Raw genomic sequence first — 129596 nt, 5'->3', positions numbered from 1 at the left:
ATTCAGCCTTAATCATTTGGTAATGTTTCAGAGCTGATACTTCTCAGTTAAGAAAGAACACATTGTTTCAATGTTGATGTTGGATGAATTTACTGTAAACCTTAGGAGAAAAACATCTTTCACATCATTCATTGTGCTTTATTCTTACAGACTGAGTGAGGATTGTGGAAGAGCTAAGGCTCTATATTCAGCCTGTGAGTTTTAATTTGAGTTTAGAAGTTGGCAGTGAGACTGCGATGTTAGGCATCGTCTCTGCCATGAGTTTTACTGGAATAATGAGTCAATGTAAATCACAACATCAATCTATCTTTGGATTTTGGACACATACTGTAGCTAAACCATTTCTTTTACAAACCTAACTTGCGAAGTTGGATCACTCTAGCTATTTTTAAACTCATTAGCACACACACACACACACACACACACACACACACACACACACACACACACACACACACACACACACACACACACACACACACACACACACACACACACACACACACACACACACACACACCTCTAAGCTGTCAGAGGTGATGCATCTTCCTCGTTTTGAAGATACAATAAGATCTGGCAGTCTGGACAGTTTTATTATGGCACTGCTCGGACGCCTGACGCTGTTGGTTTAGAGGCGCCCCTGTGCCAAAACCTCAGACACCAATTACATGGTGTGTGCGTGTGTGTCAGATACTGCCCCAGGGGGAGAAGGTGGGTGTATTATTTGTGACTGTTGCTGGCCACAGCTTGTTGACTTTCAGTCACATTCAGATCACCCAGAGCACACTGAGTGTCACCCAAACCAGCAGCATCGTGCCCATAGGGTGCCACCTCAGATTTGTCCTGTAATGTAAGTTTATACTACTAGTCACTTAGCAATTTCGTCTATCTATCTTAGTTGGCATGCCTTCTGGCTAGGTTGATACATTTTAGAAAAGCAAACAATAACTGAATGTACTGAATAATACTCACATCCCTTTGAATCTTTTACCCAGATTTGAGCAGAGATGCATGTTTTGTTTCTTTAAAAAAGTCATACCAGCGAGGAGGATACAGATAGTTCAAGAGGTATGCTTTTTTTTTTTTTTTTACATATATTTATGTAAAATATGTATATTTATATAATCATTTGATTATGTCTCTAGATTGACCCTGTCCGGACTCCCCCCACCCCAGGTATCTTCACATCATTTGTGCCCCCTCAGATTTTTAGGGTGCATGACGCCCCTGACCCAAACCCATTAACCATAAAACTGGCAGACCTGAAATCTCTCGGTTAGCTGAGGAGAGAAATAGGAGAGGTGAGTTGATAGAGGAAATTATGGCTTCCCGCAACACTCTTTTTCATTGTGGGGACAGACAAAACGTCAACTTTGTAAGTTACAGTGTTGTTATGTTGGACCATTATTTAATATTTGAAGCCACTTTTAGATTTTTATTAATGTTGGATAGACATTTCCCTTTAACATACAGAATGTTAGCCATTCTTGCTCCATAGTAACAGATTTGGTATAGTAGGCTCCATTTCCTTTTAGTTCTCAACACTTTGATCATTGCTTTCTTTTCTACATTAATAGGAACCATAATATTTTCATGGCTTTGCCCTACAGTCCATGTATGTTTGAATCAAATAGAGTTCCTGCACATACCATTGCATAGCTAATCAGTATCCCTTTCAAACTGAATGGGGTCATTGTATTTAGCCCTGAGGGACTTCTCCAACTGTGCCATCTCCCATCAGTTACAGTAATACTGTTGTTCTGATTAAAGCAGCAATAAAACGGGCCTCCTTTAGACCAGCTGAGTACCTGGAGCATCAGCATTTGTAGGTTCGATTACAGGCTCAAAATAGCCAGAAACAAAGTACTTTCTTCTGAAACTCGTCAGTCTATTCTTGTTCTGAGAAATGAAGGCTATTCCATGTGAGCAATTGCCAAGACGCTGTGTACTACTCCCTTCACAGAACAGAGCAAAATGGCTCTAACCAGAATAGAAAGAGGAGTGGGAGGCCCCAGTGCACAACTGAGCAAGAGGACAAGTACATTAGAGTGTCTAGTTTGAGAAACAGACGCCTCACAAGTCCTCAACTGGCAGCTTCATTAAATAGTACCTGCAAAACACCAGTCGCAACATCAACAGTGAAGAGGCGACTCCGGGATGCTGGCCTTCTAGGCAGAGTTACAAAGAAAAAGCTGGCCAATAAAAAGAAAAGATTAAGCTGGGCAAAAGAACACAGACACTGGACAGAGGAAGATTGTAAAAAAGTGTTATGGACAGACGAATCTAAGTTTGAGGTGTTTGGATCACAATGAAGAACATTCTTGAGACGCAAAAAAAATTAAAAGATGCTGGAAGAGTGCTTGATGCCATCTGTCAAGCATGGTGGAGGCAATGTGATGTTCTGGGGTACTTTGGTGGTGGTAAAGTAGGATATTTGTACAGGGTAAAAGGGATCTTGAAGAAGAAAGACTATCACTCCATTTTGATAGCCACGCCATGCCATACCCTGTGGACGGTGCTTAATTGTAGCCAATTTCCTCCTACAACAGGACAATGACCCAAAGCACAGCTCCAAACTATACAAGAACTATTTAGGGAAGAAGCAATCAGCTGGTATTCTGTCAATAATGGAGTGGCCAGTCAACCTTATTGAGCTGTTGTGGGAGCAGCTTGACCGTATGGTACGTAAGAAGTGCCCATCAAACCAATCCATTTTGTGGGAGGTGCTTCAGGAAACATGGAAATCTCTTCAGATTACCTCAAAAAATGGACAACTACAATGCCAAAGGTCTGCAAAGCTGTAATTGCTGCAAATGGAGGAAATTTAAAGGACACAATTATTATTTGAATTACAAATCACTATTTATAACCTTGTCAAAGTCTTGACTATATTTCCTATTAATTTTGAAACTAATTTCATGTATGTTTTTATGTAAAACAAGGACATTTATTCGTGACCCCAAACTTTTGAACGGTAGTGTACATTGAAATTCAGAGAGCGATTCAGGCTGCATTTCTTCCAAAACATAATTGATGATCTGATGCTCTGTTTTGCTCCTTTGGATAAATAAAGCAATCATTTTTTCTTTTTACTTTAATTAATGCTTTCAGTAGGACAAATAATGACATTACATTTATATTTATAATAAACTTGAACTTGATCTTTGTAATATCTTTGCTCTACCTGTATGTTTGAACAAGCATGATATGAAGTATGCATACTCTATTGCATAACAAAACAATATTGCCTCAGCTTACTGTAGGCCCATTGTCTTCTGCACTGAAGCAAGGTCTCCTCCAAATGTCCAATGTACACTGTGAAATGGGTCCCAAATGGGACCTTATTCCCTATGAAGTGCACTACATTTGACCAGGGACCATTGCGCTCTGGTCGAACGTAGTGCACTAAATATAGAAAAGCGTGCCATTTGAGACACAGTCAATGTCTCCTCCAAATGTCCCGTGTACACTGTGGGTTACAGCAGGGCTATTGCCTTGCCTATTAGTTTGGGGGCATTGCAAATCCTGTATTTCTTGGACAGTGTGAAAATAAAATAAAAAGGTGTTGAAAACAAAGTTTAGTGCAAACTGGAGTTCACTTTTGGTCTGCTGTAACTGGCTATCCACATGACTCCCACCTCATTTCATCTGTCTCATTCTATTTTCAAACAATCTGTCTTTTCTTATCCCTTCACTCCCCTGTCCCAGCCTTCTTTCTCCATGTGAACTGTTATCCCTTCACTCCCCTGTTCCAGCCTTCTTTCTCCATGTGAACTGTTATCCCTTCACTCCCCTGTCCCAGCCTTCTTTCTCCATGTGAACTGTTATCCCTTCACTCCCCTGTCCCAGCCTTCTTTCTCCATGTGAACTGTTATCCCTTCACTCCCCTGTCCCAGCCTTCTTTCTCCATGTGAACTGTTATCCCTTCACTCCCCTGTCCCAGCCTTCTTTCTCCATGTGAACTGTTATCCCTTCACTCCCCTGTCCCAGCCTTCTTTCTCCATGTGAACTGTTATCCCTTCACTCCCCTGTCCAGCCTTCTTTCTCCATGTGAACTGTTATCCCTTCACTCCCCTGTCCCAGCCTTCTTTCTCCATGTGAACTGTTATCCCTTCACTCCCCTGTCCCAGCCCTCTTTCTCCATGTGAACTGTTATCCCTCACTCCCCTGTCCCAGCCTTCTTTCTCCATGTGAACTGTTATCCCTTCACTCCCCTGTCCCAGCCTTCTTTCTCCATGTGAACTGTTATCCCTTCACTCCCCTGTCCCAGCCTTCTTTCTCCATGTGAACTGTTATCCCTTCACTCCCCTGTCCCAGCCTTCTTTCTCCATGTGAACTGTTATCCCTTCACTCCCCTGTCCCAGCCTTCTTTCTCCATGTGAACTGTTATCAAGAATTCTCATAATTGAATGGAATGTTGGACCAAGGCATTTAAACGGCATAATGATGCCCAAGTAATACTCCATGTATTGTTCTTTATTAGATCCATTTCTTAACCAAAAATGTTTCAATGGTATGTAATGGTTATGGTAGGCCTATTTAATTAAGACATTAAGTGAATGGTCCAGACTTTTGCAGAATTCTTCACTCACCCCAAGAAGATATTTCTATCTCTCCAGTCATACTGTTATGTTGACCGTTATGGTAACAGCCTCTTATTGCTTTGCTGTGGTTGCTGGGCAGTGCTACTCTTCACTACAGAATATCAGCATCCCAAATGGCACTCTATATAGCCCTACTATGGGTTTGGTCAAAAGTAATGCACTATATAGTGAACAGGGTGTCATTTCAGACACAGATTTGTTTCCTCGTGGTTCCTCCGGAGTGGAACCTCTCTGTCTCTTTCAGAATGGGACTAGTCATGGCCTTTCAAGTTCAGACCCATGTCAGCCATATTGCTCCAGCACCATGGCAACCACAGGACAGATGAGGTTGGCATTATAAGAGGTGACTTAGATATAAATGAATTTGTTTCGGTTGCATCTAAAGTTTTGAAATTAAGAAATAATTAACAACTACCTGTTTTAATGTTATTTTCTAGGCTGTCACTATAAACAGCTGTTTATATATACAGTATGAATCAAAAGGCTTTTTCGATATTTTTTACTATTTTCTACGTTGTAGAATAATAGGGAAGACATCAAAACTATGAAATAACACATGGAATCATGTAGTAACCAAAAAATAGTTAATTGTTTGATTCTTCAAAATAGCCACCCTTCGCCTTGATGACAGCTTTGCACGCTCCTGGCATTCTCTCAACCACCTTCACCTGGAATGCTTTTCCAACAATCTTGAAGGAGTTCCCACATATGCTGAGTACTTGTTAGCCCTCTTTTCCTTCACTCTTCGGTCCAACTCACCCCAAACCATCTCAATTAGGTTGAGGTCGGGTGATTGTGGAGGCCAGGTCATCTGATGCAGCACTCCATCACTCTCCTTCTTGGTTAAATAGCCTTCTTGGTTAAATAGTGTTGGGTCATTGTCTTGTTCAATAAGATGGGATGGCATATTGCTGCAGAATGCTGTGGTAGCCATGCTGGTTAAGTGTGCCTTGAATTCTAAATAAATCACAGACAGTGTCACCAGCAAAGCACCCACACCATCACACACCCTCCTCCATGCTTCACGGTGGGAACCACACATGCAGAGATCATCTGTTCACCTACATAGAATCTCACAAATACATTGTGGTTGGAAACAAATATCTTACATTTGGACTCATCAGACCAAAGGACAGATTTCCACCGGTCTAATGTCCATTGTTCGTGTTTCTTGGCCCAAGCAAGTCACTTCTTCTTATTGGTGTCTTTTAGTAGTGGTTTCTTTGCCGCTATTTGACCACGAAGGTCTGATTCACACAGTCTCCTCCGAACAATTGATGTTGAGATGTGTCTGTTACTTGAACTTTGTGAAGCATTTATTTGGGCTGCAATCTGAGGTGCAGTTAACTCTGGATGAACTTATTCTCAGCATCAGAGGTAACTGTGGGTCTTCCTTTCCTGTGGTAATCCTCATGAGAGCCAGTTTTATCATAGCGCTTGATGGTTTTTGTGTCTGCACTTGAAGAAACTTTGAAAGTTCTTGATATTTTCCGGATTGACTGACCTTCATGTCTTAAATTAATGATGGACTGTCATTTCTCTTTGCTTATTTGAGCTGTTCTCGCCATACTATAGACTTGGTCTTTTACCAAATAGGGCCATCTTCTGTATACCACCCCTACCTTGTCACAACACAACTGATTATACTTTTTTAACACTTTTTTTGGTTACTACATGATTCCATATGTGTTATTTTATAGTTTTGATGTCTTCACTATTATTCTACAATGTAGAAAATAGAAAACATAAAGAAAAACCCTTGAATGAGTAGGTGTGTCCAAACTTTTGACGGGTACTGTATATATATATATATATATATATATATATATATATATATATATATATGTGTGTTTAGGAAAGGAAAAGCGAAACCGCAATCTCAAAACATAAGGAAGAATATATACACTATGAATTAGCACATTTTCATCTTCCTTATGTTTTAAGATTGTGGTTTCGCTTTTCCTTTCCTTAACATATATATGTATATGTGTATGTTATGTGTATGTTATGTCACACATAACATCTCTCTCTATGTATATATGTTATATATATATGTTATGTTATGGAAAGGAAAAGCGAAACCACTATCACAAAACATAAGGAAGATGAAAATGTGCTCATTCATAGTGGTCTATTATACAGTACTCAACTCGCGGACCTCTCTTTTCTTTTCTCTTTGCTTATTTGAGCTGTTCTCGCCATACTATAGACTTGGTGTCTGTACCGCGGTTAGATAAACACACATATGACATGGAAACATTTGTAGAATTGCAGGAAATTAGCTTTAAAACAACAACAAAAAATCTCTTTACGATGCAAATTGTGTAGAATTTTGCAAAATTGGCTTTGAAACTTCAAAATGTTATTTTCGCCTACAAGAAGGGTGTGAACAGTTTGGCGTCGCATGGGTTGCGAGGTGGTGGTCTGTTACTACTTCGACAAATGACAATATCAATCCGGACCTTTGCCACCTAGGAAATATGTGTGACCGGACCTACTCAAATAGTACTTGAGTACCCTTGCAGGAAACTTTACACCGCAAATAAGTTTTAGAGGCTATTTGACATCCAGTAGACATCCAGGAGGATAATGTATTTTTCTCCCTTCAACTTGTGTTAAGCTGTGTAAACTTAGCAGCACATCAATAAACTGAGAGGGAGGGAGGGAGGGAGGGAGGGAGGGAGGGAGGGAGGGGAAAAAGAAGGGGAGAAAGGGCTGGAAGTGTAAATGGATGACAGGGAGTAGGAGGAATGTGAAACATTTCTGATCTCGCTCCAGTGACTGTTTACACGGCGGTCAGCTCTGTGACATCACAGCTGAGACTTTATAAATGACAGCCATGCAAAGGAATGAGTAGTTAGCCAACAGCAAGCAGCACTGGTAGCTAGCTAGCACCACTACCAACAACTTCATCACTTAGAGGTTAGACAGACAGACACAACAGAGCAGTCCAATCAACCTACAGTCGTTTCAATGGAAATTTCAAGACAACTCAGTGACAATGTGATAGCCTTGGCATTACTGCTCTGTATGGGTGCACTGCAGGTGAGGCCACACGGTTTTTCTGCTTTTCTCGTTGTGTGTATGGGGAGGTGAACTGTACCTGTATCTTACACCTGTTTCTCAGGATGTGGACTGTCTGTGGAGATCAATGTGACTACATTCCATTGATTGTATCCATTCATTCCATGGAAAGATCTATCACAAGATTCCAAGTGGCTATGTTTGAAGATGAAACCAAATCTGTTTCGATAGAACTGATTGTTTGTTTTTATGTTTGTGTTGTTTTTATTTGTAAATTACTCTATAGCCAATTTGTAACATTTGTAACTTACTCTAGAGCCAATTTTATAAGATTTGTAACTTTCTCTATAGCCAATTTGTAATATTTGTACAATAAGCTGTTCATTGCATGATGTACCAGTATTGGACACTGCATATTCCGATTTTTTATTTTATTTTTTTATCTAGAAATGGGCAACAAAAAAATACAATTTTTGTACACTTTGATCATCATGAATAATAATGATCAATATTGATGTATTAAGGATATTGTGAATGTTTGATGTTAATTTGTATAGTTGCATAGAGAATAGTTTGAGATGACAAATTATTTTTAAAACAATGGACGAGTCCATGGGGGGATGACATTGAGGCCAGTATGTCCAAAGATTGCCTGCTGTGGGCTCCATTATCTGCCTGTAATTGAAAACAGGAGTATTTTGACTAGACAGTGTTGGACATAGTGTACTAGATAGTGTACTTTGACTAGACAGTGTTGGGCATAGTGTACTAGATAGTGTACTTTGACTAGACAGTGTTGGACATAGTAGACAAATTACTTCTACCAAATACACATTTTTTGACCAAACTTACATTTGGTCAAAAAAAGGATGTTTTATTTCAGAACTTAACTGCAGCATTGTTTTAACTGTGATGATGTTGATGACGATTATGAGGATGGCGACAATGAAAATATTGTTGATACTTGAGATGGTGATAATAATGATGAAGATGATTATGATGACGATGATGACGGAGATAATAATGACGACTATGACGACAACAACAACTGACCAACAATTGACCTCCCACTCCTCTTGCTCTAATCTCTACCTGCTCTAACCTCTAACATCTGCCCCTGTGTTACTCCAGGTGTGGTGTCAGCTATGCCCGGGACCATGCCAGTGCCCCAGCCCCGTGCCCCTGTGCCCAGCTGGAGTCCCTCTGGTCCTGGACGGCTGCCAGTGCTGCCAGGTGTGTGCCCGGCAGCAGGGTGAGGCCTGCAGTGATCTGTACTTGTGTGACAGCCAGCGAGGACTGCAGTGTGACTACAGCACTAGCTTCTCCGGCAACCCTGGAGAGTGTTCCAGTGAGTACCAATTGTTTATTGACTTTCAGTCATAAACAAACGCAACAAACGCAAATGCCACCCTTCTTAACAGTAAACAAGCAGCCTCTGCCCAAGCCAAACCCAGGCCTGAAAGATTCAGAGTCAGTTTAGACCAGGTGTGGTTTGGCTTTGCAGTCTGTGTGGGTGGGACAAACAGACAACTCTTTTCTGACACTAAACAACCAACCTCTGCCCATGACAATTAGCAAATAAATGGAGAGGGTTTGAAGCTGCACTCTGTTAGACTGTCTGTATGTAAGAGAGGGACAAACATACACTCTGTTTAGGGCATATACTCAGCCAGCTAGCCAGCTGGAAAGCGGAGGGGCTTTAGTTTGCCTGTATTTCAAAACACCTCAACCTCTATTTTCAGTGGTGGTGTTGACACACTTCCCATTGAGAATGATAGATTGCAGAGACAACACACACGGATTGCAAAACAGACTTTTCAGTCTCCCCAGGCCTGAGTTGTGTCCCAAATGACACCCTATTCCCTACATGGTGCACTACTTTTGACCAGAGCAGTGCACTTAGTAGGGAATAGGGTGCCATTTGGGCCACAGCCTGGTTTCCCATAACATCACATAACAACCCACAGGCTTGGCAGTAGACATGAGCCTCTTGAGTCCTTACCTCGCTCTTTCATAAGCTCTCTCTCTCTCTCTCTCTCTGTTTGAGGTTTTCCTTTCCTAATTGTATCTCCTTCAGACCAGAGCAAGGGCAATGTTCCAGGGTACGGGTTAGGATTAGGGTGGGGATGCCAGTCCAGGGTAAGGAGCCTAAGATAATCTCTCTGTCCTGTTCCCACATCATACTGGGGTTCAAATACTATGTGAAATCCTTTCAAATACTTTATCTGTGCTTGATTGAGCTTGCCTGGTTTGATGGAGCAATAGAATAGTCCCAAAAATACAAACTCTGCCCATCTGGACTCCAGGCAGGCTAGAACAAACGCTCAAACTATTTGATAGATTTCAAATGGAATTTGAACCCAGCTCTGTTCTGTTCATACCCGTCCAGGTCAGGAGGAGTTGGGCTGTGAGATGAATGGGGTTTCTTACCTGGATGGCCAGGTGTTCCAGCCCTCCTGTGCCACCCAGTGCCGCTGCCTGGGGGGAGGTGTGACCTGTGTGCCCCTGTGCCCTGAGGACATCCGTCTGCCCAGCCCAGACTGCCCATACCCCCAGCGGGTACAGCTGCCTGGGAAGTGTTGCAAGGAGTGGGTGTGTGAGAACACGGACAATACCATCCTTCAGGATACCATCACAGGTAACATCAAGCTTGGATAACAGTCATACACTAGTCTGGTCCAAGATCTGTTTGTGCTCTATAGTCCACTACTATGGTGGTTGTCATTGGCAATACAATACAAACAGATCTGGCACCAGGCTTGTCATCCTCTGTTCTGACGCAGGTTTCTGCTACATTTTTAAACTGGACCATATTTAAAAGTCACTGTGGATTCCAAACGTTATTTTCTGATTTTAGACAAGCTACTTGACATATATAAGGAATTGTTCACACAATTGGATACCACAATGACAGATGTTATTTTGTTGATCAAGCTGTAGGACAATATTAACATCCCACAAGTGCATCGATGACGTCGTCCCCACAATGACTGTACGTACATACCCCAACCAGAAGCCATAGATTACAGGCAACATCCACACAGAGCTAAAGGGTAGAGATGCTGCTTTCAAGGAGCGGGACTCTAACCCGGAAGCTTGTAAGAAATCCCGCTATGCCCTCTGACGAACCATCAAACAGGCAAAGCGTCAATACAGGACTAAGATAGAATCGTACTACACCAGCTCCGACGCTCGTTGGATGTGGCAGGGCTTGCAAACTATTACAGACTACAAAGGGAAGCACAGCCTTGAGCTGACCCGTGACACAAGCCTACCAGACGAGCTAAATTACTTCTATGCTCGCTTCGAGGCAAGCAACACCGAAGCATGCATGAGAGCATCAGCTGTTCTGGATGACTGTGTGATCACGCTCTCCGTAGCCAATGTTAGTAAGACCTTTAAACAGGTCAACATTCACAAGGCCAGATGGATTACCAGGATGTGTACTCCAAGCATGCGCAGACCAATTGGCAAGTGTCTTCCCTGACATTTTCAACCTGTGCCTGACTGAGTCTGTAATACCAAAATGTTTCGAGCAGACCACCATAGTCCCTGTGCCCAAGAACACTACGGTACTGTAACCTGCCTAAATGACTACCGACCTGTAGAAGTCACGTCCATAGTCATGAAGTGCTTTGAAAGGCTGGTCATGGCTCACATCAACACCATTATCCCAGAAACCCTAGACCCAGTCCAATTTGCATACCGCCCCAACAGATCCACAGATGATGCAATCTCTATTGCACTCCACACTGCCCTTTCCCACCTGGACAAAAGGAACACCTATGTGAGAATGCTATTCATTGACTACAGCTCAGGGTTCAACACGATAGTGCCCTCAAAGCTCATCACAAGGCTATGGACCCTTGGACTAAACACCTCCACCTGCAACTGAATCCTGTACTTCCTGACGGGCCGCCCCCAAGTGGTAAGGGTAGGTAACAACACATCTGCCACGCTCATCCTCAACACGGGGGCCCCTCAGGTGTGCGTGCTCAGTCCCCTCCTGTACTCCCTGTTCACTCCTGACTGCATGGCCAGGCACGACTCCAACGCCATCATTAAGTTTGACAATGACACAACAGTGATAGGGCTGATCACTGACAACGATGAGACAGCCTATAGGGAGGAGGGCAGAGACCTGGCTATGTGGTGCCAGGATAACAACCTCTCACTCAACGTGATCAAGACAAAGGAGATGATTGTGGACTACAGGAAAAGGAGGACCGAGCACGACTCCATTCTCATCAACGAGGCTGCAGTGGAGCAGGTTGAGAGCTTCAAGTTCCTTGGTGTCATCACCAACAAACTATCATGGTCCATACACACCAAGACAGTCGTGAAGAGGGCACGTCAAAGCCTATTCCCCCTCAGGAGACTGAAAAGATTTGGCATGAGTCCTCAGATCCTCAAAAAGTTCTACAGCTGCACCATCGAGAGCATCCTGACTGCTTGCATCACTGCCTGGTATGGCAACTGCTCGGCCTCCGACCACAAGGCACTTAGTGCATACGGCCCAGTACATCACCGGGGTAAGATTCCTGTCAGTGAAAGGCCCTAAAAATTTCAAAAACTCCAGACACCCCACACTCTCTGCTTCCGCATGGCAAATGGTACCGGAGCGCCAAGTCTAGGTCCAAAAGGCTTCATAACAGCTTCTACCCCCAAACCATAAGACTCCCGAACAGCTAATCAAATGGCTACCCAGACGATTTGCATTGTCCCCCCTCCCCTCTCTCTTATAATGCTGTTACTCTCTGTTTATTATCTATGCATGTCAATTTAACTCTACCTACATGTACATATTACCTCAATTACCTGGACTAACCTGTACCCCGCACATTGACTCTGTACTGGTACCCCCTGTACTCTATACAGACTTGCTACTGTTATTTTGCTGCTGCTCTTTAATCATTTTTAAAATTATCTATTTTTTTTTACTTATCTATTTTTTTCTTAAAACTGCATTGTTGGTTAAGGGCTTGTAAGTAACCATTTCGCTGTAAGATAACACCTGTTGTATTCAGCGCATGTGACAAATAACATTTGATTTGATTTGAGCTGTCACTGACATTCACTGTCTGAGGTATTTTATTGATGTTTAGCATTTAATTGGGGTGAATTTGGTCAAATGAAAAGACACAATGTCCAAATATAACCACAGCATTTCAATGGAAAAGTCTGGCCAGATGAAGATTCACATTATTGTTAAAATAGAAAGTCCTCTTACAGTGGACCATGTTTCCCATATGCATCCCATATGGCACCCTATTCCCTATGTAGTGCACTATTTTTGACCAAAACCGATATGGTTCTGGTCACAGCGGACCAAAAACACAGCTGGTTATTATGACTCACAAATTCAACCAGAGTTAGGGAGTGATCTCCGCCGATAACACTGCTTTTCTGTGATACAAAAAGACAAAAAGTTCCTGTCCAATTTGAGGCCAATTGAGTCATTTAAGAGACATTATGACATCTGAAACACACTGATACATTTTTTTTAAACCTGGGAATTCATGTCAGATTAGTTTTTTGGCTCTGATTGAGTTGTTAACAGCTGGATGTCGTGACAAGTCACTCATTCCTCATTGTCCTGTTTGTGTTCGAAGCGCACTGCTGTTATTCCCCATACTTCTTCTTTTTAAGACAGCTGAAGCAAGCAATCAAGTATTCTTGAGGAAATTCACCATTCAGTCTCATTTCTCTCCTGGCCTCCTCTCTCCAGCCTCCAGATCAGACAGGTTGTGGCCAGGCATGTCTGGTCCCCAGCCAAACCCAGCCTTTAACTGTATAGACCAGAGTACAGAGTGGAGTGTCTGCTCCCGGACTTGTGATGGCGGGGTCTCCACTCGGATTTCCAACAAGAACCCAGCCTGCCGGCTCGAGATGCAGAGCCGTCTTTGTAAGGTCTGGCCCTGTCAGGCACTCCAGCCACGCAGAAGCCCCATGGTGAGCCCATACCTGTCCATATAACCTCTCGTAACCCACTCCCCAACCGGCCTACCTCACATGTCATAGGTTATATCAACAGGGATATTAGGTTATGTCAACAGGGATATTAGGTTATGTCAACAGAGATATTAGGTATGTCAACAGGGATGTTAGGTTATTTCAACAGGGATATTAGGTTATGTCAACAGGATCATTAGATTATGTCAACAGGGATATTAGGTTACGTCAAGAGGGATATTAGATTATGGCAACAGGGATATTACGTTATGGCAACAGGGATATTAGGTTATGTCAACAGGGATGTTAGGTTATGGCAACAGGGATATTAGGTTATGTCAACAGGGATATTAGGTTATGGCAACAGGGATATTAGGTTATGGCAACAGGGATATTAGGTTATGGCAACAGGGATTTTAGGTCATGGCAACCGGGATATTAGGTCATGAAAACAGGGATATTAGGTTATGTCAACAGGGATATTAGGTTCTGTCTTATGGCAAAAGGGATATTATGTTATGTCAACAGGGATATTAGGTTATGTCAACATAGATATTAGGTTATGTCAACAGGGATGTTAGGTTATGGCAACAGGGATATTAGGTTATGTCAACAGAGATGTTAGGTTATGGCAACAGGGATTTTAGGTTATGGCAACAGGGATATTAGGTTATGGCAACAGGGATATTAGGTTATGGCAACAGGGATTTTAGGTTATGGCAACAGGGATATTAGGTTATGTCAACAGGGATAATAGGTTATGTCAACAGGATCATTAGATTATGTCTACAGGGATATTGGCTTATGTCAACAGAAACATTAGGTTATGTCAACAGGGATATTAGGTCATGTCAACAGGGATATTAGGTTATGTCAAAAGGAACATTAGATTATGTCAACAGGGATATTAGGTTACGTCAAGAGGGATATTAGATTATGGCAACAGGGATATTAGGTTATGTCAACAGGGAGATTAGGTTATGGCAACAGGGATATTAGGTTATGTCAGCAGGGATATTAGGTTCTGTCTTATGGCAAAAGGGATATTAGGTTATGTCAACAGGGATATTAGGTTATGTCAACAGGGATATTAGGTATGTCAACAGGGATGTTAGGTTATGTCAACAGGGATAATAGGTCATGTCAACAGGGATATTAGGTTATGTCAAAAGGAACATTAGATTATGTCAACAGGGATATTAGGTTACGTCAAGAGGGATATTAGGTTATGTCAACAGGGATATTAGGTCATGTCAACAGGGATGTTAGGTTATGTCAACAGGGATAATAGGTTATGGCATCAGGGTTATTAGGTTATGGCAACAGGGATATTAGGTTATGTCAACAGGGATATTAGGTTATGTCAACAGGGATATTAGGTTATGGCAACAGGGATATTAGGTTATGGCAACAGGGATATTAGGTTATGGCAACAGGGATTTTAGGTTATGGCAACAGGGATATTAGGTTATGTCAACAGGGATATTAGGTTATGTCAACAGGGATATTAGGTTATGGCAACAGGGATTTTAGGTCATGGCAACAGGGATATTAGGTCATGGCAACAGGGATATTAGGATCTGTCTTATGGCAAAAGGGATATTAGGTTATGGCAACAGGGATTTTAGGTTATGGCAACAGGGATATTAGGTTATGTCAACAGGGATATTAGGTTATGTCAACAGGGATATTAGGTTATGGCAACAGGGATATTAGGTTATGTCAACCGGGATGTTAGGTTATGGCAACAGGGATATTAGGTTTTGTCAACAGGGATATTAGATTATGGCAACAGGGATATTAGGTTATGGCAACAGGGATATTAGGTTATGTCAACAAGGATATTAGGTTATGTCAACAGGGATATTAGGTTATGTCAACAGGGATATTAGGTTATGGCAACAGGGATATTAGGTTATGGCAACAGGGATTTTAGGTTATGGCAACAGGGATTTTAGGTTATGGCAACAGGGATATTAGGTTATGTCAACAGGGATATTAGGTTATGTCAACAGGGATATTAGGTTATGGCAACAGGGATATTAGGTTATGGCAACAGGGATATTAGGTTATGGCAACAGGGATATTAGGTTATGTCAACAGGGATATTAGGTTATGGCAACAGGGATTTTAGGTCATGGCAACAGGGATATTAGGTTATGGCAACAGGGATATTAGGTTATGGCAACAGGGATATTAGGTTATGTCAACAGGGATATTAGGTTATGGCAACAGGGATATTAGGTTATGGCAACAGGGATTTTAGGTTATGGCAACAGGGATATTAGGTCATGGCAACAGGGATATTAGGTTATGTCAACAAAAGGGATATTAGGTTATGGCAACAGGGATTTTAGGTTATGGCAACAGGGATATTAGGTTATGGCAACAGGGAAAAGGGATATAGGTTATGTCAACAGGGATATTAGGTTATGGCAACAGGGATATTAGGTTATGTCAACCGGGATGTTAGGTTATGGCAACAGGGATATTAGGTTTTGTCAACAGGGATATTAGATTATGGCAACAGGGATATTAGGTTATGGCAACAGGGATATTAGGTTATGTCAACAAGGATATTAGGTTATGTCAACAGGGATATTAGGTTATGTCAACAGGGATATTAGGTTATGGCAACAGGGATATTAGGTTATGGCAACAGGGATTTTAGGTTATGGCAACAGGGATTTTAGGTTATGGCAACAGGGATATTAGGTTATGTCAACAGGGATATTAGGTTATGTCAACAGGGATATTAGGTTATGGCAACAGGGATATTAGGTTATGTCAACAGGGATATTAGGTTATGTCAACAGGGATATTAGGTTATGTCAACAGGGATATTAGATTATGGCAACAGGGATATTAGGTTATGGCAACAGGGATATTAGGTTATGTCAACAGGGATATTAGGTTATGTCAACAGGGATATTAGGTTATGTCAACAGGGATATTAGGTTATGGCAACAGGGATATTAGGTTATGGCAACAGGGATTTTAGGTTATGGCAACAGGGATATTAGGTTATGTCAACAGGGATATTAGGTTATGTCAACATTGATGTTAGGTTATGTCAACAGGCAACAGGGATTTTAGGTCATGGCAACAGGGATATTAGGTCATGGCAACAGGGATATTAGGTTCAGGGATATTAGGTTATGGCAACAGGGATTTTAGGTTATGGCAACAGGGATATTAGGTTATGTCAACAGGGATATTAGGTTATGGCAGGTTTTAGGTCATGGCAACAGGGATATTAGGTCATGGCAACAGGGATATTAGGTTCTGTCTTATGGCAACAGGGATATTAGGTTATGGCAATTTTAGGGATAGGGATTTAGGTTATGTCAACAGGGATATTAGGTTATGTCAACAGGGATTTAGGTTATGGCAACAGGGATATTAGGTTATGTCAACAGGGATATTAGGTTATGGCAACAGGGATATTAGGTTATGGCAACAGGGATATTAGGTTATGTCAACAGGGATATTAGGTTATGGCAACAGGGATATTAGGTTATGTCAACAGGGATATTAGGTTATGGCAACAGGGATATTAGGTTAGGTTATGGCAACAGGGATTTTAGGTTATGGCAACAGGGATTTTAGGTTATGGCAACAGGGATATTAGGTTATGTCAACAGGGATATTAGGTTATGTCAACAGGGATATTAGGTTATGGCAACAGGGATATTAGGTTATGGCAACAGGGATATTAGGTTATGGCAACAGGGATATTAGGTTTGTCAACAGGGATATTAGGTTATGGCAACAGGGATATTAGGTTATGGCAACAGGGATATTAGGTTATGGCAACAGGGATATTAGGTTATGTCAACAGGGATATTAGGTTATGGATATTAGGTTATGTCAACAGGGATATTAGGTCATGGCAACAGGGATATTAGGGATTATGGCAACAGGGATATTAGGTTCTGTCTTATGGCAACAGGGATATTAGGTTATGGCAACAGGGATTTTAGGTTATGGCAACAGGGATATTAGGTTATTAGTCAACAGGGATATTAGGTTATGGCAACAGGGATATTAACAGGGATTTTAGGTTATGGCAACAGGGATATTAGGTTATGTCAACAGGGATATTAGGTTATGTCAACAGGGATATTAGGTTTTGGCAACAGGGATATTAGGTTATGCAACAGGGATATTAGGTTATGGCAACAGGGATATTAGGTTATGTCAACAGGGATATTAGGTTATGGGAACAGGGATATTAGGGATATTATGTCAGTTTACAACAGGGATATTAGGTTATGTCAACAGGGATATTAGGTTATGGCAACAGGGATATTAGGTTATGGCAACAGGGATTTTAGGTTATGGCAACAGGGATATTAGGTATTAGGTTATGTCAACAGGGATATTAGGTTATGTCAACAGGGATATTAGGTTATGGCAACAGGGATATTAGGTTATGTCAACAGGGATGTTATTTTAGGTTATGGCAACAGGGATATTAGGTTATGGCAACAGGGATATTAGGTTATGTCAACAGGATATTAGGTTATGTCAACAGGTTATTAGGTTATGTCAACAGGGATATTAGGTTATGGCAACAGGGATATTAGGTTATGTCAACAGGGATTTTAGGTTATGGCAACAGGGATATTAGGTTATGTCAACAGGGATATTAGGTTATGTCAACATTGATGTTAGGTTATGGCAACAGGGATTTTAGGTCATGGCAACAGGGATATTAGGTCATGGCAACAGGGATATTAGGTTCTGTCTTATGGCAACAGGGATATTAGGTTATGGCAACAGGGATTTTAGGTTATGGCAACAGGGATATTAGGTTATGTCAACAGGGATATTAGGTTATGGCAACAGGGATATTAGGTTATGTCAACAGGATCATTAGATTATGTCTACAGGGATATTGGCTTATGTCAACAGAAACATTAGGTTATGTCAACAGGGATATTAGGTCATGTCAACAGGGATATTAGGTTATGTCAAAAGGAACATTAGATTATGTCAACAGGGATATTAGGTTACGTCAAGAGGGATATTAGATTATGGCAACAGGGATATTAGGTTATGTCAACAGGGAGATTAGGTTATGGCAACAGGGATATTAGGTTATGTCAGCAGGGATATTAGGTTCTGTCTTATGGCAAAAGGGATATTAGGTTATGTCAACAGGGATATTAGGTTATGTCAACAGGGATATTAGGTATGTCAACAGGGATGTTAGGTTATGTCAACAGGGATAATAGGTTATGTCAACAGGATCATTAGATTATGTCTACAGGGATATTGGCTTATGTCAACAGAAACATTAGGTTATGTCAACAGGGATATTAGGTCATGTCAACAGGGATATTAGGTTATGTCAAAAGGAACATTAGATTATGTCAACAGGGATATTAGGTTACGTCAAGAGGGATATTAGGTTATGTCAACAGGGATATTAGGTCATGTCAACAGGGATGTTAGGTTATGTCAACAGGGATAATAGGTTATGGCATCAGGGTTATTAGGTTATGGCAACAGGGATATTAGGTTATGTCAACAGGGATATTAGGTTATGTCAACAGGGATATTAGGTTATGGCAACAGGGATATTAGGTTATGGCAACAGGGATATTAGGTTATGTCAACAGGGATATTAGGTTATGTCAACAGGGATATTAGGTTATGGCAACAGGGATTTTAGGTCATGGCAACAGGGATATTAGGTCATGGCAACAGGGATATTAGGTTCTGTTTATGGCAAAAGGGATATTAGGTTATGGCAACAGGGATTTTAGGTTATGGCAACAGGGATATTAGGTTATGTCAACAGGGATATTAGGTTATGTCAACAGGGATATTAGGTTATGGCAACAGGGATATTAGGTTATGTCAACCGGGATGTTAGGTTATGGCAACAGGGATATTAGGTTTTGTCAACAGGGATATTAGATTATGGCAACAGGGATATTAGGTTATGGCAACAGGGATATTAGGTTATGTCAACAAGGATATTAGGTTATGTCAACAGGGATATTAGGTTATGTCAACAGGGATATTAGGTTATGGCAACAGGGATATTAGGTTATGGCAACAGGGATTTTAGGTTATGGCAACAGGGATTTTAGGTTATGGCAACAGGGATATTAGGTTATGTCAACAGGGATATTAGGTTATGTCAACAGGGATATTAGGTTATGGCAACAGGGATATTAGGTTATGTCAACCGGGATGTTAGGTTATGGCAACAGGGATATTAGGTTTTGTAAACAGGGATATTAGATTATGGCAACAGGGATATTAGGTTATGGCAACAGGGATATTAGGTTATGTCAACAAGGATATTAGGTTATGTCAACAGGTATATTAGGTTATGTCAACAGGGATATTAGGTTATGGCAACAGGGATATTAGGTTATGGCAACAGGGATTTTAGGTTATGGCAACAGGGATATTAGGTTATGTCAACAGGGATATTAGGTTATGTCAACATTGATGTTAGGTTATGGCAACAGGGATTTTAGGTCATGGCAACAGGGATATTAGGTCATGGCAACAGGGATATTAGGTTCTGTCTTATGGCAACAGGGATATTAGGTTATGGCAACAGGGATTTTAGGTTATGGCAACAGGGATATTAGGTTATGGCAACAGGGATATTAGGTTATGGCAACAGGGATTTTAGGTCATGGCAACAGGGATATTAGGTCATGGCAACAGGGATATTAGGTTCTGTCTTATGGCAAAAGGGATATTAGGTTATGGCAACAGGGATTTTAGGTTATGGCAACAGGGATATTAGGTTATGTCAACAGGGATATTAGGTTATGTCAACAGGGATATTAGGTTATGGCAACAGGGATATTAGGTTATGTCAACCGGGATGTTAGGTTATGGCAACAGGGATATTAGGTTTTGTCAACAGGGATATTAGATTATGGCAACAGGGATATTAGGTTATGGCAACAGGGATATTAGGTTATGGCAACAGGGATATTAGGTTATGTCAACAAGGATATTAGGTTATGTCAACAGGGATATTTAGGTTATGGCAACAGGGATATTAGGTTATGGCAACAGGGATATTAGGTTATGGCAACAGGGATTTTAGGTTATGGCAACAGGGATTTTAGGTTATGGCAACAGGGATATTAGGTTATGTCAACAGGGATATTAGGTTATGTCAACAGGGATATTAGGTTATGGCAACAGGGATATTAGGTTATGTCAACCGGGATGTTAGGTTAACAACAGGGATATTAGGTTATGGCAACAGGGATATTAGGTTATGTCAACAGGGGTTATATATTAGGTTATGTCAACAGGGATATTAGGTTATGTCAACAGGGATATTAGGTTATGGCAACAGGGATATTAGGTTATGGCAACAGGGATTTTAGGTTATGGCAACAGGGATATTAGGTTATGTCAACAGGGATATTAGGTTATGTCAACATTGATGTTAGGTTATGGCAACAGGGATTTTAGGTCATGGCAACAGGGATATTAGGTCATGGCAACAGGGATATTAGGTTCTGTCTTATGGCAACAGGGATATTAGGTTATGGCAACAGGGATTTTAGGTTATGGCAACAGGGATATTAGGTTATGGCAACAGGGATATTAGGTTATGGCAACAGGGATTTTAGGTCATGGCAACAGGGATATTAGGTCATGGCAACAGGGATATTAGGTTCTGTCTTATGGCAAAAGGGATATTAGGTTATGGCAACAGGGATTTTAGGTTATGGCAACAGGGATATTAGGTTATGTCAACAGGGATATTAGGTTATGTCAACAGGGATATTAGGTTATGGCAACAGGGATATTAGGTTATGTCAACAGGGATATTAGGTTATGGCAACAGGGATATTAGGTTATGGCAACAGGGATATTAGGTTATGGCAACAGGGATATTAGGTTATGTCAACAGGGATATTAGGTTATGTCAACAGGGATATTAGGTTATGGCAACAGGGATTTTTATGGCAGGTTATGGCAACAGGGATATTAGGTTATGGCAACAGGGATATTAGGTTATGTCAACAGGGATATTAGGTTATGTCAACAGGGATTTTAGGTTATGGCAACAGGGATATTAGGTTATGTCAACAGGGATTTAGGTTATGGCAACAGGGATATTAGGTTATGGCAACAGGGATATTAGGTTATGGCAACAGGGATATTAGGTTATGGCAACAGGGATATTAGGTTATGTCAACAGGGATATTAGGTTATGTCAACAGGGATATTAGGTTATGGCAACAGGGATATTAGGTTATGGCAACAGGGATATTAGGTTATGGCAACAGGGATATTAGGTTATGGCAACAGGGATATTAGGTTATGTCAACAGGGATATTAGGTTATGTCAACAGGGATGTTAGGTTATGGCAACAGGGATATTAGGTTATGGCAACAGGGATATTAGGTTATGGCAACAGGGATATTAGGTTATGTCAACAGGGATATTAGGTTATGGCAACAGGGATTTAGGTTATGGCAACAGGGATATTAGGTTATGGCAACAGGGATATTAGGTTATGGCAACAGGGATTTTAGGTTATGGCAACAGGGATATTAGGTTATGGCAACAGGGATATTAGGTTAGGTCTTGTGGCAACATTGATATTAGGTTATGGCAACAGGGATTTTAGGTTATGGCAACAGGGATATTAGGTTATGGCAACAGGGATATTAGGTTATGTCAACAGGGATATTATTATGGCAACAGGGATATTAGGTTATGGCAACAGGGATTTTAGGTTATGGCAACAGGGATATTAGGTTATGGCAACAGGGATATTAGGTTATGGCAACAGGGATATTAGGTTATGTCAACAAGGATATTAGGTTATGTCAACAGGGATATTAGGTTATGTCAACAGGGATATTAGGTTATGGCAAAAGGGATATTAGGTTATGGCAACAGGGATTTTAGGTTATGGCAACAGGGATATTAGGTTATGTCAACAGGGATATTAGGTTATGTCAACAGGGATATTAGGTTATGGCAACAGGGATTTTAGGTCATGGCAACAGGGATATTAGGTCATGGCAACAGGGATATTAGGTTCTGTCTTATGGCAACAGGGATATTAGGTTATGGCAACAGGGATTTTAGGTTATGGCAACAGGGATATTAGGTTATGTCAACAGGGATATTAGGTTATGGCAACAGGGATTTTAGGTCATGGCAACAGGGATATTAGGTCATGGCAACAGGGATATTAGGTTATGTCTTATGGCAAAAGGGATATTAGGTTATGGCAACAGGGATTTTAGGTTATGGCAACAGGGATATTAGGTTATGTCAACAGGGATATTAGGTTATGTCAACAGGGATATTAGGTTATGGCAACAGGGATATTAGGTTATGTCAACCGGGATGTTAGGTTATGGCAACAGGGATATTAGGTTTTGTCAACAGGGATATTAGATTATGGCAACAGGGATATTAGGTTATGGCAACAGGGATATTAGGTTATGTCAACAAGGATATTAGGTTATGTCAACAGGGATATTAGGTTATGTCAACAGGGATATTAGGTTATGGCAACAGGGATATTAGGTTATGGCAACAGGGATTTTAGGTTATGGCAACAGGGATATTAGGTTATGTCAACAGGGATATTAGGTTATGTCAACATTGATGTTAGGTTATGGCAACAGGGATTTTAGGTCATGGCAACAGGGATATTAGGTCATGGCAACAGGGATATTAGGTTCTGTCTTATGGCAAAAGGGATATTAGGTTATGGCAACAGGGATTTTAGGTTATGGCAACAGGGATATTAGGTTATGTCAACAGGGATATTAGGTTATGGCAACAGGGATTTTAGGTTATGGCAACAGGGATATTAGGTTATGTCAACAGGGATATTAGGTTATGTCAAAAGGGATATTAGGTTATGGCTACAGGGATTTTAGGTCATGGCAACAGGGATATTAGGTTCTGTCTTATGGCAAAAGGGATATTAGGTTATGGCAACAGGGATTTTAGGTTATGGCAACAGGGATATTAGGTTATGTCAACAGGGATATTAGGTTATGTCAACAGGGATGTTAGGTTATGGCAACAGGGATATTAGGTTATGTCAACAGGGATATTAGGTTATGGCAACAGGGATTTTAGGTTATGGCAACAGGGATATTAGGTTATGTCAACAGGGATATTAGGTTATGTCAAAAGGGATATTAGGTTATGGCTACAGGGATTTTAGGTCATGGCAACAGGGATATTAGGTTCTGTCTTATGGCAAAAGGGATATTAGGTTATGGCAACAGGGATTTTAGGTTATGGCAACAGGGATATTAGGTTATGTCAACAGGGATATTAGGTTATGTCAACAGGGATATTAGGTTATGGCAACAGGGATATTAGGTTATGTCAACAGGGATATTAGGTTATGGCAACAGGGATTTTAGGTCATGGCAACAGGGATATTAGGTTATGTCAGCAGGGATATTAGGTTCTGTCTTATGGCAAAAGGGATATTAGGTTATGTCAACAGGGATATTAGGTTATGTCAAAAGGAACATTAGATTATGTCAACAGGGATATTAGGTTACGTCAAGAGGGATATTAGATTATGGCAACAGGGATATTAGGTTATGGCAACAGGGATATTAGGTTATGGCAACAGGGATATTAGGTTATGTCAACAGGGATATTAGGTTATGTCAAAAGGAACATTAGATTATGTCAACAGGGATATTAGGTTATGTCAAGAGGGATATTAGATTATGGCAACAGGGATATTAGGTTATGGCAACAGGGATATTAGGTTATGTCAACAAGGATATTAGGTTATGTCAACAGGGATATTAGGTTATGTCAACAGGGATATTAGGTTATGGCAACAGGGATTTTAGGTCATGGCAACAGGGATATTAGGTTCTGTCTTATGGCAAAAGAGATATTAGGTTATGGCAACAGGGATTTTAGGTTATGGCAACAGGGATATTAGGTTATGTCAACAGGGATATTAGGTTATGTCAACAGGGATATTAGGTTATGGCAACAGGGATATTAGGTTATGTCAACAGGGATGTTAGGTTATGGCAACAGGGATATTAGGTTATGTCAACAGGGATATTAGGTTATGGCAACAGGGATTTTAGGTTATGGCAACAGGGATTTTAGGTTATGTCAAAAGGGATATTAGGTTATGGCTACAGGGATTTTAGGTCATGGCAACAGGGATATTAGGTCATGGCAACAGGGATATTAGGTTCTGTCTTATGGCAAAAGGGATATTAGGTTATGGCAACAGGGATTTTAGGTTATGGCAACAGGGATATTAGGTTATGTCAACAGGGATATTAGGTTATGTCAACAGGGATATTAGGTCATGGCAACAGGGATATTAGGTTATGTCAACAGGGATATTAGGTTATGTCAACAGGGATATTAGGTTATGTCAAAAGGAACATTAGATTATGTCAACAGGGATATTAGGTTACGTCAAGAGGGATATTAGATTATGGCAACAGGGATATTAGGTTATGGCAACAGGGATATTAGGTTATGTCAACAAGGATATTAGGTTATGTCAACAGGGATATTAGGTTATGTCAACAGGGATATTAGGTTATGGCAACAGGGATTTTAGGTCATGGCAACAGGGATATTAGGTTATGGCAAAAGGGATATTAGGTTATGGCAAACAGGGATATTAGGTTATGGCAACAGGGATATTAGGTTATGTCAACAGGGATATTAGGTTATGTCAACAGGGATATTAGGTTATGGCAACAGGGATTATTAGGTTATGGCAACAGGGATATTAGGTTATGGCAACAGGGATATTAGGTTATGTCAACAGGGATATTAGGTTATGGCAACAGGGATATTAGGTTATGTCAACAGGGATATTAGGTTAATGTCAACAGGGATATTAGGTTATGTCAACAGGGATATTAGGTTATGGCAACAGGGATTTAGGTTATGGCAACAGGGATATTAGGTTATGGCAACAGGGATATTAGGTTATGGCAACAGGGATATTAGGTTATGTCAACAGGGATTTAGGTTATGGCAACAGGGATATTAGGTTATGTCAACAGGGATATTAGGTTATGTCAACAGGGATATTAGGTTATGGCAACAGGATATTAGGTCATGGCAACAGGGATATTAGGTTATGTCAACAGGGATATTAGGTTATGGCACCAGGGATTTTAGTCTTATGGCAACAGGGATATTAGGTTATGGCAACAGGGATTTTAGGTTATGGCAACAGGGATATTAGGTTATGGCAACAGGGATATTAGGTTATGGCAACAGGGATATTAGGTTATGGCAACAGGGATATTAGGTTATGGCAACAGGGATATTAGGTTATGTCAACATATTAGATATTAGGTTATGTCAACAGGGATATTAGGTTATGGCAACAGGGATATTAGGTTATGTCAACAGGGATATTAGGTTATGTCAAAAGGAACATTAGATTATGTCAACAGGGATATTAGGTTATGTCAACAGGGATATTAGATTATGGCAACAGGGATATTAGGTTATGGCAACAGGGATATTAGGTTACGTCAAGAGGGATATTAGATTATGGCAACAGGGATATTAGGTTATGGCAACAGGGATATTAGGTTATGTCAACAAGGATATTAGGTTATGTCAACAGGGATATTAGGTTATGGCAACAGGGATATTAGGTTATGGCAACAGGGATTTTAGGTTATGTCAACAGGGATATTAGGTTATGTCAACAGGGATATTAGGTTATGTCAACAGGGATATTAGGTTATGGCAACAGGGATATTAGGTTCTGTCTTATGGCAAAAGGGATATTAGGTTATGACAACAGGGATTTTAGGTTATGGCAACAGGGATATTAGGTTATGTCAACAGGGATATTAGGTTATGTCAACAGGGATGTTAGGTTATGTCAACAGGGATATTAGGTTATGGCAACAGGGATATTAGGTTATGTCAACCGGGATGTTAGGTTATGTCAACCGGGATGTTAGGTTATGGCAACAGGGATATTAGGTTCTGTCTTATGGCAAAAGGGATATTAGGTTATGGCAACAGGGATTTTAGGTTATGGCAACAGGGATATTAGGTTATGTCAACAGGGATATTAGGTTAATTCAACAGGGATATTAGGTTATGGCAACAGGGATATTAGGTTATGTCAATCGGGATGTTAGGTTATGGCAACAGGGATATTAGGTTATGTCAACAGGGATATTAGGTTATGGCAACAGTGATTTTAGGTTATGGCAACAGGGATATTAGGTTATGTCAACAGGGATATTAGGTTATGGCAACAGGGATATTAGGTTATGTCAACAGGATTATTAGATTATGTCAACAGGGATATTAGGTTACGTCAAGAGGGATATTAGATTATGGCAACAGGGATATTAGGTTATGGCAACAGGGATATTAGGTTATGTCAACAAGGATATTAGGTTATGTCAACAGGGATATTAGGTTATGTCAACAGGGATATTAGGTTATGGCAACAGGGATATTAGGTTATGGCAACAGGGATTTTAGGTTATGGCAACAGGGATATTAGGTTATGTCAACAGGGATATTAGGTTATGTCAACAGGGATGTTAGGTTATGGCAACAGGGATTTTAGGTCATGGCAACAGGGATATTAGGTCATGGCAACGGGGATATTAGGTTCTGTCTTATGGCAAAAGGGATATTAGGTTATGGCAACAGGGATTTTAGGTTATGGCAACAGGGATATTAGGTTATGTCAACAGGGATATTAGGTTATGGCAACAGGGATATTAGGTTATGTCAACAGGGATATTAAGTCATGGCAACAGGGATATTAGCTTATGTCAACAGGGATATAAGGTTATGTCAATCGGGGTATTAGGTTATGTCAACAGAGATATTAGATAAGATCAACAGGACCCATGCCATGCATATGTCTCATATATGTGCTAAAATGTGTGCTCCTGTCACCTCGACTCTAATGTAAAGTGTGCAGTCCTTTATTAAATGGCCATACCATACTGTATGGTCTGGAGTATTCTTGTGTTGGAAACGCATGTGCTATGTGTACAACATTGTACAAAAAATCATGTATTATGGTGTTATATTTTTTCTTCAGTAATTGCATTTGAGTTCATTCCTAATTTAATAAAACATACATGAACCTATATTCTCAGCAGCCATGAGCTCATCTAGTAGGCTAACATTGGTGATCTGTCTGTGTTTTCTCAGTCGGGCCGGCGCTGCGAGCCGAGCTACAGGTCAGTGGTGCCAGTGAGACTGGTGCACCAGGGCTGCTACAGCACACGAGTCTACCGGCCCCGGTATTGTGGCCAGTGTACAGATGCCCGCTGCTGCTCCCCGTACCGGACCAGCACGGCCACCGTGGCATTCCGGTGCCCCACAGGCAGGCTCCTACACCGGGCAGTCATGATGATCCAGTCCTGTGTCTGTCACTACAACTGCCCCTACTCAGCTTCAGGCCCCTATGCAGCTGTACCCTACTCAGCTTCAGGCCCCTATGCAGCTGTACCATACTCAGCTTCAGGCCCCTATGCAGCTGTACCCTACTCAGCTTCAGGACCCTATGCAGCTGTACCCTACTCAGCTTCAGGACCCTATGCAGCTGTACCCTACACAGGCCCTTCACGCTCATACAGGAGCCCTGCCATTTGGGGCTAGACTTGCATTTCGATTCAACCCTCTAGTCCCCCTTGAGAACCTAGGGCGTCCACCGTGGCTCTCCACCTCAATATGTTCCGCATAGGGCTTTTTCCCAGGAGATCTCCACTTTACTACTTACTGTAAGTTATTGTAGAGATCTAGAGCCCTATCCTACCCCCCTTCATGCACTGACACTCCCATACTGAGACATGGGAGCATTCTGTGTCCCAATGTCCATACTGGTACACTACTTGCCAAATAGATAGATAAGTGGTATACAAGTATGGATATTGGAACAGAGCCTCTCTCTATCACGACTGGATCCAGCAGGTGTAATCTATACCTCTTAGGATAGATAGAGGAAGTGAAATGGTCTTCTGGGTAATAAACTGGGACTGAGTTGGGGGATAAAGCCCTGACATGACTGGACAAGGTCAGTCTGCACTAAGACCTCTACTCTCTTCCATTTTATCACCTGTCATAGGGTGACCTCATGAGGAGTAGAATATGTCAATAAACCCTAATTAGCTAGGCTCGTCCCAGGTCTGTTTGTGTTTTTCTCTACTACATGGTCATTGTCAAGCCAAACATTTAGCATGACGTCTCCATAAGGAGTTGGCAAGTGAGCAGAAACAGACTGATAGAGCTACTGTTTAGCATATGGAAGTGAACTACTGTAACACAACACGTCTTGTTTACTGATTGACCAACTGTAGTATCATATGACTAGACTAGACGACACCTGACCAGAGACATTTGTTGCCTTTCTTGACTCATCTTAAGTCTTAGTGTTTCTCCTGGACTCGTGACCTGACTTAGTTGACTGAATAAGTGTTATTACTTACATTTTCGTGAATTTATTTTACAGAATGACACCAACTTTTGGGTTGATAGACACTGTATCTTGACATGCAAATTCCATCTGTTGTATCAGTTTGTTTGTTTATAAATGTGTCTATTTTGTGATGAAATTGTACTTTTATTTTCTAAGTTGCTGTAAATATAAACCATTCTTATGCTTTTTGAAACGTACAACTGTATCGCTGATTCTATGCATTGTCCAAAATGTTTTCCATTCACAGTGCCTTTTGTGTAAAGCTTGAGCTCATTTGTACATTGCATATTATTCAATAATTATTTGCTATATTGAGATGTTGTTGTAATTTCTTCTGTAACTTTCCCATAAATGTCCTTATGATTGATTAGTGATTTGTGTGCTGATATTTCAACATACACACTGTAAGAGTCCCAATATCAGAATGCCATGTACATTCATTGACATCTAGTGGCTTCTATTGGACTCACAGTATCAGTGCAAATAGTTGTGTGATGAATAGGAAACTGACCGGATCTAAATTGATGTCATTTATTTTTATATAAAATGACTGAATGTTGACCTTGATCAAAAAGTTATGTTCTAGGCTTTCCTCAAAAAGCATCTTGTTTCAAACCACTGTTACAAAACTGAATGAAATAAGGGGTCACTGTGTGTGTGTGTGTGTGTGTGTGTGTGTGTGTGTGTGTGTGTGTGTGTGTGTGTGTGTGTGTGTGTGTGTGTGTGTGTGTGTGTGTGTGTGTGTGTGTGTGGTGTGTCTAGACATGGAAATGAGTCCCTACTGATAATTTCAGAATTGATCTGTATAGAGAGTCAGTGATACAGCTTGTCATAGAGCAAATAGCACTTTCACACAAAACATTGTGAGAGAACACCTACCTCCACCTTTTGCAATCTCAATGTGGAGCTCTGAGAATAACTGAGAAGTATTGGTTTCCTTACATGTATTAGCGTATACAGGTACCTGAGCATTGTCCACCTCTCTGAGAGTGATGGGCAGGATAACTGAGGGTCTCTGTAGTTATTTATCACTGCTGTAGTTTGGGTTTTCGTCTGCATTCAGATGGGGTGGCAGGGTTGCCTAGAGGTTAGAGCATTGGACTAGTTGCAAGTTCAAATCCCCGAGCTGACAAGGTACAAATCTGTCGTTCTGCCCCTGAGCAGGCAGTTAACCCACTGTTCCTAGGCTGTCATTGAAAATAAGAATTTGTTCTTAACTGACTTGCCTAGTTAAATAAAAGTTAAATGAATTCAGAGTCTTCCTGATGTGTACTTTGACAGAACAGTACCCAACTCTTCTTCAGGGACAGAAACATGCTTTGACACCACCTCTGACTGCTTTACCAATGATTACCTGAACTACAGTATTGTATGGACAGTATGTGGATTCTGCATCCCTCTGCTCATCATATTGGGTTGCTATGAACACGTGGCTGTGGTTCTCTCCACCAAAACCAATATCAACCAAGTGATGAAGCAGAGATGCCTAAAACTGGTGTTCCTTGTGACTTTTCTCTTCTCTGTTTGTTACACACCGTATCATATATTCAGGAATCTAAACCTGAAAACTAGGATTTTGAAAAGAGAATTGTGTGTCAGAATTGGTTCACAGACATCTACATTGCTCACCAAGTCAGCCGAGCCCTTGCATGTCTAAACAGTGCCATCAACCCATTGGTCTATCTCTACAGTAATGATGATCTTCTCATGCAGATCACCAGGCTTTGGGAATGAGCAGTCTGTCCCTCAGATATTCAAGCATCGCATCCAAGCTTCAGCACCAATATGAGTTCAGCACAGCATTCTCATTGTAAAAGCAGACAGAGGAGCTTTGTCTGCGTGCTCTCCTTTCTCCTCCACTCTTATCTATTTCTGCTGTGTTTATTACTGTGCATTGATTAACTGTAAAAGCACGTTTGGCAGCGATTCCAGCTGTGAGTCTTTCTGGGTAAGTCTCTAAGAGCTTTACACACCTGGATTGTGCAACCTTTGCCCATTATTCTTTTCAAAATTCGTCAAGCTCTGTCATTTGGTTGTTGATCTGTAATGGCCGCTGGTGGAAGAAGTTGAAGACCAAGGTGCAGCGTGATACATGTTCGGCATTTTATTAAATATAACTGAACACTAAATACAAAGTAACAAAAGGCACAACCCACACTAAACAGAAAATAACTACCCACAAATCATAGTGGGAAAACAGGCGGCCTAAGTATGGTTCTCAATCAGAGACAACAATAAACAGCTGCCTCTGATTGGGAACCATACCAGGCCAAACACAGAAATACAAAAACATAGAACAACACAAAGAATGCCCACCCCAACTCACGCCCTGACCAAACTAAAATAGAGACATAAAAAAGGAACTAAGGTCAGGACGTGACATGATCGTTCTAGACAACCATTTTCAGGTCTTGCCATAGATTTTAAAGTATATTAAAGTCAAACTTGTAACTTGGCCACTCAGTAAGCAACTCCAGTGTAGATTTGGCCTTATGTTTTAGGTTATTGTCCTGCTGAAAGGTGAATTAATCTCTCAGTGTCTGTTTGAAAGCAAACTGAAGCAGGTTTTCCTCTAGGATTTTGCTTGTGTTTAGCTCAATTTAGTTTATTTTTAATCCTGAAAAACTCCCCACTCCTTAACAATTACAAGCATACACATAACACGATGCAGCCACCACCATGATTGAAAATATAGAGAGTGGTACTCAGCAATGTGTTTTATTGGATTTGCCCTAAACACAACACTTTCTATTCAGGACAAAAATTTTATTTATTTGCTATATTTCTTGCAGTTTTACTGCAACCTGGTTGCAAACAGGATGCATGTTTTGGAATGTTTTTTTTTCTGTACTGGCTTCCTTCTTTTCACTCTGTAAATTAGGTTAGTATTGTGGAGTAACTACAATGTTGTTGATCCATCCTGAGTTTTATCCTATCACCGCCAATAAACTCTGTAACTGTTTTAAAATCACCATTGACCTCATGGTGAAATCCCTGAGCGATTTCCTTCCTCTCCCGCAACTGAATTAAGTTTAACTGACTCCTGTACCGTATCCTTGTAGTGACTGGGTGTATTGATACACCATCCAAGTGTAAACAACTTCACCATGCTCCAAGGGATATTCAATGTCTGATTTTTTTTTACCCATCTACCAATAGATGCCCTTCTTTGCGAGGCGTTGGAAAACCTCTCTTGTCTTTGTGGTTAAATCTTTGTTTGAAATTCAATTCTCGACTGAGGGAACTTACAGTTAATTGTATGTGTGGGGTACAGAGATGAAATAGTCATTCAAAAATCATGTTCACCACTATTATTGTACATGGAGTGAATCCATGCAACTTATTATGTGACTTGTTAAGCAAATGTTTCCTCCTGAGCTTATTTAGGCTTGTCATAACAAAGGGGTTGAATACTTATTGACTCAAGACATTTCAGCTTTTCATTTTTTATTAATTAGAAAAAATGTCTACAAACATAACTCCACCTTGTCGTTATGGGGTATTGTGTGTAGACCAGTGACAAAAAAATCTAATTTTCTTTCCATTTTAGATTCAGGCTGTAAGACAACAAAATGTGGGAAATGTCAAGGGGTGTGAATACTTTCCGAAGTCACTGTATATGCATGCAGCTTCTTCTGTGTTAAAAAGACTTGACTCTGTTTATCATCTATCCTTATGCTTTGTTACAAATGCTCAGTCACTCACCCACCATTGCCCCTTGTACCAAATGGTGGATTGGAACTATCTTTATATGTGCAGACAGCTACATTGGTACGTGTTCATTTACAAAACCATATTGGATAAACTCCCTCTCTATATCTGTAGCCTGCTCGCCTCTACGACTAGCAGTTACCAGACCCGGTCTACTAGGTGGTTGCTACTTAAAGTCCCCAGGGCCTTCACCAAGTAAGGCAAGACTGCCTTCTGCTATTGTGGACCAGAGGCATGGAATAGTCGACAAGATATGCTTCACCTAGATGTATTACTGCCCCTAAAGGGTTTAAAACTCTGATGCAAGACGGTTCATGATGAGTGTAAATATTTCCTGTAGACTGGATTGTGCTGTTGATGTGCTGATTGTATTGTATGTTTTACATGTAGTAATGTTGTAATGATTACTGCTGCCTTCTTGGCCAGGTATCCCTTGCAAAAGAGACTGGGTGTCAATGAGCTTTTCCTGGTTAAATAAAGGTTAAATAAAACAAAATAAACATTGTTTTCCGTGTATGGTAATATGCATGAATTGACGTTCATGGTTATTCATTGTATCTAAAAGATGTAAATATATTGTAAATCACAGGATGCCGCTGAGGGGAGGCTCATAATAATGTCTGGAATAATAATGCTGCTGAGGACGGGCTCATAATAATGTCTGGAATAATAATGCTGCTGAGGACGGGCTCATAATAATGTCTGGAATAATAATGCTGCTGAGGACGGGCTCATAATAATGTCTGGAATGAAGTGAATGTGTGTTCGATACCATTCCATTGATTCCATTTTAGCCATTACTATGAGCCCGTCCTCCCCAAAATATTCTTAAGAGTCTATTGACACAACCGTGTGTCAATCTAAGTAACATAATAAAGAAATCCACATCACAATCCATCACCTTAAACTAGAGATACTGTATCATTGCATGGGCTGCATCTCAATCCATCTCCATCTCAATCACCTCATCCACTTATGTCGGCCTTCTGCATCTGCATCAAGCTACAGTGGTGTTTGTCAGACCATGAGACATCCCGAAAATTGGTCGTCATCCGAATGGTTTGGTCTACAAAACTACACTGAACAAAAATATAAACGCATGAATTAGGCCCTAATCTATGGATTTGACATGACTGGGAATACAGATATGCATCTGTTGGTCACCAATACATTTTGTTTTAAAAGGTAGGGGAGTGGACCAGAAAAACAGTCAGTATCTGGTGTGACCACCATTTGCCTCATGCAGCGTGACAAATCTCCTTCGCATCGAGTTGATCAGGTTGTTGATTGTGGCCTGTGGAATGTTGTCCCACTTCTCTTCAATGGTTGTGTGAAGAAGTAGCGGGAACAGGAAAACGCTGTTGTACAGGTCGATCCAGAGCATCCCAAACATGCTCAATGGGTGACATTGTCTGGTGAGTTTGCAGGACATGGGAGAACTGGGACATTTTCAGCTTCCAGGAAGTGTGTACAGATCCTTGTGACATGAGGCTGTGCATTACCATGCTGAAACATGAGGTGATGGCGGAGGATGAATGGCACGACAATGGGCCTCAGGATCTCGTCATTGTATCTCTGTGCATTCAAATTGCCACCGATAAAATGCAATAGTTTTCGTTGTCCGTAGCTTATGCCTGCCCATACCATAACCCCACTGCCACCAAGGGGTACTCTGTTCACAACGTTGATATCAGCAAACCACTCGCCCACACAACGTCTGCCATCTGCCAGGTACAGTTCGAACCGGGATTCATCCACAAAGAGCACACTTCTCCAGTGTGCGAGTGGCCATCGAAGGTGAGCATTTTGAGGACAACGAGTAAGCAGAGCAAGCAGATTAACTTCCCTGAATGTGACAGTTTGTGCAGAAATTCTTTGGTTGTGCAAACCCACAGTTTCGTCAGCTGTCTGGGTGGCTGGTCTCAGGCAATCCCGCAGGTGAAGAAGCCGGAAGTGGAGATCCTGGGCTGGTGTGGTGACACGTGGTCTGCGTTTGTGCGGCCGGTTCGATGTACTGCCAAATTCTCTATAACAACTTTGGAGATGGCTTATGGTAGACAACTTAACATTAAATTATCTGGCAACAGCTCTGGTTGACATTCCTGCAGTCAGCATGCCAGTTGCACGGTCCATCAAAACATGAGACATCTGACAACTGCACATTTTAGAGTGGCCTTTAATTGTCCCCAGCACAAGGTGCACCTGTGTAATTATCATGCTGTTTAATCAGCTTTTTGATATACCACACCTGTTAAGTGGATGGATTACCTTTGCAAAGAAGAAATGCTCACTAACAGGGATGTAAAAAAAATTGTGCACAAAATGTATATATATATATATATATTTCAGCTCATGAAGCATGGGACCAACACTTTACATGCTGTGTTTATATTTTTGTAAAGTAAATTATGAAAGGGGGTGACTCTCAACACGATGGTGTTCTCCATTGTGCTCTACGACCCCCACAAGTGTCATTGGACTCATCTGAAGGTAACCCATACAAAAAAATGAAAGTATGGAGGTCATTTGTGCCAACAGAAATAAGGGGTTAAATATTCCAAAAGCTTTCTTATATCTCCTAGATATAAGACAGACACTTCAAAACCTTGTTTCTTGTGATTTATTGTTTTATTGTATTTTTTTGCCATTTATGAGTGTGTTATTCAATGCGTTTCTACGGCCTAAGGTCAAATTCAATATTTAAAAACATAAAGGTATCAAGGCACAAGGCAAGACCCAAATGCAGACACAGGAGGCAGATGGTTGGAGTCTTACAATGTTTATTCATCCAAAGGGGTAGACAAGAGAATGGTCTTGCACAGGCAAAAAGGTCAAACCCAGATCAGAGTCCAGGAGGTACAGAGTGGCAGACATGCTTGTGGTCAAGGCAGGTGGGTACAAAGTCCAGAAACAGGCATGGGTCAAAACCCGGGAGGACTAGAAAAAGGAAAATGCAAAAAGCAGGAGAATGGGAAAAACACTGGAATAAATACACTGGGGAAAACAAGCAACATCTGGAGGGGGTGGAGACAACAACGAGGACGGGTGAAACTGATCAGGGTGTGACAAAAGGGTTATCTAAATCAAATAGGTACATGATACATGGTATGACCATCTAAAAACAATTCCATAGGTTAGGTTAAGGTGCCAATTGTATTTTAAATATATAATATGTTAAACTGATTTAAAGCAAAGTGTAGACTGTGTTGGTTTATGGCACATGGTATTGATTGCACCACCTAATATGTATGAATACATGGCTAAAGGTCAATCAGATTTGTGAATTATTTATTTTTTAATATATTTTTTTCACCTTTATTTAACCAGGTAGGCTAGTTGAGAACAAGTTCTCATTTGCAACTGCGACCTGGCCAAGATAAAGCGTCGCAATTCGACACATACAACAACACAGAGTTACACATGGAATAAACAAAACATACAGTCAATAATACAGTAGAACTAAAGAAAACAAAAAGTCTATATACAGTGAGTGCAAATGAGGTAAGTTGAGGAAATAAATAGGCCATGGTGGCGAAGTAATTACAATATAGCAATTAAACACTGGAATGGTAGATCAGCAGAAGATGAATGTGCAGGTAGAGATACTGGGGTGCAAAGGAGGAAAATAAATAAATACCAGTATGGGGATGAGGGTAGGTAGATAGATGGGCTGTTTACAGATGGGCTATGTACAGGAGCAGCGATCTGTAAGCTGCTCTGACAGCTGGTGCTTAAAGCTAGTGAGGGAGATGTGAGTCTCCAGCTTCAGAGATTTTTGCAATTCGTTCCAGTCATGAGCAGCAGAGAACTGAAAGGAAAGACGACCAAAGGAGGAATTGGCTTTGGGGGTGACCAGTGAGATATACCTGCAAGAGCGCGTGCTATGAGTGGGTGCTGCTATGGTGACCAGTGAGCTGAGATAAGGTGGGGCTTTACCTAGCAGAGACTTGTAGATAACCTGTAGCCAGTGGGTTTGGCGACGAGTATGAAGCGAGGACCAACCAATGAGAGCGTACAGGTCGCAATGGTGGGTAGTGTATGGGGTTTTGGTGACAAAACGGATGGCACTGTGATAGACTGCATATAATATAATCCCTAGCTGTCTATTGCCGCTTTCCATGTTGTCTGTTGTCTGTAGCTTGTGAGGTGTGGAAACACTTTGTTGCTTTTATGAATTTTGTCTTGCTGCTTTTTGTTCTATGTTGCTCTGTCTGTATGCTACGTCTTGCTTGTCCTATGTTGCTTTGTCTGTATGCTATGTCTTGCTTGTCCTATGTTGCTCTGCGTGTGCTCACTGCTCAATGATTGTCTATATTGTAATTGTTTTTAATAACCTGCCCAGGGACTGCGGTTGAAAATTGGCTGGCTGGCTAAAACCGGCACTTTTACTGAAACGTTGATTAATGTGCACTGTCCCTGTAAAAATAAAATAAACTCAAACTCAAACTCAAACAGAGCAATGTGAAATCTGGGCTGGTAGCCCTTTCCTGCAGTTAAATGACCTAGTGGCCTCATTGGTAGAATGTTATTCATATTTTTCATAATTTCATAATTAATAGATAGCCCATCTATTAGTTCAAAACTACACTGAACAAAAATATAAACGCAACATGCAACAACTTCAAAGATTTGACTGAGTTACAGTTTGTATAAGGAAATGATTATATATATTTTTTAATTAAACGCTTAAAATCCTATGTTTCTTTGTCAAACGGTGTTATTCTATTTCAGTCTTCTGTGATGTATATGAAGTGTAATATTGGGATGTAAACTCATAACTGAATGCATTTCAACGCTATATCTGACATGATATTGGTGTCTTCTTTTTTTAACCATGTAAGTGAGGTGTATACTTTTGTTTCAAAGTAGATTTGTTTAAGACTACCAGGAAGCACTCTTTGTGACCCTGATTTAGCCGCCTGCAGTAAAAAGATTATGCATGTGCAGAGGAACAGGAAACAGACTAACTGCCAGCAGAGTTTTTAATATAGGTGTGAAACTCCATTCAAAACAGAACATTATTATAATGTGCTGATCGGCTTTAAATGTGGTGAAGGTCTAAAAAGAATGCATGATACTGTATATATTCTAAAGTGAACATTTGAATTTAAAGAAGACTTTTGAACGTATTCTTATTCTTATTTCATGAAACATATATCTCATCCTTTATATGTATGGAATCAAATGTTACAATTTATACTGTATTACAAAATGTATAACATTAGTTCAAATACATGGCGAAGGTACTTCATTACAATAACCCAATAAAAACTTGATTCAAAAGATGAATGTAATAATTACATATGACTTGCATATTTTACATATTAGAAAGATTATCTACATAAAATACCAGACACTTTGGAAATCCCATTATATCAACCTTCAGGTTTTTTAAATTGCTTTCCCTATATCTGAAATAGACTGCATTACTTAACAAGAATGACAGGCCCACTGCCACTACAATCACTACATTAAAATCAGAACTGATACATGGGAATACATTTGAATCCTTAAACTAAGAATGTACAGGACTTCACACACCATAGTTCCTTATCACTTTGGTTCACATTTTGCTTAGAAATGTTCTGCAATTTGATGCGACATAGTTGTTCTGCCAAGAATAGCCTTGTGTTCCTCAGTAAGAACATTCGGTAAAGTACACACTCTAGTGCTTAGCAGTCATTCAGCAGCAGACAGGAACACAACCTATTTACGCTGCAGGATGTGGCAAGGTCCCAAACGATCTCTAATGATGCACGGTAGTATTGTATAGTATACTATGTTAAGTTTAAACAAAGATCTCCTAGATTAGAGTGAGAAGTGCAAGACCAGATACAGCACAGGAAAAGCTTCATAAAAAGGGATTAAAAATGATTGAGGGCAAAAACTATGGGAACCAGTGCTTTTCAAATGTCACTGTACAAATATATTTTCTCTGAAAATGTGATAAATTAATATCATGACCTCAAGCAAAAATAGTTGTGTAATATTACAAGAACAAAACTACATACTGTGAAGTGAGGTAAATTACTGTGCAGTGAGGTCAATTACTGTGCATTGAGGTCTGTGAATTGAGGTCAATTACTGTGAAGTGAGAAAATTACTGTGCAGTGAGGTAAATTACTGTGCAGTGAGGTCAATTACTGTGCATTGAAGTCAATTATTGTGCAGTGAAGTAAATTATCAATTGAGTATCATCAACCATTTAAGTAGTTGGATCTGTTTGTTTTATAAATGGAAACCATCAATAGTGTTTAGGCCTATGGCATAAATACTAGAACACCTCTGAAAATCCATTGTCTCTGTGCTTATCCTATGTCCGAGCCTCATATACAGGATGCTGTACCATTGTACTTTGCTGAGGAGTCTATCACTCATGAGGGTCCTCGTTAATTAACCCGACTGTCAGAGAGCACAGAGCAGCCCATCAGTCATTCCCTCTCTCTGCCCTCTACTATGCCTATGTTTCTTGATTTCTTGGGTGGGTGTTTTTTTGAAAATGTTTTACTCTAGTTGTCAGACTTCAAGGTTTCTTAAAACACGGGTCTCTTCTCAGTGTCCCTGTTGTATATATATGTATATTGTTATATATATATATATATATATATATATATGTATATTGCGGACCCAAGGAAATCTAGTGCTCACCGATGCGTCTGCTAATGGGGATCCAGATAAAGAATACCTTTCGTTCGGTTACAACCCTCGCCATATGAAATCAACCTGCACCATATGAAAGGCCACACTTGTGTGGTGACCCAAAGGATCATTACAGTACTGTAACACACTGTGCAGGCAGCAACTCATTACAACAAAATACACCCAACAGTCTTATTGAGAATAGGGAGGCAAAGTCTTGAGGGAGTACTGATTGTGATTAAAATCAAACAGATGATTATTTTCCATATTTACTATTGTTTTGGTGCACTAAGGTTTTTGCTCAGTAAATGAGCTGTAGTGATATGTTTGAGTTTTGCTGGCTGCCGTCCATGGCTGTGTGAGAGATAGGGATAGTGGTAAATGAGTAGATCCTGACAAAGTAAGTGCAAAAGTTTAGTGAAGGAAAATGCCCCTTTACAATCCATAAGAGATGGTACCTTACTAAACTATTTAGAATAGGAGCAGATAATTTGGTGCTTGGTTATAAAATAAAGCATGGCTAGATGCTTTGTTTTGCTGCCAAATTAAACCACCATCCATTGCTTTTTACATTACCCCTGTATATCGAGACATCCCAAGATTTCACTGGATTCTTTTGGGTCCTCGCGTGAAGAATGGAGCTTGGGTGTGGTACTGACTGCAGCAATACCATGCTTCTGTAGCAGGCATTTCACATACAGCTAATGGTAGGCTATACATTTTGATGTGCATGCAGTAATATTTTTTTTATTTTTTTTTAACTAGGCAAGTCAGTTAAGAACAAATTCTTATTTTCAATGACAGCCTAGGAACAGTGGGTTAACTGCCTGTTCAGGGGCAGAACGACAGATTTGTACCTTGTCAGCTCAGGGATTTGAACTTGCAACCTTTCGGTTACTAGCTCAACACTCTAACCACTAGGCTACCCTGCCGCTGTATGTGACATATTTTTGAATTTGTCTGCTGCATAACACAGTCGGTTAGTGGTTTTATGATTGCGGCACATAGTAAGCTCCAGTCATTAAAAACATATTTGTTGAAACTTTTAATGTTACACACCCTTTCAAATCAAATCAAATCCAAATATATTGGTCACTACACAGATTTGAAGATGTTATCGCAGGTGCAGCAGAATGCTTGTGTTTCTAGCTCCAACAATGGAGTAATAGACAAAATACTGCAAAGTTGTCTAGGAGCTAGAAACAGGGTGTCCATGTCTGTCAGTGCCATCTTGCCAGAGAAACTGTAGTGTATGGAACACAACAACAAGAGTTCAAGACATGGCCTATAAGTCCTTACTTGTCGCATTCTCATGTAGTAATTACTTTGTATTAACCCTGGGCTCAAATACTATTTGATATTACTTCAAATAGTTTAGCTGGGCTTGATTAAGCTTGCCTGGTGCAATTGAACCAATAGAAGAGTCACAGAAGGGTAAAACCTGCCCGCCTGGCAATAAAGGCAGGCTTAAGCTAAAGCTAATAGTATTTGAAAGATTTCAAATGGTATTCAAACCCAGGTCTGAATGATAAGCGAAGCCACGGAGTTGTAAAGGTTCACATCCCCTCGGTGACCTTTGCTCCTGTTCTGAGCTCACTCCCCTGGCTGTGTGTGTGTATGTGTGCGTGCGTGCGTGCGTGTGTGCGTGCGTGTGTGTGTGCGTGTGTGCGTGTGTGTGTGTGTGTGTGTGTGTGTGTGTTGTGAATGGTGAACCCAAGACCTGGCAAACATTAAAGGACAAGCCCAGCGTATGTTCATGTGTCGTAGAAAGAGGGAGAAGGTGGTGAGAGGGGAGAGAATGCTTTGGCCGTGGGGTTTGGTTACATTAATAAGAGTATCTGACAGCAGAGCCATAGGCATTAGTAAGTCTTCTTCAGACCGTGCACCTTGCAGGGATAGAACTGCTCCATATGGAATACATAATGAGGCGTCGCTGTGACAGCGCAGGTGAGAGCATTCAATGATAAACATGCACTCACTTGAGAGAGAGGAGTAGGAAGCACTAAGATGGTATAGTAAAGTCCAACTTTACTATGCTGGTTCACTTCTGTCTATGTACATGTTGTCCCGAGCACATGTTTTCCAGGGGGCTAAGTGCAGCAGCACAAAAATACACTTGAGCAAGATAGACTTGGTGGATTGGTGTTACACTCTATGATTCAGACAGTGCAGCAGACACTGCTACAGACCGGACAACGTCTTCTCTGGGTTTCAAGTTGCCTTGATTTAGAAAGCTGCCTTGATTTAGAAAGGATGGACACGCAGACGAAATGGGAAAGGACTTGGGAAGGTCTGTCTGTCACTCTGGTAACTCTGATATCTTCTGTTGTTTCCCTTCTATTTCCTTATACAGTAGTGGTATCATCTTTGTGCTCTGTTACAGTGTGATTAGCCCAGTCAAGTATAGTAGTAACCTATCACTGAATAAATGCTACAGTTGTAGGATCTTAATTGGAGCCAGTTTGCTACAGCAGGAAGATGATTCTACCGCAACAGGAAATGTGAATTATTATGTGGATTATAAATAATGGTATAGAACAAGAAGGCCTGCACACTGTTAAAGCTCCGAATTCACCGCTTTATTGACAATGTTTCCATCTGAAGCGGATCTTGGTGAGGTCATTATAAATAATGGACATTGTTTGTAGGGGTTGATACATCTTTTGTATCACAAAAAGGAAGCCTTTTTAAACCTTGAATACACTAGAAGTTAACATTTCCTGATGTGGAGGAAAGGTTAATATACTGTTTTATAAACTTCAGATGTATATACTGTATTCTAGTCAAGGCACATCCTATATAACTACACCTGCACACACCTTTTCAATTCATATACTGTCTATACACACCATTACACACTGAGTGTATAAACATTATGAACACCTGCTCTTTTCATGACAGATTGCCCAGGTGATTCCAGGTGAAAGCTATGATCCCTTACTGATGTCACTTGTTAATTCCACTTCAATTGGAGTAGATGAAGGGGAGGAGACAGAATAAAAAAGGATTTTTAAGATTTGAGACAATTGAGACATGGATTGTGTATGTGTGCCATTCAGAGGGTAAATGGGCAAGACAAAATATGCAAGTGTCTTTGAACGGGGTATGGTAGTAGGTGCCAGGCGCACCGGTTTGTGTCAAGAACTGCAACACTGCTGAGTTTTCCATGCTAAACAGTTTCATGTGTGTATCAAGAATAGTCCACCACCCAAAGGACATCCAGGAAACTTGACACAACTTTGGGAAGCATTGGCGTCAACATGGGCCAGCATTCTCGTGCAAAGATTTGGACACCTTGTAGAACCCATGCCCCACTGAATGGGAGGTGTGGGGGGGGTGCAACTCAATATTAGGAAACTATTCTTAATTTGTTGTACACTGAGTATATATACAGTGGAAGTTGGAAGTTTACATACACTTTAGCCCAAAAAATGTAAACTCAGTTTTTCAAAATTCCTAATATTTAATCCTAGAACATTTCCCTGTCTTAGGTCAGTTAGGATCACCACTTTATTTTAAGAATGTGAAATGTCAGAATATTAGTAGCTATTTTGCCACAACTTTGGAAGTATGCTTGAGGTCATTGTCCATTTGGAAGACCCATTTGCGACCAAGCTTTAACTTCCTAACTTCCTTGAGATGTTGCTTCACTCTATCCACATAATTTTCCTACCTCATGATGCCATCTATTTTGCGAAGTGCACCAGTCCCTCCTGCAGCAAAGCACCCCCGCAGCATGATGCTGCCACCCCCGTGCTTCATGGTTGGGATGGTGTTCTTCGGCTTGCAAGCCTCCCCCTTTTTCCACCAAACATAACGATGGTCATTATGGCCAAACAGTTCTATTTTTGTTTCATCAGACCAGAGGACATTTCTCCAAAAAGTACCATCTTTATCCCCATGTGCAGTTGCAAACCGTAGTCTGGAAGTTTAATGGTGGTTTTGGAGCAGTGGCTTCTTCCTTGCTGAGCGGCCTTTCAGGTTATGTCGACACACGACTCGTTTTTACTGTGGATATAGATACTTTTGTACCTGTTTCCTCCAGCATCTTCACAAGGTCCTGCAGTTATTCTGGGATTGATTTGCACTTTTCGCACCAAAGTACGTTCATCTCTAGGAGACAGAATTCAACTCCTTCCTGAGCGGTATGACGGCTGCGTGGTCCCATGGTGTTTATGCTTGTGTACTATTCTTTGTAGAGATGAATGTGGTACCTTTAGGCGTTTGGAAATTGCTGCTAAGGATGAACCAGACTCGTGGAGGTCTACAATTGTTTTCTGAGGTCTTGGCTGATTTCTTTTTATTTTCCCATGATGTCAATCAAAGAGGCACTGAGTTTGAAGGTTTGGCCTTGAAATACATCCACATGTACACCTCCAATTGACTAATATTATGTAATTTAGCCTATCATAACCTTCTAATGCCATGACATCCTTTTCTGGAATTTTCCAAGCTGTTTAAAGGCACAGTCAACTTAGTGTATGTACATTTCTGACCCACTGGAATTGTGATACAGTAAATTATAAGTGAAATAATCTGCCTGTAAACAATTGTTGGAAGAATTACTTGTGTCATGCACAAAGTAGATGTCCTAACCGACTTACCAAAACTATCGTTTGTTAACAAGACATTTGTGGAGTGTTTGAAAAACAATTTTTAATGACTCCAAGTTTTAATGACTGTTTTGAGGGTGCTTTGCTGCAGGAGGGACTGGTGCACTTCACAAAATAGGTGGCGTCATGAGGAAGAAAAATGATGTGGATATATTGAAGCAACATCTCAAGACATCAGGAAGTTAAAGCTTGGTCGCAAATGGGTCTTCCAAATGGACAATGACCCCAAGCATACTTCCACAGTTGTGGCAAAATAGCTTAAGGACAACAAAGTCAAGGTATTGGAGTGGCCATCACAAAGCCCTGACCTCAATCCTATAGAAAATGTATGGGCAGAACTGAAAAAGCATGTGCGAGCAAGGAGGCCTACAAACCTGAGTCAGTTATACCAGCTCTGTCAGGAGGAATGGGCCAAAATTCAACCAACTTATTGTGGGAAGCTTGTGGAAGGCTACCCGAAACGTTTGACCCAAGTTAAACATTTTAAAGGCAATGCTACCAAATACTAATTGAGTGTATGTAAACTTCTGACCCACTGGGAATGTGACGAAATAAATAAAAGCTGAAATAAGCTATTCTCTCTACTATTATTCTGACATTTCACATTCTTAAAATAAAGGGGTGATCCTAACTGACCCAAAACAGGGATTTTTTTTGTTTAAATGTATTTGGCTAAGGTGTATGTAAACTTCCGACTTCAACTGTATATATATATATATTATTTATATTCCCGGACTCTGACATTGCTCCTTCTGATATTTTTTATTTATTTTTTATTTTGTGTATATTGTTTTGTATTGCTAGGTTTTATTGCTGCACTGTTGGAGTCGTGAAAACCTGTGAAAACATCTGCAAATCTCTGCAACCGACCACTAAACTTTGATTTTAATTGATTGATTGAAAATTCTCTGCAACAAAAGAGTGATCATCTTTACATCTGTTGTAGTAGCCTATAAGTGAGTGAATGGTTAGGATTGGGTTCAGTTTTCTGCTAGCAGCCTAAATGTGAATGAATGAAAGAAGCTAGTCAACCGTACTGGGATAGTAATCCAACCAGGACCCTTCAAATGGAACCTGATCAGATCTTTGGGACCTGTTACGGAACGGGACGGTCTGTCTTCTGAAGGAATCTTGCTCAAGCATAAACCAACTCCAAAATGTCATGTACCCTCTTGCCATCTTAATACCTCATTCCATCTTCATATGGAATGTAACCTCAACCACCTTAAAGGCCCAGCACAGTGAAAAACGTGATTTTCTGTGTTTTATATATATTTCCACACTATGAGGTTGGAATAATATTGCGAAATTTTGAAAATTATGGTAATGCCCTTTACGTGCAAGAACTATTTGAAAAGACTATTTCAAATTTCTGCCTGTTTTTGATGGGATGGAGTTTTGGCCAGACTGGTGACATCACAAGGTGGTTAATTAGTTTCAAACTCTCTGCCATGTCTCTGCCATAAAAGCTCGTTTCTGATAGTCCAAGCAAAATTCTTGCTTGAGAAATTGCTCTTTGTTAGGAAGCTGTTTTTGTTTATTTTTGACCATTTTATTTGAAAACAATCACAGTAAGAACTATATTGTTACCGAAAAATGATTTGATATTGTGATAAACATTTCTGCATTGGACCTTTAAGTACAGTATGTTCCATGTAAACTTGTATTATGCAATTTACAGTTCCTCGGAGAGAGAGAGAGAGAGAGAAAGAGAGAGAGATGTTTTTAGGAACACATTTACACTTAGCTGTGGTTTACAGGAGCTGCCCATAGCTCATTTCTCAGTAGCTACAGTGCAGTCAATCCCTGTCATTCTATTTGGAGCATGGAGGCCAGGCTAAATTCCTGCCAGGCCAAACTCTCAGCCAGCAGGGATAGCATGTTCCTCTCTCGCTTCTCCTGGGCTCTACTAACAAAACCAGATCTAGACTCTGTGGTCATTACTGTTGCTGAAAGGCATAAACATTGTCTGTACTGCAGAATATCAGGTTAGATACTTAACCTTTTTAACATATGCCAACATAGGCCTACTGTATGATTTGCCCAGAATGTGGTCAGTTAGGTAGCTTAACAGTTGGTATGAGGTCTGACACTTAGATCAAATCAAATCAAATCAAATTTATTTATATAGCCCTTCGTACATCAGCTGATATCTCAAAGTGCTGTACAGAAACCCAGCCTAAAACCCCAAACAGCAAACAATGCAGGTGTAAAAGCAAGATACAGAATGTATTGCTGTGTTGTGGGAATTATATTTTCTGTTGGAGAATAATGGCAGAGGCCAAAGACACTGTAAGACTAACTGCCAAACTAACTGTCTGTCTCTGTTAGAATTTGACCCCAAAGTTGTATTCAAAGTATCCTGTTCCAATGCCCATTTCAGCCTTGCTAAGTTACTGCAGGTCTAAGTAAAAATGTGTTACAGCAAACCCCACAGTGGAAATGTCTAAACAATGTTGCCACTGCATGTAAAACCTGATACTATACAGTAGGCCTACACTCGTAGAAAAAAGGGTTCCAAAAGGGTTAATTGGCCATCCCCGTAGGAGATGTTCCAAAGGGTTCTCCTATGGGGACAGCCGAAGAAGCTTTTTTAGTTCTAGATCGCAATCTTTTTTTAAAGAACGTATGGATATAACATAAATAAGAACTGCCCAGCGGGCCCAGTGAACAAAGCTGGTTGACATGACGTCAATACAACTAGTTTGCAACCAGGTTGTAATGGTGTAGTACTGATATCATTTCAACCAGTTTTGCTCGCCTGCTGGGAGGCTACATTACGTATTGATGACATTATCTAACCCATGACGCCTCTTCCCTTTAATACTCCACTGCATTAAGTTGTAATGAGATCAGATCAGGGACTGTCCATGTCTCATAGGTTGTCAGATGTCTAATTCCTTAGTCAGGTTAATGCCTCGTTGCCTTGGTAACCTCTTGAAGTACTGTCAACAAAGTCAGATATTTTCTGAATGAGAATGATTGCACCAGAGCAGAAAGACAGCAGAGAACATAGGGATGAGCTGTTTTGTCAGTTTATTTGCTACCTACAGGCTACAGACAGTGAGAGTGTATGTAATGACAGAGCCAGTTGATCTTTCCTCTGGATTAGCATTTCAAAAGGAACTGTGAACTCTGACTTCCAACTGCCACCTTGTGGTATAATTGAGCAACACCACACCATTGCCAAATACAAATCAAGCAACATATATGTGCTGTACTATAGCCTCACAACATATATGTGCTGTACTATAGCCTCACAACATATATGTGCTGTACTATAGCCTCACAACATATATGTGCTGTACTATAGCCTCACAACATATATGTGCTGTACTATAGCCTCACAACATATATGTGCTGTACTATAGCCTCACAACATATATGTGCTGTACTATAGCCTCACAACATATATGTGCTGTACTATAGCCTCACAACATATATGTGCTGTACTATAGCCTCACAACATATATGTGCTGTACTATAGCCTCACAACATATATGTGCTGTACTATAGCCTCACAACATATATGTGTTGTACTATAGCCTCACAAATATATATGTGCTGTACTATAGCCTCACAACATATATGTGCTGTACTATAGCCTCACAACATATATGTGCTGTACTATAGCCTCACAACATATATGTGCTGTACTATAGCCTCACAACATATATGTGCTGTACTATAGCCTCACAACATATATGTGCTGTACTATAGCCTCACAACATATATTGTTTTGATCAGTTCATCGTAACGGTTAACTATGGTCAACTGTTACTCTGTGATGAGCTTGTTCTTCAAAGGGACTGATATATTTAATGTTTTAGTGCCATGTCACCACCACAACACAGACTTGTGTGACTTTGTGATTCCTTCTCCCTACTGGCTGATATCCCAGGATATTTTAGATCCCTCTAAAGTACTTGGCCTCGGACCATGTTCTACGCTAACTGCTGAGTAGCAGTGAAACAGCATGGCATCAATGAGCTAACATGTATCCCAAATGGCACCAAATTCCCTATGGACCCTGTTCAAAAGTATTGCATTATATAAGGAACCAGAGCCCTATGGACCCTGGTCAAAATTATTGCATTATTTAGGGAATCGGATGACATTTAGAGGTCCTCCCCTTCCATCGTCCCCTCCGCCTTCTGCTCCTTGGCAACAGTCAGGTGACCCCGCCGGAGTTCACTGAAGCAGGCGGCTGTGTTGCTCCTCTTGTCTCCCTCACTCACACTCGCTCCGCTGAACAGGGCCAGGGGGACTGTGCTGTGTTGCATGACTCTGTCTGTCTGGGCTCTGCCGAGTGCTGACATGACCACAGAACAGGAGAAGAATGAGCTCACGCAGACTCCTCTGCTCAAGATATGGGTGCCATGGTTGGGGATGGGAGGCTGCAAGCTAAGTCGCCGGAGAGGCTGTAAGTGTGAAGAACCATTTTCTGTCTAGTGCTCTCTTTCTCTTTTTCTGTTTCTTTTTTTCCTGTTTCTGTCTGTTTCTGTCTGTTTTTCGCTCTCTCTTTGCCTCTCTCTCTCGCTCCTTCTCTTCTCCTGTCTGTTTTCTCTGTCTCTTCTTTCCTCTCAACTTCCTAATTCATTCATTAGTATAAGCCACGGGAAAGTTATCTTCAACAACAGGTGGATGAGTGCTCAAGTTTTGATCTTGTTGCCATGTTAAGACTATGATCGAATGTTTCCTAGTGTAAATCTTAGATCTGTTGAATGGCTTCCCTCCCTCCTCCTCCATGCCCCATGTGTGAGAATAAGATGAATCCTACTCTAACATTGTCCTGTGACCTGTAATATATGAATACTGTATACTGACGCTGCAGTCAGTCGTCATTCATATAGACTACCAGCTTCTATATCCTGCAATAAGTCCTGGTTCTCCTATATCCTCCCTCATACTACCTATTGTACTGTAACGCTCTTCTAAAGTCTCAGTTAAGTGGAGTTGCTTCCTGACATGTGAAATGATATCTGGTGCCGTGTGCGGATACGCAGTTTGAACATTACTTTATTGAGAGGTCTGATGTAGCCTGTGGAATGATTCTGTTCCACATGCTTTCACAGTTATTTTGTTTCTACGATGAAATCTCATGCTGAACAAGAGGTACTGCATGCTGGTACTGTCTGCAGTAGCACCCCTGTCCCAGTGTGTTGTCACCGATGTGACTGGCTGCATGGGATACTCTGTGGTTCTCAGGGTATATTCTGAAGTAGTCTTACACTCTTAAAGGAGTTGGCTAATTACTCTGGGATAATTATGCAGAACACATTACCTCTGGCGATCCTGTTGACAAGGTAAGTAAGACATAACATGGTAACAATAAGGGCTCAACCAATCCTTACCTGTTGGGAGATGACTCATTTGATAGGTGTGCCATGGTTAACAGATATTTGATCTCTCTGTCACCTGGTGTTCTCTCTCTTGAGGAGATGGTGAGGATTACCTCGGCAATTGGCACACACACACACACACACACACACACACACACACACACACACACTGTGTGTAAGTATTTACTCTCACCAGTGATTTGTGCCTTGTTAAAAGTGTTCACAGAGAACCACTCTATTTACCCACCAGGCATCTACAGTAGATTCCTACGGTCTGTCTTGTTTTTCCCCAGCCTCCGTGCCCCAGCTCACCAACTCCCCCACTCTGATTGTGATGGTTGGACTGCCTGCCAGGGGGAAGACATACATATCCAAGAAGCTCTCCCGCTACCTCAACTGGATAGGGGTTCCAACAAAGGGTCAGTTAACACCCACACACTAGCCAAGTTAAATGACGTGAGGTGTGCTTGAGTACTCATACACGTCACTGAGGATTGGAGTTTATGGTCTTTCCCTTATCTATCCTATATCATCTATCATCAATCACCTATCGTCTAGTCTTCAACTTGGGCCAGTATCGCAGGGAAGCAGTCCAGAGCTACAAGAACTTTGAGTTCTTCAGACCGGACAATGAGGAGGCCATGCAGATTCGCAGGTAAGAGATTCCTCAGGTTTGTTGGGTTTCTCTATCTATGTGACGAAGCTATGGGTGGGGCTGCGTCTGAAATAGCACTCTTTTCCCCATAGCACTCTACTTTCCCACTACTTTCATTGTCAAAGTAGCAGTGCACTGTATAGGGAATAGGGTGACATTTCAGGTGCAGACTAGTGGTGGTTTGTGTAAAGTATTACGTAACAACTGACATGCTATGTCCTTTTGTGCTGTGAATTATCTTTCTGTGGTTAATTAATCCAATGATTTCTCATTGCATTTGCTTTCTCAGGGCCTGTGCTACAAATGCCCTTGAAGATGTAGTTATCTACTTCTCAAAGGAACATGGACAAGTAGCCGTGAGTAAGAGGACAATTTAAAACTGCCCCTCTGAGCTGACTGTCAATCGGGCAAACACACCATACCTCTTACACATGACTGAGACATACTGTACTCAGGGTGGACAGGACATTGAACTTCAAACACACTGTACATGATAAACTGGATACTTCCAGGTCTCCATGGGTAAAACTATATTTTGACCTCTATGGATTTACAGATTAAATAAAGGTTAAAGAAATATACACTGTGCCAATGTTCCCTCTATGTTGCGGGTGCACAGTAGCCCCAAGACTGCTGCTCAGCTCCCCCTGGACTGCCAAGCAGACGAAATATCAGCCCACAGAGAGAAGTACGAGATTTAATTTCACTCAACTTTCTAGAGCAGTGGTCATCAAACTCGACTGATTGATCTCCAATGCATTCCTAATCGATCGACAAACATTTCTGTAAAAAAAAACAAAGATAAAGCCTTGTGTTCCTATTTTGTTTTGCCATTTTGAACAATTTCATTGTCCGGAGAGCAAATCAAGTGCACTATAGGCCTACAATGGGCCAATCGGATGGCTCAGATAACGTGTCTGCAGTAACGTAGCAGGCATAACAGAAAGCTACAGCAAAATTGATACTGTAAGATTTCAAAACGTTTAAAACCATGAGGAGAAAGAGACTGTCAATGAATATAGCAAAGAGCTGCTGTTTTACGAGTGAGTTCATGTTTAAGTTCTTACTCAGCACTGTCAACACTTCGTATTCAACATTAAACGTGTGTTTTTCCTATTTCCACTCAGCGCTACAATAAGCACTGTAGCAGTAAGGAATGAGTAGGAAAGTATATATATATAGGCTTGCGTTGTTGTTATTATTAGCGGCTTGGGTCTTTTTAACATTGAGGAATATTTCTCTTAATCTGTTCATAAGAGTAACAACACATTTGTGGATGATGTGCGGTGCAACTCCAGTTTCACCATCAGCTGGAAGACAGTGTCCCTTTTGGTCAGTGTCAGTGGAGGAAAGGGAGAGCGGAGGGATGGACCCTAAATCTGCTGCTCTCTGCCTCCATTGAGACTAAAGATCAGATGCAGGCACCGTCAGCCCAGTAAAATATTGAAATGTTTGCTCACTCAGCTGTGCCTCACAAGTAATACAACAACGGATCTATTACGGGAATGATCATTATAGCCTACCTCAATTTTTTTGAAATATATTTTTTTAAATGCCAGAACAACAATGCGGTGATAATACAGTTGAAGTCGGAAGTTTACATACACCGTAGCCAAATACATTTCAACTCAGTTTTTCACAATTCCTGACATTTAATCCTAGTAAAAATACCCTGTCTTAGGTCAGTTAGGATCACCACTTTATTATAAGAATGTGAAATGTCAGAATAATAGTTGAGAGAATAATTTATTTCAGCTTTTATTTCTTTCATCACATTCCCAGTGGGTCAGAAGTTTACATACAGTACACTCAATTAGGATTTGGTAGCATTGCCTTTAAATTGTTTAACTTGGATCAAATGTTTCGGGTAGCCTTTCACAAGCTTCCTACAATTAGTTGAGTGAATTTTGGTCCATTCCTCCTGACAGAGCTGGTGTAACTGAGTCAGGTTTGTGGACCTCCTTGCTCGCACATGCTTTTTCAGTTCTGCCCACACATTTTCTATAGGATTGAGGTCAGGGCTTTGTAATGGCCACACCAAAACCTTGACTTTGTTGTCCATAAGCCATTTTGCCACAACTTTGGAAGTATGCTTGGGGTCATTGTCCATTTGGAAGACCCATTTGCGCCCAAGCTTAAACTGCCTGATTGATGTCTTGAGATGTTGCTTCAATCTATCCACATAATTTTCCTCACTCGTGATGCCATATATTTTGTGAAGTGCACCCGTCCCTCCTGCAGCAAAGCACCACCACAACATGATGCTGCCACCCCTGTGCTTCACGGTTGGGATGGTTTTCTTCAGCTTGCAAGCCTCCCCCTTTTTCCCCCAAACATAATGATGGTCATTATGGCCAAACAGTTCTATTTTTGTTTCATCAGACCAGAGGACATTTCTCCAAAAGGTACTAGCTTTGTCCCCATGTGCAGTTGCAAACCGTAGTCTGGCTTTTTTATGGCGGTTTTGGAGCAGTGGCTTCTTCCTTGCTGAGCGGCCTTTCAGGTTAGGTCGATATACGACTCGTTTTACTGTGGATATAGATACTTTTGTACCTGTTTCCTCCAGCATCTTCACAAGGTCCTTTGCTGGTGTTCCAGGATTGTTTGCACTTTTCGCACCAAAGTACGTTCATCTCTAGGAGACAGAATGCATCTCCTTCCTGAGCGGTATGACGGCTGTGTGGTCCCATGGTGTTTATACTTGCGTACTATTGTTTGTACAGATGAACGTGGTACCTTCAGGCATTTGGAAATTGCTCCCAAGGACGAACCAGACTTGTGGAGGTCTACACTTTTTTTCTGAGGTCTTGGCTGATTTCTTTTGATTTTCCCATGATGTCAAGCAAAGATGCACTGATTTTGAAGGTAGGCCTTGAAATAAATCTCAGGTACACCTCCAAATGACTACAATTATGTAAATTAGTCTATAAGAAGCTTCTAAAGCCATGACATAAGTATGTAAACTTCTATACATAAGTATGTAAACTTCTGACCCACTGGAATTGTGATACAGTGAATTATAAGTGAAATAAGTGAAATAATCTGTCTGTAAACAATTGTTGGAAAAATTACTAAAAAACTATAATTTCTTAGCAAGAAATTTGTGGAGTGTTTGAAAAACACGTTTTAATGACTCCAACCTAAGTGTATGTAAATTCCTACTTCATCTGTATACGTGGTGATAATGTATTGGGCCTATAGCTTACTGCACAAACCTCATTGCTACAGTACTGTTTTTAATTGGTTAATGTTGCATAGGCTTACGTTTTTAAGCCCTGTTAAAAAAAACAGAGCGGTAGATCTTGGCTAGCATTTTGAAAAGATTGGTGACCACCGTTCTTCAGTTTTCCCTGTTAACACTATCCACGTTTCCCTTTAATGTGGCAATTGTGATTGAATCTATGCAATATTAGCCACTTTTAATGGTACATATCGAAACAAAACAAACTATGCAAGAGATTTTGTTGTTGGCAGAAAGCATCAGAGTAGGATTCTATTGCATTGACACGCACTACTCAGTCCGTACTCTACACAGACCGATCTGTGCAATTTACTTTGAACTGGACTGTGTTTACAGCATGAGGGGTCTTGAGTAGATGCGCTTGTTTTGAGATCAAAGTGAGAGCTGCATGTAGCAACGTGTGTACATTTTGTTCATATCCTTTGCTAGTTAGTGAGTTATTAGCCCAGTTATAGATAGGGAGTGATTGCTTCCTACAAGACCACAAAACATGTACATTTCCAGACATCTTTGAAAAGCGATTCAGGCGAAGAGCTTTTTTTGTCTTAAAGGGGCAGTGTTTTATTTTGAGACAGGTTTGAATAAGCTAAGTAGCCAATAGGCAGAGGGTAGCATAATTTGTCTGATTCTCTGTAATAATGGTATGGGAATAATAATTTATTTTACTTTGTAAAGTGGTTTCTTACATCAAACAACACAACAAAATGTTCAGTCACCTCTTTGTCTGATGGACAAGTGGATAAGCAGGTTAATGTCAAGCCCTGCATTTTTTTTTCAAACGTCTCAAGGAATGTAGGCCTACATTGAACACCACACATTGGCTGCTACTCTAGGCTGAATGATAGAACAGCTATTTCCATGTTAAACTGTTATGGGATGCATTTTCTCCATTGTTGTTGATGGTTGACCACCCAGCCTACATGGCCTACTTGGCCCCTGTTAAAACTGTAACTTAAAACGGGTACAGGCTCAGTGTTCACAGTAAACTTTCGCTGGAAGTTTTTTTACAAAGTTCAAATTTGCGCTCAGCAGACCTGAAATTTGCCCAGTGCCAAAATAATTTTGAGGGAACATTGCACTGTGCCCACAGTGCCCACGTTCTGCTACATTGACTGGAATGTATAGATGTAGGATCTTCATTTAAGCCAGTTTGCTACAGCAGGAAAATAATTCTGAAGCAACAGAAAATTTGAATTTTCATGTGGATTATAATTAATGGACCTTTTTGTAGGGGTTGATACATTTTTCGTGGTGGGAAATGACAAACTATAGAAGCTTTAAATTATTATTTTTTTAAATACACAGGAAAATGCTCAGCAACAAAATAGTAAAACAATCCTACATCTGCAAAATCCTACATCTGTACAGCCGATTAAAATATATTTTCTTCCCTCCAGGTGTTTGATGCCACCAACACAACACGGGAGAGGAGGATATCCATTGTGAGCTTTTCCAAGGAAAAAGGCTACAAGGCAGGTTCAAGGGCAGGCCAACTGACAGTCCTGTAGCTGCTACTATACATAATGAATAAACACGTTACTACCACTGCAACAGCTAAATACAAACTCAGATGGTGAAACTGGACAAAACCCCTTTGGTATAATGAACACAACTGAATTGTCCTTACAGGTATTTTTTGTGGAGTCCATTTGTGATGATCCAGACATCATTGCACAGAATATCACGGTGAGAAAGTATATTCTCAAACCTTATCGGAGGGCTCTCTGTTTCTAAGATGCCAAACTCTGCAAGATGTTAAACTCTACACTGTGACACTGACCTTTGTCCCAGGAAGTGAAAGTGAGCAGCCCAGACTATGTGAACTGTGACAAGGATGAGGCGCAGGCAGACTTCCTGAAACGTATCGAGTGCTACAAGCAAACCTATGTGCCTTTGGACGATGAGAAAGACAGGTAGAGTTCAACAGACTATGCCAACTAGCCTGGTCCCAGAACTGTTTGTGCTGTCTTGCCAACTCCTTTATAGTCATAGTCCAAAAAACACATCTGGGATCAGGCTTTATGCCAACAGCTCCTCTCCCTGAATGAGAGAAAGAGTAAAAACTAAACTGAAAAAAATACTTGGTTATCAGATACCTGTGATTAACAAAATCTCTCCTTCTATCTTCCTGTATTTCCCCTACATGTTATTGTGTCGGCACCTGTCTTGAATAATAATTGTCTCCCTATGTGTCTCTCTATATTTCCTATACAAAGGCATCTGTCTTACATCAAGATCTTCAACGTGGGCTCTAGGTACTTGGTGAACCGTGTGCAAGACCATATACAGAGCCGGATCGTGTACTACCTTATGAACATCCACGTCACACCGCGCTCTATCTTCCTGAGCCGCCACGGGGAGAGCGAGCTGAACCTGCTGGGTCGCATTGGGGGAGACTCAGGACTCTCTCCCAGGGGTCACAAGGTCAGTAGGCCACACAGGCACAGTGGCTTGGAAAAACTCCCTAGAAAGGCAGGAACCTAGGAAGAAACCTAGAGAGGAACCAGGCTCTGAGGGGTGGCCAGTCCTCGTCTGGCTGTGCCGGGTGGAGATTGTAAAAGAACATGTCCAAGATGTTCAAGCATTCATAGATGACCAGCAGGGTCAAATAATAATAATAATTACAGTGGTTGTAGAGGGTGCAACAGGTCAGAACCTCAGGAATAAATGTCAGTTGGCTTTTCATAGCTGATCATTCAGAGTTAGAGACAGCAGGTGCGGTAGAGAGAGAGTCGAAAACATTAGGTCCGGGACAAGGTAGCACGTCCGTTGACCACGTCAGGGTTCCATAGCCACAGGCAGAACAGTTGAAACTGGAGCAGCAGCACGACCAGGTGGACTGGGGACAGCAAGGAGCCATCATTAAAACAATAGAGGTCCTAAAACGGAACCTTGAGGAAAACCAAAACTTACAGTTGATTTGTCAGAGGACAAACCATCCATAGAGACAAACTGATATCTTTCCCGACAGATAAGATCTGAAATCAGGCCAGAACTTGTCCGTGTAGACCAGTTTTGGTTTCCAATCTCTCCAAAAGAATGTGGTGATCGATGGTGTCAAAAGCAGCACTAGGGTGATTCTCACGAAATCTTGGTTTCAAAGATTTCAAACATTAAATCTTTAAAAAGACTTGCATCAACAAATTTCCTTTATAGGCATAAATAACAAGGTCTGTGTTTGTGTTTGTGAGCATTCATTTAAAAACATTTACTGACAATTTAACGCCTTTATGAACATATTTTCCAAAACAAGTACTAAAAAATATCATTACCGCAATGGTCTGAAAACATCAAGACCATTAGGAAAGCTAATACATAAAAAAAATTAAGAATAAAGATTATTAACAGTCATGCACAGAATACTTAAACTCTGAAATAATATATATTTTTTTATTTTTTATTTTTTTATTGATTTCTCCCATTACCGCAACACCTTCCGCAATCTACAATTTAACATTAACACTGGAGTGATAGATGTGCAGATGATGATGTGGAGATACTGGGGTGCAAAAGAGCAAAAATAAATAACAATATGCGGATGAGGTAGTTGGGTGTGCTATTTACAGATGGGTTTCAAGTTCAATCAAGTACATAACACACATACAGTGCCTTGCAAAAGATTTCACCCCCTTGGCATTTTTCCTATTTTGTTACATTACGACCTGTAGTTTAATTTTTATTTGGATTTCATGTAATGGACATACACAAAATAGTCCAAATTGGTGAAGTGAAATGAAAAAAATGACTTGTTTCAAAAGATTCTAAAAAATACAAAATGGAAAAGTGGTGCGTGCATATGTATTGACCCCTTTTGCTATGATGCCCCTAAATAAGATCTGGTGCAACCAATTACCTTCATAAGTCACATAATTAGTTAAATAAAGTTCACCTGTGTGCAATCTAAGTGTCACATGATATGTCACATGATCTCAGTATATATACACCTGTTCTGAAAGGACCCAGAGTCTGCAACACCACTAAGCAAGGGGCACCGCCAAGCAAGCGGCACTATGAAGACCAAGGAGCTCTCCAAACAGGTCAGGGACAAAGCTGTGGAGATTACAGACCAGGGCTGGGTTATCAAAAAATATACGAAGCTTTGAACATCCCATGGAGCACCATTAAATCTATTATTAAAAAATAGAACGAATATGACACCACAACAAACCTGCCAAGAGAGGGCCGCCCACCAAAACTCACGTACCTGGCAAGGAGGGCATTAATCAGAGAGGCAACAAAGAGTCCAAAGATAACCCTGAAGGAGCTGCAAAGCTCGACAGCGGAGATTGGAGTATCTGTCCATAGGACCACTTTAAGCCGTACACTCCACAGAGCTGGGCTTTACTGGAAGAGTGGCCAGAATAAAGTAATTGCTTGCACATTTGGTTGTGGGAGACTCCCCAAACATATGGAAGGCTTGTGGGAGACTCCCCAAACATATGGAAGAAGGTACTCTGGTTAGATGAGACAAAAATTGAGCTTTTTGGCCATCAAGGAAAACGCTATGTCTGGCGCAAACCACACACCTCTCATCACCCGGAGAACAACATTCCCCCAGTGAAGCATGGTAGTGGCAGCATCATGCTGTGGGTATGTTTTTCATCGACAGAGACTGGGAAACTGGTCAGAATTGAAGGAATGATGGATGGCCCTAAATACAGGGAAATTCTTGAGGGAAACCTGTTTCAGTCTTCAAGAGATTTGAGACTGGGACAGAGGTTCACCTTCCAGCAGGACAATGACCCTAAGCATACTGCTAAAGCAACACTTGAGTGGTTTAAGGGGAAATATTTAAATGTCTTGGAATGGCCTAGTGAAAACCCAGACCCCAATCCAATTGAGAATCTGTGGTATGACTTAAAGATTGCTGTACACCAGCGGAACCCATCCAACTTGAAGGAGCTGGAGCAGTTTTGCCTTGAAGAATGGGCAAAAATCCCAGTGGCTAGATGTGCCAAACTTATAGAGAAATACCCCAAGAGACTTGCAGCTGTAATTGCTGCAAAAGGTGGCTATACAAAGTATTGACTTTTTTTGTGTGTGGGGGGGGGGGATAGTTATGCACACTCAAGTTTTCTGTTTGTTTCACAATAAAAAATATTTTGCATCTTCAAAGTGGTAGGCATGTTGTGTAAATCAAATGATACAAACCCCCAAAAAATCTATTTTAATTCCAGGTTGTAAGGCAACACAATAAGAAAAATGCCAAGGGGTTGAATACTTTCGCAAGTCACTGTAGGCTAAGAACAGAGAACACATAAAAACAACACATACAAAAACATTAGAACAGCACATCATCGTCAATAGACACACTGGCCTGTATAGTGTCCCTTGGGGATGATGTTTCTATGACCCCAAGCTGGTGCAGCTTCTTTATCTTCAAGCCAAAGTTGTCATGCGTTTTGCAAGCACATGTTCTCTGTCTGTGACATGGCTTAAGGTTAAATAATTGAGGCTTGAAGAGGTTGTGCCTCATCAGACAAGTCTTCTGTGAAGATAGTGTCCATTAAGGCTCTCTTACGGAAATCTGGCCCTTTTTCCGAATTTCTCCTGATTTCCCATTTATCAATGGAGACTTAATCTTGATGAAGGAAGCGGCTAACAAGTTTGTGCATTAGTCTTCTCTGGCTGTTACTGGGTAATGTTCTCTGATGACCTATCTTTGTAGTTTTCTTCTGGACCTCTCTGCCTTCCACAATTACCTGCTTCCTCTTGGCCATCATCTCAAGTCTTTTCAGTCTTTTCTTTAGGTTGACCATCTCTTTGTTCCTCTCCAGCAGCTTCTCTTCTGTGTAACGCAACTTTGACCTACATTTTAATAGTGTTTTCTTTCTTCTGTTCCTCTTTTTGGGGGATTCCTTTGGGGTAGATGTCTTCATTGGTCCAGGTGTCTGGAGAGATGTCTCTCTTCTTTTAGGAGTTGAGTTGATGGCATGGACATTTACCTGCTGAGGTGATAATGGCTGTTCTCTTGGGGAGGCTGTGTCTTGAAGATTTTGAATAACTTCTTAATTTTGCTTTTTGAACATGTTGAAGTGTATCATCTTCCTGGTTTGATGGTGTCATGTCCAATACAGCTTTTAGCTGTTTCTCTCTTCTGTAATACCTTTTTGAGTTTTCCCGCCACTCTTTTCTTCTTTTCATGTTGCTTCTTTGTCAGATCTAGAGTTTTCTTAATTTTACAATTTTGATTTCGATTTTGATATCTGGAACTGGAAAGGAAGTGTGTGTGTGTGTGTGTGTGTGTGTGTGTGTGTGTGTGTGTGTGTGTGTGTGTGTGTGTGTGTGTGTGTGTGTGTGTGTGTGTGTGTGTGTGTGTGTGTGTGTGTGTGTGTGTGTGTGTGTGTGCATCCTACAGTAGGGACTGAATGGCTTACAGACTGTCTGTGTGTACACATCCTATAGTAGGAACTGAATAGCTTACAGACTTTGTGTGGACATTTTATAGTACAAACTAAATGGCTTACTGGATGTGTGTGTGTCTGTGTGTGGTGGACGTGTGCTCGCGCATGTGTAGACTTCCTAACAATGTAGGGTATTGACTTCCTATAGAGACTGTATGAGGGCATAGGCTTCCTATAGACTATATATATGCTAATTACTCTTGCTGTAACCTCTCCAACCCCTAACCTCTCTCTCCTTCCTTCTGTACTCTTCCAGCAGTTCTGGGAAGGATGTAAACATTTTCTCTGAATTTTGTCAGCCTAACCTTCGCTAAAGATTTATTTTTGTCCCTTGCTGACTGTCTGCAATTAAACAGGACATAAGGCAAAATATCAACAGTCAGTAAATAATATTTAAATGAATAGTTCATTATATATATTTAAAAATATAGTCTGTATTTTTACCGAAACAAAAGTTATCTCTACCGCGACTGGCCTTAAATTGCAGCGGTAAGTGAGAATGGTGTTGCGGAGGAGGAGGAACCTTGGCATGTTTTGCTAACAATGGAGACGACATGATGACTAAGCACATTTTTACTCAATGTACATAATTAGACATTAATGAAGTATATTTTCATAGAAAATTTGAAATCTAATGTTTTTCTAAATGTGGAAACCTTCTTGTATCAGTAATGATAATCAATTCTGTCTCGTATGAGAGAATGTTTAACTTTTAACTAGAGAAATATAAAGAGATCTGCTTACCTGGTAGCCATATTGAAGGTACTGGCAGATGTGTTGCTTCATTCAAAGTCAAACTTTGTTTAAAATTCTCTGTGTGTTTAAACAGTCCTTCAAAAATGTTGCGGAGGATGAGAAAATCAGTCCTATTATTATTATTATACATGAATATTCAGTTGATCTTTTTTATGTCATTTGAAAACACCTGGTAGAACATCAATTTATTTTTTTCTGAATATTTTCATTTTACTCTATTAAAATTAAAACATGACATACATTCTGGACGCTGGACGCGTTGCGGTAATGAGTATTTCATCAGAAAATGCAATGAAACACCAAAAGAATTCATTCCTATGTTGAAATTACTGTTTGTGCAAGAGAACACTGTCTTTCTTATGATATTTTGTTATATTACTAAATGACATGTTTTATATTTAAAATCATTACTGCCGTGGTATTTCAATGGTTTCATGAGAATAATAAGGTCTAGGAGCGGGAGGACAGATGCAGAGCCTTGGTCTGACGCCATTAAAAGGTCATTTACCATCTCCATGAGTGCAGTCTCAGTGCTATGATGGGGTCTAAAGCCAGATTGACGTGTTTCGTAACATTGTTTGTCTTCAGGAAGGCAGTGAGTTTCTGTGCAACAGCTTTTTCTAAAAGTTTTGAGAGGAATGTGAGATTCGATAGGCCAATAGTTTTTCAATATTTTCTGGGTGAAGGTTTGGCTTTTTCAAGAGAGGCTTTATTACTGAAACTTTTAGTGAGTTTGGTACACATCAGGTGGATAGAGAGCCGTTTATTATGTTCAACATAGGAGGGCCAAGCACAGGAAGCAGCTCTTTCAGTAGTTTAGTTGGAATAAGGTCCAGTATGCAGCTTGAAGGTTTAGAGGCCATTATCATTTTCATGAATGTGTCAAAAGATATTAAAAAACTTGAGTGTCTCCCTTGATCCTTGGTCCTGGCAGTTCTGTGCAGACTCAGGACAACTGAGCTTTGGAGAAATATGCAGATTTAAAGAGGAGTCCTTAATTTGCTTTTGTAATGATCATGATCTTTTCGTCAAAGAAGTTCATGAATTTATCACTGCTGAAGTGAAAAATATCCTCTCTTGGGGAATGCTGCTTTTTAGTTAGTTTTGCGACAGTATCAAAAATACATTTTGGATTGTTCTTATTCTCCTCAATTAAGTTGAAAAAATAGGACGATCGAGCAGCAGTGAGGGCTCTTCGATCCTGCACGGTACTGTCTTTCCAAGCTAGTCAGAAGACTTCCAGTTTAGTGTAGCGCCATTTCCATTCCAATTTTCTGGAAGCTTGCTTCAGGGCTCGGGTATTTTCTGTATTCCAGGGAACTAGTTTCTTATGACAAAAGTTTTTAGGGGTGTGACTGCATATAGGGTATTACGCAAGATTAAATTTAGTTCCTCAGTTAGGTGGTTAACCAATTTTTGTACTCTGATGTCCTAGGGTAGGTGCAGGGAGTCTGGAAGGGCATCTAGCAATTTTTGTGTTGTCCGAGAATTTATAGCACAGCTTTTGAGGATCCTTGGTTGGAGACATGTTGGACAAAACCCACTGAGTTAATAATGGCTCCGCAAGCCTTTTGGAGTGGGTCTGTGGACTTTTCCATGTGAATATTAAAGTCACCGCAAATTGGAATATTATCTGCCATGACTACAAGGTCTGATAGGAATTCAGGGAATTCAGTGAGGAACGCTGTATAAGGGCCAGGAAGACTGTAAACAGTAGCTATAAAAAGTGATTGAGTAGGCTGCATAGATTTCATGACTAGAAGCTCAAAAGACGAAAACACAGTAATTTACTTTTTTTGTAAATTGAAATGTTCTATCGTAAATGTTAGCAACACCTCCGCCTTTGCGAGATGCGCAAGGGATATACTCACAAGTGTAACCAGGAGGAGAGGCCTCATTTAACACAGTAAATTCATCAGGCTTAAGCCATGTTTCAGTCAGGCCAATCACATCAAGATTATGATCAGCGATTAGTCCATTGACTATAACTGCCTTGGAAGTGAGGGATCTAACATTAAGTAGCCCTATTTTGAGATGTGAGATATCACAATCTCTTTCAATAATGACAGGAATGGAGGAGGTCTTTATTCCAGTGAGATTGCTAAGGCAAACATCGCCATGTTTAGATTTGCCCAACCTAGATGGAGGCACAGACACGGTCTCCATGGGGATAGCTGAGCTAACTACACTGACTGTGCTAGTGGCAGACTCCACTAATCTGGCAGGCTGGCTAACAGCCTGCTGCCTGACCTGTACCCTATTTCATTGTGGAGCGAGAGGAGTTAGAGCCCTGTCTATGTTCATAGATGAGATGACAGCATCCCTCCAGCTAGGATGGAGTCCGTCACTCCTCAGCAAGCCAGGCTTGGTCCTGTTTGTGGGTGAGTCCCAGAAAGAGGGCCAATTATCTACAATTCTATATTTTTGGAGGGGCAGGAAACAGTTTTCAACCAGTGATTGATTTGTGAGACTCTGCTGTAGAGCTCATCACTCCCCCTAACTGGGAGGGGGCGAGAGACAATTACTTGATGCCGACACATCTTTCTAGCTGATTTACACGCTGAAGCTATGTTGCGCTTGGTGACCTCTGACTGTTTCATCCTAACATCGTTGGTTGCGACATGGATAACCATATCCCTATACTCTCTACACTCGCCAGTCTTAGGCTTAGCCAGCACCATCTTCAGATTAGCCTTAACATCGGTAGCCCTGTCCCCTGGTAAACAGTGTATGATCGCTGGATAATTATTTTTAAGTCTAATACTGTGGGTAATGGAGTCGACAATGACTAGGGTTTTCAATATGTCAGAGCTAATGGTGGGAGGCCTCGGCATCTCAGACCCCGTAACTGGTGGAGGAGAGACCAGAGAAAGCTCGGCCTCTGACTCCGACTCGTTGCTTAATGGGGAGAGCCGGTTGAAAATTTCTGTCGGCTGAATGAGCGACACCGGTTGAGCATTCCTACAGCATTTCCTTCCAGAAGCCATGAGAAAATTGTCCGGCTGTGGGGACTGTGCAAGGGGATTTATACTACTATCTGTACTTATTCCTACACTTATATTACCCTTGCTTAACGATTGCATCTGAAGCTGGTCTTGTAGCACGGCTATCCTCACCATAAGGCGATCGTTCTCCTGTATATTATGAGTACAGTGACTGCAATTAGAAGGCATAATGTTAATGCTATTACTTTGCTTCGGCTGGTGGAGGTCCTGTAGAACCATGTCCAGATGAAGCGTCCGGGGGGGAAAAAGTTGAATGGAAAAAGTAGAGCGAGGGAAAAATGAAAACATAATTGTTTTAATCCAGATATAATGCTATTGTCCCATCCAATGACTTAATGTATTGGGCCCTCCCTTATGTAGAAAATAAAAAAACATAAAGCATAAAGTATATGTGTCTCGGGGGTTGGGTTGAAATCCGAAATATAAAATGTCATTCTCCGCAAAGAAAGTGTACAATAAAGCATTCTTCTACAGTAAATGATTCTGTAAAAAATCACCCCCACCCACTCCCTGTGAACATGGTCTGTCCCTGTAGTATGCCACTGCTCTGGGGGGCTTCATCAAGGGCCAGCATATAAAGGATCTGAAGGTGTGGACCAGCCATATGAAGAGGACCATCCAGACTGCAGAGCATCTGGGGATTCCATACGAACAGTGGAAGGCTCTCAATGAGATTGATGCAGTAAGTCACTGTTTACTGCTGAGTTTAAACGAGATTTATACAATAAGTCACTATTTACTGCTGAGTTTAAATGAGATTGATGCATTTAACCACTGTTTACTGTTGAGTTTAAGCATACATTTTATGTGAGTGTGTAATGCATGTATACAGTTTGCAGTGAATGTGTGACCAACTGAGCTAAAGTCAATGCATTGCCCTGAAGAGCTAATGCAAATCTTTCGGTCTTGGGATAGGTTACTCATCACTGTACATGCCCGTACCACTCATTGACATCTTCTCTGCACCGCCATTTCCTCCTCAGGGTGTGTGTGAGGAGTTGACATATGAAGATATCCAGGAGAACCACCCAGAAGAGTTTGCACTGAGAGACCAGGACAAGTACCGGTACCGTTACCCCAAGGGTGAGGTAGGACCTGTCTTAATTCACCACACACTGCTTACAAAATACACACAAAATATACATACACTGTACATTACTCAGACAAATTGTGGAGATCTTAGTACAACACCTAGCAGTCATAGAACAACACCTAGCGATAATAGTACAACACCTAGTCATCTTAGTACAACACAGAGTCCTCTGAGTAGAACACCTAGTCCTCTAAGTAGAGTCCTCTGAGGAGAACACCTAGTCCTCTTAGTAGAACACCTAGTCCTCTTAGTAGAACACCTAGTCCTCTTAGTAGAACACCTAGTCCTCTTAGTAGAATACCTAGTCATCTTAGTACAACACCTAGTCATCTTAGAAGAACACCTAGTCCTCTTAGTAGAACACCTAGTCCTCTTAGTAGAATACCTAGTCATCTTAGTACAACACCTAGTCATCTTAGAAGAACACCTAGTCCTCTTAGTAGAACACCTAGTCATCTTAGTAGAACACCTAGTCCTCTTAGTAGAACACCTAGTCCGCTTAGTAGAACACCTAGTCCTCTTAGTAAAACACCTAGTCCTCTTGGTAGAATACCTAGTCATCTTAGTACAACACCTAGTCATCTTAGTAGAACACCTAGTCCTCTTAGTACAACACCTAGTCCTCTTAGTAGAACACCTAGTCATCTTAGTAGAACACCTAGTCCTCTTAGAAGAACACCTAGTCCTCTTAGTAGAACACCTAGTCCTCTTAGTAGAACACATAGTACTCTTAGTACAACACCTAGTCCTCTTAGTAGAACACATAGTACTCTTAGTACAACACCTAGTCCTCTTAGTAGAACACTTAGTTATCTTAGTACATCTTTGCTACCCTAGTAGAGGTGGATCTGAGTGACTGGGAAAGATAATTAAAGATGATTTTCTTTATTGTCACATACACCGGATAGGTGTAGTGAAATGTGTGGGTCAGCCATGGTAGTACGGCGCCCCTGGAACAGATTAGGGTGAAGTGCCTTGCTCAAGGGCACATACAACAGATTTTTGACCTTGTCTGCTCAAGAATTCAAACGTTTCCAGCTGGAACCAAGCCGAGCTGGTAAGGAAAGAAAGAAAATAGAGAGCATGGTGTGGTTCAGGTTGGTGCAATAGTATGAAGAAGGTACATTTCCTGGTGCAACAGTATGAAGAAGGTACATTTCCTGGTGCAATAGTATGAAGAAGGTACATTTCCTGGTGCAATAGAATGAAAAAGGTACACTTCATTTTCCTCTCTCTACCACAGTCATATGAAGACCTGGTCCACCGTCTGGAGCCAGTAATCATGGAGCTGGAGAGACAGGAGAATGTGCTGGTCGTGTGTCACCAAGCCGTCATGCGTTGTCTGCTGGCCTACTTACTAGACAAAACCGCAGGTACTTTACAGTCCAAAATACATGGATTCATTTAGCATTGTCTTGTGGTAATGAAGTTGGTCATGTCTAAGACTATCTCGTCACTCAGAACCAAATCTCGCATGCGCACTGGACTAGAGACTACTTTTTTTTCCCACAGATGAGTTACCATACCTAAAATGTCCTCTTCATACTGTGCTCAAACTTACACCGGTGGCCTATGGTAAGTTGTTGTCCAATTGGACATGAACAAATTCACATGCTGTAATTGGATCCAACAATTTCACTCATATCTCTTTCTCCTGGTACAGGGTGTAGAGTGGAGCACATTTGCCTAAACATTGAGGCAGTCAACACGCACAGAGAGAGACCTGGGGTAAGCTTTACAAAACGTATCCATTTATTCCAAGCACAATAGGAAAATGTTATAAGAGATTCCACAAATCTAACGGTGTGACTCCATGTGTGTTGTTGTTATAGAATGTGGACATAACCAGAAACCCAGAAGAGGCGCTGAAGACTATTCCTGACCACTTTTGAATATGATTTAGAGGATATGGACTCTAGGACCGTACTAAACCAGCAATATTATATTTTCAAGTTTTAACTTTATTGCTCGATCAATTATGTCTCAGTACCTTTTCCCGATTAAACTTGTCAAAATCAGCAAGTGTCAAAGGGGAAAAAGATAAGGAAGAAGACTAGATGAATAGAAGATCAAAAAGGACAAACTCCACTGCCTCCGGAAACAGTGAGGGGGAAATGGACATTCTGCCTCCAACATGGGACGGCTAAAGCCCAGTACTGTATGAGTGTTGTTGACTGACCTATAACGTCCAATAAATGTGCATCAGTCTGCTCTGTCTTACCCTGGAGTCTCATGGTGAAGTGCAGTCGGACAGGCTGTGTGAGAGGTGGTTTGGCATGGTATTGTCACTAGAGTGTGAAAGAGGCCAGACAATTCTGACATTAGGCTACAGGATGACGAAAGTAAAATGTCCTCCATTCTAGTAGATTAATAAACACATCTTCTGTTACATGTCTGACTAAGTGTCAACATCATGAATAGTTCCCAAACAAACAACATGTATACATTTTAGCAGAGTCTCTGGTCTTATAGTAGTGAGTGGGTACATTTTAGCAGACTCTCTGGTCTTATAGTAGTGAGTGGGTACATTTTAGCAGACTCTCTGGTCTTATAGTAGTGAGTAGGTACATTTTAGCAGACTCTCTGGTCTTATAGTAGTGAGTGGGTACATTTTAGCAGACTCTCTGGTCTTATAGTAGTGAGTGGGTACATTTTAGCAGACTCTCTGGTCTTATAGTAGTGAGTGGGTACATTTTAGCAGACTCTCTGGTCTTATAGTAGTGAGTGGGTACATTTTAGCAGACTCTCTGGTCTTATAGTAGTGAGTGGGTACATTTTAGCAGACTCTCTGGTCTTATAGTAGTGAGTGGGTACATTTTAGCAGAGCTCTGGTCTTATAGTAGTGAGTGGGTACATTTTAGCAGACTCTCTGGTCTTATAGTAGTGAGTGGGTACATTTTAGCAGACTCTCTGGTCTTATAGTAGTGAGTGGGTACATTTTAGCAGACTCTCTGGTCTTATAGTAGTGAGTGGGTACATTTTAGCAGACTCTCTGGTCTTATAGTAGTGAGTGGGTACATTTTAGCAGACTCTCTGGTCTTATAGTAGTGAGTGGGTACGTTTTAGCAGACTCTCTGGTCTTATAGTAGTGAGTGGGTACATTTTAGCAGACTCTCTGGTCGTATAGTAGTGAGTGGGTACATTTTAGCAGACTCTCTGGTCTTATAGTAGTGAGTGGGTACATTTTAGCAGACTCTCTGGTCTTATAGTAGTGAGTGGGTACATTTTAGCAGACTCTCTGGTCTTATAGTAGTGAGTGGGTACATTTTAGCAGACTCTGGTCTTATAGTAGTGAGTGGGTACATTTTAGCAGACTCTCTGGTCTTATAGTAGTGAGTGGGTACATTTTAGCAGACTCTCTGGTCTTATAGTAGTGAGTGGGTACATTTTAGCAGACTCTCTGGTCTTATAGTAGTGAGTGGGTACATTTTAGCAGACTCTCTGGTCTTATAGTAGTGAGTGGGTACATTTTAGCAGACTCTCTGGTCTTATAGTAGTGAGTGGGTACATTTTAGCAGACTCTCTGGTCTTATAGTAGTGAGTGGGTACATTTTAGCAGACTCTCTGGTCTTATAGTAGTGAGTGGGTACATTTTAGCAGACTCTCTGGTCTTATAGTAGTGAGTGGGTACATTTTAGCAGACTCTCTGGTCTTATAGTAGTGAGTGGGTACATTTTAGCAGACTCTGGTCTTATAGTAGTGAGTGGCTACATTTTAGCAGAGTCTCTGGTCTTATAGTAGTGAGTGGGTACATTTTAGCTGACTCTCTGGTCTTATAGTAGTGAGTGGGTACATTTTAGCAGACTCTCTGGTCTTATAGTAGTGAGTGGGTACATTTTAGCAGACTCTCTGGTCTTATAGTAGTGAGTGGGTACATTTTAGCAGAGCTCTGGTCTTATAGTAGTGAGTGGGTACATTTTAGCAGACTCTCTGGTCTTATAGTAGTGAGTGGGTAGATTTTAGATTATTTTTTCCCGTACTGGTCCCAGGTGGGCATTAAACCCACAACCCTGGTGTTGCAAGCACCATGATCTACCAACCGAGCCACACAGGACTTGATGGATGTGAAAAACGGTGTGACTTTGCTAAAGGAGTCTCTTGGCTTGGCTAGATGTGCAACACTACCGATTACATATTTTTAAGAAAACTTGTTGACAATAAATACATTTGTGACAATGGTACACAATACCACTAGTTAAGACAAAGAGTTTATTGTACTGAATAAGTGGAACTAGATTTATGAAATAAATGGTGAAATTAAAATAAATTGCCCCACCAATTTTTATAAATGTTTTACAGATCATGCAAACTTTCATTAGAGCCTAGATGTCAGATAGTCATTTATAAAAATTAAAGATACTTGTTTTACATTTGTCGGCCTATGTTGTAGCCTATTTATTTGTATGTCAGGGTGGTATAGCGTCCTTTATAGGGTCCCATTGTGGAATTGAGAAAGGGGCAAGAGCAGAGAGTTTGGGATGTTTTTCTGTCAAACTGTCGACATTCATGGGTTAATAATTTGTCATTTCTTCTCATGCTGCTGGTGGCAACAGTGCGCGAAATATCCAGTTATGTACACTCGAGGATACCCTACCGAACTCAACTCTTGCATCTTTGCGCCCACTGATTTTCTTTTGAGTTTTCATCTGAATATCTGTCAGTTATAAATTATACTTCAACTTATTTTCGGTTATTTTTTCATAGGTTACAAAACGATTAAAATAAAGTGGAGGGAGGGGAACGAGTCGACTGCCCCTTGCAAAACTAACTTGTGTAATATGTGAGATTGTACTCCTACCGCGTGCTGTGTATACGCACTGGATCTCTCTCACTAACTGGCAAAGTGAGACCACTGGCAACATAACGTTTTTCACCTCGGAGACAAAAGTATATGATCATGGGGAAAGTGGATTTAAAAATCCGTTGTATTTTCTTTTTCATCATCATCTCAGTCCAGCGGGGATTTTCAGAGGAATTTGGAGCACACCAGGGTGCAAAAGGCATACTTTTACAGGTGAGAATTATTGTATATTCCTATGGGACTGGACTAATATTGGAAATTAATTTATATTTCCATGGGACTGAATTAATATAGGAAACTCTTGAAAAACATGCTACTCAGTCAAGACAGCCTCAAAAATCATGTTTTTTTTCTTCGTAATTGATCCATGGTCAGCTTTCCCCCTTATACTACGCTACATTCCTTTTTGCACTCAATATGTATTTTTTCTACTCGAGTGAGGGTGTAACTTTACTGCACATTACTTTGGGATACAGTTCCTTCAGAAAGTATTCATACCCTTGACTTATTCCACATTTTGTTGTGTTACTGCCGACATTAAAAATAGATTAAATATATATTTTCTAACCCATCTACACACAATACCCAAAATGACAAAATGAAAACATGTTTATAGAATTGTTATGCAAATGTATTGAAAAAGAATTACAGAAATGTCTCATTTACATAAGTATTCACACCCCTGAATCAATACATGTTAGAATCACCTTTGGCATCGATTAGACATGTGAGCTTTTCTGGGTAAGTCTCTAAGTGGTTTGCACACCTGAATTGTACAATATTTGCACATTATTCATTTAAAAAATATTCAAGCTCTATCAGGTTGGTTGTTTCAAGTCCATTTTCAAGTCTTGCCATAGATTTTCAATACGATTAAAGTCCAACTGTAACAAGGCCACTCAGGAACATTCAATGTCGTCTTGGGAAGCAACTCCAGTGTGTATTTGGCCTTGTGTTTTAGGTTATTGTCCTGCTGAAGGTGAATTTGTCTCCCAGTGTCTGTTGGAATATAGACTGAAGCAGGTTTTCCTTTAGGATTTTGCCTGTGCGCAGCTCTACTCCATTTCAGTGATTTGTTTTGTTGGATTAGCCCCAAATATAATGCTTTGTATTCAGGACAAGTTCATTTCCTGCCTTATTGCAAACAGGATGTATGGAGTAACTACAATGTTGTTGATCCATCCTCAGTTTTCTCCTATCACAGCCATTCAACTCTGTAACTATTTTAAAGTCACCATTGGCCTCATGGTGAAATAACTGAGTGGTTTTCTTCCTCTCCAGCAACTGAGTTAGAAAGGATGCCTGTATCTCTGTAGTGACAAAGTGTAATAAATAACTTTCCATGCTGAAAGGAAGATTCCATTTCAGTTTAATTTTTTGTTGTTACCGTCTACCAATATGTGACCTTCTTTGCGAGGCATTGGAAAACCTCCCTGGTCTTTGTTGTTGAATCGTTGTTTGAAATTCACCGGGGTACAAAGATGAGGTAGTCATTCAAAAATCATGTTAAACACTATTATTGCACACAGAGTGAGTCAATGCAACTTATTACGTGACTAGATAAGCATAATATTTACTCCTGAACATATTTAGGCTTGCCATAACAAAGGGGTTGAATACTTAATGACTCAAGACAAATTCATTTAATTTGTAAAAAATGTCACAAAACATACACTATATATACAAAAGTATGTGGACTCCCCATCAAATTATTGGATTTGGCTATTTCAGGCACACCTGTTGCTGACAATTGAGCACACAGCCATGCAAGCTCCATAGACAAACATTGGCAGTAGAATGGCCTTACTGAAGAGCTCAGTGACTTTCAACGTGGCACAGTCATTGGATGTCAGTTTGTCAAATTTTTGCCCTGCTAGAGCTGACCCAGTGAACTGTAAGTGTTTTTATTGTTAAGTGGAAACGTCTAGGCTTCACAAGCTCACATAACAGTACCGCCGAGTGCAAAAGTGCGTAACATTTAAAAATCATCTGTCCTCAGTTGCAACACTCACTACCGAGTTCCAAACTGCCTCTGGAAGCAACGTCAGCACAAAAACTGTTAGTCGGGACCTTCATGAAATGGGTTTCCATGGCCGAGCAGACGCACTCAAGCCTACGATCACCAAGCGTCGGCTGGAGTGGTGCAAAGCTCATCGCCATTGGACTCTGAAGCAGTCGAAATGCGTTCTCTGGAGTGATGAATCACGCTTCACCATCTGGCAGTGCAACGGACTAATCTGGGTTTGGTGAATGCCAGGAGAAAGCTACCTGCCCCAATGCATGGAACCAACTGTAAAGTTTGGTGGAGGAGGAATAATGGTCTGAGGCTGTTTTTCATGTTCGAGCTAGGCCCCTTAGTTCAAGTGAAGGGAAACCTTCACGCTACAGCATACAATGACATTCTAGAAGATTCTGTGCTTCCAACTTTGTGGCAACAGTTTGGGGAAGGCCCTTTCCTGTTTCAGCATGACAATGCCCGCGTGCACAACGCGAGGTCTATACAGAAATGGTTTGTCGAGATCAGTGTGGAAGAACTTGACTGGCCTGCACAGAGACCTGACCTCAACCCCATTTAACACCATTGGGATGAATTGGAACGCCGACTGCCAGTCAGGCCTAATCACCCAAAGTCCCCGCAGAAATGTTTCAACATCTAGTGGAAAGTCTTCACAGTAGAGTGGAGGCTGTTATAGCAGCAAAGAGGGGACAAACTCCATATTAATGCCGATGATTTTGGAATGAGATGTTCGACGAGCAGGTGTCCACATACTTTTGGTAATGTAGTGTAATTCCACTTTGACATAATGGGGTATTGTGTGTAGGCCATTGGCACAAAATCTCAATTTATTCCATTTTAAGTTCAGGCTGTAACACAACAAAATGTGGAAAAAGTCAAAGGTTGTGAGTACTTTCTGAAGGCTCTGCATATGGCAGTTGTGAATACGATTATGAAATGGAAACTAAATAAACATAGTAACACATAATATAGCCTACATTTACATTAATTTAAAATAAAGTTTCTATTTCACCTAAAATGTATATTAAAATTGTCACTGAAGAATGAACCCCGGCCTGCAAATTAAAATGTTTTCCTCTCTTTAAAGGTATTTGATTGTGTTGTATATCTTGGATATGTGGTAAAGTATTGACACAACAATGATTTGTGATCTAAATGAACATTTGAAACCGAACCTGCACCTCTGTGTACAGTGAAAGCATTTATTTAAAGTTACCCCTTCATTCATGAATAGCTTCGATTCATCTTATTTTGACACAGAAATATTGACCCAACACCACACATAGATTCTGGAGATTAATTTAAAAGGAAGGGATTTTGTAAGGTAATCCTTGTTAGAATGTTGTCATTTTTCTAAGTCAAGTTCTCCTCTTTAATACAACTTATTATCGTAGATAAGGACCTAAATGTACTAACTTACATTTTAAATCATCTTCTTTCCCATACAGTGATAGAAAATTGTGTGGAAGCTTATACATTTTGAAATAATGATGGCTTTAGGGCAACTCTGTGGTCTTAAGTCACTACTAAGCAAGCTTTTATGAATCTATTAAGATTTTAAAGCTTTGCACAATGTTCAGAGGACATCAGCTTGTTTTGATTACATTTTTCCAAACTACAGGACTCCAGAAATCTGTTACTGTCAGGGCACTGGTGTGAATAAATGTTCCTTACTGCTGCGCTCAATCCTATAGTTAGGATTCATTACACTTTTATTAACTTTCTCTCTGTTATTTTCTCTCCAGAGAGTGAGACGCCAGAGCAAAGCAGCTAAATCTGTGGTGAGTATGAGCTACATGAAACAGCCTGTTGTTCATGACCCAGTCCCAGTGGAATGAGTCATAAGCAAAACAAAACATTCAAATCAGGGATATCTGGCTAGTGACAAAAGTGGCGGCTTAGGGCCCTGCGTGACTAACAAAATCAATGGGGCCCCCTGGAGGTCAAGGCCCTTGGGCACGTGCCCTGCCTGCCAGGTTGATAATTCGGCCACGATTATTACAAGTTTACTGTAGATACTGTTGCTGGCTAGACTAACTAGACTAATTTACCAATCCATTTTTATTTTTTACTAACCGGGTAATTGAGTGACTGTCAGTGAGTGACATATAACAAGAGGAAAACTCATCAGTAAATTGAGTCTTCCCACCAAAAAAGTAGCTACATGCCTGCTGACAGTCACTCAATTAGCCAGTGATGTAATGTACTTAAGTAAAAAATACTTTAAAGTATTACTTAAGTAGTTTTTTTGGAGTATCTGGACTTCACTTTACTATTTATATTTTTGCCAACTTTTACTTTCCTAAGGAAAATAATGTACTTTTTACTTCATACACCCAAAAGTACTCGTTACAATTTGACAGGAAAATGGTCCAATTCACGTACTTATCAAGAGAACCTCCCTGGTCATCCCTACTGCCTCTGATCAGGCAGACTCACTTAACACAAATGTTTCATTTGTAAATTATGTCTGAGTGTTGGAGTGTACCCCTGGCTATCTGTAAATGGAAAAATGTAATTGTTCCATCTGGTTTGCTTAATATAAGGAATTTATCATTTTACTTTGACTTTTGATATTTATAAGTATATTTTAACAGTTCCATTTACTTTTGATACTTGAGTATATTTAAAACCAAATACTTTTAGACTTTTACCGAAGTAGTATTTTACTGGGTGATTTTCAATTTAACTTGAGTCATATTCTATTATGGTATCTTTTACTCAAGTATATTAATTGAGTACTTTTTCCACCACTAGCCCTTGTCAGCAACATTTTATAGATGGCTTTAAAACTGCTAAATGTTCTCTCCGTCCCATGGCATAATGTGAAGAACTGCAGGAAATTAGCTTTGAAAGTGCAACATTTTCTCTCCATCTCATAGGAAAATGTTTAAATTTGTATTAAATATGCTTTAAAACTGAATTTCTTTCTCTCAGACCCATGGCAAAATGAATAGAATTGCCTGAAATTAGTTTTAAAACTGCAAAATGTTTTCTCTGCCCCATGGAAACATTTGTAGAGTTGCAGAAATTATGCTTTAAAACATTTTTCTCAACGCCCCATGCTACTCCACATTGGTTCAACGTAATTACGTGGAAACAACTTTTCTTTTTGAAAATAGTGTCAAAATTGACTACAAAGTGTAAAATAGGATAATTTTGGTCATAAAGTCAGTCTTGTCAAAACTGAGATTTGCGAGATGATAGGGAAACATTTTATGTCACGCAATGAATTGTCTCATAACAGTTTTCTATTGGTTGGGTTTGTTTTAATCCTGCCGACCTGCTCACAGCTGGCAGCACCCAATAAATATTCCTATGGGCTAGTGAGGGACCATCAGTAAATTACACACTGTACATGGGACAATATTTTAAAAGGTCAATATCGACAAATAACAATGACTTGAAAATCTCAAACCACCTGCAAATTGTAGAAATGCATATTCGAATGTCAAAAGCATTTAATGAGACAACTGAAAAATGTGCAACATGAAAATGTTGTCCCATTTACATTGCGTAGTTCATTGACTGTCCCTATCTATCCCCAGAGCTAGGCTATTCAAAGTCAAAACAACTTTGCCACGGTAGCACACCAGCCAGCTGAAGCTAATTGGTTAAATAATTTGGCTTACGCTTCCCACCTGCGAACACACACAAGAGACACCCACATCAAACCCAACCCTGAACCAACTCATATTTGAATTAAAGTTTATTAATTAACCAAATCTAAAACAAGGCCACATCAGGAAATGTATAGCAACATGATGATTAAAGGCACTAGTATTAGGTTAGGAAAAAGTCATGCAGCAAGTGAAGATCTACCTATCACTCTCATTGCAATCTGTAGTTATAACCTGTGTGCCACACATAGTAAGAAACCCTACAGTGCTCAATGGAGGCAACACTTTATTTGATGCTTTGAATGTTGCCAGTGACAGAATATAAATCATCCATTATTACTCTAAATTGATAGGTCTCTGATGTGTCAGAAAGCTTGTCTTTGATAGCAGTGAGTAACGAGAAACCTGTCTGTCTGTCTGTCTGTGTCCTGGCCTAGCAGTAATGTGGCCCAGCTGACCAGATTGGTCTCAGCAGGGCCCAGAATTAGCCAAGTAAACAAGGGGGTGGGAGGGATATCTTGCAGAGTGTGGCTTTGTATCATTTGTTTAAACTTGTCAAGCCACTGAAGCCAGGGTAAAAATCCCAGTAATAGTTGGATTTCCAATTCCAAAAGAGCCCGACCCGGACTCAAACCTGGGTCTTCTCAACTGTCAGTCAAACAGCCATTACACCAAGAAGTTCAAAGCTCCTCATGAGTTCACTATTGGTTTTCTACTAGGGTAGCTATATAAAGATTTCATCAGATCAAATGTACATGTTAGTTGCTGAAGGTTTGGTGTGTCTTGTGTGTTCACAGCTGAAGGTGACAGACTACCATGTGAGGTGTTCTGTCGTGTCTCGCTATGCCCACACCACAATCCAAAGCTCTGTGTGGAACCAGCTACCTGTCACCAAGGAGGCAGCCTTTGAGGTGGACCTGCCCTCTGCTGCATTCATCTCCAACTTCACCATGTGAGTCAGAATCACACGCTTCAAGTCAAGTTTACTTATTATCCTCTCTCTCTCTCTCTCTTGTGTTCTTATAAGACACCTCATCACAGGTAGTGGGCATGTAATCACATTAATTGTTCTTTCCCTTGGAATTATATCCTTCTTGCCTGGGTCCCAGTCTGTTTCTGCTCCCTTGCCAACTCCTTATGCTTGACAATGAGGGACGAGGAGTTGGCATTATAGCACAAACATACTGGCACTCAGGCTATTGTCCTTCAGGATCAAAAGGACTTTTACTTTCAACTGTGAAGGGGATCGTTCACATGTGGGAGACAGTATGACTCACCTCAGAGAGTATAACATTTAATTAGTACATAGAAATATAGACAAAAGTAAATAAACAAAACAAATCCTGTACACCAGTCAGGTCAGTGATTCCAAATAAAAACTTCAAAGGAATTATGTCAGGAACTGACATTCCGTCCAGTGTTGAAAGGAGACACATAATTTGATGTGTAAACATTACAGACACAACGAGGAACCGCAGTCTGTAGTTGGGTTTGGGAGCAGAAGCGGCTCAGAAGGGGGAAGACTCGGAGGGACCTTAGAACCAGATGAATACCCGACTTTATAAATGTACGTCGGAAAGTTATAAGAAAAAATGACAGGACGTTGGCCTGTTTTCTTCCCCCTCTCTCTCGTGCGAAGTTTACCAAGGCATTGAGCCAAGGTACACGTGCACGCACACACATACAACTACATACTGACACACAGCCTACACATGTCACGCACAGACCCATTTACATGTAGTTTTAGTTTAACATGCATAGAATCTCATAATCTCTTTTACTGTCAGTCACACACTCGACACACTCGACACAGGGCCGCCTGCTCGTCACCAACTAACTCAGTAGGAAAATAGCCGTGCGACTCTATTTCTTAGTTCAGTTGCGTTTCTCAACGTGGGACTGAGGGCCTTGTGTTCTGTGTGTAGGTCACTCAATTGCAGCCGTTCCCAGTTCCCACTCCCTCTCAGCTACACATACATACAGGCCGCTATATTTTCCACCCTGATAAACCCAACATTCCATTCTGCTCTGTGTCTGAAACAAGACTTGCTTCAAGGCTGCAGTTTATTTCGGTCCCTGTTGGTTATTATTTTAATATATTTGTTCAAAGGACCTTATTTTAGCACATAAACTGTATGGTTTGGATTAAGGTCTTTCCAGTAATCAGGTATGGGTCCCAAATGCCACTCTATTCCCTATATACAGTGCATTTTTAAAGTATTCAGATCCCTTGACTTTATCCACATTTTGTTACATTACAGACTTATTTTTACTAATAAATCTACACACAATACCCCATAATGACAATCCGAAAAACAGGCCTTTAGAAAAAACTGAAATGAGACTCGAAATTGAGCTCAGGTGCATCCTGTTTCCATTGACCATCCTTAAGATGTTTTTACAACTTGATTGGAATCCACCTATAGTAAATTAAATTAATTAGACATGATTTGGAAAGGCACACACCTGTCTATATAAGGTCCCACAGTTGACAGCGCATGTCCGAGCAAAAACGAAGCCATGAGGTCAAAGGAATTGTCCGTAGAGCTCTGAGACAGGATTGTGTTGAGGCACAGATCTGGTGAAGGGTACCAAAAAATGTCTACAGCATTGAAGGTCTCCAAGAAGACAGTGGCCTCCATCATTCTTAAATGGAATAAGTGTGGAACACCAAGACTCTTCCTAGAGCTGGCCACCCGGCCAAACTCAGAAATTGGAGGAGAAGAGCCTTGCTCAGGGAGGTGACCAAGAACTCAATGGTCACTCTGACAGAGCTCCAGAGTTCCTCTGTGGAGATGGGAGATCTTCCAGAAGGACAACTATCTCTGCAGCACTCCACCAATCAGGCCTTTATGGTAAAGTGGCCAGGCGGAACCTCCTCCTCAGTAAAAAGCACATGACAGCCCGCTTGGAGTTTGCCAAAAGGCACCTAAAGACTCTTACACCATGACCAACAATATTCTCTGGTCGGATGAAACCAAGATTAAACTCTTTGGCCTGAATGCCAAGTGTCACGTCTGGAGGAAACCTGGCTCCATCCTCCTCTGTGGAGATGGGAGAACCTTCCAGAAGGACAACCATTAGAATTGATCTTCTTTGGAGAATAAAACACACAGACGCATACACATCTCTTGCTTGCCCCCCATTTGGCAAATCTGACCGTAATTATATCCTCCTGATTCCTGCTTACAAGCAAAAATGAAAGCAGGAAGCACCAGTGACTAGATCAATAAAAAAGTGGTTGGATGAAGCAGATGCTAAGCCACAGGACTGTTTTGCTAGCGCAGACTGTAATATGTTCCGGGATTCCTCCAATGGCATTGAGGAGTACACCACATAAGTAATTGGCTTCAAGTGCATAGATGACGTCGTCCCCACAGTGACCCTACGTACGTACCCCAACCAGAAGCTATGGATTACAGGCAAAATCCGCACTGAGCTAAAGGGTAGAACTGCCACTTTCAAGGAGTGGGACTCTAACCCGGAAACTTATAAGAAATCCTGCTATGCCCTCAGACGAACCATCAAACAGGCAAAGCGTCAATACAGGACTAAGATCGAATCGTACTACACCGGCTCTGACACTCGTCGGATGTGGCAGTGCTTGCAAACCATTACAGACTACAAAGGGAAGCAGAGCTAAACTACTTCTATGCTCGCTTCGAGGCAAATTACACTGAAACATGCATGAGAGCACCAGCTGTTCCGGGAGACTGTGGGATCATGATCTCCGCAGCCGATGTGGGTAAGACCTTTAAACAGTATTTAATGCACTCCACACTACCCTTTCCCACCTGGACAAAAGGAACACCTATGTGAGAATGCTATTCATTGACTAGAGCTCAGCTTTCAACACCATAGTGCCCTCAAAGCTCATCACAAGCTAAGGACCATGGAACTAAACACCTCCCTCTGCAACTGGATCCTGGACTTCCTGACGTTCCGCCCCCAGGTGGCGAGGGTCAGGAACACATCCACCACTCTGATCCTCAACACAGGGGCCCCTCAGGGGTGCTTGCTCAGTCCCCTCCTGTACTCCCTGTTCACTCATGACTGCATGGCCAGGCACGACTCCAACACCATCATTAAGTTTGCCGATGACATAACAGTGGTAGGCCTGATCACCGACAACGACGAGACAGCCTATAGGGAGGAGGTCAGATTCCTGGTCGTGTGGTGCTAGGATAACAACATCTCCCTTACGGGACAACAAACATACCTTACGATTATTTGAGAACATAGCCCAGCAAACAAATCATTACAAACAGTAACCAGCAAAGTAGAAGAGTTACACAAGTCAGAAATAGAGATACAATTTATCACTTACCTTTGATGATCTTCATATGGCTGCACTCAGAATACATTAATTTATTCAATAAATGTTCTTTTTGTTCGATAAAGTCTCTTTATATCCAAAAACCTCCATTTTGTTTGTGTGTTTTCTTCAGTAATCCACAGGCTCAAACACAGTCACAACAGGCAGACAAAAAATCAAAATAGTATCCATAAAGTTCATAGAAACATTTCAAACAATGTTCATAATTAATCCTCAGGTTGTTTTTAGCCTAAATAATCTATAATATTTCAACCGGACAATAACATCGTCAATATAAAAGGTAAACAAGAAAGGCACTCTCTCGGTCGTGCGCATGAAAAAGCTCTGACATGGCAGGGTCCACTCATTCAGACTGCTCTTACTCCCTCATTTTTCAGAATACAAGCCTGAAACAATTTCTAAAGACTGTTGACATCTACTGGAAGGCATAGGAACTTCAATTTGAGTCCTAAATTAATGGATACTGTAATGGCATTGATTAGAAAACTACAACAAACAAAATAAATCCTACTTCCTGAATGGATTTTTCTCAGGTTTTCGCCTGCCAAATCAGATCTGTTATACTATCTTAACCTGTTGCTCCTACCCTCTACTTTTTTGAACATTTTGTTAAAAATCGCGCAACATTTCAGCGCCCTGCTACTCATGCCAGGAATATAGTACGTTCATATGGTTAGAATGTGTGGATAGGAAACCCTCGGACGTTTTTAAAACTGGTTAAATCACAACTGTGGCTATAACATAACGTGCGTTACATCGGAAAGCGCAGGAAAACCTGATCACAGAAAATGGAAATAAATATCCTTGCGCCACTTCCAGCAATTGTTAACAGTGAGCCGAATTAGATAAGACCGAGCATTCAACTCCCACAGCATCCCCATGTTGTCTAGAGTCTTGTGAATTGAATCATCTTTGATTCTTGGTTGAACCGAAACAGGGGCACCACTTACCTCCAGTCTCCGCCCAGATCATTCTGGAAGAGCTCTCTCGTGAAATTTTTTCCAAGACGACAGCTAATGATTTTTACATCGCCTACGGATGATTTTTATCGCTTATTAACGTTTACTAATACCTAAAGTAGCATTACAAACGAAGTGTTTTGTGAAAGTTTATCGTCTACTTTTTGAATTTTAAAAAATGACGTTACGTTGTGAAATTGCTGTTTTTTTTGTTTATCACACAGTCTACATATAACGATATCTTGGCTTTATATGGCCCGATTTAATCAAAATAAAGACCCAATAGTGTTTATGGGACATCTAGGAGTGCCAACAAAGAAGATGGTGAAAGGTAATGACTGTTTTAAATTTTATTGTGCGGTTTGTGTAACGCCGAAATGCTAATTATTTTGTTTACGTCCCCTGCTGTGCTTTTGTGTTGTAGTGTATTGGTGCATGCTATCAGATAATAGCTTCTCATGCTGTCGCCGAAAAGCATTTTAAAAATCTGACTTGTTGCCTGGATTCACAACGAGTGTAGCTTTAATTTGATACCCTGCATGTGTATTTTAATGAACTTTTGAGTTTTAACTAATACTATTAGCATTTAGCGTAGCGCATTTGCATTTCCAGAGCTCTAGTTGGGACGCAAGCGTCCCAAGTAGAAGCAAGAGGTTAACAGTATTTTTGAGCATGTCAAATTCGTGATGTAAATACCCATTGAAGCATATTGCAAATGGACAGCCGTGCACCTGGTGATTGGAATGGGTTCCCAGGAGCATATTTTAAAAATGTTTTTTAATGCCTTAAGGGGGTAGCAAGGGGTCTATGGTTGGGTAGGGAGCACCCTCCACCCGGGCCCACCCAATAGGGGGCGCCCCTGGTTATTTTGAACACTTTTCCAAAAATTGTTAAAAAACAACAGATTCATCATACATGACAAATAGACCATCTAGGTTGATTCATGGCTTAACATAGTTCACTAACTTTTGGGTTTGGAAACCGACTTCCTATGATCGTACATGGAAAATGGACATAACATCCTGATTTGCCACTTTCAATACTTTCATATTGCATTTGGACATTTCTTATGGCATTTGGCAATGGTTCACTGAATTTTGACTTTTGACTTCCTATGAAATCATATTGCAAATGGACAAAACATATGCCTTATGAACAAGTTTTTAAAAAATGACAATAAAATATGACAAAGGTATGTTCATACAGTTCTTATACATGTATAATTGTCAAAAAGAATGTCAAAAAACGGTCCAGAAAGCACTTTTTGAGAGGGTGATACATTTTTTATTTTGTTTTCAAATGTTCTAAATTTCACCCTTGGGTCTTGATTTGATGTGCATTTGCAGTATGAAAATTTACTGTGGAGCTCGCTCGCCATCTTTTGGATTTTTGCTGTGTGACACTTGGCATTAGCCATTTGACATATGACATTTGCCATAAGCTTTCAATGATCTGCTGTCCATTTGAGTGTTATTGGACATCATGTATATATATATATATATATATATATATATATATATATATATATAATATATATATATAAATATGTTTTACCTTTATTTAACTTCTATATCAAGTGGCAACAGTGAGAGACTTATTTCTGGAAAGGTGGATTTTTAAAAGTTGTAGCTCGAACTGTTTGGGCACAGACCTGGATAGCATGACAGAACTTTGCAGACTGTCTCTGCAATAGATTGCAACTCCACCCCCGTTGGCAGTTCTGTCTTGGAAAATGTTGTAGTTGGGGATGGAAATTTCTGAATTTTTGGTGGCCTTCTAAGCCAGGATTCAGACATGGCTAGTACATCAGGGTTGGCGGAGTGTGCTAAAGCAGTGAATAAAACAAACTTAGGGAGGAGGCTTCTGATGTTAACATGCATGAAACCAAGGCTTTTACGGTTACAGAAGTCAACAAATGATAGCGCCTGGGGAATAGGAATGGAACTGGGGGCTACAGGGCCTGGGTTAACCTCTACATCACCAGAGGAACAGAGGAGGAGTAGGATAAGGGTACGGCTAAAGGCTATAAGAACGGGTCGTCTAGTGGGTTGGGAACAGAGAATAAAAGGAGCAGATTTCTATGCGTGGTAGAATAGATTCAGGGCATAATGTACAGACTATGGTAGGATGTGAGTACAGTGGAGGTAAACCTAGGCGTTGAGTGACAATGAGAGCGGTTTCGTCTCTGGAGGCACCAGTTAAGCCAGGTGAGGTCTCCGCATGTGTTTGGGGTGGGACAAAAGAGCTATCTAAGGCATGTTGAGCGGGACTAAGGGCTCTACAGTGACATAAAACAATAAGATCTAGCCAAGACAGCAGTAGACAAGGCATATTGACATTAGAGAGAGGCATAACGCATTCACAGGTGTTGATCAGGCGAGCTAAGACAACAACGGGTAAATGGCGATGAATGGGAAAAGCGGGTCAGTCAGTTACATTCAGGACCTGAGTTCGAGACTGGGGCTGACAGGTAAACAAAATGAGGTACCGTGTTATTGAAACAGTCCAGGGGGCATCATCAGTGTAGCCAAGTGATCATAGGGTCAAAAGAGCAGCAATAGGTGAGTAGGTGAGTCAGGGTGCCGTTTGGTAATCACTACTACGCTAGGTGAGCAGGGGATACAGCGTTCAGAAAAGCTTGCGGGTCGGGGCTAGTAGATGGTTCTTCGGCGACATCGTAACAGAATAGCCTGTTGAGACCACATCGGGCGATCATGCCAGCAGTCTAGTCGTGATGGATCGGCAAGGCTCCGTGACGACAATAAAGGGTCCAGGCCAATTGGCGAAGGAGGTATTGTAGCCCTAGAATTAGCTGGTATATGGGCCTAGCTCGAGGCTAGCTCAATGCTAGCTGGTGCTTGCTTTGGGACAAAGATGTCTAAGATGTCCTCCATCTTAGTCCAACTCGAATGCTGTGAAGTACAGTATATTATTGTTTTGTAACACGTGACTGATAATACAAATAGTTACCATAAAGGAAAGTACATTTATGGTAAAGGAAAGTCTATTTACTGTCAATAAACGTTGACGTTTTCAATCTATGAGACCAAAGCATGTTTGTTCACATAGTCTGACCATTGTGAGTTACCCAGAGAGCTATTTTACTTTATTTCTGTCCTCTTATTCCACAGCACCTCCAATGACAAAGTGTACATCGCCCAGGTGAAGGAGAGGAGTGTCGCCAGGAAGATGTATGACGCAGCCAAGAAACAAGGAAAAACAGCTGGACTTGTTGCCACCAAGTCAGTCTGAAAAAGTATTTGATACCACGTTCACTCTTTGATATGCTTTTTATTCAGATTTCTATGTTTTGTGTGAAAGAGTAAGAAACTACTTCCATTTTTCTCTAGATTTTCTGCAGTACAAATCAGACATCCATCACCCACCCACTACATCCACTCACATCTTTCTATCACTTCAGTCTGGATCCTACTCCATTCCATCAATGCTCTCTCAGCCATTCTTTCAGGTTCACCATAGACCACTGACACCATCACTCCAATACTGTCTCTCTCTGTTGTTTATCCTCTGCTGTGGTCTCAGAGAGAGGGAGATCGAGAAGTTCCGCGTGGCGGTGAGTGTTCCCTCGGGGACCCGGATGTCCTTCTCTCTGTCCTACGAGGAGCTGCTGCCCCGCAGGTTGGGTCGCTATGAACTGACCCTGGGTCTGAGGCCTGGAGGACTGGTCACTAACCTCACCCTGGACGTCAGTATTGCAGAAAGGACAGGACTCAGCTTCATCAAGGTCCTCCCGCTGAAGACCAGTCGACTGCTCTCCAACACTGTCACAGGTAACATAGGAAAAGACAACCATCAATGTTCATTGTCAAAGTAGTAGTACTAGTTGTAATACAATCAGCATGTTTAGGGCATCAGTTTGAGCAAGTCAGGGCGCAAAATCACTAATGGCAGGTTGCCCAGTGGTTAGAGCATTGGGACGAGCATTGAGACGGTAACCGAAATGTTGCTGGTTGGAATAGCTGAGTCGACAAGGTGAAAAATATTGAGCAAGGCACTTAACTCTAAATTGCTCCAAGGCTGCTGTACTACTATGGCTGACCCTGTAAAACAACAATTAAACTTAAAAAATAATAATGAGTAGTTATTGTATAGTAGGGTGATTTGTGTTTGTGTGATTGTGTGCAGTTCGACTTCAACATACTGTAGTATATCTCAAACACGCACAATGACTGTCTGTGAACACGACTGGGTGTTCTGTGGCCTCCCTTCTCTTCCATCCAGGTGAGTCTGAGGCTCCAGCCTCCACCCAGGTCCAGCAGAACCCTCGTTGTGCTGGTGTGCACTACAGCCCCAGCCTGCAGCAGCAGAGCAGTGCCTCTTCTAAGGGACTGAACGCTGACTACATCATCCAGTACGATGTAGAACTCAGTGACCTCATTGGGGACATACAGGTCATCACACACACACACCCATGTATGCACGCTTGCACAAGTATTACACACTGTCTAGGACCAAAGTCCTTCACAACAAATACCGTACAAATGACAGTATCTAGTGAGACAATAATCTCATCAAGTGAGTTATTATTCTCTTCTTTTGGCCTCTCTCAGGTGTTTGATGGATACTTTGTCCACTACTTTGCACCTCGGGGGCTTCCTGTTGTCCCCAAGGATGTCATCTTTGTCATTGATGTCAGTGGCTCCATGATTGGCACCAAGATCAAACAGGTACAGTAGAAGTATTACAGATGTATTTATTTATTTGACCTATATTGTCACAGCAAAATAATGCAGCAACAGGATTTGAACGTTTAGTCCATAATGTTGCTTGATCGGTGGTTAGGCTATTAGCTTGACAAAAGTATGCTACATGAAAAGTGCAATATTGTTAATATACAGTAACCGTGTGTTAGTGTGGGTTTTCAGTGAATTTGTGTAAATCACAAAGCTCATCTGCATTTCCTGCAAAATTCCCAGCTGCAAAGAGTGATCAAATTAAGATCCTACACCTGTACCTCTTTCACATTGCACCCAGCTGCACCCCATTCATTTAGACAAGAATGACAACATTGACTCTACATTATATAGATCAATAAATGATCCTTTCTCTTCTCTCTGCATTTGTGTGGACCAGACAAAGCAGGCGATGTCCACTATCCTGGGGGACCTGCGTGAGGAGGACCACTTCAACATCATCACTTTCTCAGACAAGGTCCACACATGGAGGAAGGGTCGCACAGTGAGGGCCACGCGGAGTAACATACGAGACGCTAAGGACTTTGTCAAGAGGATCATCGCTGAAGGATGTGAGTGGGATTGAGTCTGGTGTACTTGAATTGCAATATATCTGCAGCAACTTGACAAGACCATGAAAACACTTGTTGGTATTTCTCTCTTCTTCATTCCATTCCATCTTTTGACTCCTCTTTTTCCTCCTCTTCTACCTCCTCTTCTGCATCCTCCATTCCTTCCACCGCCACCCCTCACTCTCTGCTCCACGCCTCCTTCCCATTTGTCCCTCTATCCTCCAGGGACCAACATCAATGCAGCCCTCCTCTCAGCCGCCCAGCTGGTCAACCCTCCCTCCTCCTCCGGTGGTACCCGCCGGGTCCCTCTGGTCATCTTCCTGACGGACGGTGAGGCTACCATCGGCGTGACATCCGGTGACTTCATCCTGAGCAATGCTAAGAGCGCCCTGGGGGCCACCTCTCTGTTTGGCCTGGCTTTCGGGGACGACGCCGACTTCCCTTTGCTACGGCGCCTGGCACTGGACAACCGCGGCGTGGCGAGGATGGTGTACGAGGATGCGGATGCCGCACTTCAGCTGAAGGGATTCTACGATGAGGTGGCCAGCCCGCTACTGTCAGACATCCAGCTGACCTACATGGACGACCAGGCCTTTGACGTCACACGCTCCCTCTTCCCTAACTACTTCCAGGGCTCCGAGCTGGTGGTCACTGGGAAGGTCAAGCCAGGGGTCAGGGACCTGAAGGTTTGTGTCATTTAGATCATGTTGCTTGATCTGTGTTTGTCAAATGTTTATACCATAAGATGAAAGGAAATGTCCACTTGAATTATTCATATTGTAATGGCCAATAAAGATGTATCTTCTCTTCTCTATTTTTGTATTTTCATCTCAGGTGTCTCTGACGGCCAGTGGCTCCAAGCAGAAGGTGAAGGTGGAGAATGAGGTGTTGGTGTCTAATGGAGAGGGGAATAGGACAGTGCTCTCTATGGGCTGCCCTGGGGGCATGGATGGGATCCCCAGCTTTGTACGGCGTCTCTGGGCTTACTTCACTATCAAAGAGCTGCTGCTGGCCAAACTGAACACCACTGACCCTAACATACAGAAACTGCTGGGAGAGAAGGCCACCAACCTCTCCCTCAAGTACAACTTTGTCACTCCTGTTACTTCCCTCGTTGTAGTTAAGCCTGATGCCGATGAAATTCCTACCTCAGCGTCAACTACAACGGTTCGACCCACCACCACCACAGGTACTACAACAACCACAGTAGCCCACACACCTGCCACCAACATAGCCTCCTCAATCCCTGTGAAAAAGCCCAGGATGATCAAAGCTAAAGCAGACCCTCTTGTCAGAAAGCCTCCACCTCTCCAACCACCTCAACCCAGAAAGGGATCCACCCCATCAACAAAACCCAACCCAGTGAAAACAGTGGCTCCACCATCCCCCAAGAAAACCCCTACAACTACCACCCCCAGCCCCAGTGCTGTCAAAACCGTCCCTGTCCCTCTCTCAGGGAAAATCCCTACCCCTCCTCCCAGCTCTCCTAAAACTGCTCCTGCCCCTCCTGCCAGAATAGTCAGTACCCCCTGCCCAACTTGCTCAAAACAGCCACCGCTCCTGCACCTGGGAAAACCACCACAACCCCTGCACGCACCACAGTGAATACCATCCTTACAACCGCCACCACTACCACCCAACGCAAAACAGTAAAGACTACAGTCCCTACAACTGTGAAAACCACTACCTCTACTACCACCACCACCTCAGTCAGAGCCGACCCAACCACTGCTCCACAGCCTGGGAAACCCACTACGCCCCTGCCCATCTCTGTTAGAACAGCCCTCCCACCAGTTAGAATATCCCTCTCATCCCTCTCATCTTCCTTAGAAAACGCCACCATGTCTGCCGCTGATGCCAACCAACCTCAGGTCACCACACACCTGTACAGTCTTAAGTATGTCCCCCCTACTCCAGCTCCACAGGGCAGTAACACAGACACAGACCCAGATGTGGACCAGATTGCCACCTTTGTCTCTGCCACATTTTCCCCCATGCCAGGCGTTACAGACGGACCGAAACTGTGGGAGGCTGCAGGACTATTGGGTAGGTCTTCCACTTATCTCGGAAACCTAGAACTAAAATCTTGCGTAATTGTGCCAGATCTTAGAAAATAAACTAGAATGGTAGCCCCTCCCCCTTCTCTCTCAAAGTTCCGTGCAAGTCTATGGGTCAAATGTCCCTTCCCTTCCGAAATTGTAAAGATGCGAGCACCTGCAAAATCGTGATTTGTCCAAATGATCAGTGACAAAAAAACAGCTCACTGGAACAATGTTCTTTATTAGTCGTCGCATCCCAGTCTGTTGACAGATGCTACAATATCAATTATGTGCATCTGTGTATGAGAGGTAAGTCCACTTTCTACTGTCTATTTCACTTGGAACTCCAAAAAGCAGTATGCAAAGTATAGGCGAGGATAAATTTTTACTGAATACCAGTATTGCATATTATATACATTTCTTTGTATCAGGTATTGAACTTACAGTCCATATTTTGTACCTGTCTATCAGAGAAGTACTAGTACAATAGCTAGAGGATTCCTGATATCGCCAGGAGTGATAAGTATCATTTGTTTTGTCTTTATCTGTTGTGGTCTAATACTGTATTTTTGCTAGCTATGGCCATCTACTTTAAGTGCTGCCTGTTTTCACAGTAGCATACTTGGTGTGAACTGCTGACTGCTTATAATTTTCTGATAGTTTTCACACATCAACCAGGATCAAGGGGCAGGGCAGTTTGTGACTTGTTTTGTAATCAGTGGCTGTATTGGGGGGGAGTGGTTTCACCTCTCCTAGGCAATCAGCAATTAGTACAGGGTGTTGTGTTCTCCACCTCTTCTAAGCAATTAGCAATTATTGTTACTTCTTCAGTCTCCCCTGGTTTCACACCAGCAGCTCTACGCGGCAGGTGTGTCAGTGGCGCTTTTGTCAAGGAAACAAAGGTGTTTTTTCCTAATAGTTCTGTGGAGTTGTTGGAGGAAGGAAAGAGAGAGAGGCGCTACATCCCTCTCACACTTGAGTATCTTACCTACGTAGTTATTTACAGATTATCTAATTTTGCTCTGTTGTAGGTTTGTCAAATATGTGTGTGTGTTTTCAATACCTGTTCGCACCACTCCCTGTAGGCTTTACAGATGTCCCCCACCCCTTGGCTGCAACCCGTCTAATTTAGTGTACCCTGTGTGCACAACCCATGTGGAATTCTGGGTCTCTGGCAGTGTTTGGAACTGCTGATCTGAGGTCAAGAATGTTGAGTTCATCTCAGCCTATACTGCCCTTCAGACCCTTGACTTTTTTGGCCCTGACGGAGACATGGATCACTACAGAGAGCACTGCTACTCCAGCTGCTCTTTTTTTCACCTGACTATGTTTTCTCTCATAGTCTGAGAGCATCTGGTCGTGGAAATTTTCTCTGTTCTCCATCTCTCACCTGTCCATCTTCTCATTTGAATTCCATGTTGTCACTGTCACTTGTCATCTATCGCCCACCAGGTGCCCTTAGAGTTCCTCAATGAGCTTGACACCTTGATAAGCTAATTTCCTGACGATAGCTCACTGCTCTTTGTACTTGGTGACTTCCACCTCCCGACATCTGCCTTCAATTAATTTCTTTCCAAATCTCCCTTTCCCCTCCTTGCCTCTTGACCCCACCCTTTCACAATCCCCTCCAGCTCACAAGGCAGGCAATACGCTTGACCTCATCTTTCTCTCTTTCTCTCACTACTCTCTCCTCTTCTATTCTATCATCTCTCCATTCTGCTAAATCCTTCTCCCTTCTGTCTCCTGATTCCGCCTCTTTTCCCTTTCCGCATACTACGACTCACACTGTCCACTTTCCTCCCGGCCGGCTCGGCCCTCCTCTCCTGCTCCATGGCTGGGTGAGTCATTGTGAGTCTCCCTCCTCCCTATTTGTGGACAAAAAAGGTGGACTACATCCGCTACTTATTCAATCAGCCTATTGAGTCCACTGGTCTCACTCACACAGAACTACCTTACGCCTTGACCTCTTGCTCCCCTCTCTCTCCAGATGACAGAGGGGAGAAAGCGCCATTGAGAAAATCAAAGATGGTAGCCAATCAGTTTGTATGTGTGATCCTTGAGATCAAAGTTTTAAGAGTTATGTTTTAATGACCCTGATCCTGTTTACAGAAGCAAATTCTTTTGATGTGAAGGTGGATGCTGTATATAACAATTCTATTTTAGATCTGTCTCTATTTTACAAAATATACTTGTACAAAGATTTTGGATTGAGAAGGCCTTTATTTTTTTCTACACCTTTCTGGAGTTGGAACTCACCGAGTCAGGAGCGTCTGTCTGCGTGCAAGGCCTGCTACGCGAGTGCAGGTGCGCACTGAAGGCTAGGAGCGGAGTAGCGGTCAGATTGGAAAACCTGATGCACCTTGGGCGGTGGGAAAATCTACATTCTACAGTCGTGGCCAAAAGTTTTGAGAATGATACAAATATGAATTTTTACAAAGTCTGCTGCTTCAGTTTGTATGATGGCAATTTGCATATACTCCAGCATGGTATGAAGAGTGATCAGATGAATTGCAATTAATTGCAAAGTCCCTCTTTGCCATGCAAATGAACTGAATCCCCCAAAAACATTTCCACTGCATTTCAGCCCTGCCACAAAATGATCAGCTGACATCATGTCAGTGATTCTCTCGTTAACACAGGTGTGAGTGTTGACGAGAACAAGGCTGGAGATCACTCTGTCATGCTGATTGAGTTTGAATAACAGACTGGAAGCTTCAAAAGGAGGGTGGTGCTTGGAATCATTGTTCTTCCTCTGTCAACCATGGTTACCTGCAAGGAAACACGTGCCGCCATCATTTCTTTGCACAAAAAGGGCTTCACAGGCAAGGATATTACTGCCAGTAAGATTGCACCTAAATCAACCATTTATCGGATCATCAAGAACTTCAAGGAGAGCTGGTGTCAAGAAGGGCAGCAAAGAAGCCACTTCTGTCCAGGAAAAACATCAGGGACAGACTGATATTCTGTAAAAGGTACAGGGATTGGACTGCTGAGGACTGGGGTAAAGTCATTTTCTCTGATATATCCCCTTTCTGATTATTTGGGGCATCCGGAAAAAAGCTTGTCCGGGGAAGACAAGGTGAGCGCTACCATCAGTCCTGTGTCATGCCAACAGTAAAGCATCCTGAGACCATTCATGTGTGGGGTTGCTTCTCAGCCAAGGGAGTGGCCTCACTCACAATTTTGCTTAAGAACACGGCCATGAATAAAGAACGGTACCAACACATCCTCCGAGATCAACTTCTCTCAACCATCCAGGAACAGTTTGGTGACGAACAATGCCTTTTCCAGCATGATGGAGCACCTTGCCATAAGGAAAAGGTGATAACTAAGTGGCTCGGGGAACAAAACATAGATATTTTGGGTCCATGGCCAGGAAACTCCCCAGACCTTAATCCCATTGAGAACTTGTGTTCAATCCTCAAGAGGCGGATAGACAAACAAAACCCCACAAATTCTGACAAACTCCAAGCATTGATTATGCAAGAATGGGCTGCCTTCAGTCAGAATGTGGCCCAAAAGTTAAATGACAGCATGCCAGGGCAGATTGCAGAGGTCTTGAAAAAGAAGGGTCAGCACTGCAAATATTGACTCTTTGCATCAACTTCATGTAATTGTCAATAAAAGCCTTTGACACTTATGAAATGCTTGTAATTATACTTCAGTATTCCATAGTAACATCTGACAACAATATCTAAAGAAACTGAAGCAGCAAACTTTGGAAATCAATATATGTGTCATTCTCAAAACTTTTGGCCACGACTGTAGACAACGTCTACTGGTCATTGCACACTTGTGCTGAAATACCTCTAAAAACTGACATTATCTATCTGTTAATGTGCTTGCTCTTTACTCAATGCCATCATGGATTAAATGGGCTGAATGATCAATGGTTGAGTGAATTATCTTTGCCTTATGCCCTACAATTTGCAAACGCTCCGAGACCATAATGTCAATACCACCAGGAACTTGGTCTCTCTCTGCAATTGCATTTGTACCACTCTCAAACGCAACTGGACCTACACTTGATGACATACTTCCAAAATCTCAAACTATTGAATGGCAAAAATAATTCTGTGTCAAAAGACTGTTTTATTGACAATAGTGCTGGCTCCACCAAGTCCTCACGCAGATACAGTCATATATTCATATATAATACCTAGGTATTTGGTTGGATGACAAGTTGTCCTTTAAAGTTCATGTAGATAATCTTGTGACAAAGCTTAAATTGAAACTGGGTTTTTATTTTCTTAAGGCTTGCTTCCCTCTTTTAGCTAGAAAGAAGCTTGTTCGGGCCATTTTTCTCTTTAATTGATTATGGTGACTTGCTGTATATGCATGCAGCCTCCTCTGTCTGACAGAGACTGGACTCTGGTTATCATGCATCCTTGCATTTTATTACAAATGCCAAGACACTCACCCACCATTGCACCAGATGGTAGGTTGGACCTCACTTTATATGTGCAGAAAGATACATTTGTACGTGTTCATCTACAAAGCCCTTTTGGGTAAACTCCCTCTTTACCTCTGTAGTCTGGCCTCCTTCACCACCAGCAGTTACCATACCCGGTCTGCTAGGTGGTTGCTACTTAAAGTCCCCAGGACATTCACAGTATTAGGCAAGACTGCCTTTTCTTCTTGTGCACCAGAGGCATGGAATAGTCTACAATCCATGCTTCATCTAGATATGTTAGTGCCACTGAATTCGTTTAAAAAATGTTGTATGTTTTAATGATGTATTGATTGTTGCTGCCTTCTTGGCCAGGTCTCCTTTGAAAAAGAGACTGGGTCTCAATGGGCTTTTCCTGGTTTAAAAAAAAAAAAGTTTTATCCTGCAACGAGTGAGGTCTGGCCACCCGACAACCTGCCTGCTCAACCCCATCGCCTTCTCCAGAACATCTCTGGAGAGCTCCTATTCGTCACTTCCCTCATCAACTCATCCTTGACCACTGTCTGCGTCCCCTCTGACTTCAAAATGTCTTGAGCTGCTCCCCTCCTCAAGAAACCAACACTCGACTCCTCTGATGTTAAACTATAGACCTGTATCCCTTTTCTGTCCACTTGTGTCTCTGATCAACTTTCTCTCAAAGATCTTCTGGACTCTAACTGTATGTCGCTCTGGAAAAGAGCGTCTGCTAAATGACTCAAATGTAAATGTACAATCGAATGCACCACGGGCACTGTACTATCAATCTGCCCTTAGTTGTGACATGTTCCACTTCTCTCCACCAGATGTCTCTACTTCCATTCAGCTCCAGAGAAAAGGTGAATCAAGCAGACACTTAGCACCTTTTTCTCTATCTAGAACCTAAAAGGGTTATTCGGCTGTACCCATAGGAGACCCCTTTGAAGAACCCTTTTTGGTTCTAGGTAGAACCCCTATGAGTTTCATGTAAGACCTTTTGCACAGAGGGTTCTACCTGGAACCAAAAAGGGTTCTCCTTTGGGGACTGCTGGAATCCTTTTGGAAACATTTTTATGTAAGAGTGTGCCAGTAGATTTAATCATTCTATTGCACAAAATGTATTAAGTGATGAAGTGGTGCTTTAAACTGTAATCTTTTTTTCCTCCCGGGTCTTCCTTTAGATATGGAGGTGGTTAAAGGTGAGTTCTCTCTTACTTCCCTGCCATGAAAAATAGATTCACTGTAACAACATAAATGTTGTATATTAAAATCTGTTTCCCCTATAGAGATTCTGATGACAGCCCCCAGACCAGCTCAGGGAGAGGGTATGTTTTAACTGTCTGGTGTCTAATGATGTCCGTCTGATTTCATCTTTCAGATTATGATGCAACCTACGACAATGACCTTGACTATGACTCCTGTAAGTCATAGTTTCTAGATGTATATACATAAATGTGTGTGTGTATATAACTGTTTAGTTGTGTTAGCCATGTGGATACCTTGTTTCTAAGTTGATACCAGATGTTTAACATCTTTTTTTGGAATTTGTATGTTTACAGGGGATGAATCAGCATCAAATCCTTGTAAGTATTTCTATGTAGTCTAGCATAAGATTAATGTACTTCAGACCCAGGCTCTGACCTGTCATTGGTTTCAGTGCTTCAGATAGATGAGATTGCCACTGTTGTCCTTCCAGTGCCGCCCCCCCCCTCCAGACTGAGCTCTGTCAGAGTCTTCTCCTCTTCTGGTAAGGGGCCTACACGACATAACATATGACTTAAAGTTAATGTTTCTCACCTGTTTTTCTTAATGTCCAACATGTTTTATTCTGAAGTTGATGGAGACCCTCACTTTGTGGTCCAGCTCCCTAAACTGAAACAGAATCTGTGTTTCACGGTGGACGGCAGGGCCAACGATGTACTGAGACTGCTGGAAGACTCCGAGAGAGGTTAGTCAGCACAGACTACCAAGACAAGTCCAGAACTCTCATATTATATTACTGGCATGCAATTTCATTTCAGCAATGTGCCGTATAATTTGAGAAGCACACTGACATTGTATAGGAACAGAATTGAATAGGAACTCATTAATACGAACACATTAATCCTGTTAATGCATATATATATATATATATATATATATACACACACAGTGGGGAGAACAAGTATTCGATACACTGCCGATTTTGCAGGTTTTCCTACTTACAAAGCATGTAGAGGTCTGTACTTTTTATCATAGGTACACTTCAACTGTGAGAGACGGAATCTAAAACAACAATTCAGAAAATCACATTGTATGATTTTTAAGTAATTAATTAGCATTTTATTGCATGACATAAGTATTTGATACATCAGAAAAGCAGAACTTAATATTTGGTACAGAAACCTTTGTTTGCAATTCCAGAGATCATACATTTCCTTCTTGACCAGGTTTGCACACACTGCAGCAGGGATTTTGGCCCACTCCTCCATACAGACCTTCTCCAGATCCTCCAGGTTTCGGGGCTGTCGCTGGGCAATACGGACTGTCAGCTCCCTCCAAAGATTTTCTATTGGGTTCAGGTCTGGAGACTGGCTAGGCCACTCCAGGACCTTGAGATGCTTCTTACGGAGCCACTCCTTAGTTGCCCTGGCTGTGTGTTTCGGGTCGTTGTCATGCTGGAAGACCCAGCCACGATCTATCTTCAAGGGAAGGAGGTTGTTGGCCAAGATCTCGCGAGACATGGCCCCATCCATCCTCCCCTCAATACGGTGCAGTCGTCCTGTCCCCTTTGCAGAAAAGCATCCCGAAAGAATGATGTTTCCACCTCCATGCTTCATGGTTGGGATGGTGTTCTTGGGGTCGTACTCATCTTTCTTCTTCCTCCAAACACGGCGAGTTGAGTTTAGACCAAAAAGCTCTATTTTTGTCTCATCATACCACATGACCTTCTCCCATTCCTCCTCTGGATCATCCAGATGGTCATTGGCAAACTTCAGACGGGCCTGGACATGCGCTAGCTTGAGCAGGGGGACCTTGCGGGCGCTGCAGGATTTTAATCCATGATGGCGTAGTGTGTTACTAATGGTTTTCTTTGAGACTGTGGTCCCAGATCTCTTCAGGTCATTGACCAGGTCCTGCCGTGTAGTTCTGGGCTGATCCCTCACCTTTCTCATGATCATTGATGCCCCACGAGGTGAGATCTTGCATGGAGCCCCAGACCGAGGGTGATTGACCGTCATCTTGAACTACTTCCATTTTCAAATAATTGCACCAACAGTTGTTGCCTTCTCACCAAGCTGCTTGCCTATTGTCCTGTAGCCCATCCCAGCCTTGTGCAGGTCTACAATTTTACCCTGATGTCCTTACACAGCTCTCTGGTCTTGGCCATTGTGGAGAGGTTGAAGTCTGTTTGATTGAGTGTGTGGACAGGTATATTTTATACAGGTAATGAGTGGAGAACAGGAGGGATTCTTAAAGAAAAACTAACAGGTCTGTGAGAGCCAGAATTCATACTGGTTGGTAGGTGATCAAATACTTATGGCATGCAATAAAATGCAAATGAATTACTTAAAAATCATAATGTGATTTTTCTGGATTTTTGTTTTAGATTCCATCTCTCACAGTTGAAGTGTACCTATGATAAAAATGACAGACCTCTACATGCTTTGTTAGTAGGGAAAACCTGCAAAATCGGCACTGTATCAAATACTTGTTCTCCCCACTGTCTATATATATATATATATATATACAGTGGGGCAAAAAATATTTACTCAGCCACCAATTGTGCAAGTTCTCCCACTTAAAAAGATGAGGCCTGTAATTTTCATCATAGGAACACTTCAACTATGACAGACAAAATGAGAAAAAAATTCCAGAAAGTCACATTGTATAATTTTATTTGCAAATGATGGTGGAAAATAAGTATTTGGTCACCTACAAACAAGCAAGATATCTGGCTCTCACAGACCTGTAACTTCTTCTTTAAGAGGCTCCTCTGTTCTCCACTCGTTACCTGTATTAATGGCACCTGTTTGAACTTGTTATCAGTATAAAAGACACCTGTCCACAACCTCGAACAGTCACACTCCAAACTTCACTATGGCCAAGACCAAAGAGCTGTCAAAGGACACCAGAAACAAAATTGTAGACCTGCACCAGGCTGGGAAGACTGAATCTGCAATAGTTAAGCAGCTTGGTTTGAAGAAATCAACTGTGGGAGCAATTATTAGGAAATGGAAGACATACAAGACCACTGATAATCTCCCTCAATCTGGGGCTCCACGCAAGATCTCACCCCGTGGGGTCAAAATTATCACAAGAACGATGAGCAAAAATCCCAGAACCACACGGGGGGACCTAGTGAATGACCTGCAGAGAGCTGGGACCAAAGTAACAAACGCCTACCATCAGTAACACACTACGCCGCCAGGGACACAAATCCTGCAGTGCCAGACGTGTTCCGCTGCTTAAGCTAGTACATGTCCAGGCCTGTCTGAAGTTTGCTAGAGAGCATTTGGATGATCCAGAAGAAGATTGGGAGAATGTCATATGGTCAGATGAAACCAAAATAGAATTTTTTGGAAAAAACTCAACTCGTCGTGTTTGGAGGACAAAGAATGCTGAGTTGCATCCAAAGAACACCATACCTACTGTAAAGCATGGGGGTGGAAACATCATGCTTTGGGGCTGTTTTTCTGCAAAGGGACCAGGACGACTGATCCGTGTAAAGGAAAGAATGAATGGGGCCATGTATTGTGAGATTTTGAGTGAAATCCTCCTTCCATCAGCAAGGGCATTGAAGATGAAACGTGGCTGGGTCTTTCAGCATGACAATGATCCCAAACAAACCGCCCGGGCAATGAAGGAGTGGCTTCGTAAGAAGCATTTCAAGGTCCTGGAGTGGCCTAGCCAGTCTCCAGATCTCAACCCCATAGAAAATCTTTGGAGGGAGTTGAAAGTCTGTGTTGCCCAGCAACAGCCCCAAAACATCACTGCTCTAGAGGAGATCTGCATGGAGGATTGTGCCAAAATACCAGCAACAGTGTGTGAAAACCTTGTGAAGACTTACAGAAAATGTTTGACCTCTGTCATTGCCAACAAAGGGTATATAACAAAGTATAGAGAAACTTTTGCTATTGACCAAATACTTATTTTCCACCATAATTTGCAAATAAATTCATAAAAAATCCTACAATGTGATTTTCTGGATTTTTTTTCTCATTTTGGCTGTCATAGTTGAAGTGTACCTATGATGAAAATTACAGGCCTCTCTCACCTTTTTAAGTGGGAGAACTTGCACAATTGGTGGCTGACTAAATACTTTTTTGCCCCACTGTGTGTGTTAACCATTGCCTTCCTCTCACTGAAGGTATCATGGTGGATGGTCATTTGATGTGGGCTCCGTCCAAACAAGACGTCGAAGACCGTTCCCGTACATACTTTGACCAGATAACCATCTCCACCAGGGGCGGGACAGGTGTGCTGGGCGCCATAATGATCACCCTCTCATTGGATGCTGTGGTGGTGGAGGGGGAGGGGCGGGACACCCTACACACCAATCAGGAGGGATCTGTGACAAGGCAGGGTGTGATGGTTTCCATGGAAAGCAGAGATGACTTCCATCAGAGCTGTTGGATCGAGCTGACGAAGGACATTCGTTTCCTGGTTCTCTTCCACCACTACAGACACCCCAGCTACCTGCAGATGGCACACCTTGGATTCTACATCACTGACGGACAGGGCCTCTCTCTTTCAACCAAAGGCCTACTGGGTACATTCATTTATCACCCTTCAATTACTTTAAACAGGTTTCTTTGTCTTTTTGCACCTGACCCTAAAGCCCCTGCTGTATAAAGGGATTTAGAAAAATATGTAATGATTTAGTGATTGTTCTCTTGTCCCAACAGGCCAGTTCCAGCATGCTGACATGCGTGTCACGCTGATGAAGGACCCTCGTGACACACTGCGTCAGCCCAGTAAAGAGGGGGTGCTGAGGTGGGGGGTGATACACATGCCCGTCACCCTACAGGACAAGACCCTGAAGGACACAGTGAGGAAAGGTCACCTGGGAAGTTGTTGGGTCGTGCCCAAGGCGCAGGTGGAGAGACTGCTGGGAAATCCCTACCAGAGCTATGTGGTGGATCACCTGTAAATACTCACTGGCTCTTTTCAAATCCAAAACCCATCCTAGCACACTAGTTAGAATACTATACATGCCTAACGCATTACTTTATATTAATTGGTATGGAGATTGGAACCGAGACACTCATCTAGCTATCCCCTTCACCTCAAAGCTGGGTAGCTCAGGCCATGGGAAACTCTGTAAGGACAAACAGCACTGGGACACAGGGTGCTGCTGGCTAGCCTTCAATACCAATGTCACATAGTGAGTTATTACTCTCTGAGAGCACCGGTGGCAGTGTGCATGAATGCATATTCATGATTATGAGAGGAAAAAGAGAGCCAATTACGAGACAGAGAAAAGAGAACAAGAGACAGATGCAAAAGAGAAAATGTGAGAGACCGAGGGAGAGTCCAGTAAGTATGATGAGGTAATTCACACAGGTGTCAGACATTAATAAATAAAGGATATGGGATGATGTCATTGCACCACTCCTTTCTGAAACAACAATAGTGACAGACTTCTCCTTCTACAGTTAACACTGCAACAGTAAGATCTTAATTTTCTGTATACTTCGGCAGACAAATGCTGCTTGATCTTCACATACAGCTCATTCCAATCTCTCCTTCACGCAAATCATGTTTCATAAGTACTTTTATAATTCCAATGTTATAACAAATATATTAGATGATTTGAGCAATGTGGAATTTTTTTAAGTGTCAGGGTTGTGTATATACAGTATGTATATTCCTAAAATGACTAAATATTATAAATTGTCTATGGAACTTGTTTTGGTCTTATTGCGGTAGGTAGTTTTACACAAATGATTTAGTTCTGTTAAAACACATTGACTCTCAGACACTATGGATTTGACTTTTCATGTTTGCCATGTGCTTTTAATTTTTTTTCTATACTTTTGTTCATAGTTTAATTCATTTTATTTGTTACACAAGACATTGTTCACATACTAGTGATCAAACAAAGGACTGTAAGTTGTTTACTTCTCCGTCTGCCCTATGTTTTCGGCAATTTCAAGGGATGTCATCAATAATATTAGTCAAAGGCCAAAACTCTTAAATGAATACATCAAACCACATTTTAGGCTTTCATTTAAATAAATAAAGAGAAGACAGCGTCTGGTGTCGAGGAAGGGGGAAAATGCCCAAATATAACTAGCTACGCTTGCAGAGTAAACTCAACACAATTCACCAAGGTAACATAATTCCAGTATGAAATTCACACAATGTGAAAACTGTGCACAGTCTGAAACTGTAGAAATGAGTCTAAAAGATGACTGGACTGAAGGGTTGAAAGCTTAATTGAACCCTATGATTGAGGACCAGACTGTTGCTATCGTCCCACTGTCCTTCATCACAACCTGTTATAAGACCTGTTAATGTTTAACCCATGTAAAACTGTAATAACCAGTAAATCAGGTCAAACATGATACAACAAAACTAAAACAATGAAGTCGGCATATGCATCACTTTGAGATCAGTTATGATAATATAACAAACTAATAGCAGAGAAGCATATTCAGCATTACCTTCCATCACCATAACGTCAGTGAAATCAAATAAATTAGCATTGTAATAAGACACACAGAGCCACCCCAAATACGTAAAAACTGAGGCGTTTAGAGATATGAGGGACTACATGAAGGGATCGGCAATAATTCCCACTAACGACATCCATGTTACTGTAATCGAATTTGAAGGGAAATGTTGTGGCATCTATCTCAGCATTGCTGCCCACAATTGATATGTACTGTAAATAACTAACCAAGCTGCAGATCCAAATCTCAAAACAATGTCATGCCTGGAAACATATAGATGAAGAGAACACAGCTAACCTCAAAGGGTCAGACGGAATGGAGGTTAAGGGTTTCTACAATGGAGGAGATTCACATTAGGGCCCAGCCAAGTCCACAGAACCCCAGGATTTACTAGAACATAGAAATAGAATGACTAGAATTTGAGATTCTATCGCTGTTATATTAGACTGTGGTGGTAGTTAGTGGAAATACAATGTTCACAGTTAGCAGTCATGAAAGACACAAGACATTTGCAGCATCAAGTCAACCAACTGACATCAATAAGCAGAGGAATGGTCGGCAGATAACATTGTTTTAAAATATACTGAAATTATTTGAGAACCCAAAAATATTGGATAAGACCCCAAATTTAAGGCTAAAACCAAGTAAAAGCAATTGGTTCATACTCTGGGGAGGCACTTCATATCGAGGCCTCAGAACCTTTTGTAATGGTGCATTCTGTTAAGTGTTTTACATTTTGGGAGTGTCCGCGTTTCCCTCCACTTGCTACTGTAAGGTTGCCTAGCAGGAGTCCAAAGGGAATTTGTCTCTGTGTGACATACACAACAAGGGTTAGTTAGACCACAACAATGATCTGGAGCTTCCTTTCACTACAAGCCGAGAGTTCAGTCTTCCTTCTTTTACACAAAAGCAATACTTTCCTGATCTCAAATCTGCGACAGTCCCTAACTACATTCGTTCTTTATCACCTTGTTTCATCGTATCTCAACATGTAGTGATCTGATTTCCTATTTGAGTACAACTCAGTGCTATCCTTGGGATGTCCCTACCCTAAACCTAACCTTAACCATAACCCTTACCTAACCCTAACCTTGACCCTTACCTTAACCATTTTCAACTTCAATGAGGTGACATCAGTTCGGTCATCCCAAGGACACTGTTTAGACTTTCTCATTTCATGAAAAATGTATTCATGTAACCTCACCAACATGCCTAGCCTCCAGACAGACCCTCACTGTAACCGCCCTCTCTCACTCTTCTACACAACACATTCCCTTTTCAGTTTGACCTCAAAGTCCACTTCAGAGTATTACAGTCCATGTTTCTATTTCAAATTCAGTAAACTTCATAACTTCAGCAAGTGAAAATGCGCACCAAATGTTGAAATACAAACTCTAAACATTTAAAAAATAAAGAACGGAAACCATTCAAATCGTAACTTTGACATCACACAACAAACAGAGAAATAAAACGTGGTTTTAGGGACAACAGAACAGTTAGCCACCGGTTAGCTTAACTACTAGCACAGAGAACACAGCAGCACTGCAAAGTGAGGACTATCAGTTTGACAGAACAGCCTATTGATATAACTTTTCATTTTAAAACATTTTATCTGACCGAGCGAGAGATTTGCCGAAAAAAGAGCAGTTGTCTATGTAAATAAGTAACAGGTTAAATAGTAGGAAGAGAACAGGGTGAAAGCAGGGTTGACAGGAGGGAATGATCAGTGTGAGAATGGCCCAGCCTTCAGAACGCTGCCGCATCATCGTGTTCTATGTGCAATACTACTGTCTATTCATGCATGTCGAAAAGTGAAAAGGCTTTTGAAATTGCAACTACAATGAATCGGTCTACCTCTAATGATCATAGTTTAGACGTAGTTTAAAATGGAATGAGAGACCATATCAACCTTGCCTTTCAGTGAGAGATAGAAATAGGGAATGTGAGTCTTGGAACAATGTGCTGTGTGTGTGTGTGTGTGTGTGTGTGTTTTAATTATGTTTGAGTACGGAGACCTCAGGAGGGGGAAAAAAGGAGGACAACCGGAAGGCAGAACCTCCCTGTCTACTCTAGAACCTTCTAGAACTCCCCTGAACACTCCCACCATCTCCCATATAAGGTACCCTACCCAGTACCCTGCCCCTACAATCTGTAAATGATCTAACTCGTTACCCTTTGTACTCTTTACCCTGCCCTCTACCACCTCATCCATATGTTCTGCCTTCTTCCATTAACCCCCTCTTCACTCCCTTCTCTGCCCCGCCCTCTCCCTGATGCCCCTCCCTCCTCATTGCTCATCCTCCCCAAACACATCGTTCTGTTTGCGTTTCATGTTCTCAAAGTCAAAGTCGCTTCCGGTCATACGCTTGTAGATGTCCTTGATGTCGTTGCAGGTGGTCTCGAAGTGAGTGGTGGCGTCGTAGGCCGATGAGGCAAATATCTGAACGAGACATAAAATCACACCAATTTTTTTTCACTCAACTGCCTTGTCCTAAAACATGTCTCAGAAAGGTGGTGTTTTAGCAATATAGGAGGTATATCCAGATGTGTTTGACTCACCTGACTCTCAGTACCGTCGTCTGTGGGCTCATAGAGGTCACTGAGGGACACAAACCTACAGATAAAGAGGGAAGAGGTCAGTTATTGACTTACAAAAGCCTCCTTACTGCTATTCATTTTATTAATTTGTGATAGCACACATCGTACAAGCTGAGTTTTGGACAGTGATGAAACACGAGATATACAGTATAATATATATATAAATACATAATATGTAAGTCGCTCTGGATAATAGCATCTACTAAATTACTAAAATGTAAATTATAATACATGCCATTTAGCAGACGCTTTTATCCAAAGCGACTTACAGTCACGTATGCATAAATGTTATGTATGGGTGGTCCTGGGAATTGAACCCACTTTCCTGGTGTTGCACGCACCATATGCTCTACCAACTGAACTACAGAGGACCAAGACAATCAGAGAAGTGGGAGGGAGAAGAGGAATGGAGGAGAGAGGAGGAGAAGACAGAAGGAAGAGGGAGAAGACAGGAGGAAGGGGGACTAGAGAGGAGGGAGAAGAGAGTAGTAAAGGGGAGGAAGAGGTAGTAGAGAAGAGGGAGAGACACACTTCTGGTCAATGGGTTCCAGCAGCTCCAGAGCAGGCTCTATCTCAGCCTCAGGCTCGTTGGTCTCCACAGTGGTGCTGACAATGGCAATGTACTTCCCCTGGGCCGCCACATTGTGGGCATAGGAGATCATACACACGTAGATGTCTGGAGGACAGAACACAAGTTCGATCAGTTTAGGGATTTTGGTTTGTGATATATGGCAAATATATCACGGCTAAGGACTGTGTCCAGGCACTCGGCGTTGCTCTGTGCATAAGAACAGCCCTTAGCCGTGGTATATTGGCCATATACCACACCCCCTCGTGCCTTATTGCTTAAGTATAAAATATGCCTGACAAATATGTTCTGTGGCAGTCACTTTGCTTTTCTGATACCTAATTGTGTATTCGATTGAGATTTTACAATTGTACTTTTCTGGACTATTCCAGACTTTTTCACTCTCCAACAACACTGCTATTGTACTTTATGTGAGGTAAACTTACTGGTAGAGAGAACATCTGACAACAGGAAGTCAGAAACATCCCATCTTAGTAAACCTGTATTTGGTCCACCCCTCACCTGACTTGCGGTTGACCTGGTTCTGGGGGATGATGATCTGACAGGAGTTGGCGTCGTTGGTGTCCTTGATCGGGTGGCTGAGGATACAGATGACCCTGATCACCTGACCTGCCTTACGCACACGGTCCTGGATGTAGCTCGGATCACAGATCAGCTGTTTGCACCGAGCCACCTGACAAGGGAAGGACAATATAGAAGACAACAATGTCAATCTAACATACTGTACTTTCTCTCTTCTACCAATTGTATATGTGCAGGTATTGTTCACTTTTCTTCAGTGCATTATCAGCAGTCTTGACTACTTTACTATAAAGTAAAGATATTAGATCTTATAGACCTATTAAATTGTGATTTTAATGATAGTTTAGCGTGATTTTTATAGATAGATTGTGATTTTATAGAAGTGATTAGATTGTGGTTTTATAGAACTGATTAGATAGATTACATTGTGATTTTATAGAACTGATTAGATGGTGAATTTACCTCTCCCTCAGACTTCACTCCCACGACATGGCCATCCTCCATCACTATCTCCTCCACTGGTTTGTTGAGCATGTAGGTTCCTCCATAAATTGCACTCAATCTAACAATGTATGAGAGAGAGAGACTATGAATTATACGTTATTACAAATATGCTAATACACTATTGAATACATTTTACATTTACAATTTAGTCAGTTAGCTTTAGCAGACTATTTTATCCTTATGCAGAGTGACTTAAGATCAGAATTCTATATGAACAGCTTTGTCTGACTAAAGAAAGGACATAGAGATTTAGGGATTACAAATGTAACACACAGACCTGGCAAATCCTTGAGGCAGCTCCCCCAGGCCATAGAGGGGGTACAGGTAGGGGCTTTTCCCATATCGGGCCAGGGATTCACTGTACAGCTTGATACGATTGATGGTCTCCAAACAGGGCACATCAAGGTAGCTGGAGAAAATTAAAATTTATTCAATGCTTTTCAAAGCATTAATTTGGAATTTCAGTTTACTTCCTGATAGGCCCGGGCCAGGTTAAATCTCATTAGCGATTGGTAATCAATCTAAGTGCTCTTACTCGTCTGTCCTGTAGAGGGCCAGGGCGTGGCCAGTGAAGTCGATGACATCCTGACCCAGGTCAAACTTCTTGTACACATCTCTCATGGTGGTGACTTTGGGGTCGACACCCTCGAAGGTCTTAGGGTCGTTCTCGTCAAAGTTGGCCACAAACACAAGGAATTTCCGGAACCTTCTCTTCTCAAACATACCCATAAGATCTGGAGGACACGTGACAAAAACAAAAGTGAAAGCTCTGCCTCATATATGACACTATACTGTATATATAGTAGGAACCCATTAATAAATGTAATCTTTGATGGTACATATAGCAAACTCACAACACAATCTAAAGTACAGTTTACTGTATATTCAAACTTACTTGAAGCTAGAGCCTCAGTCTCAGTTGAAGGAACCTTGTAGATCTTTCCTCCCTTGTACACAAAACTACCCTCCACTACTTTGAAGTCCAGGTATCGTGTCACTTCTGTGTATAGCAGCATTTTCACAAGCTGACCTGTTTTATTGGATTGTCAGACGAAAAGGATGGTTTTCATTTAATAACTTTAAGGTATCTCCATGTTTCATCAACAGCCATGCCATATTTTGCTTTCTTGGTATCATGATCTCGATTTACATTTTTTCTTGGGTAAATTCTGCTTCCTACTTATACTCATGATGTGGTGATGGTCTGCATACATGAATAAGTTGAGTAACTGAGCAACATGATTTATGATTGAGGCTATTGGTGTACCGATTGGTTCTGTATGTATCGACTGGTAACAGGAATATTCATTCATCGAATAGGTTTAATTGTATCTCTCATTTGCAAACAAAAAACAAATCCCACAACTGACCATTGGCCATAAGAAATTTGGGGATGAGGTCCACGTTCCAGTCTCTTCCACGACCCATAGACTCTGGAGGGCTGTCAGGCAGCTCAAACCGCTTATACAGCTGTGGAAGGGAAATATATGCACGAGTGAAAACATCAATAAATATTCTTACAAATACCAAACCATTAACCTGGAGCAGTGAAAGGAAAATACAGGATAATAAAATATCTGACTTAAACCATGGAGGGCTGGGTGGAACTTTGGAATATATTAAATATGATTGAATATTTGAGTGGATATTGACACAAAATGATGACCATTAGATCCACAATGTTCTACGCCCTTACCTCTTCCAGAGGGGTGATGGAGGAGCTTTCACCTCCATAGTAGGGGTTCCTGTCCATGTGCAGAACTTTCTTTCCATTCACAGACATGATCCCAGAGAGGATGCATTCCTAAAACGATATGAAAGGCAAAATATGAATCAGTATTAAAAAAGCAAGTGTGTGTGTGTATCAGGAGGGAGAGATAGAGAGAGGAGGAGGAGGGGGGGTGTAAGAGGGAGGGACAAGATGTACGCAAGCGCGAGCCGATGTCTGAGCCATAACAATAATACTGTACGAATAATACAAATAATACTATTCATAAAAAACGAACAATTGTAGTATAAATACTACAATTTGTTTTATCTTTGCATGTGCCACCCCAAATGAAATGAGTGTAGTTGATATTGTTCATATCCAGGCTAAATCATTAACTGTCTGCACTAAAAAAAATGTTCATTTTATGTATATCCATCGTACTCGTAAAATGTTGGCGTTGTCTTATTGTAAACTCTGTACACATGTGCCTCGAATATGGAACAGGGTCTGATGACTGAGGCGAGTCTACGAAACATTATACAGTACTAGGGAGAGGTTCTATTTATTTAAAACCATTCTCAGACCTGCGCAAATGCTGTTCAATGAAGGCCACTACACCATCACTCTGGGGCTACGCCTAAAGATGCTGCACAACGAATGAACAATGCATTGACAACACAAATGTATCCAAATAAATTGTTGCCTACTTGTATCCATTATTCAAATATATCTTATTAGGTTTGGGGCAGATAGGCTATTTACCATCACATTTTCCTAAAGTCAGCCAGAGATGCAGATGCTCCTATCAATTGCATTATTGGATGAATAAGGAAACATAGGCTAACTTCATAAATGTCAAGTTGAGTATGCTATATCACAAATACAATTGATTAGACTACTTACCGTGAGTCCGGTGCCCAAAACGATCACATCATATTCCTCATCCATGTTGTATCACCGCCTCTCCTGTCTCGCCCTCTTTTGCCTAGTGAAATTTCAGGGAATTGGCAGGAAAGGAAACCAAGTGGAAGAACGGACGCAATTTGTCCCCGTTTCTTTTTAGCAAGTGTATGTTGGTTAGATACCTTTTTAAGTTAGTATTTATTTATAATCAGTTGTAATTTGTAAGTGGAATATGGTCCACACACTGTCACCGGCAAGAACGACCAAAGATGGCCCTAACCATGGAACGCTGTGGAACAGCAATGATGCATTCGCGTCGGAAAGTAGGGCACATCCCTTGCGTCTGCGCCTCACACTAGGCTACACCCCTAGTCTCACAACAGACGAAACAGAGAAACCTCAAACCGTCCCTCCTCACATTTACACAGTTATGTTATTGTATGCTTACGCTATTCATAAAAAGGCTAAATTTCTTTTTTTTAAACATTTTTCAATTATCTTCTATTGTCTGATTAGACACTAACGTGTGCGTTTTTATTTTATTTTCCCCTTTCAGTCCTTTTCATTGCGGTAGGCGCAGCAATTGCGGATGCAGTGGTATTCCTCCGCCAACACTGCTGTTATGAAAAAGCTCAGAAGAATGATAAAAGACTGAAAATAGTTACCGGTAGCTATGTCTTCTATGGGCCTAGTCAACTAGGTGTGTTTATAGGCTAAAAGTAACATCAGCTGTGTAGACAAAATAATGACATACTATTAATGTTGCTCATGGAGGCATTATGTTGGTTACTTTGTGTAGCCTAGTCATGGTGGCATATTAAAAACAACATTCATTTTAGCCTATATGCTAATTCCTCCTCAAGATTAGACACACGTGGAAATGTCTAATGGCCTACTTATTTATACTATAAGACCACCATATTTGACTAGGTCTAGGGGCCACCTACATATTGACCATATCGATGACTGACAGCAACGAAAACGAAGGCCGGAAATATGCGCACGCTAGCTGTCACTCATATCAGCATTAATGTGACCCGCTCTGACTCAGGTCCTCGTTTCAGGACCAAGGAGAGCACCGCAGGTTTCTCGGACAACAAAGCGCCCGGTTTACTTTAAAAGTCCCATATTATTCAACAATATTCTGAGATAAGGCCTAATGAGGTGTCTATAATAAATAGCCTTTCAATTACTTTATCAGATCATCACAGAGAGACAATTGATAGGCCTACAATCAATAGGCCTTCGTTGCTAGGAATCAAAGGCTAATCCTAACATAATGATTATATAATCTTACAGATCTAATTTGATAAAATCTCAAATATTGTGGTGGTAAATCATTTGCAAAATAATCTAGCTATTTTGGGCTATTTCCTTCTTTGCCTACTGCAATTATTAGTGTTATTGCTTGGCAAAAAAAATAAGCTTGATGTTGCATTTGTACGTGTCTTTGCTCTACGGCAGGGCAGGGGTGCGTTCCAATCGCGGCAACGTTTGCAACGTTGCGTGACGGTTTACTGCCCCCTACACTGTTGAGTGTAGGGGGCAGTATTTTGATGTTTGGATGAAAAACGTACCCAAATTAAACTGCCTATTTCTCAGGCCCAGAAGCTAGAATATGCATATAATTGTCAGATTAGAAGAGAAAACACTTTAAATTTTCCAAAACTGTCAAAATATTGTCTGTGAGTATAACAGAACTGATATTGCAGGCGAAAACCTGAGGAAAATCCAACTAGGAAGTGCCTCTTATTTTGAAAGGTCCCTGTTCCATTGCATGCCTTCCCTCCATTTAAAGGAATATCAACCAGATTCCTCTCCCTATGGCTTCCACATGGTGTGAACAGTCTTTAGACATAGTTTCAGCCTTTTATTCTGAAAAATGAGCAAGAACGATCACATCGCGTCAGTGATGGCTGGGTGCCAGCAGAGTTTTGCATGCGCCAACAGCTTGGAGCAGACATTTTCTCTCTCTCTCCAATTGAAAAAGCTACGGTCCGGTTGAAATATTATTTATTATTTATTGTAAAAACAACCTGAGGATTGATTATAAAAACCGTTTGACATGTTTCTACGAACTTTATGGATACTATTTGGAATTTTCGTCTGCCCCTTCGTGACCGCTCGAGCCTGTGGATTTCTGAATAAAACGCGCCAACCAAATGGAGGTATTTTGGATATAAAAATAATCTTTATGGAATAAAAGGAACATTTATTATGTAACTGGGAGTCTTGTGAGTGCAAACATCCGAAGATCATCAAAGATAAGCGATTCATTTGATTGCTTTTGTGACTTTCGTGACCAATTTGCTATTTAATTTGCTGGTAGCTGTTTGTAATTTTTTGTCTGCTGAGAGAGATGTCCTTACATAAATGCTTGGTTTGCTTTAGCTGTAAAGCTTTTTTGAAATCTGCCACGCCAGGTGGATTCACAACAAGCTAAACTGTGTTTTGCTATATTGCACTTGTGATTTCATGAAAATTAAATATTTGTAGTAATTTAATTTGAATTTGGTGCTCTGCAATTCAGCGGATGTTGACGAAAATGATCCCGCTAACGGGATGGGTGCGCCAAGAAGTTAACGACACGTTTCCCAAAACAGTGTGCACAGTTCTTGAATGGCTTGAATCCCGCTAACGGGATCGATATGACAACAGCCAGTGAAAGCGCAGGGCACTAACCTTTGATGATCTTCATCAGATGACACTCATAGGACTTCATGTTGCACAATACATGTATGTTTTGTTTGATACATTTCATATTTATATACAAAAATCTGAGTTTACATTGGCGTGTTGTGTTCAGTAGTTCCAAAACATCCGGTGATTTTGCAGAGAGCCACATCAATTTACAGAAATACTCATAATAAACATTGATAAAAGATACAACTATTATGCATGGAATTATAGATACACTTCTCCTTAATGCAACCGCTGTCAGATTTCAAAAAAGCTTTACCGAAAAAGCACACCACGCAATAATCTGAGTACAGCACTCAGACAACAAATCAAGCCATACAGATATTCGCCATGTTGTGGAGTCAACAGAGGTTAGAAATAACATTATAAATATTCACTTACCTTTGACGATCTTCATCAGAATGCACTTCCAGGAATCCCAGTTCCACAATAAATGTTTGATTTGTTCGATAAAGTCCATCATTATTGTCAAAATTTCTCCTTTTTGGTTGCGCGTTTAGCCCAGTAATCCAAATTCATGACGCGCAGGCCAGACGAAAAGTCAAAAAGTTCTGTTACAGTTCGTAGAAACATATCAAACGAAGTATAGAATCAATCTTTAGCATGTTTTTAACATAAATCTTCAATAATGTTCCAACTGGAGAATTCCTTTGTCTTCAGAAATGTAATGGAACGAAAGGTAACTCTTACGTGAACGCACGTGACCAGCTCATGCCACTCTGCCAGACCACTGACTCATTCAGCTCCCCCTCCTTCACAGTAGAAGCATCAAACAAGGTTCTAAAGATTGTTGACATCTAGTGTAAGCCTTGGGAAGTGCAATTTGACCCCATAGACACTGTATATTCAATAGGCAAAGAGTTGAAAAACTACAAACCTCAGATTTCCCAAACCTCTGATTTTTTTCTCAGGGTTTTGCTTGCCATATGAGTTCTGTTATACACACAGACATCAACAGTTTTAGAAACTCCAGAGTGTTTTCTATCCAAATCGACTAATGATATGCACATATTAGCAACTGGGCCTGAGTAGCAGGCAGTTTACTCTGGGCACCTTATTCATCCAAGCTACTCAATACTGCCCCCAGCTATAAGAAGTTGTTATTAAACCTTTATTTAACTAGTCAAGTCAGTTAAGAACACATTCTTACTTTACAATGAAGGCCTATCCCAGTCAAACCCTGCCCTAACCTGGAAGACGCTGGGCCAGTTGTGCTCCGCCCTGTGGGACTCCCGATCACGGCCGGTTGTGATACAGCCAAGGATCGAACCAGGGTCTGTAGTGACGTTTCTAGCACTGAGATGCAGTGCCTTTAACCACGACACCACTCGGGAGCCCTATGGTGTACATATGGTACACTAACACACTGAGGTATAATAAAAACCATATGGTAACTGCCCTTTGGGTGACCATAATTACAACGTTTTTCAACTGGTCTTTCAGTCGAGTACCGGTTCCGTTGAATTCAACGTTGCACACCGTTCTGACATACTGAATGCAACCCAGGCTGCAATAAGCAGGAAGTGTTTCACGCACATGACAGTCAGCTGATTTAATGAAATCGTTTTACCAACGTGACTTGGACGGAAAAGCAAACTGGCGATGGCAGGATCTGAGTCGTCAAGTAAAATGCGTACTAAAATGGCCTTTATTGCTCTTTTATTCGCCTTATTTTCGACTGGAAGTTGTAGCAGTCAGGTACCACTTGTAATGTGGTCCAGTGAAGGGTAAATATGTATTATTAGTTTGAAAGCGAAGGGATTTTGAGCACTGTGATAACTCTATCATGCTACTGTAAGCTAACCAATCCAGCTGTATTGCATAGCTATACTCACTTTATAAGACAACGTTATAATGGTCAAAGCATTAACTCCCTTTTGGATATCGTTGGGTTATTATGCACTGCTAATCATTTCCGTGTTAGTTGTTGATTTGAGTAGTTAGATATACTGTTATTCTATCATTTTAAGATGTTGTACATCTTTCCAGGTACACCTTACCACAGCTGGTATCTCCCGCAGCTGGTCACATAATATCTCATGTCCAGCTGATGGCCTACCTAAACTCTGCTCTGGGATCTGCCCCACACAATATGCTGCTCTTCCTACAGGACAAGGTCAGGCCTGATATTAATCATATAATTGTATTCAGTTGTACCACGTACAATTGTCTACTACTTGGCAGACACTATTTAAAGCTGTGTCACATAGTATGCAATGACCATTATATACTGTAATGTCAAAGCTGAATACAGCCTACTGTGCTCTTGCTTTAAAATCAAATCAATTTTTATTTGTCAAATCAATTTTTATTCTTATACACAGTGGGGATCAGGAATATGTACATAAGGATATATGAATGAGTGATGGTACAGAGATGATTAATGTATATACATATGAGATGAGTATGTAGACAAAGTAAACAAAGTGGCATAGTTAAAGTGGCTAGTGACATAAGAATGCAGTCGATGATCTAGAAGTATATACATATGCATATGAGATGAATAATGTAGGGTAAGTAACATTATATAAGGTAGCATTGTTTAAAGTGGCTAGTGATATATTTACATCATTTTGTGTTTAGTGGTGGCTGTTTAATAGTCTGATGGCCTAGTTTTGATGCACCTGTACTGACCTCGCCTTCTGGATGATAGCAATTCCTGTAACATCGTGTCCTGGAGGGCAGGTAGTTTGCCCCCGGTGATGCCAACAATGCAGTAATAACCAACAAGTAATCTAACTAACAATTCCAAAACTACTGTCTTATACACACAAGTGTAGGGGGATAAAGATATATGAATGAGTGATGGTACAGAGCGGCATAGGCAAGATACAGTAGATTGTATCGAGTACAGTATATACATATGAGATGAGTATGTAAACAAAGTGGCATAGTTAAAGTGGCTAGTGATACATGTATTACATAAAGATGCAGTAGATGATATAGTCATTTAGGGACCAGTAGTGCAGAGCTTGTAGTGCAGAGCTTGGCCAAGCCAGCTACAGTATAGTAACCCACTTGTGATTCCCTGTCCTGGTGTTTCCCACTCTGGTGTCCTGTCCTGGTGTTTCCCACTCTGGTGTCCTGTCCTGGTGTTTCCCACTCTGGTGTCCTGTCCTGGTGTTTCCCACTCTGGTGTCCTGTCCTGGTGTTTCCCACTCTGGTGTCCTGTCCTGGTGTTTCCCACTCTGGTGTCCTGTCCTGGTGTTTCCCTCTCTGGTGTCCTGTCCTGGTGTTTCCCACTCTGGTGTCCTGTCCTGGTGTTTCCCTCTCTGGTGTGACAATGCGTCTCAGCCCCACTTCCTCCTTACTTCTTCCTATTCTCAGACTGACCTGTTTCTGCAGGCTGGAATTTCAGATATGTAGTAATAATGAGACTAGCCATGTAAATGGATTTTAGCTTGTTATATTGTACTGTTTTTAATTCATCTCAAACTCTGTGAAGCAGATGACACTGACATTGTTGTTGATATATGCATTTTCTACATAGATGAGCAAAGATGACTTCACAAGGTATGGAGGAGTTTTTGGAAACAAGCAAGACAGTGTCTTTCCTAACCTTGAGGTAAATATTCTGTCTTTTGAGGTGGGGCATGGTATTGAGATACTAATATGAAAAGGGCCATAAATCATCTCAGCGTAGGAGTGGGGAATAAGATCGCATGGACAGTGGGAATCTAATCCTACATCAGCACTCCTACTTTGTGAATTTAGACCCGGATGTATGTTGACAACTCATTTTGGCTCCATTTCTCTCTCCCAGTCTGCGTTCTTCGTCTTCACCGTTGGTGCTGCCTGCCCTGTCATGGCTAGGTGCTAGTGCGGTCCCAAGCCTGCTACAGGAGAAGCTGGGTGTTTCCCCACTCAGCGTAGACCCAGACACACTGGAGCATCTCCGCTTCAATGCCTCAGAAAACACTCTGCTGGTTATCAACTTGCCATATTTTCTGGGTAATACAATTAAACCAAATGTTTCTAGAGTGCAGGGTTCTGGAAAAATACTTTTTGATTGATTTGTTCACAATCCCACAGTAACTTGAACATGTATTGTATACTTATGTTCCAGTGCTTACCTGTCCTGTCAGGATGTCCTGCGTAACAATGGTACGTTTAAGTTTTGGCCATTTATTGTTCTTGTCAAAACCTTGTTATTATATGTATTGGTATGTATTCAAAAACTATTTCTTTGACTCAACAATGTGATGCATTTTTCTCTCTCCCTAGATGAGGTCATTGGTAAGGTTCTGAGCATCATGAAAGCCCAGAGTGTGCCCTACACTGCCATTTACACTGGACTCAAGCCCTCAAGAGTAAGAAACATAAAAATATTCTTAACAAATGCTTCTAATCTACACCATGTATCACCACTTTTTCAGAATTCACCTGACTTGAAATAAAGTGGCATGGTGTACTTTTTGTTATGTTCTATAGATCTTCTCAATATCGCTGTAGCTGTATTTTGATTGCGTTCTCTCCTTGCTCCCTAGGTGATTGAGGAGCCGTCCGTGATTGTCCAGTCTTCTATGAGCCGTTCCTTGCTGCAGGCAGTTGTGGATGAGGTCAAACCTCCTCTGATGTTCAATTCCACCAGAGGCCCTTGCATCATGCTCTGGGCCCAGAATCTAAACGTCAGCTTTAGTGACAAGGAATGGATTGATCTCGGTCCATCGACCTTTGCTTCTGGTGGCTCTGTGAGCACGTCTGGGTCCTTCTGTAATGAAACCAACTCACAGTGAGCCTGATACTCTCTTTTTACTATGACATGACACTTTTTGCTATGTATTACAGTATAGCAGCAGTATATTAACGTCATCGATACTACAGTATTGTGACATCATTGATACTGCAGTATAGTGACATCATTGATACTACAGTTTAGTATCAGTATAGTAACATAATTGATACTGCAGTATAGTAACATCATTGATACTGCAGTATAGTAGCAGTATAGTGACATCATTGCTACTACAGTATAGTGACATCATTGATACTACAGTTTACTAGCAGTATAGTAACATCATTGATACTACAGCATAGTAACATCATTGATACTGCAGCATAGTAACATCATTGATACTACAGCATAGTAACATCATTGATACTACAGCATAGTAACATCATTGATACTACAGCATAGTAACATCATTGATACTACAGCATAGTAACATCATTGATACTGCAGCATAGTAACATCATTGATACTGCAGCATAGTAACATCATTGATACTGCAGCATAGTAACATCATTGATACTGCAGCATAGTAACATCATTGATACTGCAGCATAGTAACATCATTGATACTGCAGCATAGTAACATCATTGATAAGCATAGTAACATCATTGATACTGCAGCATAGTAACATCATTGATACTGCAGCATAGTAACATCATTGATACTGCAGCATAGTAACATCATTGATACTGCAGCATAGTAACATCATTGATACTGCAGCATAGTAACATCATTGATACTGCAGCATAGTAACATCATTGATACTGCAGCATAGTAACATCATTGATACTGCAGTATAGTATCAGTATAGTAACACCATTGATACTGTGGTATAGTAACATCCTTGATACTGCAGTATAGTAGCAGTATAGTAACATTGATACTACAGTACATTTACATTTACATTTAAGTCATTTAGCAGACGCTCTTATCCAGAGCGACTTACAAATTGGTGCATTCACCTTATGACATCCAGTGGAACAGTAGTGCATCTAAATCTTTTAAGGGGGTGAGAGGGATTACTTTATCCTATCCTAGGTATTCCTTAAAGAGGTGGGGTTTCAGGTGTCTCCGGAAGGTGGTGATTGACTCCGCTGTCCTGGCGTCGTGAGGGAGTTTGTTCCACCATTGGGGGGCCAGAGCAGCGAACAGTTTTGACTGGGCTGAGCGGGAACTGTACTTCCTCAGTGGTAGGGAGGCGAGCAGGCCAGAGGTGGATGAACGCAGTGCCCTTGTTTGGGTGTAGGGCCTGATCAGAGCCTGGAGGTACTGAGGTGCCGTTCCCCTCACAGCTCCGTAGGCAAGCACCATGGTCTTGTAGCGGATGCGAGCTTCAACTGGAAGCCAGTGGAGAGAGCGGAGGAGCGGGGGTGACGTGAGAGAACTTGGGAAGGTTGAACACCAGACGGGCTGCGGCGTTCTGGATGAGTTGTAGGGGTTTAATGGCACAGGCAGGGAGCCCAGCCAACAGCGAGTTGCAGTAATCCCGACGGGAGATGACAAGTGCCTGGATTAGGACCTGCGCCGCTTCCTGTGTGAGGCAGGGTCGTACTCTGCGGATGTTGTAGAGCATGAACCTACAGGAACGGGCCACCGCCTTGATGTTAGTTGAGAACGACAGGGTGTTGTCCAGGATCACGCCAAGGTTCTTAGCGCTCTGGGAGGAGGACACAATGGAGTTGTCAACCGTGATGGCGAGATCATGGAACGGGCAGTCCTTCCCCGGGAGGAAGAGCAGCTCCGTCTTGCCGAGGTTCAGCTTGAGGTGGTGATCCGTCATCCACACTGATATGTCTGCCAGACATGCAGAGATGCGATTCGCCACCTGGTCATCAGAAGGGGGAAAGGAGAAGATTAATTGTGTGTCGTCTGCATAGCAATGATAGGAGAGACCATGTGAGGTTATGACAGAGCCAAGTGACTTGGTGTATAGCGAGAATAGGAGAGGGCCTAGAACAGAGCCCTGGGGGACATCAGTGGTGAGAGCACGTGGTGTGGAGACGGATTCTCGCCACGCCACCTGGTAGGAGCGACCTGTCAGGTAGGACGCAATCCAAGCGTGGGCCGCGCTGGAGATGCCCAACTCGGAGAGGGTGGAGAGGAGGATCTGATGGTTCACAGTATAGTAACATCATTGGTACTACAGTATAGTAGCAGAATAGTAACATTGATACTGCAATATAGTAACATTGATACTGCAATATAGTAACATCATTGATACCACAGTATTGTAGCAGTATAATAACATCATTGATTAGTTGCCTTATGTTACATGTGTTGCATATTTTAGCACTATCAAACTACCCAGTTGTGTGTTTACCACAATAGGGAATCAGAGCTCTGTGGTGGAGGATTTGGATATGAATCCTATTTTGTTTTTCTCAGGCTTGTCCTTGATTATGGGAGTTCTGTTTCACCTTACAATCCCTTCCGTCTCATGTAAGTATATAATGTTAACATTTAAAATCGTTTTTGTATTAATGAGATGCAAGTCAAATATCATAGCAGCTTATACCAAAAAAGTACACACCATCTGTTCCTATGACACCACCTGTCTCCTCTACCTTCTTTATTTATATTTTCAATGCATGAACAGTTAATTCCTGGACCTTCCCATTCCTATGTCAAGTGTGAGGTTACTAGAGTCTTATCATTTCCAGCTTCTCCATGAGCCAGCGGCGCTATCCTGTGTCTGCACGGAACTGGTTCACCCTGGACACTGTGGAATTGGTATTCAACACCCTAACAGCCACCTACAATGGCAGCCACAGAATCTATGCCCCGGCAGAGTACTCTTTCCACTGCCAGAATGTCAACAACTTCCGCAATGCACTTCTAGTGCCCCGCGCTCAGAATGCCACCCAGTGGAGAATCCTCTTCACTGACTTCCAGGTACGATTGCTTGAATTTCAGCCACGCAAAGAGCCTTTCAATAATCAGTGTTTAACTTCTAGAGGGTTTTGATCTTCTTAGAACAAAAAGGTTTATATTTTTTATGCATCCTTTATTTACCCAGGGAAGTCACATTGAGCTTGACATATTTTTCAAGTGAGCCCCTGCTCCACTGTTAATAATTTTGCCGGCATCTGTTTCCATCTAGATCCAAGGCTTCAGCATACTGAATGGGACAACAGATTTCTCTTATGCCAGTGACTGTGCTGGCTTCTTCACACCAGGGATCTGGATGGGCCTGATCACCTCTCTGCTGATGCTGTTGATCCTCACCTACGGCCTGCACATGATCATGCAGCTACGCTCCATGGACCGCTTTGACGACCCTAAAGGCCCCTCCATCTCAGTGCCTCAGTCGGAGTAATGAAGAAGAGACAATGCCCCCTAGACTGCTCCCAGACCTGTTCGTGCTGTCTTTCCTATTGTCATGTGACAATGTTCCCTCCACTTTGATTTGTTCAATAAATTCTATTGTTAGTTGCTTTAGCCACCTCCCCGTTCTGATTACCAGTTCAGCCATCCCATCCCCTTACCCTTTATTCTGTTTGTATTACACAAACAGTCATTTAACAGATGCTCTTGTCCAGAGCGACTAACAGGAGCAATTAGGGTTAAGTGCCTTGCTCAAGGGCACAGACAGATTTTTTGCCTAGTTGACTCTGGGATTTGAACCAGCTAACTTTCGGTTACTGGCGCAACACTCTTAACCTCGAGGCTACCTACCACCCAAGAGGGTACGTTCCTTTACCTCTCTTCATTTGCACTTGCCCAAAGAACTGTATAATGTACTGTAAATGCCTCCCTTTTCCCTTGATACCTAATCAGCTCACGCATGTGCCAATAAAAGGGGTTTGTTTGTACAGGAAAGCTTTTGATGCCAATTCAGTGACTGAAATATGATTGCAGCATTTTGTGGGACTGATTTTGGTTATTTCGCTTGCATTGTAAGTTTCTCAGCTGTGTAATTTAAAGACTAATGCAAGAATTGCCTGTAAATATTAAGTTGAATTTATGTGTGCAGACTTGACGTTTGTGGGCATTTGAGATTGCCTACCCTAAATTTTGCTGTTGGAAATGCATAGTAGGACGAAATGTGAGAAAAGAATGCTCTGCAAATTATGCTTTGTTTCAAAAGACCGTTTTACTCAATGCTGGCATTTTTTCATTGACATCTGTGAAATTGAAATAAAATGTCAAAACTATCAGTGACCCTCATGCCTCTATACATACAAAATAGTGCTAAAATCCAAGGCTTTGCCATTTTATCTTGACAGTGCATTCGGAAAGTAGTCAGACCCCTGGACCTTTTCCATGTTTTGTTACATCACAGCCTTGTTTACAAACATATTCAGACCCTTTACTCAGTACTTTGTTGAAGCACCTTTGGCAGCGATTACAGCCTAGAGTCTTCTTGGGTATAACGCTACAAGCTTGGCACACCTGTATTTGGGGAGTTTCTCCCATTCTTTACAGATCTGCTCAAACTGTCAGATTAGATGGGGAGCGTCACTGCGCAGATATTTTCAGGTCTCTCCAGAGATGTTCGATCGGGTTCAAGTCCGGGCTCTGGCTGAGCCACTCAAAGATATTCAGAGACTTGTCCTGAAGCCACTCCTGCGTTGTCTTGGCTGTGTGCTTAGGGTCGTTGTCCTGCTGGAAGGTGAACCTTTGCCCGAGTCTGAGGTCCTTAGCGCTCTGGAGTAGGTTTTCACCAAGGATCTCTCTATGTACTTTGCTCCATTCATCTTTCCCTCGATCCTGACTAGTCTCCCAGTCCCTGGGCGGCCAGCTCCAGGAAGTCTTGGTGGTTTCAAACATCTTCCATTTAAGAATGATGGAGGTCACTGTTCTTGAGGACCTTCAAATGTATCAGAAATGTTTTTGGTACCCTTCCCCAGATTTGTGCTTCGACACAATCCAATCAAGTTGCAGAAGAATTTCAAGGATGATCAATGGAAACAGGATGCACCTAAGCTCAATTTCACATCTCATAGCAAAGGGTATGAACACTTACATAGATAAGGTATCCATTTTTTGCCTTCAATAAAATCTAAAAATCCGTTTTTGCTTTGTCATTTGGGGGGGATTGTGTGTAGATTGATGAGGAAAACTATTTTATCAATTTTAGAATAATACTTAATACTTGCCAAATGCACTTTTGTAAAATATTGGCCTCTTACTCTATCCTTAAAATCCTACACCCTGCTTAATGTTTGGACAGTGGCCCGTTTGTCTCCCAAAAAACATTTTTTTTTGATTGTCATTATATACAGGAATATTGCATTATGGTCACATAATTAAATTGCAATATAAACATAAGTTAATTCTCGTTCATTGAACGTGGAGAACAGAGCAGCCAATCATGTCAACGTGAAGTTCCCAGCCAAGAATTTGCATCATTTATATGCATCCATTCACCTGGTTACCATTGTTACCCAATAAGAAGGTAAACAAAAGAAAGGAACAAGGCAGCGCAGGATGAAGGGACAATTATTAGCATCAGTCCACATTGCATGTCGCAGTGATTATCTATTTGCATCAATAAAAATGTCGGAGCTTATCGCTTAATTTATAGCTCCCCTGCGAAGCGCCGCATTAGGCAGCGACCAAGAGCGGAAGCCATTTCCGACCTGTGCACTGTGCACCTAACCGGCTGGGCAACGACCTGTCATTTCAGGGAGCCCCACACCTGACCCCAGCTGCTATGACAATCATGTTGTGAGTTTCTCAATCCTATACTGTCATGTTCTTTCAACAACCCTCTATCCACTATACCTGTTATACTGTTGTTTTCAAATAAACCAATTTGGTTGTTTTCAGCATTGTAATACCCAATGCATTGCAGAAGCTACTCAAACTGCCAGTTAAAATAATACAAAATACATTTAATTGTGAAGCGTTTCATGTTGGTCATTGTCCCATCAAGTTGCTACCATTCTGTATGATGTACAGAAGAGACCTGAGAGTGATGCCGATTGTAACCTCTACTTTCCGTACATTTTCAGGTCTCTGAATACCCTTCTCTGTTAATGTGTTTTCTTCCCACCACCCAGATAATCACTCCTTCCCCTCAGAAGTATCCGCAGGACAGAACCTGGTATAAAGTACCCTCTTGGAAGAACCCCCTTCAACTACACCACAAATAGGTTCAGGACCAAGCCTTTACAGCTGACTCCAACCCAGGCTGAGTGTGTGGTTATTGGCAATGGCACTCTCCAAACTGTCCATGATAGGAAAACACTGATTATCTATTGTATAAATGCATTGCATGTATCAACCTTCAAATAGATTGACCACTAACAGCTGTTTTTTCTGATGCAGCCCCGGGGCATATGCTCATGATACTACTCAGAGCCGGAAGGTGTTTTGGCCTATGAACTTTGGCTCCTCAGACTGGGGTAGACTGCCCCCGACTCAAGAGGAAAGCCTTGAGGACAGAGGTGTGTTATTTTAATTTGCATTACTATACAAAGAAATACAGAGATTCTTGTAAATGTATCTTCAGCAATAACATCTAATGCCATTGCATGTTTGTCTTACATAGCTGCTTTGTGACAAGGAGTTTGACAAGCAAAGGACATATCTACAGTTGCTGTACTCCTGACTCTGCAGGGGGTCAACCTGATACAAGCATAAATAAAGTGTTTTTATATATCCGCTTTAATATAGATATTCACCATTCTCTCCAGGTATACAAAGTAGACAATAAAGTTGACGGATTTTTGCCCTCATGTGTATTTGGTGATTGGCTAAAATGTGTCATCAAAAAATTGATTTCCTACTCATTATTTATCAATGACTGAACTCATAATTTGGAAATGTTACATATTTTCTTTCACGACAGAACCACTCCACAAATCTGAAGAAAAAAAAATGAATAGCAAAATGTTTGTTTTCTCATGAATGTAACTAGTGAAGAAAGTCATATTGAGCAGTATTTGCCCTGTAGAAAGTTCAGGTGAGAGTCCCTCACTCCAGATGTCCACGTGGGTCCACTTCTCACAGAGGCACAGAACTGTTGACTGCTTCTTACAATTGACCCTTTTTTGTGTCTGACAGATAGAAGTCAGAATTAGTAGCTAAGTGTAGTAAACGTTCACTTCTTCCTCCTCACTTTGGGTTTCTTGACCGGCCTCAGGTATGGATTGTCAATCATGTTTTCTTCACTGGCCTTCACGGAGGGAACCACACCCCCAGGGGGCAGCATGGAATTCTCCTTATCAGCTCCAGGATCATCCTACATTTTAATAAAGGTATAGATGAGGAAAATGAACATAATTTTAAGAATATAAACTCATTTACAACTAGCCTTGCCATGGACTCCATATTAGAGATGGATACTAACAGTGTCATCCCAATAAGGATGTAGCCATCAACACCAGCTACAGTTGAATATACATTGTGTATACCAAACATTAGGAACACCTTTCTAATATTGAGTTGCGCACCCCACCCCTTTTGCCCTTAGAGCAGCTTTAATGAGTTGCTTTAATTCATTGGGGGTTTCAAAAGCGTTCCACAGGGATAATGACCAATGCTGACTACAATGCTTCTCACAGTTGTGACAAGTTGGCTGGATGTCCTTTGGGTGGTGGACCACTCGATACACTCAGGAAATTGTTGAGCATGAAAAACCCAGCAGCGTTGCAGTTCTTGACACAAACTGGTACACCTGGCACCTACTAACATACCCCATTCAAAGGCACATAAATCTTGCCCATTCACCCTCTGAATGGCATACATACACAATCTATGTCTCAAAGCTTAAAAATCCTTCTTCAACCAGTCTCCTCCCCTTCATCTTTAACCGGTCTCCTCCCCTTCATCTTTAACCGGTCTCCTCCCCTTCATCTTTAACCGGTCTCCTCCCCTTCATCTTTAACCGGTCTCCCTCCTTTAACCTTCATCTTTAACCGGTCTCCTCCCCTTCATCTTTAACCGGTCTCCTCCCCTTCATCTTTAACCGGTCTCCTCCCCTTCATCTTTAACCGGTCTCCTCCCCTTCATCTTTAACCGGTCTCCTCCCCTTCATCTTTAACCGGTCTCCTCCCTTCATCTTTAACCAGTCTCCTCCCCTTCATCTTTAACCAGTCTCCTCCCCTTCATCTTTAACCAGTCTCCTCCCCTTCATCTTTAACCAGTCTCGTCCCCTTCATCTTTAACCAGTCTCCTCCCCTTCATCTTTAACCAGTCTCCTCCCCTTCATCTTTAACCAGTCTCCTCCCCTTCATCTTTAACCAGTCTCCTCCCCTTCATCTTTAACCGGTCTTTCCCCTTCATTTTTAACCGGTCTCCTCCCCTTCATCTACATGGACTGAAGTGGTTTTAACAAGTGACATCAATAAGGGATCATAGCTTTTTCCTGGATTCACCTGGGCAGTCTGTCAGGGAAAGCAGGTGTTCCTTGGTTTTCCTCATGAAAGGTTAATTCTGTATAGGCGTAACCACATTGAACTGCAGATAATATAACTCTGGGTTAAATATTTCCCTTGGCCCTTGTCCCCGGACTCACATTGAGGTTGTTGCCTGGCGTGTTCTCGCTGTCGGTCTGGTCATCCTGTTCAGAGGAGTCCGTCTCCTCCAAAGTCTGCAGCTCCAGTTCTGAAGGCAGTAGGGCACTGAGATACGGGATGGAGCTGGGCCGCGCTGCGATCACTGGCAATCAAAATAACAAAGGCACAAGTTATATTACCAATGCAAACACAGGCACATAACATTGTCTGTAGTAAGAAATGAGATTAGTGGGAACTGAAAACTTTTTTTACAGATTGAGAAAGAATGAAGGGAAACATATAACAGAAACAGAATCACGTGTGACCACAACGACGAGCGCGCACTCACAAGGAAAGGCAGTGATGTCATCCTTGAAAAGGCTCTGTGTTTCTCCGGTCTTGGCCATGAAGCGTGTGAGAGCTCGCTCCACGTCTCTCCTCTGAGAGGCTGCCTTCTCTCGCACCACCTGGTAATCTGACACAGGCTCCCGAAACGTCTGTGACAGAAAGACAACAGAGAGGAAACTCACTCATCTTTTAAATATTTTCACTAGACTACTGGAAAAAGTGTAAAAGCGTATTAATACTAAGATGTTTCTGGCTGGGAAAACTAAGAAGCGTGGTTAACTCACTGGAGTTTTGATGTAGGTGTGGGGATCAGGGAACTCAGGGAAGTGGCTGGGTATGTGGGAGGGATGAGTGCGTTTCTGTCCAGCGATCAAGGCCTTCGGGATCACAGGAGCATTCGTTACTGGAGCTGAAAAATACACACAAATTGTCAGGTAGGCAACTAGGCATCATAATTACTTTCATTCTAGGACCAGTCACTAGTGCTCTATAGTGTTCTTGTGTTTTGTGCTCAGTTCTAGTCCAAGGGTGTTCACAGTCTTCTTTAAATAACTGATCTCAGTCCTCTTAAAGGTAACTTTTAAAGCACCAGCACAGCTGTTGTTACAACAGTGCTGAAGAATGACAAAACTATTGGAACACAATAAAGAGAAAAACGGAGACGATTATGCACTACAACCAAAGAAAGGTCCTGTGTAGCTCATGTTGTAGAGTATGGCGCTTGCAACGCCAGGGTTGTAGGTTCAATTCCCACGGGGGACCAGTACAAAAATGTATGCACTCACTACTGTAAGTCGCTCTGGATAAGACCGTCTGCTAAATTACAAAAAAGGTATGTCAAGCAAAAGTTACAAAAATTGTGTCAACAGTTAGGACAAGGGATAACAACTAAATCAAATCAAAGTTTATTTGTCACGTGCACCGAATACAACAATGCTTACTTACAGGCTCTAACCAATAGTGCAAAAAAGTTATTAGGTGAACAATAGGTAAGTAAAGAAATAAAACGACAGTAAAAAATAACAGTAGCGAGGCTATATACAGACACCGGTTAGTCAGGCTGATTGAGTTAGTATTTACATGTAGATATGGTAAAGTGACTATGCATATATGATGAATAGAGGGTAGCAGTAGCGTAAAAGAGGGGTGGGTAGTGGTGGTGGCAGATGTGTTGCTACCTATTAAAGTCTCTGGCCACTAGGGGTGAGTGGTTTCCAGTTTTCTTATTTCCTTATACAGCTGACTGAGTGCTGTCTTAGTGCCAGCATGTCTGTGGTGGTAACTAAACAGCCACGAAAAATATAGCTGAAAGATCACTAGGTAAGTAGTGTGGCCTGCAATTTATCACAATATACTCTACTTCAGGTGAGCAAAATCTAGAGAATTCCTTAGATTTCGTGCACCAGCTGTCGTTTACAAATATGCACAGCCCCCCCCCCGTCTTACCGGAGTGTGCTGTTCTATCTTGCCGGTAGAGCTTCTGGGTATCAGGACAGTGATCACTCACCTCGGATTAGATGAAGATTTTTTCTACAATAAGCAGGATGCACATGACATTCTCCAAACACCCGACAGGACCGACATCCCCGTTATTTGCAACATGAAGCGACGCAGGTACAGAGGACAAAGAGCCGGATGCCTCGTGAGGACCCGGAGAAGGCGAGTGGGAAAGCTACCGTTACTGTCAATACTACTCGCCAACGTGCAATCATTGGACAATAAATTAGACGAGGTACGATCACGAATATCCTATCAACGGGACATCAACAACTGTAACATCCTATGTTTCACGGAATTGTGGCTGAATGACGACATGGATATTCAGCTAGTATATCCTGTGTTCCAACACATATGCTTTCTGTTTCATAGTTGTAACAATGGCACTCCATGAATAACATTGATTGAACACTTATTTTTTTTTTTTTACATATCGTATTCTAATGGTTTTTTATTCAACTAGGCAAGTCAGTTAACAACAAATTCTTATTAACAATGACGGCCTACCCCCCGGCCAAACCCTCCTCTAACCCGGAAGACGCTCGGCCAATTGTGTGCCACCCTAAGGGAATCCCAATCACTGCCGGTTGTGACACAGCCTGGGAACGAACCAGGGTCAGTAGCGACGGCTCTAGCACTGAAGTTCCTTAGAGCGCTGCACCACTCGAGAGGCCAATGTTACCTAAGAACTTCAAAAACACAACCAAATGATTCCTAACAGTAAAGACATAAACAGTAAAGACATCACGGGCAGTTATAACCATCCTCTGTGATCTCTTGGCATACACTGGCAAAGTGTTCACATTGAAACCTGTGGTGATACATGAGAGATAAATTGATGAAGGCAAATTAAATAGAGATTTCATTTTCAAGCTGCAATTCTTTAGCATCTTTCCTGAAGTTAAACTCACCCATTTCAATGAGTGTGACCACAGTGTCAGAAAGGGTGGGCGTGATTCTGGCTGTGTGTTCACAGTACGCCTTGGCACAACGTCCCACTTCAGATATGTCTCAAAAAGCATAGGGAATAGACACCAATTAGTGGTCAGTAATACAGACATTTGTGCTTATTTCTTAAAAATCCTAGTCACTTGACATGGCTTGTTGTTTAATTCAAGCCAGCAAAGGGTTATTGTTAGTTTAATCCCAAACTGAAAACGTGTATAACATCTTCAATAACAACAAAACAATGGTTGCATACAGCTCTGGATCATCTCAGTGAGTGATTCCACGGCCGCCTTCTCTGCGCTTTCGAACCCACACTCTGTCAGCAGCGAGCTCACCACCACTTGGAGGGTGCGACGCCGGGCAAGCTGGTAGTTCTCTGCCGGACTGGACGTCGCCTTACCACCCCCTGAACGCTGTAAAACAAACATGTGGTGGGTGAGAAAACCCTTTCACTCAGGGATAGCAAACTACAATAGCTAGTTATACATTTAGTCAGCATTGTTGACGTCAACGCCAGTTTATAAAACAGCAAGTCAGCCACCTACAACATTCGTTTAAACGTAACGTTAACTAGTGAATGGCTTTCATTTGATGAGCCCCCCCCCCAAATTATAGCGTCTCTTAATTTGCTAGTTAGCTAACGGCGTTACATAGCTATGACAAAATATTTGTTTTACCCCTACTACAGCACTGAATCCACCCGCCATCACCGCAGGGTCTGCCATCTGCACGGTATATGGTGATTATTTGCTATCAAAAAGCTACAGTTACACAAAGTTACGCCTTTCTGACTAACTAACAAATTATCTAGCTAACGTTACTGTAGCTAGGTAGGTACAGCCAGAAAAACAACATTGACGTCATTTCCGGCAGGACAGGCAGTTTCTGCTCATAAAATAGATTTGCTGCCACCTACTGCATGAACTGTCTTAAAGCAATTATAAACTGGGTGGTTCTAGCCCAGAATGTTGACTGGCAGCCGTGGTGTATCACGAGTATGACAAAACATTTATTTTTACTGCTCTAATTACGTTGGTCACCATTTTATAATAGCATTTAGGCACCTCTGGGGTTGTGACATTTTGCCAATATACCACGACTAAGGGCTCTGTCCAGGCAATCAGCGTTGCGTCGTGCATAAGAAAAGCCCTCTTATTGGCCATATACTACACCTCCTTCAGCGTTCCTGTCCCTGTTCAAAATGTGTGTCCTCTCTGAAACCTATAGTATATAAACATTGGATTGCTGATGCTATGTATTGGCCAATGATAGGCTTTGAAGCCACTGACCTCCATATTGGTACACCTCAGAAGGAGCAGTCCTTCAATGGAATGGATGGAATTTTACAATATTTAAATTAAATGTTTCAAGGACAGAATGACATGTTTTTATGTATTTCTTTCTTGTAGTGGGAACAGTAACATTGGACCTCTAAAAAAATCTACTTTAAGATTTTTAAAATATTTTTATTTATTTATGTTCAGTTCAAATAAGTATGCATGAAGGTGTCTGTAATAGAATATACTTGGCAAAAATGAATGTAGACATTTATAAATGCATTTCTATAACTTTTTACACTAGTGGAGGAGTACAAAAATGCCTGCGCAGTGGCCTTAAAACAGAGCCCCCTGTCAGTCATCTAGGGTATATATATATATACATTATTGGGCAGGCTACCTTAGGTTACTCAAAACACTGTTTGACATGAAACACATCACGACCCAGTGGTAACATAAAATAGGTTTATTAGGTCGCCAAAAGAAAATACAAATTCTCAATCAGTCATATAGCTTCTGCTGCCCAGCAGCCAGTCATAACTGTAGCCTGTTGTTGCATCGGTCCATCCATCCATCCATCCATTCAGTCTCTTCTCTTCTCATTGCTAATACGTCAAGGTGTCCCTAAACATGGCCAAATTATCATGATAAAATCACCAAGTGCAATCCCTTTTGATTGCCAGGTGGATTTAGCTTATTTCACAACATTTTGTGTTCTAAGTGTTGGTTTCATTAGTGTGTGTAGAGTTCAATCAACATGAGAAGGAGTTGCAGTGCATCTTCAACAGGCATGTGACCTGATAGACGCCCTCCTCTGACGACTTTCCAGTGGCTTCTTAGCATCAATCTCCGTTTGCAACTCATCCACAACATCAGGCTCGTCAGTGATTATCTCTGGCTCCAGCATTTGCCTCTTCTTCTCCTCTGTGATCAGCTTGATCATTTCCTCGTCTAATGGATCCTGATCACAAAATGGCATGCAGACCGTTTCCACCAGCCCACCGACCACTCCAAACAATGCCAGGGTAGAACCCAGCAGGTACACCTTCATCATGCCCCGACTGGGCCTCTGGCTCAGGATCTCTTTAGCGAAAGGAATGATCTCGTTCATAGTCTCCATTGTCTTACGTTGAGTCTATGGAGAAAAAAATGACATTTAATAATGAATAGGCTATTCAATGGCTCTGCAATGAAAAAATAACTCATTTGCTAAATGATTAGTATTGACCGCCGATCATTTTATGATCATCATAATGCATTAAGTAATATATCAGTGAAAATATCTCAAATAATATTCTGACCATGTAGATTTCACTGTATAATTCTAAATTAGATTGAATGAAGAGTCCACAGAAAAGAGCAGAAAATATTTTAATATACTTACTTGTATAGGAACCTGTTAAAAGATTTCCTTAGATTTCGTCTTCGTTGAACATCCACAAACGAAGATGCAATGAGATGTGCTGGGTTTTATACATAATGGGATCCATGTCAACTCCCACATAGTGTCAAATGATGAATATTCATGACGATGGGTGTTTAGAGCAAGTGCTGTGGTGGAGGCAACTGCTTTGAGGCAATGTCTTCAATGTCTGGTGCAATTGGCATTTGTCCAGGGCTGTTTTAGAAACAGCCAGGAGTGGGTACAAAGGCAAGGTCATCGAAAACCTCCATCTTGCCAAAATATATTGTGCAAGTAATATCACGTGAGTCACATGTGTTTGGGTCATGCAACATAGATGCAATGGTGTGGTTGGACAAGTTAAAGTGATGCTCTAGAGGTTTTGTATAATTTCAGCTAGTAGTTTTGAAACTAGCGCTCACGAGGCAAAAGGGGTCTCTGAAAATTGTGCACAATTGTGTACTTCGTCATCCATTTCATATGATATGCTACATCCTGCAAAATATGATATGCTATGAATTCCAATTTGTATGATATGTTACGAATTTGTAAGTACTTAAGATCCCGGACTGCATCTTTATTAAGCGTAGTAGTGCTGAATAGGCTACTGTATTACTGCAGTCTTATCACGTGAAAAGCAGTCATCACTAAGCCCTGAGTGTCAGCTTGACAGTGTATGATGCTACGTAATACAACGACATAAACTCATTGATCTTGCTGCTTTTACACACTGCTATGAGTGTGGCCTGTTAGTTCTACACTGACATGTCATCAGAAAAAAATTAAGTTAAATTATGTCAACGGTGAAAGTCCTGGCCCTCTTTTGTGGGTCTCATCTACCTGCAAAACTTTGAAGTTGAACTAGGCAAATAGTTCATCTTAAGAGTGAAACGTGTATTGCCTACTATTCTTTTATATTCTGGAATTGACAACTCCACAATGAATAATAAAGAGTGCTTAGACTAACACTACACATGTTGCTGAACATTGACCATCATGTGCATTTGGTTGATTGGTTTGTGTCCAGTGTCTGGTTGCTGAACATTGACCATCATGTGTGGTTGATTGGTTTGTGTCCAGTGTCTGAGTGTCTGGTTGCTGAACATTGACCATCATGTGTGGTTGATTGGTTTGTTTCCAGTGTCTGGTTGCTGAACATTGACCATCATGTGTGGTTGGGTGGTTTGTGTCCAGTGTCTGGTTGCTGAACATTGACCATCATGTGTGGTTGATTGGTTTGTTTCCAGTGTCTGGTTGCTGAACATTGACCATCATGTGTGGTTGATTGGTTTGTTTCCAGTGTCTGGTTGCTGAACATTGACCATCATGTGTGGTTGATTGGTTTGTTTCCAGTGTCTGGTTGCTGAACATTGACCATCATGTGTGGTTGATTGGTTTGTGTCCAGTGTCTGGTTGCTGAACATTGACCATCATGTGTGGTTGATTGGTTTGTGTCCAGTGTCTGGTTGCTGAACATTGACCATCATGTGTGGTTGGGTGGTTTGTGTCCAGTGTCTGGTTGCTGAACATTGACCATCATGTGTGGTTGGGTGGTTTGTGTCCAGTGTCTTATACATTAATCACCATCAGGAGAGGTTGACTTGTATCCAATGAGAATTATTTGATGTTAAGTACCTCCCCCATAAAGATCGATCAAATTATCTCTGTGGCTACCCCTTTATTGGTTGGAAAGCCCCAGCTGCAGTATTCGGTTCATTCCTAATCAAACAAAATTGTACAGATAGCTTTGTGTAAGACCTAATGCCTCTGAGACCTCCTGTGTCAGTGCCTTAGCCTATGGGTGTCCACAATAAATGGGTGTATA

The 129596-nt window shown here is 41.5% G+C and overlaps 7 protein-coding genes and 1 pseudogene across 10 annotated transcripts; 5 read left to right on the top strand and 3 right to left on the bottom strand.

Annotated features, from left to right (window-relative positions):
* The first annotated feature begins 7480 nt into the window (after positions 1 to 7480).
* On the top strand, positions 7481 to 29402 carry LOC115132853 (CCN family member 2-like). Its single transcript, XM_029665591.2, has 5 exons — positions 7481 to 7649; positions 8760 to 8976; positions 10018 to 10266; positions 13357 to 13580; positions 27769 to 29402. The coding sequence occupies exons 1-5, from the start codon at positions 7578 to 7580 to the stop codon at positions 28216 to 28218; spliced, it is 1212 nt and encodes a 403-aa protein (XP_029521451.2). The 5' UTR covers positions 7481 to 7577; the 3' UTR covers positions 28219 to 29402.
* LOC115132648 (P2Y purinoceptor 1-like) lies at positions 28291 to 30824 on the top strand (annotated as a pseudogene).
* Positions 30825 to 41144: 10320 nt separating this feature from the next.
* Positions 41145 to 66883, top strand: LOC115132458 (6-phosphofructo-2-kinase/fructose-2,6-bisphosphatase-like). Of its 3 annotated transcripts, none has more exons than XM_029665133.2 (14): positions 41145 to 41332; positions 49634 to 49759; positions 49899 to 49995; positions 50285 to 50351; positions 54634 to 54708; positions 54866 to 54922; positions 55028 to 55149; positions 55453 to 55660; positions 63937 to 64083; positions 64385 to 64489; positions 65738 to 65867; positions 66007 to 66069; positions 66158 to 66222; positions 66327 to 66883. In XM_029665133.2, the coding sequence occupies exons 1-14, from the start codon at positions 41296 to 41298 to the stop codon at positions 66384 to 66386; spliced, it is 1359 nt and encodes a 452-aa protein (XP_029520993.1). In that variant the 5' UTR covers positions 41145 to 41295; the 3' UTR covers positions 66387 to 66883. The 3 variants fall into 3 exon arrangements, with proteins under 3 accessions (XP_029520993.1, XP_029520992.1, XP_029520991.1); XM_029665132.2 differs by lacking the exon at positions 41145 to 41332 and adding an exon at positions 41369 to 41675; XM_029665131.2 differs by lacking the exon at positions 41145 to 41332 and adding an exon at positions 47619 to 48421.
* Positions 66884 to 68089: 1206 nt separating this feature from the next.
* On the top strand, positions 68090 to 99839 carry LOC115132457 (inter-alpha-trypsin inhibitor heavy chain H6-like). Its single transcript, XM_029665129.2, is given in 19 exon segments — positions 68090 to 69508; positions 73058 to 73093; positions 75730 to 75884; positions 83359 to 83469; positions 83771 to 84018; positions 84470 to 84639; positions 84799 to 84915; positions 85322 to 85493; positions 85719 to 86179; positions 86328 to 87021; positions 87024 to 87539; positions 92765 to 92797; positions 93119 to 93136; positions 93316 to 93357; positions 93497 to 93520; positions 93634 to 93684; positions 93772 to 93885; positions 97288 to 97689; positions 97826 to 99839. Coding segments are annotated over 19 exon segments (3732 nt in total). The 5' UTR covers positions 68090 to 69385; the 3' UTR covers positions 98071 to 99839.
* LOC115132459 (rab GDP dissociation inhibitor alpha-like) lies at positions 98909 to 106740 on the bottom strand. The gene is made up of 11 exons (XM_029665135.2): positions 106423 to 106740; positions 105505 to 105612; positions 105179 to 105278; positions 104704 to 104838; positions 104344 to 104542; positions 104086 to 104217; positions 103767 to 103866; positions 103284 to 103455; positions 102725 to 102869; positions 102155 to 102209; positions 98909 to 102035 (listed from the first exon to the last, which is right to left on the bottom strand). Exons 1-11 carry the CDS (start codon positions 106465 to 106467, stop codon positions 101883 to 101885), a joined length of 1344 nt encoding a protein of 447 aa, XP_029520995.1. The 5' UTR covers positions 106468 to 106740; the 3' UTR covers positions 98909 to 101882.
* A 3939-nt stretch (positions 106741 to 110679) lies between these two features.
* Positions 110680 to 118009, top strand: LOC115132456 (V-type proton ATPase subunit S1-like). The gene is made up of 10 exons (XM_065020838.1): positions 110680 to 110849; positions 111112 to 111238; positions 112613 to 112698; positions 112886 to 113066; positions 113181 to 113226; positions 113347 to 113432; positions 113610 to 113854; positions 116241 to 116294; positions 116516 to 116747; positions 116956 to 118009. Exons 1-10 carry the CDS (start codon positions 110725 to 110727, stop codon positions 117169 to 117171), a joined length of 1398 nt encoding a protein of 465 aa, XP_064876910.1. The 5' UTR covers positions 110680 to 110724; the 3' UTR covers positions 117172 to 118009.
* Positions 118010 to 120449: 2440 nt separating this feature from the next.
* Positions 120450 to 125958, bottom strand: LOC115132455 (transcription initiation factor TFIID subunit 8-like). Of its 2 annotated transcripts, none has more exons than XM_029665125.2 (8): positions 125770 to 125958; positions 125346 to 125505; positions 125056 to 125142; positions 124893 to 124955; positions 122932 to 123056; positions 122649 to 122796; positions 122320 to 122462; positions 120450 to 121044 (listed from the first exon to the last, which is right to left on the bottom strand). In XM_029665125.2, exons 1-8 carry the CDS (start codon positions 125815 to 125817, stop codon positions 120904 to 120906), a joined length of 915 nt encoding a protein of 304 aa, XP_029520985.1. In that variant the 5' UTR covers positions 125818 to 125958; the 3' UTR covers positions 120450 to 120903. The 2 variants fall into 2 exon arrangements, with proteins under 2 accessions (XP_029520985.1, XP_029520984.1); XM_029665124.2 differs by having other exon boundaries at positions 125056 to 125154; positions 125770 to 125957.
* Positions 125959 to 126820: 862 nt separating this feature from the next.
* LOC115132852 (G0/G1 switch protein 2-like) lies at positions 126821 to 127855 on the bottom strand. Its single transcript, XM_029665590.2, has 2 exons — positions 127754 to 127855; positions 126821 to 127504 (listed from the first exon to the last, which is right to left on the bottom strand). Exon 2 carries the CDS (start codon positions 127487 to 127489, stop codon positions 127151 to 127153), a length of 339 nt encoding a protein of 112 aa, XP_029521450.1. The 5' UTR covers positions 127490 to 127504; positions 127754 to 127855; the 3' UTR covers positions 126821 to 127150.
* Positions 127856 to 129596: the final 1741 nt, after the last annotated feature.

This window comes from Oncorhynchus nerka, linkage group LG7, assembly GCF_034236695.1.
Source record: "Oncorhynchus nerka isolate Pitt River linkage group LG7, Oner_Uvic_2.0, whole genome shotgun sequence".
NCBI classification, from domain to species: domain Eukaryota; kingdom Metazoa; phylum Chordata; class Actinopteri; order Salmoniformes; family Salmonidae; genus Oncorhynchus; species Oncorhynchus nerka.
This window is presented reverse-complemented; position numbering and strand designations above follow the sequence as displayed.

What these genes read in the sequence shown, in the direction of transcription:
- LOC115132853 (XM_029665591.2), top strand. Translation starts at nt 7,578, where the DNA reads ATGGAAATTTCAAGACAACTCAGTGACAATGTGATAGCCTTGGCATTA. An exon ending in CCTTCAGGATACCATCACAG is followed by an intron (nt 10,267 to 13,356) that starts GTAACATCAAGC and finishes TCCTCTCTCCAG; the next exon opens with CCTCCAGATCAGACAGGTTG. An exon ending in AGCCACGCAGAAGCCCCATG is followed by an intron (nt 13,581 to 27,768) that starts GTGAGCCCATAC and finishes GTGTTTTCTCAG; the next exon opens with TCGGGCCGGCGCTGCGAGCC.
- LOC115132458 (XM_029665131.2), top strand. Translation starts at nt 48,280, where the DNA reads ATGACTCTGTCTGTCTGGGCTCTGCCGAGTGCTGACATGACCACAGAA. An exon ending in TCTCTCCCAGGGGTCACAAG is followed by an intron (nt 55,661 to 63,936) that starts GTCAGTAGGCCA and finishes CTGTCCCTGTAG; the next exon opens with TATGCCACTGCTCTGGGGGG. An exon ending in CTTACTAGACAAAACCGCAG is followed by an intron (nt 65,868 to 66,006) that starts GTACTTTACAGT and finishes TTTTTCCCACAG; the next exon opens with ATGAGTTACCATACCTAAAA.
- LOC115132459 (XM_029665135.2), bottom strand. Translation starts at nt 106,467, where the DNA reads ATGGATGAGGAATATGATGTGATCGTTTTGGGCACCGGACTCACG. An exon ending in CCATCACCCCTCTGGAAGAG is followed by an intron (nt 105,279 to 105,504) that starts GTAAGGGCGTAG and finishes TCCCTTCCACAG; the next exon opens with CTGTATAAGCGGTTTGAGCT. An exon ending in GACTGAGGCTCTAGCTTCAA is followed by an intron (nt 104,543 to 104,703) that starts GTAAGTTTGAAT and finishes CGTGTCCTCCAG; the next exon opens with ATCTTATGGGTATGTTTGAG.
- LOC115132456 (XM_065020838.1), top strand. Translation starts at nt 110,725, where the DNA reads ATGGCAGGATCTGAGTCGTCAAGTAAAATGCGTACTAAAATGGCCTTT. An exon ending in AACCTTGAGGTAAATATTCT is followed by an intron (nt 112,699 to 112,885) that starts GTCTTTTGAGGT and finishes TCTCTCTCCCAG; the next exon opens with TCTGCGTTCTTCGTCTTCAC. An exon ending in GGATGTCCTGCGTAACAATG is followed by an intron (nt 113,227 to 113,346) that starts GTACGTTTAAGT and finishes CTCTCTCCCTAG; the next exon opens with ATGAGGTCATTGGTAAGGTT.
- LOC115132455 (XM_029665124.2), bottom strand. Translation starts at nt 125,817, where the DNA reads ATGGCAGACCCTGCGGTGATGGCGGGTGGATTCAGTGCTGTAGTAGGG. An exon ending in GGTCACACTCATTGAAATGG is followed by an intron (nt 124,956 to 125,055) that starts GTGAGTTTAACT and finishes GTATCACCACAG; the next exon opens with GTTTCAATGTGAACACTTTG. An exon ending in ACACCTACATCAAAACTCCA is followed by an intron (nt 122,797 to 122,931) that starts GTGAGTTAACCA and finishes TTTCTGTCACAG; the next exon opens with ACGTTTCGGGAGCCTGTGTC.
- LOC115132852 (XM_029665590.2), bottom strand. Translation starts at nt 127,489, where the DNA reads ATGGAGACTATGAACGAGATCATTCCTTTCGCTAAAGAGATCCTGAGC.